Raw genomic sequence first — 128,558 nt, forward strand, 5'->3', positions numbered from 1 at the left:
GAGTAAATTCAGAGCAGCAGCAGAGACCCAGCGCACTCCAAATGCATCAGCAAAAGTTCGAGTCATCCTGAAAGTATGGATGGGAACTAGTAACTCCTCAGTGCTTTTCTCTAATCTTCCTGTAGCTGTTTTTGGAAATCCTTAGTGGTAACAAGCTATTTATAGTTCACTCTGTTTTTGTAGTTTATCTCTGCTGTAACACTGTGTCCTTTGTCCTAGCCGCACAATAACAACACAAAGGAATTCTTTACAGCTAGGTTCTCACCTCCTGCTCAATTAGCATGTTTTATTAATAGGAAGATGGACTGGACCACTTTCATCAGGGCACTTAGCTGGACATACATGCTTTCTGTTCAAGATCCAGCACTTAGCATACTACTTTAAATGGGCATTTTTGGATATGTGGCCCTACCACAGGGTACTTCAGTTGCTCAGTACTTTCAGTTGTTTTAATGTTTATTTGATTTTAAATGTCAGTATATTTATTACACAGGATTTATTATATTTTCCCTTCCATAATAAATGTTCCTGAGTGTATTTAAGAAAACATATAAATACGTAAATATCTGACGTGGAGATGCAAGGCAAGATTGATTCAATAAACATTAAAAAATCAAGGAATTGTTTTCATTCGTCTGAGTTGCCAAATTCCTGAGCAACTAGATGAAATGAAAAAAAGGCCAGTTCAAACTGAGTGTATTTGGAAAGGGTGCAGCAGTTCTATCCACTTTTCCATGAAACAATTCTGCAGTGAGTGAATGGAAAGTGTAACACCTGCATCTTGGATTGCTGGGCCAGCTAAAATAATGCAGGTGGCACAGGAAGTCCTGGAGAAGGTTTCTGTATTTCTAGGCTGAGCTTTCATCATCAGGGTCTGCAGACCAAACCCAGACCTTAACAGAGGACCCTGCATAAGCAGATTACAGTGAACAGAAAACTTGGAAAGGTGGTCCCTGGCAGTGTCACCACGATGCAGCAGGTGGAAAGCCCTTGGCACTGGGAACTGGAAGGCATTGTCTGCAAAAGACTGTTCTTCCTACTGGCAAGGTTGCTCCCATTGGCAGCTGACTTCAGCAGAAGGTGTGCAACCCTTGATTCAACCCTTGCAGCCATGCAGTAGCCAAGAGATGGGACTACTGGATGATGAAGGGACACTATCAACCACAGACAAGGAATGGAACCACTGCTGATCCCAGCTCCATGCTGGCCAGCATTCCCAGTGGAATGGGGAATTTGGGAGGTCTTGGAAAGTCTGGGACAGGGGCATTCATTGCCATGATGGGTAGCCCTCCTGGGGGGCAGGCCCACCGTCCATCCTTCAGGATGGCTAATATTTCCAGTCCCACATATCCGCTCCTCTGCACTGAGATGAGGAGATGGGGAACAGGCTGGTTTTGGTAAACAAGAAGTTCCCAGACTAACTGCCAGCTCCTTGGAACTTAGATTTAGGAGACTAATCCAGAGATGAACTTTATGAAAAGATTATTTAGAGAATTGGTTCATGTGGTATTTTTAGCAAAATGATAGCTGAAGAAAAGCAAAAGTGATTTACTTTGGGTTTGTTTAATAAATGAAAGCAGCAACGTTACCATATAATTTCCATATATGCATCAGTATGGCTCCTGGTGCCATCCTGACCCCTGAAATTACTATACCCTCAAGTGCTATGTACAACAGCAAACTGCTTCTGGGCCAGTGGAGCCAAGATGTTTATGTTCCTGCATAGCAAACAGGTGCAAGCATGGACCTCATCCTCTCCTCAGATGTAGAAGGACTGTGGACCTCACCACCTTCCCATGGGGTGGGGAGGAGCAGAGCCCATCCCAGCCTCACTGCCCAGCTAGCACAAGCTGGCAGAGCAGGGGTGCAAAGTGATGCATGGGTCAGAGCAGTTGTGCAACCGAGGAGGGCTGTCTGTCACATACTTCATGCTTTACAGGTCCTGGCTGTCATTCTTCCAGCCCTCATCCCAGTTTGGTGGAGATTTAAAGGCAAGTTCATAGACCTCCTTCTGCTTCACAATCATTTTCCTTCCATCCTTCCTTTCAGTGGCATGATTAAAATGACAATTTATAGGAATGAGGAATGCCTCATTTTTCCTGGTAACAGCTTGGAAGCCCCTTGTTTATCTTCTGGAAGTCTAAGGTCTTGCCAGATGATCTTTCACTGATTTTTCTATATTCAGGGAAGTTTTTCTCTTGGTTTTCCTGTGACATGTTTTGTTCTTACTTTATTCTGCTCCACTTCAATTTTTCCTCCTCTGAGAATGCACCTTTCAAGCAAGTCCAGTTTTCTCCTGAACAAAACAATTAACTTGAAAACCTCTGTGTACGATATGAGAAATCCATTCTCTCGTTGCTCTCCTGTTCCAGAAAGCCAAGAATCCAGGGGAAAACACTAGCTTTGTGCCCAACATAAGGAGGCCTTGGGCCTTGCAACCACAGTTCCAGCTGTGATCCCTCTTAGTTCATACTGTGCCAAGACTTTTTAGAGATTCATTGCCTCGGGCCTTGTCCAGACTTCTGTGTACAGAGACTGCAGAATTTTTGCCAGGAGGGGATTAGAGCACATTCTTAAAAAGCATGTTTTAGGAAGCAATGGGTACAAGCTGAACCACAGGATGTTGCCTTTGAACATCAGGAAATACTGTTCCACTGTGAGGGTGACTGAGCACTGGAACAGGTGGCCCAGAAAGGTTGTGTAGTCTCCATCTTCAGAGATACTCAAAAGCAATCTGGGAATGATCCCGGGCAACCTGTTCTGGGTGGCCCTGCTTGAGCAGGGCAGGGGGTTGGACCAGAGGTGCCTTCCAACCTCAACCAGTCTGTGATGATTCTGTGTTTCTTTTTCCTTGCAAAGCTCCAAGCAACAGCAGTCTACATTACCTGTGCTAAACCATTCTCCTGGAAAGGAAAACTGGATTTGTCTAACTTCACCTCTGCTTTCTTATGTTGTTGTCAGAAAATACTGTGTGTGCGCAAAAAAAAGTACAGTAGTGCCAAATAGCAAAATTATTCCTGCTGGTTGCATGCTGTGGTGGTGTCTTTTTTCACTACACACTGAGTCTAACCCCCACGATGCCTGTAGAGATGGTCACACTAGTAACACCTGAGACAGACTCTGAGACATGCACCTCCAGCCTGTCACAGAATCATAGAATCAGAATCATAGAATGTCTTGGTATGGAAGGGACTCAAAAGATCACCTACTTCCAGCCCCCCTGCCACGGGCAGGGATGTCACCCACTACACCAGGTTACTCAAAGCCCCATCTTGCCCAGCCTTGCTGGCCTGCCACAGCTAGCTTGCTCTGTTGAGCTATTCTGGCAAAAGGCTGACTCTGACCTGTACCTACACAAACAAAATAACTGCACAAGGACCTCTAAAGCAGCAACAGGAGAAATGGCAGAAGAGGAGGATTAAGTATATGGTGAAAGGGAAGCAGTAGTTTAAAGGCATTAATGACTCAGGTAGAAAGTAGGGAGGCTATGCTCTATGCTGTCATACAGCAGGTTCCAGATACTGTAAAATCAGCAAAAGTGGGGGCACGAGGTTAAGAACAAGCAGAACAGTCTGTTTAGGCAGAGATGAAGATGGTTAAGGAAAAAGGCATGAAAGGAGACAGTGTTCTGTGCTACTGGTTTGCTCTGCTGTGGGGTGGCTGGCTGGCTCTGCTCACCCTCACCAGGTTTCCTTGGTTTCTTCTTGTCCCAGGCTGGTATTTGCTGCTACCTCTGCCTCTCTCCCTGCCTGCAGGTGGGCTTGGCCTTGCTGAGAGCAAAGAGCAGCTTGAGGAGCAAAGACTTGCCTAAAACACTGTTAACCCATGTGAGCTGGGCAAAGAGAAAGATGGGCAAAGCAGGCAACAGGCATAGAGGGGAAGAGGGAATAGGCTAGCTGGCACAATGACAATACAGGGCCAGGTCCCCATGGGAGAGCTGCTGAGCTCCTCTGGTGGCCCCACAGCTCTGCAGATCCTGAGGAGACATGGAAGAGTTGAGACCAGTCGGGGGCAGGGGAGAAAGTGGCAGTCACTGTGGACTGCTGGTCATGTCCAGCTCTGTATTGATTGCTTCTGCCTCCTGCTTAAAAGAGACTTAAAAGCATCTGCTGGCTTGGGTATGACCTGTCATCCAGGGGCTGGCCTTGAAACTGATGTAAAAGAAGAGTTGGCATAGACCCTATGTCATATGCACTAATTCCACAGAAACCCGTGTTTGCCTCCAGGTGATTTACACCAGCTTTGAATGCTGTCTCACCTGGGAACCAGCACTGGTGTTATTGGTGTGGGACAATTCTGCTGCAGGCTGCAGAGCAAATATACCCTGAAATCAGGAGGAAAAGCTGAGATCACAGTATCTAGTATCTTCTGCTCTAAATGAGCAGCAGATGCAGTTAAATATTGCTATGATACAGCTGTGGCCTGGCCCTACAGTATTACATACATTATGTATGTATTAGCACATATTTTGTTGCATGTATGACTAAGAATAGCCACTCACCTGGGTGGTCCCCATAGGGATGATTAACCACCCTGCCCACCCACTTCCAGCCTTAGGGACTCAGGGAGATAATGTAGTGACAATATAGTCTCATAATTTCCTGATACACTCATAGTCCACTTACTCTTGTATTTATGGGAGCAGCCCAATAATTCAGAAGTTAAAGGTAATCTCTACTGAATAGGCATCTTGCGCCATAAGAGATGTTACAAGGTCACTCAGTCCAAAATACCTCAGTGGAGAACAGCCTGTATACACTGTAAAACTGCCTGTGCTGTTGGCTCTGCCATCTCAGTCTTGGGAAACCAGAGTGGGACCAGTGCTGTTTGCATGGCTGGCCATGCAGGTCATGGGGAGTCTATTTGACCATCACCTGCTGAGTAATGCAAGACCCTCGCTGCACACACATTTCCCCCATGTACACACACACAGGGACATGCTGCAGTTCCAGTATCTGAATTTGTGGCTCTTTCTGTGAATCCTTTCTGCACTTTGTCCTTGTTTTTATCTTTATTTGACTTACAGGCTGAGCTTCTGCAGTCACTTGATTAACGTGTTTGACTTCATGCCTTAGTTTCAGTCCACTGAGAAATGTCTCTTCTGCAGGGACCTCTCCTGCCTTCATTTAGCCAATTCCTCCCAAATCAAGAGCAGACCTATTCTGGCTCAACAGTGTCCCCACACTGAATTTATGGTTCATCCATACAAAGTGCCAAGTTCAGTGATCTTGTTCTAGCCACTTTACCTTAGCTGTAAAGTGGCTAAGCTTTCTCATGGATATTTCACTTCAAAAGATGCTTGTCGAAGAGGCAACCAACCCTACAGATGCTCAAAGGTCACATCATGATCTCACTGAAGCATGTGGGCAGCTTCTTCTCACCTACCACTGCCCCAAATTGGATATCTAATTGTGACTATCACTGTCTTGTTGCTTCTTCCAGCACCAATATCCACCCACTGCCTCATTTCTTACACTGGAGGCAGTTATGAAGGCACTTACTGCAGCAGGGAGGGAGGGGAGCACCAAACCTCACTGGGTAGACAGCACAGCAGGACAATTACCACTGTGTGGGAAGACTCAACCAGAAAACATTGCTCTCTATTTCCTAAGTCCTATTACGCAAGGCAAGCATTTGATTTCAACCTCGCCTGCTAGCTAGTTTCCTTGCTCTTGAATGTGACTCCCTCTACTTTGACCAATCTCTTTTAGTCTACTTCTAGTTAGCTCCTCTGAAATTTCAGTGGTCCTGGGGATAAAGTGAAGCAGGGCTGTCTGCATTCATGATGGGTTGGTAGAGTTCAGTCCCAATTCTCTACCAAAGACCAACTGCTTGTCTGTGAATGTTGGATCTGTATGTTTCCTTTGGACTTAAACTACTGAGGCCTTTTTGCCATTGCTCCTTTTTTATCCTTGCAGCCCCTGAGAAATTGTGTTTATTGTGTTTGTATTGTCTCATTGAAATTGTGTTTATTGTGTTTGTATTGTCTCATTCCTAGCTGCAACTGGAATTGTGCCATCAGTGAACTTCATCGTCTCTCATAAACATAGACAGATGCACAAATGTTCATAAAACCAAATTACAAGATAACAAACCCAAATATTTACAGCACAAGATAAGATATGAAAATAAAACATAAGAGCAGAGACTCTTAGCTTCTCTAGAAGGGCAGGCGTAAGAGCACCTAGTGTGACAAGTAGTGTTGGATACCTCCTGTTTTACTGGGGCTGCACCTCACTTGCACCTCTATGGTGTCAGATGCAGCAGACCAGAACATGAAATCTCACAGACCAGTGTGCTGTTTCTCAGCTACAATAGGGCTGTTTTTTAAAGCAATTTGAACAGAAGCAATAGCCTCATCCCCTGCTGAGCAGAAAGCCCTCCTAGAAACATAAATGTCCAGACTAATAACAATTGTGCAAACAAACATTGACAAACTGCATCACAGCTGTGCGCTTATGATGCTTAACTCCCCAAAGATTCAAGCTTGCGAAATATAGTTAAACTCCTTATGCATCCGGAAAAAAAATATTCAGACTCAGAGGCAAGAAGTGTTATATTAAATCTGTTGTACTGGTTGATCCCCAATTACAATTTTTCTAGGTCAGTATTAGCTGCTTCACTGCTCTTTTTAATAAGTGTTATGTGTTTGATTCTAGGCCTTCTGTCATGTAAAAAGCAATTTATAATCATGCCAGGAGAGATGGGTGTGTTTACTCATTTCACAGGAGCGTTGAAGTGATGCTTTAGCTGAGGACCGTACAGAAAATCTAAGAATGACACTGAAGCTGAAGTCTTCTGGCATGGTGTAGGGGGGGAATTCTGTAATTGCTTGTCTCTCATTAGACCACATTCACACCAGTGATCCTAACAGCTGCAAGGTGATACGCAAGGAGCAGGGCTGTCAGAAAAATCAGTTCTCATAATATTATACCACTTCTTATTCTATTGCGGCTGGTTTTAGACAACCCAGCACACTGGGAATAGTATTTTGCTGCCTCAAGGATCAAATTGGATTTCAGTAGGGGTCAAGCCAAAAGCAGGGGCTGCAGGAGGAGTCAGGGTGTCTGTCACAGATTGAGGCAGGGCAGAGAGATGAGTTAGGGGACTTTGAAGGCGACCAATTGGTCTGGAAGGACAAGAGCAGCCTATTGTCCATGCCCTCCTGTTCTTCTCTATCTTCCCATGGTCAGGACGCTTTGCCCTATCACAGTCTTGTCTGATGAAATAAAGGGTCACCTTCTTCTTCACACAGCCACCCATCCATCAGAGAAACAGCCTTTCCTCCCCCTCCCAATGGGACACCTCTGGATAGGTGCTGTCCCCATTGTTTAGAGGTGAAGAGAGGCATAGGCCAGGGCAGAGCTCCAGACAGCAGGGAACTGGGGCCCCCTGACACTGGAAATAGTGAGGGATGTGCTGTTTTCTTGTCATCTTCACTTTCCTCCCAGGCTGCTCAGAGCAGCAGTACTGGGAGCAGAGGTAGGAAGAGGACACCTCTGCTTTGATCCCTGCAGGAAGGACAGCCTCAATCCCTGGCACCACTTTTGCTCCTGCTCTGAGTCAGGGTGAGGTGCCAGCAGTGGCTCCATGTTATGCTGTACAGCTGTGATACCCTGTCTGAGCAGAGCAGTAAGTACGTGTTTAATATGTGTAATCTAGGAACTTATTAAGCAATCACACTCCCAAGACCTTACTGCAAAATTTAGCGTTTGCAACTACATATTAAAGTCTTGTTGAACAGGGCCATTTCTTGGCCTTTGTAGAAACACCAGTGTCTTTTGGTCGTCCTAGCAGCAATCCTGCTTGCTACTTGACTGTTTTCTCCTGTGTTTTTTTTCTTTCTTCCCTTTCGAATTCACAAGTTTTCTTTGAGCTGTGTTTCACATGAAACCTACTTAACTCAGCTCTTCTTTCTTATCCAAAGCATGAACTACTGCGGGGCTGCTGGTCCAAGAGAAGCACCTATATGTGGGACAAGAGTCAATGTGTTTAGACCACTGCAAGACTGACCACTGCAAGACTGAGAATAGTGAAATAAATACCATGTCAACCCTTCACAGTATGTTGTGACAGCAAAACCTACCTTTGCCAGCTGCAGAAACGTATGTTATGATGCAGCCTTAGTCCCCAGGTTCACTTCATCCTCACTTGTTAATCAAGTCCCCTGAGTGGGATCTAGCCTTTTAATACCAGTACTGTTTGCACTGCTCGTCTCATGTTGGTCCTGCTACCCTTAAAGCAGGCATCAGCAGTTCAACTATGCAAAAGAAATAACAAACCTAAGACTTAGAATGCAAGCCTTTTGGGAATGGGGCTTGTTCTTTGCAGTCAAAACAGCTGCTCAACAGCTGCTCAACAGGAAGCTGAAGCTCTGGGAGCATGGGCTTTCCAGTCCAGGTGGCTGTGGCTGCAGGCTGGGTTGAAATACAAGGATAACTGTGGATGGCCTGTGCTGTACTTGTACTGTACCATCCCAGAGCTGGGAAGGCTAATCTGACCAGGTCCATCCTTGGCTCTGTTGATGGATGTAGTTACCCCTTTCGGACAGCTCTGGGAGGAGTTTTGTGAAGTGAATTGGTGAGTGGGCTCTGATCAACATTAAAAAAACCTGCATGTCTTGCCTGAAGTGCTTAGCACACCCTCCAGGCTCTGTGTCAGTAGTTACAGAGCTGCTGGGACTCCTTTGCTCCCTTTGGTAACCTGTTATCACTGCACCCTTTGATAAGAGTGGCTGTACAAACCTCAAGCATTCTGTGCGGTGACCTTGCCATCTCCTTGGGAAGTCAGAGCAAAGCAATAGGAAGGACCCTGGGAACCATGGTACAGGTTCACGACAAGCCAATCTGCCCCACGGCTGATTCTCTTTCCCTAGGCAGCACAAGCATCCCTTGTCCTGGCCCAAACAGCTCCTCACACAGTGCTTCAGCAGCTCATGGAGCCAAATGCCAGTAGTACAGGAGCTCAACAGTGCTCCTGCTCTTGGCAAAAGCCATGCCACCTCATGACTGCAGAAATAGTTTTGTTCAGAGAACAAACTCCAGAAACACATCATGCTCTATGCCCTGGTAAAAGCCAAGGAGTGAGGACTGTGCGCTGAGTAGTCTTTGTCACCAAGGGACATATTCCTAGGTTACACAATACTAAGTGGTAATTAATGTTCAAGGAAGAAATGAGTTCAAGCTGTGACTTTTGGAACTAGACCCAAATAACCTTAAACTAGAGGGTTTTGCCAAATATAGTGTGATTATCATCTAAGAAAAATGTGTTAGTAGCATATGAGCCAACCATAAAGTACACTTTGTTTCTCTCAGTTACAAAATAAGTTCTCACAGTGCAAATAAATATCAAGTGCAAACACAAGCTTTTTGAAATAACTTGAGCAGCCTAAAAACAAGGCGCATAGGCTCCCTCTGTAGTCAGTTCTTAGACATCTAGCCCTCAGAGCTGACCTGAATTGCTAAGATCCCATGATGCAAAGCACTGGTGTGTCACAGATTCTTTGGCAGTCCAAATTTGCTTAAACATTTTTTGACAGGCAGGATTCACACAAGATTGAGTGTTGTCTAGCCACCTGCTGTCAGCCCCACCATGAGCTCAGCACTTTGTGCCCTGGTTAATTTGTCAGAAATGTCCCCGTGTGTCAACACCTTGTCCAGATCAGCTGTGTCCTGAGGGGTGTTCCAATTCTATTAACAGCTCTGGGTGCACAGATCTGCTAATAAGCACTGCTGTAGGCTCCTGCTCTATATGCAAATATATATCTGGAGGTACCTAGGTGCTAGATGTTCAGCTTTTACATGGTTGACATTAGCCCAGGTGAAACCCTACAAAAACCCTACAATACAGCCGGTCTCTCCTTCACCACAAGGAGGACACCACCCTGCTTCTTCCCTCTCCTTTCCAGCTTCCCTCTCCCAGCAGCTCAAGCCATGTGGTCCTGTGCCTTCCCTTGTGCTGATTCTTCTTCATCCCTTCACTGAGCCCCTACAACCGACTACTGCAGATATTTGCTAGGATCAGCCTCTGCCTACTTAGTGAGTTGACTGAACTCACAGAGTACAGGACCAACAAGTTCCAGAACAAGCTGTAGGAAAGGTGATGGGACCTTTACACCAGGAAATCAGACTGACTTAGCCTAGCTGATGCACCTGCACCCCAATGCACAGGCAGTGCACCTGGTGGGTGCATGACTTGCTGTTTGTTTGGATGTTTCCAGTGATTCTCCATCACATTCCTCTGAACCTAGTATGTCCTGCTCAGGTACATGGTAGCATGTGATTATGGCAAACAGCATCATGCTCAGAGCTCTCTATTAAACATCTATGCTCTTAATATATTCACAGGAATCAGAGCTGTGATAAGGTTCAAATACATAGGTAAGCACTGAACCAAAATCACTACTAAATGGCAAGGATGAAAGAATGGTTCACTAGAAGGAAATCAATGAAGAAATGCTTACTTGTGCAAGAATAACATGTCAGGAGGCACTAGAATGGAAAATTGTTTTAGCCTAAATTCTCAAAGATCTGAAAGCCAGTATCTCTGAAAAGCTAGCCTGCTAGATCTCTCTGCCTCAGTTTCTCAGCCTTCAGGAGTGATTTTGTGAGAAGATTCTTTCAGATCTTTGAATTGGGGCTATTGTTTGGTAGCCAGCAGTTATATATACTACCATAATCAGTATGCTTTTAATCTGTTTGAGGTTTGGGGTTTTTTTACAGCTGTATGGTGGGCTTTGCTTTGTTCAAATTTCACCCAACCCTCTGAGCCTTTATCTAAAGCTCAGGAAGGTCAGAGCACAGGAACCTTTACCCCAGCTTTTGAAGGTTGACATGTTTTAAAGCAGGCATGGTAATGCTTCACTACTGCAGGCTGAAGGGATTACTGATTATAGCCAGTAAACCTGTCACACCTGACACTGTTTCATGAACCTGCCACTGCAGAGCAATATGGGTCTTCTGTCAGAGGCATAGATGTCCTCTGCCAGCAGAGCTTCTCTGGCTTGGCATGGCTTACATCTGTATACACCATTCCCAGTCACAGAATCATAGAATCATAGAATCAAGTGGGTTGGAAAAGACCTCCGAGATTATCAAGTCCAACCCTTGATCCAACACCACCATGATTACTAGACCATGGCACTAAGTGCCATATCCAAATCAGGGTGATCTTTTCTCTCCTGCCTACCAGAAACAGTCTACCTGGCATCACTTCCCCAAACCTGCCTGGACTTTGTGAGGTGCTAGCAACAATCAAGCAAAACAGTACTAGGGAGGGTGGCAAAATTTAAGAAGTGTGGATATGGGACAATGCTTGATCCCATACATAGTCCAGTTTAGTTTTTCAGTACAGATGTCATCCTGGCAAGCTCTCATGCTGCCTCCATTCACATACACTCAGATACACCAGCAGAACTGCCTGCATACTTACTCCCTGCTTTGTCCCCAGTGAAGTGGAAAAAACCACACTTAAAGACATCATACGGATGCACTCATCCAAGTGACAAGAGTCACATGCCCTTACATTGGTGAGATGGACCGCTCAATTTCCCTAAGACTGGTAACACCATAACACAGGAGACAGTCTTATCAGGATATTCAAGGCCAGCTTGGGTGACAATAACAAAAAACCTTTAGACATCATCTTCAGTATGTGAAGATAGTCAAGGTCACTTCCACTGTAGGACAGTACTTTGCTTCCTGGAGATTAAAGAAAATGCTCAAGTGATAGTGGAGGTTTTCCAAAAGAAATAACATTAATCTGCTGCAAAATCAGACATACAACCTTCTGCCATGCGAACACCATACTTGCAGAATTCTCTCTTCTGACTTTCCCCAGCATGAAACTACAGCAGACACAATCAGGAAAGGGAGTAAAGAAGATTTTCAGATTTTATGCACTTCTTCTTGCGTTTAATTCAGTTTTGGCTAACACAGGCTTTAGCTGATAACCACAGCATCACATATGTGCACTGCTGAGTAGTCTGTGTGCAGGTGGGTGCAAGGTTTAAAAGCTGCCACCGCAGAGCGCTCTTTAACAGGAGAAGTAGTCTGTTCTCTGCTTCTGATGTAAATCAGACCTGAACAGAGATAGGTAAACTGTTCAGTTGTACATGGTCAAAGATCTGGTCTTCTCTTAGCTGCAAAAGATGTTTATTGCAAAGTAGCAGTCCCGTTTGTGATCCATGACATTTCCTAGGTATGCTGGTCAACAGCACTTGTTATTAATAGCCCTTTAAAATATCACATTACTTATCACCTCTGTTTTCCTCATCATTTAGTTTTGTACTTCATAAAACTCAGAGAGGTCACTGAGTGCTCCTCGGAAAAATTAACCCAGGGACAGCAGCCTACTCAGAGGTTCCCTTCAGAAGCACTAACCGAGATACAAAGTTGTTAGTCTGTCTTAGAAAGATTTGCAGATGGCAGAAAGATGTCAGAAAATTTGCAGGCATAATTCTTTGCCCATCGATGTTTTTTGTTTAAATCCACACTTTTGTTGTTCACCTGCACTGAACCTCTTGTAGTCCTCCATCATTGCAGGGAATGGGGAACAACATGAATGGACCTTATGCAACCACAGCTATAGGAACATGAATCATACCCCTCAGTAAAGGAGGCTGAGGATGTCTCCATTGCTTAACGACACATTTACATATTAGCATTGTCTAATAAATTCACGTTAAATAGCTGTAAAATGTTCGTGAGACAGGGCTGTAGCTTGCAGCAGCCTCAGTCCTCTGTCCCCCAGGGTGCAGGGCAGGAGGCAGAGGGCAGGATGGGCATACAAAGGCTGGTCACAGGTCTCAGGGCCACTCTAGGCTCCCTGAGTGTGGGACAGCTGCCTGTGAAGCCCTGTAAGTTCGATTTGGTCACCTCTGACTTAGAAGTTCCAACTCGTACTGCAGTGGCTGGTCTGCTTCCTATTTGAGGCACAACACTGTTCTTTAGCCATTAAGTGCCTAAAAGAAATCTGCCCTGTTATGTTTTCTCTGTGTGGTCTTCTTCTATGTCCACAAAGCAGCATGCAAGCAGTGATCTATGTCCACCGTAATTTTGAGGATAAGGTTTTTCAGTTGTACATATTTACATATATGAGGAAGAGAACCATATTGTTTTTATAATATTTACGGCCTCTGAAAATACTGGACAGCGGTATTACCACCTACCCCTTACTGTGCACTGATGGACTCTCAGTGACAGACTGAGATGGCCATAATTTAAGATATCAGATCTTTTATTTCAAGTATGTCAGATATAAAACAAATTAACAACAGAGGCAAAAGAAAAGAGCCAGAATGTGTTTAGAAATGGCATTTGAGAAACAAAGGCTGCAATGCATGGTTTGACAATTGACAAAGTCAATTATTAGTTTGTTTGTGAGTTTTGGGCAAACACTTCATTTGTTATTTAAGCATGCAGTGAAGGCCAAAGCCCTGGAAAGCAACAGAGGTAGATGTTTTAATGAGTCGTTACATACAAAGATGCCAACCCTGAATGACTTTTTAGAGCAGGTAGGAGAATTTGACTTCTTCCAGAAAAAAAACCTCTTTGTTTTATGCCTGCTTTCTGCTACCTTTTTCCTTATTTATGTGGGGATTTTTTTCCTGGGTTTCATCCCTAAGCACCATCGCCACAGCCCCAGGGTGGCTGAGCTGAGCCAGCGGTGTGGTTGGAGTCTGGAGGAGCAGCTGAATCACACAGTCCCCAAGTGGGATGGCCGTGGGTCCAGTTACAACAGCCACTGCAGGAGGTACAAGGTGGACTGGAATGCAACAGGCATCAGCTGCACCGAACCCCTCAGCAGCCTTGTGGGCAATGGGAGCACTGTTCTCCTTGGTCCCTGCTGGGATGGCTGGGTTTACAACTTCCCAGGGAGCTCTCTTGTGACCAAGGTAAGAGATAGCTTGTTCTGAAAATTCACTCTTGTCTGCACAGCTTAAAGCTAGAAGAGGCTGGATTAGTAAAGTTTGCTTTTGGTGTACAATCTGAGTCTTACTGCTTTTGGTGTACAGTCTGAGTCTTACTGCTAATAAGTAGTGAATACCAGAACTTGGTAGGCACTTGGAGCAAAGATTTATATACAGAAATAATGGGAAATTATTGCTTTTTTTTGGGAGCATAATACTGCCATCTTCTCATCAATTAAGCCTTTCATCAATGGCTATTCTCATAATTCATTACTTCCATCAGCAAACTGAGGGTAGCACCCCATAGCCCAAACTGCACATTTGTGTGATAATCCAAACAGATACTCACTTAAAATGAATAAGAAGCAGAGAATGCTTTAGCAACAGCAGGGTTCTTTTCTCTCAACTTGCAGTATCTAAACCAGATAACCTAAAATATGAAAAACTGTGCAAACCAATACCAACAGTCTAAAAGCCATGTAGAGACCTGAAGGATAGGAAGGACCTCAAAACAGATCTCTCCTAGTTTTCTACCAGTCCCAAATCTGTATTAGCTATATCTGAACCATGCCTAACAGATGTTTCTGTAACTTGTTCTTTAAAAAGTGCAATGTTGAATACTTCACAGCTTCTTTGGGCAGGGTATTCATATTTCCTTGCTTCACTATCGTCACTGTTACAAAGCAAGTCCACCTCATTTTCCCTTGGGACAGATGGGCTGGGGCAGAAAAAAGCACTCCAGCTGTTCTCCACACCAGGGAAACAGAGCTGAGCTGTTTGGTATGGCCCCTGCAAACTTGTCTGTGTTAGAAAAAGACATACATGCTTCTTTCTGGGCTGAAGTCTAACCACACTCGGGTGAATATTTCCAGCTGTAGAGAAGCTATTACCAGTTTGTCCTCCTCCCTTCACTTGGTGCACAGTGGTAACCTCTTAATTGTAAACGAAAAGCAGGTTCCCAAGTGTTCATTTACTGCAGAGAAAAGTCAGCCAAAATCTACTTTTGACAGTGCTAATGAGATGTGAGACAGGCATCTCATGGCTCCACCCCAGCAGATCTCATAGTAGCACCTCCATTTCTCGCACCCAGCAAGCACTGCTTTTATGCAGCAAGGTTATGCATGGTTTGAGACAGACCTTGGCATCTGAGAAGGAAATAATGCTACAAGTGTCCTCCAAATTTCAAGCAGATGGGTGGGGATGAGAAGAGAAGATTTTTCTGAACTTATTTGTTTGTTTGTTGGAAGTTTCTCTCCCTTTCTTGCTCTCCTTATGTGTCATTATGCAATCATTTTTCAGGGTGTAACCTTTTTCACAAGGTTTGAGAAAATCTGGACAAGATCTATTGCAGATGTCAGTTTAAGAGGTTAGATTTCTTTTCTGGAGTCTGTTTACTCATTGGTGTCATTGGCTTCCTTCCTCCTCAAAGAGCCATGCTTTCTGGGGAATGTTCCTGTGCTTCTAACTGTGGTTGCCCTTGCAGTTTAATCTGGTGTGTGAGGAATCCTGGAAGCTGGACCTCTTCCAGTCATGTGTGAATGCTGTGGTTTTTATTGGCTCCATGAGTGTTGGCTACATAGCAGACAGGTAGGCAGTATGTAGCCAGGTATGAGATTAACTGTTTCCTCTGGTTATCTGCTTTCTGCATGTTGTTGAACAAGATTCATGATTTGAAGAGAAAATTAATGCAGTCAAAACCTGATTCAAAAGGTCTACGTGTCACTTACAAAGGGGTGGATGGGAGTTTCTAAGGACCTGCTTTTAAAGTTGTGACTCAGGAATCCACGGAAATGCAATGGTGCTGCTCCATTATATGGCCCTGGGGAATTTGCACATTCACAAGTGAAGGGATTTTATTTTCTCTCACAGCTACAAACTGCAATGCAAGCTCAGAGTCCGAGATGAAATTTTATCTCCTGCACCAAAACTATTTGTTAATCTTTGCGATAAATTTGTTTGACATTAATTTTAACAGTATCCAGATGGTCATAAATCAGTTAATATTACTGTGGAGAACAAGAGATATTTATTTTGGCTGGCATTTATTATCATGCTATTTTTGTTAGTGGGTATTTAGTAATTTAATGGCTTTCATAATTCATACTTTTAACTGAATATATATCTCTACCAGCTAGAAAACAAATGCCTTTCCAGTGTTCCAGTAAGCTTGTTTCTTTTGGAAACTGCCTATTTCTATCAGTGAGTCACAGTGATACAGGGAATGACAAATAACAGGGATGTACAAAACTCTATTCAAGAGCTCAATACGCAGCCAAGGTTGATAAAATATGTAAAGATCACAGTTAGCAAACAAGATCCCCATAAAAAGCTATTACAGCTTTGAAACATGGGCTGAGGAGCCATATCAGAGCATTCTTGAACTCATTAGCTAAATCATTAACCAGACGTAAGCAATGACCTGAAGACAAGACAGGTGAGTCCTGTGAGCTTCCACTGAGATGGAAAATGTCGCAAAAGGAAGAGCAGATATGGAGTCCTACTCAAAATGAACAGAGAAGAGGGGGACAGGGACCCTCTCTAGCCTCTTCAAACCCTATCCTACCAGGGCTGAGCCTTGTTCTTCTCTTCTTTCCCTCTGCAGGTTTGGCTGCAAACTCTGCCTTCTGGTCACAGTCCTCATCAACGTGGTTTTGGGAGTTCTGATGGCCTTTGCACCAAGCTACACCTGGACAGTGATCTTATGCCTGATACAGGGACTGGTCAGCAAGGGGGGCTGACTGACAGGCTACATCCTCAGTTACAGCAGTTTGCAATTACACCTTCTGGGCAGGAACCCTCTCTTTAGCAGCAGGGCTGACCCCTGCTGGTGCCATCTGATTTTCAAAGCACTGTATATTACAAGAGCAGACAGTGACACTGTGCTATTCATTGCCAAACAGCACCTCTCTGCTTAAATGCAGGTGCTTATGACCCAAGCTTGCACCAGCTCATAGACATAAATTGAATAATTAAGAGGCAGCTCTGAAAACTAGGGAATGTTTGTAGCTGGAGAGCACACGTCAAAATGAAGGGCAAGGTCTAGAGCCAAGAACAACTTGAAAATACTTGAAGCCAAGAACAACTTGAAGATGTATGGCACCTTCCTGGGAAAGGCAGCCAGTGGTGCTGTGAAAGGTAACACTTGTGTTTTACAGCCTTGGTGCCAGAAGGATTTTTGCTGCCCTGCATCACGTGCTTGGTGGGTAGAGAGGCTCCCTAGCTGTGTGGGAGGAGGGAGACAGAGGCAAGAGAGTGACATCTGTCTGTTTTATTTTGCCATTTGATTCTTAGATTGAAGAAGTGCATTGAGGGAAAACAACCTTTACCCTGTGTTGCTGGGTGAGGGCCTGACACTCTGGAAGGCAGGGGTGAAGTCCCCAGCTGACTGGTGGAGGAGTAAGAGTCGGGATTTGCCCTGTGACTTACACCAGGGACCAAGACCAGCTCTGCTTTCCCATCCAAACCCAGGCCAGTGTGCCATGACACAAGGGCACAGCTGAGCACAGGGGCTACATGGGGTCTCAGTTGGCAAGAGTTATGTTCCCTTGGCTCTCCAAACCAATCTATTTCTGCTCATATGACTTGTCTTTGCAGTTGCAGAACTTGTTGGCTCAGACTACCGCAGGGCAGTGGGCATCACTTACCAGCTTGCCTTCAGCGTGGGACTCCTCATCTTCACGCCCTGGCTTATGCACTTCCACATTGGAGGTGGCTCCAGCTTGCGGTCACGCTGCCCAATTTTTTTTTCCTTCCCTACTATTGGTAAGTGCCTGGTCTTGCAGCTGCCAGTAATGCCACACCATTCCGATAAAACCAGGGGACTGTAGCTGAGAGCTGATGTTTCTCCGTAAGGATTGGCTATAGCTCTACATGTAGGATTTCCAAGATGATATTGAATGAGATCTGGTGTTTTTCCTCTGCCCAAAGGTTTACGCTGAATCACCTAAGAGGAAGGGACTACCTTCAACACGTTGTAATGTTTCTGTGTTTGGGGTCCTTGATACACATCAAAAAGTAATAATGATTTCTTGAATAGTACTTGAGCTACTGTCAGAAGGGAGTTTTTTTAATAATTGATTATAATTATTTTTAATGCAATTAACACAGCATTTATACCTACTAATGAGAGACTTGAGAAATGGGGCAACTAAATTTCAAAAATAGCATCAAATCAGATTGTAAGTCTGCAGGTACTAGGTCAAAGAGCATGCCTCGTTAAGTCCACAATTTTTATCTGGCCAAAAGTTTGGATTTGAATGAACAAATCAGGGGTTTCATCCAAAAATCCACGTGCTTTCTGTTTCTAAAAAGGAAAACTGTATAGGCACATGCACACACTTAAATACCATCTGTATGCAGTAAGTCCTTTCCGCCATCAACAGTGCTGCTGCCATGAATGTATGATGTCAAACAACCATGGTGGCAGACATTTGTCTTTGGTTCAGTTAAGCGTTCACTCCAAGACCATAGTCTCAAAGCAGTCTGACACTCAAGGGTCACTGAATGAAAAGTCTTTCCTTTTGTTTTATGGAATATAAGTAGACTAAAACTACAGACATAACAGTGCCATGCAACTATGAGTTCGCAGAGGGTACAAGAACAAACACACAAAATGTTACATAAAACCCTTGTATGTAAAACCCCAAAGTGTTTCTTGAAACTTTTGGTAAGAACACTGAAACTTTAAGGTTTTGTTTCTAAGTTTCATTAGTTCTCCAGTAACTCTGCTTAAATTGTTAAGCTTGTTAAGGTAGTGAAAGTTGTTAAGCTCTAAAATGCACCTCAATAGAAGCAGCTATTGAGACAATTCAGTTCAAATAACGTATTTAAAAGGTTCTTAAGCATCTCCATGCCTTGTTAATTAATGTATTCACATTATTGCCACAGAAGGTGAATTTTCTTTGTTTTTTGCCCCTGTCTCGAGGAGAGGGAGAAGGAAAATCTTCTTTGTTGTCTAAAACCTTTAAATTTGCCTTTTGAGTTTGTCTCCACAAAACCAAAACACTAGACACCTGCTAGAGCACACAAGACAAACTGCTTTCAGTGAGAATGAAGAAAACTTTTCTGATTCCTGTGATATCTACGAATGATGGGAACCACTGAATGCTTGCCTTTGTGTTTGCAAGTGGCAACGTGATAAAGGGTTTGATTTTGTTATTAAGATAATGTTCAAAATGTTTATAGATTGTTTTCGAATTGTTTCAGCAAGTGAAAGGATTCCCTGATAATTTATATAAAGACTTATATAGGATTTCATGTGAAGATTGAGAATGATAAACAATTATTTGATTCCTTCTGCCCTTACAGCATTAAAACATGCAACACATGGAGTTACACACAGCCTTCAACCTTGAGGTAAAAGGATGATAAAAGCATAAAATGACTTTTTGCTTTTGCTTCAAGCTTCAGCTAAAAAATCACCTCAACCTTCAACTCTGAACTAAAGGACAGTTAAAAGCATAAAATGACTTATATTGCTTTACTTCAAAACTGACCATTCTTGAACAAAAAGCTACAGAGAAACTGCATATTTGCCTAACCTCTACATCTGTTTCTTCCATGCTAGCCACCTGTTTAAATTGTTATTAACATGTTTGTTAAGTTTGTTATTAAAAGCAAAAAGCGGCTAACAGAAATAGATGGACAAAAGCTGAAAATTAACTACATTCTAGAAATCACAGACAACTTAAACTGGTTACTTGACTTGCAAAGGATGCTAAGTTTCGAGCTATGTTAACATATTATAATAACAATTTGTTTTATATACTGTGTTATTGTGATGATAACTTAGTCTAATTCTTTACAGGAGTTGCTGAGTTTTAAGTTAACATATTGTGATGATAACTTGTGTGTATATCTTTGAGTTTATTAACTATTGGTTTTCTATAACAAAAAAAAAGGGGGGGAAGGCAGCAGGTAAGACATGATACAGGTTTGTTAAGCCTTATACTCTTCATATTAATTCATTTTCAAATTTTCAAAACAGGTACAGTTGCCAGATATGACTACCAGAAGTGACAGATTGAAAAACATGCAACCAATAACCACTTATAAATCTGTGTAGTTAAAAATTAGGAACATAATAAAAATTCTAAGTATGAATGGGTGAGTATGAATGAAGTGGCCACTTCTGTATGAATGAGAGAAGCTGTGTGAACATGTACGTGTGTGAATGGAGATGCTTCATGTGCCATGAACAAATTACACTTACATCACAACACTGGTTCTCTAAAGGCCCTTTTCCAGAAATGGAGTTGAATTTGTCCTGGTTACCAATTACATGCAGGCCCTTGGAGAAGTGAGAGTCGATGTTTTACCCGGTTGTGCAAAAACCCTCAGGTTAATAAAGTTGTTGTTTATCCCAAATACACACAAACCCTTAAGAAATGAAAGTACAAATTTATGTCAAGCAAGTCTCAAAGATTACAGGTAAAGGTTCAAATAAGTAAGTTTGTTGAAAGACCAAGGTGATGGAGTGGTAATTGTTAAAGAAGGTTTACAAAGTTTAAAATGCGCTGTTGTTGCACTGTTTCCGTGACTCATCTTAAATATTTAGAGTGGGGGAGATGTAAGAGTTGGGTTTCAGGAAAGGTGCCGAACAACACCCTGGGAAATGTAGTTACTAAGTACTCCCACGCACATGGGCAGTGAGATGCTCTTGGTGGTTGATCAAGAGTCACGTGTCACTTTGAACTGATGATAAAAGGTGTTGTTTGAATTGAATAAATGGATTTGGCTGTGCACCCCCCAAGAAGCTAGTCGGGTCCGTGTAAGTTATTTACGTATTATAGTAATACGCCACAGAGACGCACCTCAGAAATATCAGCAATTAAACTGAAAAATAAGAATCATGTAGATGAAAAGTGTTATTACCACTTTGAGGAGTCCTTATTCTATCATTAGGGCACACATGTCGCAATGAGAATTAATTAGTGACTTGGACTTAAACATGGGCATGACCATTGCATTGCCTTTGTGATCCTTGTTCTGTGCTTGCAGCTGTGATTGTTCTAATAGACAATGGCTTAGTTTTGCTTCTACCTGAAATGAAGGGAAAGGCTCTGCCTGAAACTATTGAAGATGCTGAAAATCTGCACAGGTATGGCATTAAGTAACTTCAGGGCAGAGAAACTCTCTTTACATCTGCAAAATCTGCTAAAAAAGCCCCATTTTTTATACATCTCTGGGGATCTAAGGGGTTTTGTTGCACACAGTGGACGGTTGGTGTGTGACCCATTCCTTGATAGTAATATCAGGCTCTGGGCTCTCTTGTATGATCTGACCACAATCCGCAAAGACCTTACACGTGAGCCAGACATTAAGAGAAGGCATGGAAGGTGGTTTCATGGGCCATCTGAAAAGCACTGATTAGTGTGAGGACTGCTGATGCCCCCAGAGATGCTCCCACTTGACAGGGACAAAGCCTGGCTGAGATGTGGTTTTAAATTTGTGGAGCAATGCAGGTGAATGTCCTGCGATTTCAGTGCTTTTGACTTCTGGCACAACTTGCACCTCCTGGAGTACCTCCCAGGGTGAGGGTAAAGCTCCACAGATACTGAAAGAGTCACTTGAATTTACCGAAGCTCATGTGAAGCCAAAAGATACTTGTCCTGGTAGAAACTTGGGTGTGGAAAAAAAAGGACCTAGCCGGGCCAAAAAGAGATGGCAACATAGCACAGGGTAGAACAGGGAGAGTTTGCCTTTAGGAAACATTAGGAAAATCATACATGCAACCACACACACAGATGTGACTTTAGAAACTACCTACAATAGGAGATTTTACAGTAGGAAATGCCAGAGTCAAACTTACTAAAGGTACCATTGTGATATGATTTCCAGACAGCAGCACTGCTGCAGCAAGGCCACAGAAAGTCTCCAATTTACTCCTTATTCTGCTGCTCTTCAAAATAATCTAACCTCATTTGAACAATTGCCAGTAATATCAGTTAAACCTAGTTTTCAATGAATGTAAGCATACAGATTATTCGATGGATCACACTGTTAGACACCAGGTGCATTACCTGCCTTTTCCCCTTTCATTCCACAGGCAAGAGAGAAGTAAAGAAAAAATTATTTATCTCCACACTCTGACTTCCAAAGTTGCCCCCAAGTAATGGCCCATTTTACCCTGGTTCTGCCTCTGTTGGGGCAGGGAGGCAGAAGGGGGCCAGGAGAGCAGCCACAACAAGCCCAGCCCTCAGCCCCACATGCAGGGGATGGATGAGTCGTCCTACTCTGGTATCTTGGGGCTGTTGCACTCCCCCAGCTGCCAACACTCTGAGGCTTGGGGACTTCCCAAGCCAGACATTGTCTGCTCACATTTCTACTTCACTCCCTCACAGACTGTCCTGTATATTTTTCTATTTGCCTTCTGAACACATTAACGCTTCTTGTGTTCCAGGGCATCTGGCAGCAGCAACTCATATGTCGTGAGTGGGAAATTCATGAGGGAACACTTTCTTCTACTTCTTATAAAACTAAAAATCCCTTTGGGCTGCTCACTCATAGCTCATTTCTATAGTAAGCAGGAATTAAGTCACGAGCCCAAATCACCTGTTCCAAGCTCCACCTGATTCTGCATGAAAGTAAGCACGTAGGCAGTAGCTGATTTACTGTCATAATTTCCTCTATATTCCTAAAAATCCTGGTGCCGTCAGTTGCTCTGTGGCTCCTGATGCCCAGCAGATCAGCTTTGTGAGACAGCTCCTGCTATCCAGCAGCAATCACTGCCCACTTCAGGAGCCCAGAGAATATAGAAGCCCCTTTTCCCTCCTAGGTTGCTCCTCTTCTTCCGGAGAAATAAGTACAAAAATAAAGACTTTTTAAGCCCAGGCTAGCTTTTAAGATTTGGCATTCCAGAATTTGACTGGATATTAGGCAAGCTGGAAAATGAAAAGGAAGGCGATGAGGAGCTGGAGGCAGTAAAGCCTCAGGACGTGGGGGGGCTGCAAACAACTACATCATCGTTAGGGATCAGTGATGGGGTAGGCAGAGGAAGCCCCATCATGGACACCCTGGGGAGCAGCATGAACAATAACAGGACACTGTGCCCTGCATATTAAAGCATATTAATATTTTCTTAACGCCCTGAGTTTGGTTATTTGCATGGCCAAACTCCCAAACAGCTGTAAGGAATAAGGACCAAAGCAGGGGGGAAAGATGAGACAAAAAAAAAGGGATATGGCTTTTAAAGTAGATCTCCCTCAATAACATGCTGGAAAATCAGTTCTGTAGTTCTTTTGAAGGTTGAAGGGTCCTCTCCACAGCCCTTAGGAAGCACTTAACATGCGATTCACATCATATTCATCTACTTGTATATATTCTTGGGATTTGAGTTTGTATCCTGATCAGTTCTAGTTGTGAGAAAAGGCCCAATTCCTTAATATTTTAGAACACTAATAGGATGACACAGTGCCATAGAGTAGGGATGGGATTGGAGCACTGAAGTGTCCAAATAACAGCTATACTTGCATGTTGGCATGTGGATTTAGGTGCTGACAGCGACAGCAAAGGACAAGAACAGTGCTTAGAAAGGGCTGCCCCTGGCCACAAGATCATCTGCCCATCAGATGATGCCACAAAGAATGCCAGAAACTCTGTAAAACAGCAATTCTTTCCAAAACCCAGTAAGGGTTCGAGGGTACTCTGAAACATGGAGATTTTATGTTCTCTTTAGGCACAGCTCTTGTAAAGTCCAGGTTTAAGTACTTAAGTGAGGGACAGGGTCTTTTTAAAGGGCCAGTCCCACTTTCATTAACCTGGACACTGCCCTGTTTGCATGCTCCTTGGGTTGCCAGAGTCAGATGGTGGTAGGCCCTTCCTTGGGAAGTGCTCCTTACCAAGCTCCAGAGACAGCCCTGCCAGTGAGCTGGTTATGCTCCAGCAGCCCCAGGAACAGACAAACTTCAGCTGCAATTAAGAGGAAGGGAAGCTGGCAAACTGTTTTATCTGAGGCAGGAAGTGAGCTTGTCTCATGCCCTGGAAAAGATCAACTCCTACCACCCACTCAGAACACAAAGCCACTCCACATTTTGAGAGCAACCATATGCAGCTGGACCTGATTTTACATATCTCTTAGACTTCAAGTCCAGGAAGCAATCCATAAATAGACAAAGGTCACCAGTAAGGAAATGAATGAAGCACATTTGCTCTTGTGCTCATTAAGGTGCCACCAAGAAGCAAATGCCATTATCACTTGTAGGTGACTGCAAAGTAAAGGCACACAACAGCCACAGTTGTAGCTCCTACTGTGGCAGTAGTGGTGCTCATGGAAATAAAACCCATGCAATGGGGTAAGGGTCTCGAGAGTCAGCTTTTGTAGTTACTCATTTATTCATCTCAGTATTTGCTTTGCTTGACTTGTTACTGCCTCCTCCATTTTCTTTCTGCAGAGTTTTCAACAGGTTTTGCATCAATGAACTCTAAGTCAGCTGTTCTGACAGATTTATTTTATTGCAGAGCAGAGACATCTCTGCAACCACAGCAGGAAACTAGCTCTGTAGGACACAGAATTACATCCCCACTGTCCCTCTTGCCCCTCTCAGAACAAGCTTGTTCCCCTCTGTCCCTGAAGCAAATACTAGTTTTGCAACTGCCTGGGCCAAAGCCACGTCATTCCTGATCAGTCCCTACGCTTCTCAGGGCAACCTTGTCATGGCTCTGCCTCACTGGACAACATGCTTTCCTGCCTCTGAGGCCCTCACAGCAACACTGAACATTAACTGAGGCTCAGGTCAATTGAAAGCAAGGGCAAGGTCACCATACTGCCACACTGGGAGGCAATCCTGGCAGAATTTCACCCTGCCTGCTAGAGTTCAGCATGCTTTGCTCAGATGGGAGCTTTGTCCCTGCAGGTGACTATCTAAGGGTAGAGGTGTCTTGTTCCCTGCTCACAGTATCCTTATTGAAAACCAGTGTTCCCCAGCAGTGACGGGGACCAGCAACACAAACAGCAAAGGGGAATCACAGGACCATTGTGCTTATTTTGCTTTGCAACCACAAGTCTGTTACATTTGCTCACTGGGATGGACTACGAAATTTGTGAAAGCTGCTGGGTGTTTCCTGGCAGACCCAGTGCTGTCCCTGATGTTCCCTGAGACACAGGACCCCTGGTCAGGGTCCTGCAGGTCCCCAGGCCTGAGCCCAGCTCACTCCAAAGGAATGCCCCTGTAGGGCACACTTATAAGGCTATTACCTTATGAAATATTATGAGTCTTTCACCTATGCACTCCTTTTCACACTCTGGAGTTGCCCCATGCCCATCTTATCCATCCCTGTCAATAGCCAATTAAATAGGAGAAAATAAAATAATTTTTTTTTAAGTCTGTGCAAATCTATTTCAAGTTGTAACATGAGTGAACTAGGTTTGTAGTTACCTTGATTCGCCAACAGACATAAGTCTCTGTTATATTATGCTGCCCCTTTGTAAGAAAAAACAAAGGCAGACTTCATGGAGGGATGGATCCCACCATTCCCAAGTTAAGATCTCTCCCCATGTTGATGTCCACAGAGCTGGTAAAAGATTTCCCAGCTATAAAATATATTTATCTTTGTGTATAGAGAGGGAAGCAACTATGCAGCAATAGGGACAATCCCCTCAGAAAACCCTAAACATTGTAAATAAAGAATATGCAGAGAAATAAAAAAAAAAAATTTAAAAAAAAAATTAAAAAAAATAAAATAAAAGAGGCAGAGGAAAGACTTTTCAGAGAGTATTTATTCCAATTTACCTTTCCATGCTACTGCCCTAAAGCATACTACCCAGCAAGAGTTGCACCTTCTTCAGTCATGTTCTGCTGTTTTGACATGGAGATAGATTTTTTTGGCCTTTGGAGCACTTTGCCTGCAAGAATAACAAGACATGAACATCAACCAGGAATTAAGGTGTTTAGTGAGCACCTAACTTCAAGTTCTTCACCTGCTCTGCCTTGGCCCCAAGAAAATTATCTATTCTTCTAGGTTTGTTCTGGCTTCTCAGTATATGCAGGTGCTTCACACACCACATGTGAAGCTGCTATAGAGACTGTCCTTTTTTTATTCTGCTATTAAGGTTTCTTTAAACACAATGTTTATAGTTGCACCACACTTGAGAGACTAGTGCAGTTTTATTCGCAAGACAGTAGAGGCTTGGGCTACTTTTTTTCAGATGCCTAGGTGAACATGTGGTAAAAGGAGTCCAAAGTCTGTCCAGTGAGAGTCTCGAAATTAACTATCAACTTCTTGGAAACAAATAAGGTAGCCAAGTAACCCCTGGGCTTCCCCAAGGGCCTCTGAACAGAGGTTTTGCCCAATTTCAAGTGAAAGCTGGTAAGAGTTCATCTTCATGGCTCACCTGTGAAAGTTTTCAACATCCTCCACAGTCTCAGGCAAAACTCTTCCTTTAGTTTCAGGCAAAAGCAACACCAATCCACCCGCAATCAAACCAAGAACAGCTTCAAATCAAACAAGACACAAAGAGCTTGTAAACATATACCAACTACAGCCTGACAGAAAGGACTTGTCAATGGCATTTTCTTATCTTCTTCATACAAGATATGCACCTCAAGCCTCTATATGCAAAACTGCCATGCCACTTCTAGAGTATGTGGCTGCCATATAGAGACAGCAAAAAGACAAGTTCTCTTTTGAGTTATGCACCAAACTAGGACACTTCAGACTGGACAGACGAACCTTCTGTCTTTAGAGGAAGGATTTATAGTGGAGAGAACCCTTTCCATTGCAGGAGTGTGCCAGAAAACATATTCTATTTCTATGCTATTCACATAAGATTAGAAAATACACACAGAACATATTATCTCCTAAACAATGTGATTAACTTCTCCACTGATAATTTCTTTTACCCAGTTTGTACATATTTGACATATATATTTTAAATCTACTAAGCACCCTGTCTGTTAAAAACTGCATATTTTTATTCAATACATTTTTCCATAAATAATGTGCTGATCTAAAGACTCGGAAAAGTGTTGCAGACCCTGAACTGAGAGTTCAGGTCACTAGTCTGTAAGCACTTATCTTGCATTTATTTACCAGCTTCTTTCCAAATAGCTGGAGAATAGCCAGTTAACAGACTGTAGGAATAGGTGAAGCATAACAGCCATACTTGTATTCTATTGAATAGGTAGTTCTTTAGTTATGTGAAATTCTAGAGTTTGACTCCTGGACTGAGACAATATATCTCACAGAAGTGCAGTAATTCATCAGCTTTGAATCCATCAAATATTAATCTCAATTTTTTTCTCAGCTCTTTGCCACGTGTTGAACCTGTATTCACCTCTGACTTCCTTTAAAATGCAAGAAATAATAAGGGCAAAGGAGATATGAATGCATAAACAAGCTCCAGGTTGTCATAAACTGAAAGCTGTGGCTTTACAGACAGCAAGGAGCTTCTGCTGAACTTACAGCAGCTGACTCAGTGGCTTTTCCCTCCTTTTAAACTCGGGTCCCACTGCTGCACCCTGGGAGAGGCCAGCAAGGAGGTAAGGTGGCACTTACTGAAGACAATCAGTGGCAGATCATGCCAGACTTCCACCAGTCTGTAGACAATGAATGGGACGATGACTCCACCAACATCACACAAGGAGGAGCAAACCATCACCCCGAGATTCCTGGTTCAGTAGCAAAGGGATCATGTTAGCATCAGAGTACTTCCGTTGGAAGGGGATGGATCACAACTCTGAGCCTTACGCAGGACAAATCTAAGCACTGTGTGAGATTTCAGATCCCTCACCCACCCCGGTTTTCTCCACTTTTCCCTTTATTTCAGTCATGTGTTTTCCCCTGTCTAAAAGTACATTTGTTCTCTTTATTAAGGTACCTTTTTAAAGCACTTTAATTGTGTTTCATCTATCAACAGTACTTGTGTAGCTCTGACACACTTGAGGATAACTTATCATAAAACACAACATACGCATCACCCTCAACTGTTTCCAGGCCAAATGCCAGCTGAGGGGAGGATGAACCTACCTGATGTATGTTGGATACAGTTCAGTGTTTACAAAGCAAACCATTTCAAAAGCCATTGTAATTCCCATTCTCCCGATGCAAGCAGTAATCACTTTTAACCAATGTATATCTGCAGAGGAAATGCATTCAACACATTTAAAAGTATCCCAGTCATTTAGCAGGTGTCAATTAATACAACAGTGTTATTTTGGGGGACCTCTGATCCCATGTCAGTTGGTGTTTTTCAGAGACCTTGTTTCACCTGCATAAGTGAGGGAATGGAAACAGTTAGCACTGCATGAGCACAGGGACCCTCACTAAGCAGCATGGAGGACCTGGATGACAGGGTGGAAATCCCCCACAAGGTTTCATTCAGGTGACTTACCCTCAGGGATCAGGGCTGTGACAAGGCAGGCAGCCCCAGCCACCAGGTTTGACACAGCCCAGGGGTAGCGTCGCCCAACACGGTCAATAGTGACAAGGATGATGAAGGCAGCTGGGAACTCAACAAGTGCAGAATAGAGGAAATCCAGATACATGTTCCCACCAGCTATTCCCATGTGCATGATGAGCCCCTGGTAGAGGACAGAACTTGTGAACCTGGGCAGAGAAGAAAATCCTGGATTTGTTAGTCAGTCAGAGAACAGAGATCAGCGTCCTGAAGAAGTTTTCCAAACCAGAGCTTCAAAAACAGCTCTCCCACATTATATTCTTACCAGTTGTACATCAAAATGAGTGTGTTTTTTCTCATCTGTGGTGTCCTGACAAGGTCAATTAGTGAAGGTTTCTGCTTTCCACAGTCTTCCTCCTCAAATTTAATATCCTATGGAAGAGCCAGTACATAGGACGTTAGGTTTCTGCTGGGAGGAACTGATGGAAGGTGATGCTTATTTACATGCACAAGCAAACCCTGAGCTCACCTCAAAATGGGAAGGCATCTTTTTCTGATTTTTTTTAGCCATATTACTGACAATTTTCATAGCTTTGTCATTTTTTCCTTGAGATATCAGCCACCTGGGAGACTCTGGGAGGCACCTACAACACAAGTGAATGACATATACCAAAACATAAAGCCCACATAGTGCTTCCATGTATGGAGACTTTGGAGAGAGTGCTTTGATTGAATAGAGGCAGATGGCTTTTCTGTTTATGTGGGTGGGTTTTGTTTGTTACTTCCCACTTCCCCAGTCAGGAAAAGTAATATATCTCACAGGTGAGATTAGAAGAGGAGCAGTTGAGGTAGCGGCTTTAATCAAAGAAGAGTTTATTAAGGATAAATCAGGGAAGGGCTTTGAGTGAGAGTAGTGCTATCATCTTAGCCATCCCATTCACCACAAACGGCTCCTCTTAGGGAGCCAATTTTCAGTTCTGGCATTACAGGTTAAGAAGTAGCAAACAAGCTAGAACTGGCTTACCAATTCAAAAATATGGAAGAAGACAAAATTTTTTTTTCTACTATTCCTAACCTCTAGACACATCCAGACAATTTCTAAAATCTAAAGCACTCAAACCAAAAAATATCAATTAAAAAGCGAGGGGAGAAATAAAAATTAAGGTGAGCCCACGTGCTTTTTTTTTGTTGTTGGACCACAAAAAAACTGCAAATTTTTTTCCTTAAAATAATATGTTAACAACACATTACAGTTATGTTAGCATCAGACAATATCTCAACCATATTTTCAGTGTAGAGTCCACTAAATTATGCCAAGGCACTTTTTTTCCTTTATTAAATGCTTAAAGAAAATAATAAATTTTATTAATTCACTTTTCCCCTAGTATTTTTCAAATTGATCTGTCTTTTAAACACAGGTCAGGTGAGGTGCACAGTCTAAGATTCAATAAGATCTCAGTTGCTGAGGGGTCCTATATTTCCCTCTCCTTTTTGCTGTGAACCTCTTCTTTGCACCAAGAGGTGTGCACAACCAAAAAGGAATACCAAGTGTCTTTCAGTATCAAGCCTCAGGAAGCAGGAGAAGCTGTTTTTTTGGGTTGTGGGCAGAGGTAGAACACAAGCCCGTTTACCAGTAGTAGAGAAGGAAGAAGCAGGACGGCAGGGTGACAGTGAGCTGCAGCCACCGCCAGTGAGGGATGGCATAAGCGATGGCATCAAAGACCAGGAGGCCAACGGAGAAGGCCGTCTGGTAGAGGATGCCCACCGTCCTCCGGTAATCTGGACCGACAACTTCTGTCACTGCAAACACACACAAAGACAGGTGAATGGCACAACCACTCAGAGCAGGAGTAACTTGCTATGTGGGGACACGGGAAGACCAATGCCACATTAACACTTTGAAGAAACCATCTTGGTAATCATGGGCTTCCCAGAATGTCTCTGGACAAAACCCCCTCATGCTTATACAGGAAGGTTTGCTTTTCTGTCACCCAAACTTCAGTAGAGAAGAAGACACTGCTCCTGGTCTTATACTGGCATAAGACATTCAGTACTGTCCTCTGTCATGGAGATCTTTGAGTAAATCAAGCATTCATCAAAGTGCACAGATGGATTTCATTGTAAAATCTCATGCCAACATACATAATGTCTCCAACCCAATAACAAAGCAGAATATTTTGTTTCCAAAGGGCCATCTTTCAGCCTGCATCTCACTCCAAGTATGCAAGAAAAGCCTGTATCACAGGATGGCACAGAGCTCCTTGGTCAGGATGGCATCACAATTCATCTGCACTTTGCAACTCCACATCACAACATAAACCCAAAGGTTAAGTCTTGTTGATATACAGAGTTAAAAGTAACTATTCCAGCAGGCAGGCACAAGTGCACTCAATATTTTGTGTGCAGTTGTATGATTTCAAGAAAGCAAACTGATCAGGAAAATAACAGCAGTTATTTAGCAGCTAAAGGAAGCATTGGGTTTTGGAATTACAGAGTAGCTAATACTGCTTGGCCAAATAATGCACAAAGATATCTCCTCAGGCTCAGTAGGACTGAGCCAAAGGCAGCTGAAGTGTAGACAAGTGCCCCAGGAGAGCAGGATAACAAGGTTGTTCTGTCCTTGTACCGTTCCCTGGGCATTCAGTATCGGCTACCCTTAGGGAAAGGATACAAGTCTAAGGGGGCTTTGGGGCTGATTCTGGGTGATATCTTTTTTATGGGAGAGTTTCAAGAGAATCCAGAATTAACAAGATATAACTAGGGAAAATGTCAGGATAGGGTAAGTCATTGTCCTGAAAGGGACTTTGTGCTCTGAAATGGCATAAAGTTCCCCAGAAGAGATGATAAGGATTTCACTTGTGCCAAGAAAAGATTGAAGAGCATCTAGATTTAAGCAAGCATCTAGAAATGTACTGGAAGGAGCAATCACGTCTTAGCAGAAGATAGTCTGCACTGTGAGATAGGTGTTTTAATTTTATTTATATCAGACACTATATAACTACACAAGTAAGATGTCCCCACTAAAAGACTTAATGGAGGCTTAGGGCATTGACATTTAAGTTTCTACCACTATCACAGTGAACTGCATCACTCAGAGCTATTTGGTAGAGCCACCTAATGTCCTAGCCCAGATAAGGCTCTATTAGTTGGCATTGAAAATATTTAATCTGCTGCTTGAGTGATTGCCTGGTGTTGGCTATTTTATAGAAGAGATTGAACTCCATTCCAGAGAAATTAGAGAAGTCACATGGAGCTCTCTACCCTGCACCAGAAAATGGTCCTGATATGGCCCCAAATCCAACCTGGCCACACAGTGGTGCTTCACCACCAGACACAATTGGTGCAGGGCACTGGGAGAGGCATCCACAGAGGCTGGCACCTCTCATGGCTTACTTAGCCTCCATTCAGACAAGTGGATACACAGATACACAAACACTTTGTCTTTCTCAGCAAGTACAAGCTGTTCTTCAGTTATTTTTAGGCTGCAAAGCCTCTGTTTGGCCTTTAATGCTCATTGTGCCATAAAAATGCCTCAAATTTTCCCCACCCTCTTCTTGTCTCCTCTGTCATCATCCTGTGTGGAGCAGATGCAGTCTGCCTGGGGCCATCACCTTCCCCAGCCAGAGCGTGATGGGAGGAAGAGGAGCCCAGGTGCCCAGATCTGCAAAGGTGAGCTGTGCCACAGGGGAGGAAAAGCCTATCTCAAGGTAACAGCCCTCATATACCACCAGTTGACTGAGCTTTGAAAGCTACAATTGTTTCTCTCTAATGACAGTGCTTGAAAATATCCTGAGAAGTCAAAGAGGGAGAAAACTCCTTGAGATAAAACACCATGGGAGGAATTTTTTAAATGGTTTTTGTTCAGGTATTTTGGATTGAGCTTTCTCCTTTATCTTCTGCAGATAGTCTTATGCCGGGGAGAAGATCCTGAACTCACCCAGGATGTAGCCTGCAGTCCAGCAGCCCTTGCTGACCAGCCCTTGCATGAACCGAATGATGACTATCCACAGGTAGGTGGGCACAAAGACCAGAAGGATTCCACAGACAACGTTTGCAAAAATTGTGGTTAAGAGGCAAAATTTACGGCCAAACCTGGATTGGAAAATAATACACATGAAGCAAACCACTAGTAATGAAAGCACAGGCATTTTAAAGTAGTAAGAGGTTTGGGGTGGGGGGGATCCAGTTTTGCTATACAAGGGATAGAGACATGCTTTTATTCTTTGCTCATTACTCACTTATCTACTTTTCTAATCTACAAAAAGTTCCTGTGACAGTTGCTCTGCAATTCCACAAAAAACTTTCAGAAAAGAAAGAATAGTCCCATATTTACAAATATTATATTGGGGGTGAAAAATAAGTTGATATTATGACTGATATTACCACATGCACTAGATTTATAAAGGGTTTATATATCACAATCTTAATCTTCAAAACTCTAGTATGTAGGGATCTCCTTGTGAGGGGGCTGCATTTCACAGCTGGAGCAACTGGGAGCCTGCTATTTTAACAGTCCTAGGCAAGAGGGGAACAAGGAGGGAAATGGGCCTTCAGATACTGACAGTTGTTCCTCTTTAACGTCAGGTGCCTGAGCTAGGGAGTTTGACTGCTGGCTCTGAACAGGGAGCTAAAGAGATTTCTGCTTTTTCACAGTGAGTGCTGCTGCACCCATCTGGCAATCTCTGTGCAAACAATTTCTAAGTTTCTCAAAAGGAAGCAAGATGTTCCCAAGCTGTAGCCACACAGAGTGTAACAGATCAAGTGGGAACTCCCAAACAGGAATTCCTGGCTTTGGTCAACACCCAGGGTTCTGATGTGGCACAGTAGGAAGTCTGGGGTATACGGTACTGAAATAGTCCTTGCAGGCTTTGCAGGACTTGCTGAGCAGATCTGTGCCAACCACTAAGTATAACCTAAGAAGCAGGGTATTGCTCCTCATACTGTAACTAAGCATTCAGGTGGCTGGCCTTATTTTGAGAAGAGTAGAGAGTATATCAGTTGCACAACCTTTATCTAAGTTTGGCTGCTGAATACCAATAAGGGAGGTCAGAGGGTTTTACTGTCAGCCCACACATACCTGTCTGCGATGTAGCCAATGTTTATGGAGCCAATAAAAAATCCAGCATTAACAGAAGACTGAAAGAGGTCCAACTTCCAGGAATCCTCACACACCAGGTCAAACTAAAGGAGCAACCACAGTCAGAGGCAAAAGAGTGAAACGAGGAGCTGGCTCACATTCACAAGTCTCCTTCACTTCATTTAAAGATTTAAACTTGTTTCTGAGTCAATGCCTGTTTTGTCAGTTAAGTTAGTAGGATTTCTGTGTGCCAAGTGTCCAACATTAAAAACTGGAACAAGCCCTTGAGCGGTTTATTGGTATTTCAAATTCACATCTCATCTCTTTGCTGGAAAGAACATAGGCGAGCTATTACCTGTCAAAATTGGCATCCTAACTTGTGTTGGCCTTTGTTGATCAAACCATCATGGACCTGATGATCACACTGGGCTTTTCAAACAGCTTTTTGTATGCATCTGGAAAGCAGGTATTTTGTATCCAGGACCAAGCTTTATACTGCCTGGGTATCCACATATATTTGCCATCTGGTCTGACTTGTCATTCTTACTTGTAGATATACATAAAACATACTAAAAAGCTACTAAGTTACTTCAAAACCCTCTCTTAATATGACTGAGGATCCCTTCTCATCCTGCTGGTAACTAGGTTTAATTGAATCTATGCACCTGAACATAAAACCAGATACTTCTCTTGATGCTCTGTGGGGCTTTCCATGAGAATGTTCTTCCATATGCAAATTTTTCCTTTGGCCAAAGTAACATGTCTTACACTGCACTACCCTTTCCCTTGCTTAGCTGTCAGAGCAATGGGACAACTTAACAGAGCCTGAGAGCTTTCATGGGAACAGTCACAACCAGAAACTCATTGATGAAATGCCCACACAGGCATGTGACATGTCTGGTTATACCGTGAAAGAAGTGGCCCATGGGCCTAGCCTTTTACCCACTTCAGCAGGAAAGGGAAGACTACTGATGTGAGAGCATGACTGCATGAACCTATACAGACTGCAAGCTTTTAGCTTCCAACAATCTCATGAGATGATGGTGGGGTCATATGGACCCCAGCACCTGGTGAAGCCTTTTGCAGCAAGATGTGCCTGCTGAGCTGGTGCTGTGCAGGCAGCCTGGGTCACCTTTCATTTGAGGTGCCTCACTTCCTCACTTTAATATCATACAGCCCATATCTTGCTGAAAGAAGTACACTTACAGTACACCACCTTATATCTACTTCCAAACTCTCACAAAACTGTAAATTCTAAAGTTGAAAGAGCACAGAATTTACCTGCTCCTCTGTTTGTGTTAGACATATAAAGGAAAGAATCCTGACCTCGATGATCCCTGAAAATTTGGTGGAACTTTCTATTACGAAATCAAGCTTGTCATCCCAGTTACTGGTTTATTTTTAAAGTTAAAGCACCTAAACTGCTAAAGAACAGCAAGTAGCTTAAGTACCATTTTCAGTTTATTCATACCCCTTCTGAGAACACAAAACAGCCATCAGCTTTTCTGCAGTTTATTCCTGACTTAAGCAGTTTAACTGTGGGAAGCCATTACCTTCCCCCGCCCCTGCCCACCCCTCGACTGCCATTCATTCATATTTGAAACAAACTTTGAAAGACTTTATTCATTAAAAAAAAAAAAAAAAGAGGGGGGGTGACGTGGGGGGAAGAAATTAAGACCTTTGCATTGTCCAGTTTTGTTTGCAGCACTGCAAGCTGCACTGTTTACACACCTCCACCAATTGGACCTCTCATGTGACAGAAGTTTCATTCAGAACTGGACTTTATCTACCTGGGGATTTATTTGCTGAAATATGCTTTGCTCTCAAGCTGAGCAGCCAAGGCAACACTTCAGAGCAAGGACAGAGATCAGATGACTTGCAAAGCCCCTGGCGCAAGTTCACAGCGAGAGACAATCCCTTCTCCAGGTAAGCAGGCGATATTTTAACACAGCCAAGGCTACACGGACCCCTTCCCACAACCCTCAGCTTGCCTGTAACAGAGGGGACAAGGTAAACGGGGCATATTTGTCTTTACCTCGGTCACGAGGGAGCTCCCTGGGGAGTCGTAGACCCAGCCGTCGAGGCAGGGAGCGAGGGGGACAGTGCTCCCATTGCCCACCAGGCTGCCAAGAGGGTCAGTGCAGCTGACACCCGTTGCGTTCCAGTCCGCCTCGTACCTCCTGCAGCGGCTGTTGTAACTGGACCCACGGCCATCCCACTCAGGAACTGTGTGATTCAGCTGCTCCTCCAGACTCCAGCCACACCGCTGGCTCAGCTCAGCTACCCCAGGACTGTAGCAGCGGTGCTCAGGGATGAACCCAAAGAAGACAACACCCACATACACTGGGGTGAAGGCAGCAGAAAGCAAACATAGGACAAAAAAGGTTTGCTTCTGGAACCTGTCAAATTCTCCAACGTGCTCTAAAATGTCATCTAGGGTTGGCATTTTGGCATCAAAACCACCTCAAAAACCTCAACTATGTCCTCTCTGCAGCACTGATGTATTTAGTTGGCAGCAAAGCTACTTAAGTAACAAACACATTTGACCAAAAGTCAAGACTAACTCCATAAATTATTAAACTACATGTTGCAAGCTTTATTTTTTAGGTTTCATTTGAAATCAGACCTTAATTTACCCAGGCAAAATTTGCATTTAACCCCTAACAGAGCACTTATATGTTCCTTTTCTCCAGAAAAGTCCCTGACAGCCACAACCCTTTAGGTGTTTTTTTTTTGTTTTGTTTTAATTAGGCTAGTCAGCTCCTCAAATAATAGGCATTTTTAAGAAGCAAACAAAGATGGAAAATTCCACCAACATCCAAGCAACATACAAGTTTAGTGCAGAGCGGCTGGGCACCACATGGGAGCAAAGTTTATTAACCAGAATCTGTAAAGAGTAGGTAAGTACATTGTGAAAAACAAGCGTCTATGTGTTGACCCACGTGGCAGTAAATGAACAGCTTTTCTGAGAACTCCAGCATCATGTGTGTCTCATCTTTTACTTTCCACACTCTTCCATTTCCAGAGAATACCTCTCCCTGCCTATACCAGGGAACACAGTTGTCATCTCACCATATTTTTGCAGTGATAAAGAAGAGAAAAAGCATTCACTACAGAATTATGCACTGGGAATAGCTGTGGGAAGCCATAATATATAATACTTATGGCCAAAACAGCTAATTTTATCACAGAAGACCTGTAAGACTTTAGGTGGACTTCACTGCAGGCACCTCAAATAATTACAGTTATATTATGTTCCAATGGTACTTTGTCCTGCCTGTGGATAGACACCAGCTACTCCTGTATCTTTTGCTGACAACAGCAGCTTCCATCAGAAAGAAAAGCATAAGGTTAACATTCTCAAGACAGAAAAAAAAAGTGAAAAATGGCCTGGAAACATATTTAAATAGGTTAGGCAACAATGAAAAGAAAATTTAAAGACCTCATCTCAATACACTCCAAGAAATAAACCAGCTTAGAAGGCCATTTCTGGCCTGGGGATTGAAAAAGAACCTGGTCTCATCAGCCACAGAGCAAGAGTGGTCTAATCAGCTGTGAAAGCTGCTTTGCAGACTAGCCCTTTAATATCATTCCCTACATCACAGAGATGTGCTTTCTCCTCTCCTACTTCATCCTCTTCTCTGTCAAGAACACCTGTAACAAGTTACCAAGAACTCCTCTTCTGTGGTCACTCACAGCTGTGCTACCCCAAGCCCAGCACAGCACTACCCCACACGAGACCTTCACCTCCATAGCTACAGGGGCTCCACATGGAGCTGGGGAGGGGAACAGGGGCACAAAAATGCACAGCAGTCACCACACTCACAGCCAGGCCTGGCAGCCTTCCTCAGCAAGAGGATGTGTACAGTCACCTGGGGCCAAAGAAACTGTAGTCAAAGCCTACCTGGGAAGCAGCTGAAGTTTAAAGACATTAGGCTGTATCTTAAAAATACACCCAAAAACCCCTCACATCACTTCTTTCCTAGCAGTTTTGTTTAAACAGTTGGCAGTACTGTGCATAAGTTCCACACGGACTAAAAAAGTTAGATCCAGACCGGGCCCGTTTTCCTCATTTCCCACCATCCTCTCTACAGTCAGTTCAGAGAGGGGCTGGGTGGCACTGTGCGTGGCAGGTGGATTTCTTAGAGACTCCTTTCACAAGGAGTTGCACTGCTAACTGGTAAAGTTTCTGCTCCTGGCCCAGCCATTTGGACATATTCGTTTGGGCCCTGCTATTCTCATAACACTTCCCTCCCTATGGTTAAGTAGGGTATCCTACTAGTTAAATAATCTGATGAAGCAAGTCATGCATCCAGCTCTAGATAAGGTAAGATTCAGTCAGTCTACCTACAAATGCCTAGATAAAAGTGGGCAATAGTTCCAAGACCAGGCACTGAAGTCACTCATTGCTTTCAAATGCAAGTTAGAAATATAACAATGATATGGCTCAAATAAGCACCCCCAGACAGAGTATCTCTGTTCTACCTAGACCTTGTTAGGCATGACCAGAACAAATGACACAAAGTGATTTTATGCATGGGAAATAACATCCTGCAGTGGGTTCATGGATCCAACAACTCCAAGATGCCAGCCTTGATGACTTAGGGAAGCAGCACTCTTCAACATCCATTGATGAGAACCACTGCAATGATAACTGACAGGATTAAAAAATGCACCATCAAGCCTCTCATTCCCCCCAGACTCACCTAATCCTAAATATGAAAAATGCTGCTTTTAAGTTTGACAAGATGCAGCTTAAGCCAAACTGATTTACAGCTCCACTGGTAACAACACAAGAGAAAGAAACCCAAGACTGATAAAGAATACACCACTGGGACTTACCTATATATTCTGATTTTTGTCATCAAAGATTGGTTCTCCTTTTCAGTGACGTGACTGAGGTATTAGCTATCACAGCAGAAAAGGATATCACCAGGCTGGCAAGCAGCATTACAGAGTAGTGTTAAGAAGGATTCCAGAACTGAGGCGTGGGATTTGGAATACCCACTTCATAACTTTTATTGAAATTGCTTAATTCTTTATATTACACTATTTTGATTCAAAATGGAGTTTTTATAAAAAGAAACCATTGCTGAAACTGAGTAAGCCAGCCAAAAGGAACAACGAAAAGTTTCAAAAAATTCTGACCACCGCATGTACTTCTACAATGCTTTGAAACCCTACCATTGTCCATAATTTTATTGAGGAAACACCTGGAGAAGAGCAAGACTGCTAAAGGAAAATTGACCTGCATTCATTACCAGCAACACTTCAAATCAATGACCATGGCCAGGATTGTAGAACAAGAAATTAGTCTATTAGAAAACCTTGGCACAATTTTTTTTCCTTGAACTTAATACCAGAGAGAGGTATTACGCTGACTAGGGCTCCTCTAGTCGTTGGGCTTTTCTTGGTGATGACCAACTGGGCAGTGCAGGTTGTATTATACGAATTCTGCCTCTATATCCTTGAAAACTCTGGTTCTCCATGAAGTCAGCCTAGTCCAGCCATAATCAAGGGGAAAGAAAAAAAAATCTTTGGATGCTTTTAGCTGCTTAGGCAAATACTGATGAAGTCAGTCATGTGACCAGTACCAAAAAAAATATCATGCAAAGAACAGCAACCATTTCAGGCTAAAGCTATACAGAATTGTACCTCTCAGTCCACACCTTTAAACCAATGATCTGTTTAAATTAGAATGGATATTCAAATTTACAAGATAAATTAGACCAGTTCCAAAATTTACATCAAATCATCCCAACAGATAAAAGTTATATTTTTCCTTGTCTTACGACGGGTGAACCCATAGAATAATACCCTGCCGGCAGGAAGAACATGTTACTGTTAAGCAAACCTGAGTAGAGAGGATCAATAAATACAAGGAGTTAAAACAACAGTAGTCAGATAACTTGAGTCTCAGAAGCCAGGGGCTTCATTGAGCCTTAATTCCTTCCTTTCAAAGGTTTCTCTAAGTGAGCATTTAACATCTATGCTGAGGCTTAAAAAAAAAAAAAGCGTCCTGGCTAGAGAGTCAACATAACTCAGATTTCTTGTCAGAAATCCAGTCATTACTGAACAGATCATTGTAAACAACCAAGAAATCTTTCTCTTCTTCCCTTTTTAATGGTTTCTTGTTAAAGGCAAAATTCAGAAATATCTTTCAGGTTGAAGTCCTCATATTTGGTTGGAAATGTTGTCCTGTTATATATAATCTCTCTATATATATTTGATTAGGCACAAGAGGGGTTATTAAATATTCAGTAAGTCCTCATCACTATCATCATGAAACGATACTGTATTTATAGAGTTCTGTGCCTGCTGCTGGCCTGGTTTGGCTTTTGCTTTCCTTTCCTTTCCACCGTTCAACAAATAAGCTTTGTTATCATTGCTAAGACTGGGTAGCTTCTTTTGTGGGTGCTTGTTCTTGTCTAGTCTTCTTCCTGTCTGAATCCTTACATCTGGAATGGTTAACACCTCATCCTCACTGTCCAGGTCATCCACATGGAGAGAGGAAAAGGCTTCAGATTTAACAGACTTAGTAGTAATGTGACCATTCTCCTGCCCTCCTTTTTCTATTCTCTGATTTGGTGCTGCAACTTCTTCCATTAGCCACTCTGTTTCATTCTCATTAGCTTCTTCTTCACTGTTTATCTGCAAGAAAAAAAAAAAAAGCAAGATGAGACTGCATATTTACCCCTCTAGATGTTGCCACATGCTTATCTCCCCCGTTATCAGACCCCACATGGCCTTGGGTTTAATGTAGCCATAAGACAGTAAGACTGCAAGAGCACTGCTTTTTACTATATTGAAACAGACTTTGCTCTCTTCTTGTAAATTTACATGTCATTTGGCAACTTATGGACAGCTCTTCATTTCCTCAACTTTATCCTCCTTTCCCATTTCACAATATAAATGTATATGTGTGTGTGTGTGTATATATATATATATATATATAATGTCAGCTGTGTGGCTTTCCTGAAGGCACACAGTATGGCTTCCATGTACTGAATTAACAGGGTTAATTATTTATTAACAAAAGCTTCATATTAAGAAAATTTGACAAGAAACACATTTTATTTTGTCACTGTATTACCTTTGTGTATTTGTAGGAAACACCAGATGTTCTTCTGCAGCAGTTCGTTATCTTGTTTATTACAATTTCCCTAAAGAAAGGGAAGAATACCACATTTGGAAGACTGTATCTGCTTATTAGCCCTCACATTTCTTCACTGGATTTCTACCATCAACGTAAAGCATTTCAACAAGCAAGCTGAAAGTTATCACACTGACCCTGAATCACTCTAACAAAATTCAGTCTGTGATGATGTACATCTTCTCTCTTACCACAGTTTCAGGGTGACTATTCCAAAACATCTCTGGCCTTCATGCCTAAACCTGTCTGGAAAACAGAGGAACAGCAGAACTTGCACTTGTTCCTTGATGCTGTTGTGTGGATCCAGGTTGACTCCATGAAAGGAGAGGGATATCAAATACTAACAATACTGTCACATTGTTTTATCCTCCATAATTAGCAGCTGCCCACAATAGAGGCTAGCCCAACTAAATTGCATACTCCAGCCCTCTTTACATGGACCTTCAGAGAGAAATGGAGAATTTGAAGGAACCAGCAGTTTGACAATTGATGCTGCCAACAGAAAAAACCTAACTCGAGTTTACTACTTCCCTTACACTTTTGGCAGGAAATCAAGTCCTGCCAAAGAAACTTCTAAAGCCTCCTAATCATTTCTTACCTCCTCTCTTTTTTGTAGAACAGCAAGATTATTAGACATGCAGTGAGAACAACCAGGAGGACACTCAGCACAGCACCAACAGCCTGGCTTCTCCTTGAAAGACCTTTATGTACTTGGGCCTCCTGATCTGTCTGGTGCTGATTGTTTTCTGGATCATTCGTTGACCTAATAACACAAATTGAAAAGAAAAGGATAAGTAAGATCTATTGACCACTTTCATCAAACTGGATTAGAAACAGCAGATTCAAAGAAAACATGCCACACTATCCTGTCAGTCCAACCTAACACCTATATGAACTGAATTTAGGGGATTTCATCTAAGTAAAAAATAACTTGAAAACCAGAAACATTATGTACTGTGCCTACATCCTGGTACACTATCAAATAGTGCATAAAACTTACTACAGTCAAGACTGCAGAGCATGATTAAGCACTCCAGATCTTACACAGCAGCAGTTACCCACACAAAGCTGCTATTTTAGAACAAAATCTGCACTTGAGCAAGCTGCAAAAGTTACAAAAATTATTTAACTTTCAGCTGACTGTGACACTACACAGGCCAAACTCCCTCAATAGCTAATTGTCTGTTTAAATCAGAATCAAGTTTCCCTGTGCTTTCTAGCAGCCAGAAAGTAAACAGTCCTAGAAGCAGTCACTCCATTCTTCACAGTGTGGCTGCCTACATGTCAAGGATGTGGTAAGCACCTAAATATAGACACTCTGCTTTTAACATTGTTCCCTTGTTACTCCTTTTCAGATCTGTAAATTAGCTGATCATATTTAATTGCAGAAATACCTCATTATTCCTTCAAGACCTGCAACGATTTTTAATTCCAGCGTCAAGAAGTACGCAGATAGAGGGGAAGGCCAGTCTTTGCCATGGCTTCAAAGTTTTCCAGACAGTAAGGCAAGAGGGACCAAAACACCTCATCCACAAACTGTTTCCTCCTCTCAGTAACACGAAACAGCATGTTCTGTCAGCTACAGTATGTTTTACTTAGTGAAAACAACAATATTAATTCCACCATGCCTCTCCAGTTTTAGGTCTAAATCAGTCTGACAAGCTTCTGTTTAGTGGTCACGTGCCAAACACTGCATATATGAACACTAAGTCCATCCATCTACCTATGAGTCTACTGCTCTTTTAGCTTTCCCTCTTTTCACAACCACTGTGGCAAACAAAGAGCCTTTAGCTGAGAAGTGCTGACAAAAGCTGCTTTCAGAAAATGGTTAACTACTCACAATAATGGACACACAGCAGATGTGTACCAGGTAAATAAATACTGGCAATCTGCTGTCTCCTGAAGGAATTCAGGGATGCCTTCCTTTGCTCGTGGATTGCAGTGGAAGAAAATGGTTGAAGACACAAACTTTGATTTATCTTTACCACATCTGGAGTCAGATGAAAATATGACATCCAAATCATCATCTACAATGAGAAGAAAACCTTGTAGTTTACTGCTTCCTTGAGAACAGTCTATTAACGTGAGACCCTGGAAAGTTAACGTATTTGTTTTGCAGTAACAGCTTACACTTTGCAGTATCTACAGTTGAGCTTATACTTTTATGTAGCTGATCCAAACAGTTGCTATGGAATAGTGGGTCAAGCTCTTCATACAAAAAAAGTAGCAAGATAAAGGAGATTCAACAAGTATCAAGCCCAAACCCCTCTTAAGGCCATACTTGCAACTGAGCTTACACAGTAAGAAAAAGCGACCTCAATTATGCTAGACAAACTTTGGATAGATTTACAGAAATGTGCATTAGCATGGATGAAACAAGAACCATTTTCTGATGAAGTAATTCACACAGTATATCAAGCAATTCAGTCTGGTGGACAATGACTTACCCTCAACAAAATATTTAGCTTTTCTGGCAGAACCAACTCTCCGAAAGCGACGTTCATTAGTTTTAACCTGGCAGATGTTTGCTCCAGAGCACTCTGGGAAACTTGAGTTCCTTATACCAGAAAGTTGAATTTCATATACATATTTATCACCATTTGTCCGTATGTCTCCAGAAGCTGTGTATAATCTGAGGAAACAGAGGGCAAGCCTATCCTTAAAGTCTAAACGCACAGATTTGGATTATTCCCAAGAGATAAGACGGCGACAGTGGTAGTTGCTACCACTGGTTGATTCCAGAGCAAGCTGAGTGATTTATTCAGCAATGAGGAAAGATGCAGGACTGAGGCTTCCTCCCTCAACATTAGAAATAAAATTATATTTAGCATAAATATAATCTTTATAAGCAAGCACAGAAAGCAAATTTTTCTAGTTATACTGCCCTCAATGTGTGAGTGGATATGTAAATACCTCCAAAGATTTAAGATAAACTGAAGACAAAATGATGAGTCAGAGGCTCATACACACTACGGGCCGTAAAAACTATATGTAGCTGTGATAAATAGCACAGCTTAGACATCTTCTCCAGAAGGTTAACTACTTCTACCATCCTTTCACATTGCTGGTCCAAGTGAGAACACTTTGAGCTATTTGTACTAGCCACTTGCTTGAAAGCTGAGCTTGATTAATTATGATTTATCTTTAATCTCACATCACACCAAGTTTTTAATTTTGTCCTGCCTTCCTCTCCTTCATCCAGGACTGTTTGATTTTTATTTCCTTCTCTATGCTTGCAATCCTGTCATCCAATCTGCACAAATAGGTTTATTTGCAACACTTTTGCTCAGTTACTCCAATCCTGCACACTAGTGGTGTGTGCCCTACAAGCAGAGTTTATTCTTCCCAAAACACCAGTATAGGCAGATTTCCTTGCATAACACTAGCACTGATGTTAAATATAACAGTTTATAAGATATTCTGGAACAGGGTTATGTACAGTGTAGTACAGTGTGAGTGTAACTGCTTGTCTTTCTCTACCACTCCTGAGTTCAGGTTTGCTTAACCATTCCTCCAGAGATGTCCTTCCTCACTTCTAAGGCTTTTGAAGCATGGGTTCCTACTTCCTGATGGATCATGTGAGCAGGTAAAAAGGTACTATGTAAAAAGCCAAAGAGTACTCGGGGTGGGGGGGGGAGTTCCTAGCACTGAACTAATGTTTATACACTATGGAAGAGAGCAATTATCCACAGTAAAGAGATCTAACATCAAGGTGAGTATGTGGAAGCTTTACAGTAGTCTTGAGTACACCTGGACATGCTCACACACATAAGTCCAGCTGTGACCTGCACTAATAATCAGGACTTTAAGTCAATCATCAGTACAAGGTGAATTCAGTGCTATTTCCACTTGACATCTAAGAACTGTTAAGGCAAAACAGAATATTCATACCAAGCTCTTTTCTTGCAATACAGTTCTACAGGACTAAGATGTTGTGGGTTTTGGTCCTTGTTGGGATTTTGTTGTTTTGGCATTTCTTTAGGGTTTTTTTACTCACTTGTAATAAATATCCCCTAAAGAGAAGTTTTTCCCAGTTGCAGGATTAATGACAGTTCCATTCACCACCTCCACCTCCTGCTGCTTCACAGCACAAGCTGCACGTGTGTCCCAAGTAATGTAGTAAGCACAGTTTTCTTCATCAAACCTACCAAACAGAAGATAGACCCGATGATTCCAGGAAAGACTAACAAGTTTTTATCATCTTGAGAAAGGGAAGAGACAACTGCTAACCCACGTGACAGTGTCCTGCCTAAGCACCATGCTGAGAGTAAGATAAAATAGTAAAGTAGCACTCAAAAAAAGCTATTTGAAGAATTGCAGAGCATTTTTCTGCAGTTCCAAGACTTTAAAAGATCTGGCTGCACTTGAACTTCCTACTTAAAGTCCCAGAATTCACACAGTGTATCAGATGATTTTATTGAAATATTTTAGCTAACAAACATATCAGGTTGCTTTTTTGCAGGATGTGAAACCTGCCCTTTATTTAAACAGGATAAAATGTATAAGCTAATCAAATTTTGCTACCTAGTTCTTTGACTCTTATAGAGCATCTTGCTTAGTTTACCAGTTCTACAAGCAATATACAGTTAACAATATCAAGATGGAATAAAAATTCATCAAGCCTTTTTAGTATTTTTGATCCATGCAAACATACCTCACTTTAGACAGCTTCTAGTTAAATACACTGTATTGAGGCAACAATACACCATGTTTTATTAGCTCAATCACTTAGCTACAGTAAGTGTTCTCTAATACACAGATTTTGAGCAGAGTTAAGAGTCATATTACTATGACTAACATTGAAAACAAAAGCACCCCAGCCATTGTCAGATCTAATTTGGAAGTAGAATGTTTAAATTTTTGCCCAGAAAGTTCAAGATAAATACAAAATACATTTGTTTATGGAAGTGAATAGTTGAAGAAACTCCAGAAGATTCAAGCCTTGCATGTACAGGCTAAGGATTATTTTAGGGACTGCCCAACAGAGTGGACAGTCACTGTCCCAAGACTTAAGAGTTTACTAGATAGGTACAAATCACTGGTATGTTAATTTATTACTCACCTCTGCAGCATAGGCATGCCGACTGTTTTTGCACATTTCAGTTCTATAATTGTTGTTACTTTCTTGTTTTTCTTACATTCTTGCCCACTGGTATAACTTATATACACTGTATCACCTAGAAGAAAAAAAAAATGGTGACACTCAAGGTCTTTTACGCAGAAATTTCCTTTGCTCATTCTCTAGACTTCCTTGCTTTAACTTCTAGGATTTTTTTCCCCTGCATAGACAATATGTATCAATTACAGCACTTCAGTAACTTGAGGCATTCACACTTTTGGCCATTTATTAATCCTTGGATATCTTTGCATTTACCTGCGTTCAGGTCACCAGTATGGCCATGACAAATGTTTACATTTAAGATGTCATTTTTTTAAATGTAAGAGAAAATGAAAAAGATATGCATTTATAAATAAGCTCAAGCAATAAACACACATAATACATGGCATTGCTTGTGTAACTGGATGGAAAATTTCCCTCAATTTTACAAACTCAGCACCAATTTAAAAATATTCCTTAAACTGAAAACTTGAGTAAGATTAAGTTGGGTTTTTTTAAGTCCTTTTCTTAAGAGTGAAGCCAATTAGTCATCTTTCACATGTTGCTTTAATTGAAGAAGTTAGTTGATGCAGAATAAGCCTTTTCAAACAGGATGAACAAAAACAATTCTCCCTCCCACAATTACACAATCATAGATTGGTTGAGGTTGGAAGGGATCCTTGGAAGTCATCTGGTCCAAACCCCCCTGCTCATGTAGGGGCCACCTGGAGCCAGCTATCCAGGACCATGTCCAGACAACCTTGGAATATCTCCAAGGTAGGAAACTCTACCACCTCTTTGGGCAACATGTACCAGAGCTTGGGCACCCTCCCTGTAAAAAAGTGTTTCTTAATGTTCAGATGGACAACTAATTTCTTACAGCTTTAATGACAACACTGTTTACTGCTTCAATGTTTTCTCATGACTTAAACACCACATTTGAGTAGTAGCATTTACTGGTTTTGTTTTTAAACAAAAGATTCACTGGTGAAGATATTTCAAAATAAAGGCTTCATCATAATTTAAGAAGCACTACAGCTAGGCTGTCAGATTTAACATTCCATCTCTAGCTCTCTACAAGAAAAAAAAGTAACTACCTGTCACATTCAGCTTCTGTGTATGAACAAGTCCAAGGACTTGAACATCTCCATTATTGCTTTTCCTGCAAATACTGGCTCTTTCAGGGCAGCCTGTGGGTCCCATATGTACCCTCTGACACAGATTCACATAGTACCTATAGAGAACACAGTAGACAAAAGTTTAAAATTCATTTAGGCTTAACTGAAGAAGTGATACACAAACTTTAGAATCCTCATGGGAAGCAAGACAGATTGCAAGAAACTAAATCTCAAATTAGTACATGCTTTATTCTGTAAACTAAGGTTTGGCAGATTACTTCTAACTATCATTTTCAAGTAAAAGACTGTGCAAAAAAAAAAATTCATCATTTACCATATTAGTTCATTAGTTAATTTTGATTTGGGTCCAAACGAGAAATTGGAACAGAGTCAAGAAAGGTCCAAAAGTTTTTTCAGTTATAAAGGTTATAGTACCATCCTAAATTCAGTGTCTCTTCCAAGCTACACCAGCTCAGATACATCAGAACAGAGGAATTACTACCAAGGTGGTAAATGAAGCAGTTTTGCTACCTCATAGTATATCATAAGTTTAGAATTAGATGTTGTCATCCTTGCCAGTTCATTTCTATTTGCTAACTAGAGGGGGGGATGCTAGAGAGGTTGATGAATTCCTGCCATTCATATTTTCTTTTAAGTTGATACATAGAGGCTTAGAATTTAAAGTTTATAGACAAGAATTACATACCTGAGTTAAAAGAAAGTAATTAATTTTTTTGTTTAACATTATTAAGAATAAAAAAAATTGCATTTAAATGACAAAATTACATTGTTAAGATAGCAGTTTAAATAGAAAGCTTTTAAAAAGCTTTTAGTTCAGACTTATTCATCCTTTTAAAAAGGCTACCAAAATAGGGAAGGAGTGAGAATGAAGAATGTAATTTTAAATCCCTTTGGATAAAATGGGTTCCTTTCTTGGTTTTTTATCTACATGCAGTGTTAAGCACTGACAATTTTAAGCAAACAGAAATATTATGCCACATTACAACTTCAACAGTACTGATCAGCAAGCTGCTCCCTGGGAGTTGCTCATTACTCACGAGTTTCCATTGTGGAAAAAGATCCATGACCCCGTCAGGGAAGAGAGCATTCTTAAGTCATAAGTTCTGTGCTTTTGGACAAACTTGCACTCCATTTTCTGGGGAGGACAAACAGCCTGAGTCTTCCATTCAAATGTCACAGCACAACCAAGAGTCTCACTGAGAAGGTGCGGTCTCCCAATACCAGCATTTTCATCACATGTGAAGATAATGGTAGATTCCTTTCTTGCATTTGCTATAAGGGGGAAGGTTGGAAAAAAAGGAAAAACATACTTTGCAAGAGGCTTCCAGGCACATATGAATTCTAGTGTAGCTAAATCCCTGCATTAGCTCAGATCTTTGCACATGAAGTGCAGGAAGTACTTACCGCTACCACAAAATCCCCACTTTTCATCTCCCTGGTAGTTTTCAGTTGTAGCACACCATGGTTTATTCTTTTCTTCTGTAATACATTCCTCATAGGTCTTTCCTTTGTACATGAAGGGGAAGACACAAAGCTCTCCCTTTTCAGTCACTGAGAAGGAAAGGTATAAACTCTTAACAACATGCAGCGGAACAGCAGGGATATCCATATTCATGACCATACCCGAAGCCTGTACTTCAATACTAAAGAAGAGTCAGAGGCAGATAACAGAAATACTGAAATATTGAGTTTAAAACCAATTAGAAAACTAGATGTAGTGAACGAGTAGCTACAGTCATCCCTACAGAAAAGCTGCACTGTCTCTTCTAGGGAGATAGATGTTGATGCTGCAAATTAGTACAGTGATTTAAGGAAACTACAGGTTTCTACTAACGTATGTAAAATGTTGCTTCCTCTTATCACAACAAAGCCTCATATGTTAAGGAGAAAAAAATTTGGCACATTTTTAACATAAAAAATGGGTCTGCTCCAATCTCACCTGGAGGGCACAGATCACCTCCTGTATACTGCAAGATCACTGTTTCATCCTGGTGGCTATAGTCCATTTTCATTTCCTTCATGTTTCCAAAAGATGACACACCTTTTTCAGATGTCAGGCACACTGCCCCATCTTTGCATTTTCCCTGGGGCAAGCCTGTTGCCTTACTGCACACACCAATATGGTAACTGCTGGATCCAGAAAATACCTGTGTAGACAACCAGAAGTATCACAAGTCTGCCTCAAAGCCTACAGTCAGTACTTAGAAAACCAGGAGCGCTTTATAAAACAAGTCTCATGCAACACTTGCATAATTCAGGAAGAAAAGACGATGACCGATTTTGCAAGTCTGGCCTTCCTTAGTATGACAAAACTGCAGATAAAGCACACAGGACCACAGATAAAGTCTTGCTTTCACGTTCAAGATTCTGTCAAAAGTGAAGATTTCTCCCTCCTCTCTCCATCAGTATATTCATCAACTTCCTTCACAAAAACATTAAAGACAATATTATAACCTCTAATATTATTCCCCTCTGTCAGAGGCCAAGAAATATGAATACTGATCATAGCACATGCTTCGGTCTTTTCTCACAGCCTAGGATGCTTAAAAGAAACCTTTGCTGCAGTATTAAAGTGTTGACAGCAATAGGAAAGTATAAACAAATAAATAAACAAATAAACAAGTAAGAAAGAATCACACCACCAGAAGGCATTACCTCAAATGATCTTCCAGAAAGGCTGGTCAGGTTAAAAGTATAGTGTAGCTGTTCATCAGTAACAGAGCAGCCTGAAGTTTTCACTTTATCAGGGCACACAACTGGAGTTTCCCACTCAAACACAAAACTGCACTCAAGTTTCATTATCATCTTCGGCTTACCCTGTTACCAAAGAACACAGACACATTAGGTCTAATTTTGCAAGTTCGCTGTTCTTTCTGCATTTCCCTCCCACCCAGTATTTAACCTCAGTTACTACCAAGGCCAGACTTCACTGACTGTAGGACAAACACCATGCCTTTACATTACAACCAGTAGCAAAAAACTCATGGGGGAAATACATTCTATCTCGCTCCAGAAAACAATCAAAGAAGGAACTGAAGTATCTGAGTTTTCTTCTTAATTATGGTTGAGATTTTTGATGTTCAGCTTAATTGCAAGGAGCAAAAGCGTGAGGACGTTAAGAAATTTCACTGAGTTAAGGTTTATAGAGTACGTTTTTTATTTCCTCATATTTTAAACTAAAATATTAGTATGGCCTGTGTAATATTCAGAGCTGTCTCAAGTTTCAGCTCATGTCCCATGTTAACGGAAAATGGTTCCACGATCTTTAGCAAGCTCTAGTTTGTCAAACATCATACCCAAGTATTCTCTACAGCTTGTTAAAAGCACTCAAAAAAATTCAAGAAGCATTGGACTCAAATCACCATGCAAACTCAATTTAGCATTTGGGTGTTGACACAAAATAAAACGTAAGTAACTAAACACAAATTTTTAAAGCTGTGTATGATTATGGAAAAGGTTACAACATAGGGGAAACATTTCACAGTAACAGCTCTACACTTACACTGGTTCTCATGATAGCCTGAGGTACAAGTACAAGGTTTTGGATCTAAAGGTGCAATACAGCATCAAGTTTAATGTCAGCAATAAGTTATTGCTACATTACGTCAGTGGAATATCATCCTTGAAATCATCAGAATCTTACTCTCAAGCCTAAAGTTCATGCACTCAATGAAATTCTGGTTTGTTAAGAATACAAATACCAAGTATATTCCTTGATGAAATAAGTCCATCCACACATTCTAGAAACAAATTCTTGATTTAGTTTTAAACAAAGCTAACATTGATTATGACTCACTTCCCATTATACTCCAATATCAACATAAGTTTAATAGATGTCTTACCAGACTAGTTCCTTGGCTGCAGTGAAATACAATAACAGAAGTATAGTTCAATTTGTTGTTTGTCTGACAAGGAGTAGTGCTGTTGTAAGTGATGTGAACTTCATTTACTGCTTCATTTAACTTGGGAGGTTCAGTAACACGACCAATATCCTACACAAGCAAAAATATGTATTAATAGACTTATGGGACACATCTAGATTTCAGATCAGCCCAGAGAGTCAGATCAATTCAGATTCATGTTTATATGGGAGCACAAGTACTGCACTTTTGAAAACTGCATTCTGTACTCAAAGAATAGCTACTTTATTTCAATCCTAACAAAACACAAACTGAGAAGGTCAAAACACCCTTTGATTAAGCTTGACAAAAGCCAGGGAGGGTCTGCATCTTACAGGTAGATTCTTCTTTACATCATTGTGCCAAATTACCAACACATGACTTAAAACCAGCATTAACAATGGAGTACAGTCCCTAGATCAATGGGAAAGTTCATGAAAAACAATCTCAACTTTTTATGTCTGTCTTCTACAGCTCACAAACAAGCCTTCAAAAGCTAAGAGCCTTCATCTCTCAAGGTAATAACACAGACAAGTTAACCAACATTCTGTCATAGCCTTGCTATTTATTCAGCTGTCAAAGTTTTACATGAAAGTACTAAATGCATTTTGAAGCCTGTTGCAGTATGAAGCAGGCTATCATGAGATCGAGTAAGCCACAGAATGGTAAACTAAGATGTTCTGCTTCCCAATGTCTATATTTGGCACACAGCACTACATGAAAAAAAAATTATCTGTAGCAATTTTTCATATTTATCACTGAATTGAATCTTCTGACACCCAAAAAAGTCACTGAGGTTCAGGACAGGAAAATACTGTTTCATAGGGAAAAATGATGAAAGGGTATTTTGCAGAGGAGATTTTAATTTTGCATTTCATTTCTTTAACCCATTGTCAAGCCCCTAGTTCAAATCAGGTTTATAGGCAGGGATACCGTATTAAACTATTAAATGCACATTTCAGTGATTCAAGGCATAGTACTTACTATTGGCAATCCATTAACAGGAACCATGCACACAGCTGCTCCAGGGGGGCAATTAACATCTTTGATAGGATTGAGAGGCTCACAAACATTGATGTAAAAGTCAGGAGAAACATCTGTAATATCTTCATCCACAAATGCCTCATAATACCCAGTTCGATGGATCAGAGGGGACAGGTCAATAACAGAACTGCCATTCAATACTGAGCACTTCACCTACAAGAATGTACATGTCATTGATTTTATTCTTTTGTTACTTGCTTTGATTTATTGACAAGCATCCTATCCTTCTTGGGGCCAGAAGCATGGCTACATTTAAAAGCAGCATTTGTTTGTGGGTTTGGGTACTGTTGATTTGTGTTGCAGCATGGTACATACTACTGAAGAGGAAACCAGAATGGCCAAAAGAGGAGACATGTGACAGTTCTTGTTGAGGAAAGAAACCGGAAGATGTTTTTTCCTAAATGGAAGCAAGAGCTATAGTATTGAGACAGTGATGAGGAGGAAAAATAACTTGATGCAGAGAACAATGGTCACAGTGGAGGTAATCAAGGCAGTGAAAAGGATGATTAGGCAGATTTACAAAAGTAATGTACAGGTGTTAAGAAAAGATCCAAATTCACCCAACAGCTCATTTAGCCCTCTACTCCTATTACTGGCTTTTACTCCATGCACCCAATGGTGATAACAATTCAACTAGCTACATTAACTAAAGAAAGACTAGCACAAAGTATTGTCTGGAACACCAGTTCAGCTAGAGTTGACCAAATCATGCTATTACAACACGTGTTACACAGCCAAAGCAGACCCTAAATTCACACTATCAAGATTTATCAGTTTTTGCACTGAGCAAACTGATCATACTGGTGCCTGGCTACTAGTTACTTGCCTAGAAACAAAGAATATCCCCATTAAGAGAGATGCTATCTATCCTCAACTCAACCTCAGCTCTGTTTGCCTGCTGCATCAGATGATTTTAACCATCACTTCCCAAGACAACACTCTATGGCTTCCATTTGAACTGTACAGAAAAGCAGTTAAGCAGGTTGCACAGAGGGGTTTTTATGAAGTGTTAAAAGTTTTAACTTGATTCAACATGTGGAGCAGGACTTTGCCAAGTACTGTTCATCTGTGTTGAAAATGTCTGTATGAAAAGCATTTGAGAACTTCTGTATGAACTTGCATTCTGTACTACAGGAACAGACCTTTCCCTCAACAAATTTAAAATACACTGATATAATATCCAACGCCCCTCAGAAATTTAATCCCACAAATGCTGTCTGTAAAAGTAATCCTTACCTCTTCCTCACAAGCCAAGGAAGTGTGCCAAGAGAAGTAACTAGTGCATGTCTGCTCATCAAAAGACAGAAAAACAGGTCGACTGTCATCTCCAGCATCAGACTTGCATACAAAGCTAAAATAGCTTTTATGCTTCAGTGCAGGGTCTGCAGGGCAAGGATCTCCATCTTCATAGACAAGTTTTAACACTTGATCTTCATAAGTTAAAGTTTTACTCTGTTTTCCAGCATTAACTGGTTTTCGGCCACCTGTGATGCAGACAGCTAAAGTAAAAAAAAAGAAAAAATGAACAGAACAGCTTAAGTCTGATGTAACTGCCCTGTAAAAATCACACCTTACAATATAAACAGTGGGAAACTTAAGATTTTATTCTCACTTGAGTTTTCCTATGAAAGATAGGCTTTGTCACACTATCTGGAGTTCCCGTTAAACTGAGCTGAACTGCACTGAAACAAAGACCAAATATTGTCTTTAACACTTCATTAACCTGTATGTACTGCATCTATACAGATTAAATCAATCACAGAGCACAGTATTTGGTATATTATATATCATTTTAAGATGCCTCTTAAAAACCAAATCGATCCAGTATTTCCTTCTAACTACACAAAAATAATCTTTACTTCACAAGCAACATTCCTAGCATTTAAGATGCCTTAATATTACCTCATATTCAATTTGCCAAAAGAGTTAGTAATTCAATCTGCAAGTTAGCAGCTTAGAAAACAAGTTAACTACTACTGATGTTTCAGAAGCACCCAAAACAGGACAGAAAGCTAGAAAGAGGATTGGCAAAGGTTTGAAGTGCAGACACAAGGCCCAGTGCAGATGCATTCCAGCAATGCATCACTATAGAGAAATTTTTGTGCTCGGTTCACTCTAGCTGGAAGCCTGTAACATCTCCATTTTCACAACTGCCAAGAGTCACAGCAGAAATATCTACATTCCTGGCCTCATGTCCAAAAAAATACCCATCCACTAGGAACTAGAGGGATTGAGACTGGAAGTGAGCCCAAGTGAATGGAGTTTGGTAGAAATACATGGCTTCACTTCCTAGAACAGTTTTAGGTTCTTTTCCTAGGCAATTCAGCCACAAAGATGTTCCCTTTACTCCTTCTGCATTTGCAGTAAAACCTGCCCCTCACATTTTACTGTAAACTTGAACATAAGTATTTATTTTGGGTACCCTATAGTCAATCATTACAGTACCAGAGGGGATAAGATACTTACCAGCTCCATTAGCACATGAACTTTTAGCTTCAGCACAAACATTCAACTCAATCTTTCTGTTGTGTGAATCACTGATAGTATAGCCAGACTCTCGCTTTAATGAGGTCAAATCAAAGAGATGGCCTGTAGAGAGATTGGGGAATAATTTAATCTCTTTTTCAGATTCAAAAGCAAGACATTTCTTTGTATTAAAAGCTTTCAGTAACTTAATTTAGTAGGACGGTCAACCAGACTCTATTTGCCTGCTAGCTTAGAAAGGCAAACAGTTACTTATTCATATATTAACAGAGGTAAAACTAGTTTCAGAACTATAGACTGTTTATGTTCCAAGGGACATCACAGTCTCTTACAAGATATTTCTACCATCAATAAACTTGTTAGTCACCATCCAGAGGATGTGTCCCACTGCACTTTTCTAATGAAGTCCCTCAAGAACACAGTCTCTTCCACATACGAAATCCTGAGGCCTCCTCCTTACCTGTTGCAGGATTGGTTACCCGACAGTCATTTTGCACATTGCTTTTAAGAGGGCACGCAGCAGCAGTGAACCATAAGAAGGTATATTCACAATCTTCAATGGCAGTTATAAGTTCTGGCTTTGATTCCTAAACATGAAACAGTGGAGAGAGTGACAACTCTGCAGAGTGACAGTGTAAGACTATGCAACAGGGCTATACCTGCAGCTGAGCTCAGTTCAAACGCCAGTCCTAGGACTTAACAGACCATCACAGTCCAGTGAATTAATCCAAGGACAGAGTATTTAACTCTCATTATTTCAAATATACAACAGTACAGAATCATTATCAGGAGAAATCAAATTAATGAGAGAAGAGCTAAAGGCAGCCTAGGGCAATAGAAAATAGAAGTGTACTTAACAGCAAGGCATAGAGTGTGCAAGAGCTATGAACTAAGAGCAAGAACTACACAGCAAATAGCATTATTTACTACTTGAAACACTTCCCTACCTGCACTACATTCATCTTCAAGACATAAGCAGACAATTTTATCTATTACAGATGGTAAAATCTGTGCTAGCAGATTCTACAAAAAGATCTCAAAAATTGCACAGCATCTAAAATTCAAGTACTTCTAAGTCAGTCTGCTTGCAAGACTGGCTCCCATTCAACTACAGATGATTAGGGAATGGATAAGAGGTGCCCACATTCTCCATACACACACAGTGATATAAAACTCCACTAGAAGGAGCCCACTTACAATTCTGCTTTCATCACACTTGAGGCGCAATATTGTTGTTCTCTTGCGAATTTTATCTGGACACTGCTCTCCATTAATATACTTCAGAACAGAAATTCCATTTTCCCTCCGGGGACCATCAGCCACCTCCCCAAGACTGGTACATTTTGTACCCTCCATGAGGGAGGCAGCAGCATCAGAAGGACAGGAACCTATACAGATAAACAAAAACTGCATTATCACTCCAAACATTTCTTGTTTGTCACATACTCGCCTGGAATAAAACTTCACTACTTTACTTTCAGGTATATCTCCAAGCCACTGTCCAAACCATACTCAGTGGGGTGCATTTTCCCCAAAAATCACAAGTAGCAGCAATATCCTCACTTTACTGAAGGTCATGCAGAAAGTAGTGGCAGCTACTACTGGGGAAGTAGATTACTACACAGAGTGGAAGGCTACAGTCTGTTACCTGGTCTTCCACTGCACAAAACACAGATTCACTCAGAAGATGCCACAGAAAAATTCTGAAGTTAGCATCTTGTGCCAAGAAATTATTTTAATCTTTAAGAGCTACAGCAGACTTTGGATAAGGACAGCATTTATCATGCGAAGATAAGAGCTGCTAGTGAATCTCACCCTCTAAGAAAATGGAAATCAGATCCACAACCTATCCTTCACTTTGGTGATGAAATCACACCACTGTCTCCACATACTTTGCTTTGTGATTTTTTCACTCAGAACAGCCACCAGCACTACTGTCCTACCAATTTTGCCTTCCCTAGCTACAACAGGAAGACTGTATTTTTATTTTGCTCTTACGTGCAGCACCATATGGTACTAAGGGTTTGCAGACATTAATATAGTATTTCTGTGTTGTAGCAGATACAGCAATCGCCTCCCAGTTCTCTCTATGTCGCATTAGGGACGAAAAGTCATAGAAGTTTCCATCATCATCCCTGTACAAAAAGATTAAGAGGCATGTAAAAAAATTAAGTATTTTAAAGTTACAATTCTTAAGTTATGCAGTAACTCTAAGCAGAGTATCATGCTGAAAAAGAAATCTGCAGGCTCATTGTTCCCCAGAAACTTCAGATTTGGTACAGAGATATATCACTGCGCCATCTACCCCCACAGTTAACTGTCCACACACACACAGCCCTCAGATAATGCAGGAGTAATTCAACTTTTAATTGGAGCATGTCATCTTTCAGTGCATGGCAACCACAAACACAGTTACAATGCACTTTAACATGAAGGTGGAAACCTATGTGGGTCAATTATTAGCCACATTTGACCCCACTTATCAAATCTTAATGAGCTAATGCTTGGTGGTGACAGATATAAATGACATTTTTTCCTGGAGCTTTGCTTGGTGGAAGTTCCAAACAGATAGCAGTTGTATTCTTGTTTAAAATTAGCTATAGTTAAATAATAACCAGATACTTGCAACAACCTAGCATACTTAGCCTTCAACCATCAATAACTGCATACCCAAAAGTTCCCTTTTATTATTAAGAATCTCAAAGTATTCTTCTTCCGTGAAATTAGTTTTCACAAACACAAATTGCAAAAATTACTTAAAATACTTTGCACTGGCACTGAATGCCACATTAGCTGGTTACTAAGTCAAAACACGAGAGCTAAAGCAGCAGCATTGCACTGAATTGCAGTAAGGCTGTATTTTTTTCTTTCATCATACAGCTTCATTTTAACTTAGTGGGAACAACTTACTTGTAGGAGCACTCAGTAGATTTAACAGGTGGGCAAGCATACTGAGTATGCCATTCAAACATGTAGGTGCAATCTGGAGTTTCCTTCAAAAATACCGGCTGAAAGAATGCAACATGAAAGTAATTTGCTTTCTCATTTCAACACACTAAAGTCACCAAAATGCATTAGTCTTGCTTCAAGAAGACCCAGGAACATATATATAATCTTAGAGCCACACTATGCCTCTGATCAGCTGAAAGCATGGCTTCTCCCAAACCTGAGTTTATCTTCATGCACACTTCTGATAAAAGGGCAGCCATTAGAACCTTCTGCCTCCTCCCTGAACTAAGGAGAAGAGCAAAAGTAACTCTACACACCATTAAGAAAAGGAAGGAAAGTGCAAGTACAAAGAGAGATACTAAAAGCAAGTAACCAGCTTATTTTAGTCTGGTTATGTAAAAACTGCTTTCCTGCACATTTTACCTTTTATTTTTTTTACAAAGAAACAGCTGTAATGTATGGGAGAGCACCCCTTCCTAACTTCTCCAAGAGCTTTGACAATGGCAGGCATCCCCTAAAGGAATGACATGCCCCAACCTTCCTGAGGCACAACAAAAGGTACTGTTCGTAAATTGAAAAGTCAAAACATTCTTCATTTTTTATCACTTCATAGGACCTTTCAATCTCCTGTCTAATCTGGATATTATTAGGTAGTTCTTGAAGGAGGCTATTTCATATTCTTCATCATACACTTTCATACTTTAAGAGGGCAACTCTGGAAGGCAGTACGTACACGAAACGTATGTTTTGAAACTAACCTCAGATGTAGTCTTGTCACAATAGAATAATATGGCAGTTGACCGTTCATATATTTTATGACATTTTTCTCCACTGGTGTAATTAATCATGATTAAACCACTTCTGAAAGTCAGTTTTTCTGTACGTAAGCCTAGAAGCAAGGAGTTCAGAAAAGTCAACAGCTACTCCAGTAAATACATGACTGTAGTAATGCCTCTGGCAGCAGGGTTACATAAACAGCAATAAGATGCACAATAAGGTATTGATAGACAGATGTCAACCTTCCCCTAAAATTTGTGATCTAGTTATTGAATGAGTACTATTCAGTAAGGCTGAGCTCATTCATAATTGAGTGTCAGGATAACTACACATATGCCATTTTACTTGCACAGTAAGAAAAAGTGGTGAGGTGCTTTGTCTCATAAGAGGTAAAAGATAAGCAAGAACCACTCTTCTATCACATAGTAGCTTCAGTTACATCCTGGCTAATCTTCACATTCTCTAAGTTTCTTCTGTAAGTGCTGTACCTGCTACTTTTCTGAAAGTTCTGTCCATCTTCTTTACTTGACATGATGCAACAGTGTCAACCTCTGGTTTGCAAGGTTCTGTTATTTCTCCACAAACTCTGAAGTAGTAGTCATACTCATCTGTACTCACTTTTATGTCCTTATTGGAAAGTGGTTTCAGGTTATAAACATGGCCATACCTTGGATCTTTCACCTGGCAATCCTCTCCTTTAAAGAAAAATTAAGAATTTAAAATACAATTTAAGATCTATTAGCTTTGCCAAATACACTTAGGACAATTAAGGCTTACTGGAACAAATAAGGCCACAAAAGTTACTAGCTGGCACTTTAGGGCAGTGACACTGAAGAGCCATCTTAGTTCAGCTAAGCAACTCGTCTCGGGAAATCACCAATATCTAGAACTACGTGACCACACTATAAATGGCTAATTTCTTTTATAACTGCCACTAAAGCAAGATGCAAAAGTCACACTGTAGTTCAAAAACGACTTTAAAGTTGCCTTACAGGTTCTTCCTTCAGCTACGCTGAAGGTTAAGTACAGAACCAGTCACTAAGTCCAGCACTTGCTTAATTATCTGGAAAGAACACCAAGGTCACAAGGCCGAAGCGAAAGGTGTTCTTGATGCCAGTCTTGTATCTTCTTTTAACAGCTATGAAGTTCGCCAAGTCAGAGAATAACTGATCATAGGAAATGTTTACTACAGCTTACAAATCTACAAAGAAGGTTTAGGAAGTCAACTGCAAATTCTGAAGACTGTCCCCCTTGGCCCTCCCCCCACTGACTAACAAGTGTCAAGTTTAAAATCTAGTTACCAGTCTTCAGTGAGGGACAGGGAATGAGTTGCCAGGCACAGAATCAACTGTGTTCTCATGAAATGTGATGCTTTAATATTTACTAGGAAGTCTGCCTGTGATTTAACAATATAGTACTATGATGTCTCAGAAACAGCATTATTACTTTATTTTCTTTCCCTAGATAGGATAACAGGCAAATATTCTTGGCCTAACTTATAGTTTTAATGATAGGTAGGATACTTAGTTGGCTTAAAGCTCATCCCTCCACATGTCAGCACCTTTCACAGAAAGAATCGCAGGGCAAGAAACTGACACAGCTTCAGTAAGTATTTACTACTTGTACAGATTTGTTTGATATTTTAAAGCTCAAATAACTACACTTACCTTCTGCTTTGTGAACAGGACATGCTGCCAAGGTTCTCCAAACAAATACAAACTCACAGTCATTCTCCTGTTCCAACACTGGCGATCCCTACAGAAAAGAGCCATATAAAAGGGGTTTATTAATAGCTGCATTGCAAGTTTCAAAACATACATGCAGGGTTTTTTTTAATTGTAGTTGCACAGCCTTAAAATCTCTGCTACCTAATTTCAGCGCTCATTTTCAGCAAAGAGTTGCTTTTGCTAGCTCACAGGATTCCACAACACTGTTGTGTTCTACAGGTTCAGTAAAGCACTTAAAAAAAGACAAAGGAAAAGCCTGTACACAAGATATTACTTTTTAGAACCAGTCTCTCCATTCTAAGAGGAATAAACACTGTCCATTTTAATATAGTACCCCCAAGCACTAAAAGCCTCATTAATAGCAACTGGCACAGAAAATTACCATTGTTTGATCGCACTGGAAGATTATACGTGTAGAATAACGCTGCTTATCTTTGCATATGTCACCATTCAAGTAGATAATGCTCAATGACCCATCAGTAGCAGCCTGGGGGGTTATCTGAATGACTCCAAGGTTCTTGCTTTTATCAGCATATTTCACACAAGATCCTATGGCACCACCTAGAGGAAAAAGCCTGGTTTTTAGTTCAAAGCTTCGACAACTGGAGTTAAATTTATTGTAAAATAACATAATAGGGTAGCTTTAAGAGAGCTTGGAGCATTAAAGCAGACTGTCTCAAACTCCTGTAGCAGAACACAACAAAAATTAATTCATAAATACAGTTGGAGACACTGTGTGCCTAAAGCCTCTGAGGCTGTCCTGCATTCACTAAATCTTTCAAACTGCACTAATTTATCTGTTCCCACAGACTGATAAAAGACTAGAGCGATGTTAAATATATTACACTGGCTAGGAGTTCAGTAAGACATGGCATAAGCCTCTCATTCTGGCCTCATTCAATTAGCAGGCTTCAACAACATCTGACTTTTCTATCTTCTTGAAAAAATAATAATAAAATCAAAAGATACTGGCAAATACTGCCTTCGACGCAATTTTCCCAAATATATTCACACACATCTCAATGCAAAAGTCCTGATAAGCATTAAGACTGCTCTCAATTTGCAAAAGTCTGTTTATTAGTACTCCTGACATATGTCACCCAGGTCTGTGTGAGTTCAGTGATTAAAACAGGCAGGATTCAATTAACCCTACTAAAATAAACAGGGATGTCATTCTGCATATAAGGTCTTACATCAGAAGTCATACGTTAAGAAACACTTGCCATTGGCTTACCAGAACATCCAGTCACATAGGGCAAAGGCTTGCAGACATTCAAGAAAAATGTTCGCTTCTTCGCTTCCTTTGAAGTGTCAATAGCAACCCATGGCTCACCATCTTTGCTCAAGTCACTTAAATCATACTCATTGCCTGCAGCATCTGAAAGAAATGTGGTATATACCCTAAGCTCAGAGATCTCATTAATACTTGCAGCACTACTGTGTTTGAAAGGATACAGGCTTCACTGATGAATACACAATTCAAAGTAATTTTCAGAATCATATTAGACATCCATTGAGAGAATATACTGTTGCCCCTCCCGACGTGCAGGGCCACAGGTGGCACCCTCCCCCACCCCCCCCCGGATGCAGAAAAGGTCTATGGCAGATTTTGGAACGTTCAGGATGTCCTCCCAAGTTCCTTAAAATGATCATCTCACTCTATGAGGATCAGCACGGCCAAGTCAGATATGGCAATGCACTTTCTGAGCCCTTTCTAATAACCAGTGGTGTGAAACAAGGCTGCGTTCTTGCACCAACCCTATTCACAGTCTTTTTCAGCATGATGTTCCAAAGGGCCACGGCAGACCTCGGTGATCAGGATGGTATCTACATTCGATATCGTACTGATGGAAGCCTATTCAACCTAAGGGGACTGAAGGCCCACACTAAGACCTTAAACCATCTTGTCCGGGAGCTGCTTTATGCTGATGACGCCGCCCTTGTTGCCCACACAGAAGTAGCTCTGCAGCATTTAACATCCTGCTTTGCAGATGCTGCTGAGCTCTTTGGGCTGGAAGTCAGCTTAAAGAAGACAGAAGTTCTCTATCAACCTGCATCTCAGGAAGTCTTCCATCATCCCCATATCACCATGGCAAATCAGAGCTCAAATCACTCCAGCAGTTTAATTACCTAGGTAGCCTCATCTCCTCAGATGGCAAGATTAAGGGAGAGATAGACAACAGATTAGCAAAGGCATATAGTGCCTTTAGAAAGCTTCATAAAAGAGTTTGATGAAATAAACACTTGAAGAAAAGTATAAAGATCAGTGTTTACAGAGCCATAGTGCTGTCTACTCTCTTATATGGATCTGAATCATGGGTCATCTTCCGCCACCACCTGCGACTCCTAGAACGCTTCCATCAACGCTGTCTCCGTACCATCCTAAACATCCACTGGTCAGATTATGTGACCAATACATCTGTTCTAGAACAAACAGCAATCACAAGTATTGAGGCCATGTTGCTGAGAACACAGCTGTGTTGGGCAGGACACGTCTCCAGGATGAAGGACCACCGCCTCCCTAAGATCTTGCTTTATGGTGAACTTGCCACCGGCTGCCGCAAGAGAGGAGCCCCAAAGAGAAGATAAAAGTACTCCCTTGAAACAACATCTCAGCCTTGGTCGGATTGATCATCATAACTGGTCTACTCTGGCCTCCAATCGGGAGGTCTGGAGACACACCATCTTTAACACTGCTGATGCTTTTGAGAAAGCACACAGGATCACCCTTGAGGAGAAAAGACGCAGAAAGAATCGTGTCTTGCAGAATATACCACCTAAGGAGTCTTTCTGCTGTGCCTTTTGCAATCAGACATGTCTATCTCGTGTTGGCCTTTTTAGCCACCAGCGCACCTGTAACAAACGTGGGTAGAGCCCTCCCCAAATCTTCGTTCATGAAGCCTAGCCATGATGATGATGATGATGACTGTTGCCACTAAAACATCACTATGCCAAATGCAGAACACAGTTCCTTTGACAGTTACTTCCCAAGTGTAATTACTCCACAACTAACAGGTGCATTTTTACAGAGGCCAAGAAAAATGAACTCATTTGCTTCAGAGCTGGGCTGAAGCACTACCCAGTCACGATAAGGACTAAATATTTTCAGTCATTATCCAAATTAGCTTCTTGCCTGTCTTTGTCATTTAAGTCTGCTTCAAACAACTTACCTCCTCTCCCACCCTACAACTTCTACAAAGACTTTAAGTCTTACAAGTGTCTTCACAACAGGTATTCTTAAAGCCCTCCTCTGAGCAAAAGTTTGCTGTTCAGTTCATCCTTCCAACATTTGTTGGATAGAACCCTCTCAAATTCAAGATACTTACCTGTAACCTGACAGTCTACAGGAGCAGGAGCACAGGCCAGAGCTGTGTGAAACTCAAAAAAAGTATCATGGATGTCCAGCACACTGTTTACCTCCTCACGCACAAACTTAAGCTCTCCAGGATACGAATCATTACAAATGAAAGTCACCACGAACGTGTCTGATTTTCCTGTAAAACAAACATTTACCTGCTGATGGTTCAGTTTGGAATATTTGAATTTAAGTTCAAGCTAACAACTGACTTCAGAATTTTCTAGCCGTTTCTTTTTACTCACTGCTTCAAGGAAAACAGTACCTTATATTTTATGGGGTTTTAGCTGTAAATATGCAAGCCTTCTTTAGAAAGCTATGATAAATTGCCTAGCAACCACAACTGCCTCTCCAAATAGAACACCAAAATGCCTTGACACATTTCAAGAACATAATTCCTTTCACTGAACTGTGTTCTCTGGGTCTTCAACATATTTGAAGAAACAGAAAACCTATAAAATATCATCAGCAGTACCAACAACCTCTAAATTACATCACAAGTAGCAAAGTTTTGTGTTTGGAGGTTTTGTTTGTAAGAAGTTCAGTGTAATGACTGCAGAACAAATAATACTGATGCTACCTAAGCAGGATATGTTAAGTTCTGTTTAGTTCTCAAGAAATGACAGAGTTATGTCAGGGAGTAGTATTTGTCATCAAGATTTGTCAACACCATTTGTGTTATCAAAATGGTAGATGCAGAAGCATTTGGGGTTCCTGAATCCAAAACCTTCTGTTGTTAAGGTGTCCTGTTCCTTTCTATGAAGCTCAGTTTCAGTACAATTGGAGAGCGGGTAAAATCTAAAAGCTAGATACACATTTTTCATTAGTCTTATCTGCAAACAAGACTTAAAATTCATGAAGTAGGCGTACATGAAGTACTAGAGCACTTATTTAAGAAATTCCATGCAAGAGAGTACATGCTTACTAAAAAAATGACCTTTCAGATATGAATCAACTTTACAGAACATTATTAATGAAACTGAAGCTTAAATCTATTACTTCACTCAGAAAAAGAGCCAGAGTTCATTTTGCTTGTTTTCCCAATTTGACTATCCATTTCTCCTTACAAGGACCAGTATTTTTCATCTGCTCAGTAAGAAAAAAATAACATATATACTGTATTTTAGTCTCTTTTTTATAGTTTTGAAATGCACATGTATTACTGAAAACTGAACCATTACCATTCTACATGATTTTATTTTCTTCTAAAATTTCCATATGAGCTAGTTTATTTAAGCAACTAACACCAAGCCAGATAGATTTCACTATGTTGACAAAGGAATACTGACCATTCACACTAAGTTTGTACAATATGACCATCCATTTCCACTTCATATTTCCTGAACTCACCTAATTCCACACGAAGAGGACCTCTGTAGGTAAGAGTTAGAAACCCTTCACTGGATAGATACAGGGTTTTGTCCAATTCCACCAGCCTCACCAACGTCAGATTTTCTGCTTCACATCCAGCAGCTGTTTTGCCATCAATTTTACCACAATCTGGCATGGATCCACAAATGTTTAGCTAGAAGTTTTGAAAACATGTGGAGGTACATAGTATTAACTGCAGAAATTAGGTTCACATAGCCATTTCTATATCAGTAAAACTTGCTTGCCAATAACTTTTTCAAACAACATAGTTGTCCTGCAGTCTGGAAATGACAGACATTTCAACTATAATACAGTAACAATACTCTCAGTCTCCAGCTTAGAGGGTCCACAAATTCTCCCCACTAGAAGTGCAGGATGTGGTTAAGCAAGTTTATTCTCACACTAAGAAAGAGACCACTTTGGTATTATTTGTGACAGCCTAGGACTACTGATACATGCATATTGCATTAAAAACACTGATATGGACAGATTAAATCCCTTTCTAGGTTTCCCCTATCAATTTCTTCAGCATCAACAGATAAATTGGCAACAGAGTCCATAAGGGCAAAATCATGCATAGCCTGAAAAGCGTGGCTACCTTTTGTTTGCTAAGAATCAGAAGTTCAGTGCTTTTAAGACCATCTGAGGTGAATGCAGTTATCTTCCATTCCTGCCCTCAAGCACAATGCTCTCCTGCCAACTCATATTTCATAAAAGGACTGAGTCAAAGTTCCACTTGCTCACTAAGCAAGACAAAAAAATGCAAAAACAGCACTCATAAGCAACAGATTGTACAATCAAAATCCTTACCAAGAAGTTCTTCCCACTGCCAGTAGCCAAATAGCCTTTTTCAGAAGCTAATGGTTGCAGATTGAACAGAAAGCCAGTGTTTGGATCTCGCACAGAGCAGGACTGGAAAAAAATTTATAACAGAATTATTTTCTCCTTCTGCATTTCTTCCATTTAAGTTTTACCTCTAACTTTTTACAAGAACCAAAGTAGTGATTTACACATACTCCTAGCCTGCATATCAATCAGCAGCTTAATTTGGTCAATTCAAATACAGCTCAGGCAGTAGCAACACTTCATTCAATTCTTTTGCACATTTATTCAGTTCTTTTTGTCTGCTGACATCAGTCACATACCATCATATTTATATGGAATTTAACAGATCTATCAGGTTAGCTAAGAGAAAGAAAATTTTAACTGAGGGTTGTTTCCACACTAATGTGTTTGTGTTGAGACCTGTAAAGTAGAAGCAACTGAGTAGTTTAGCATGAAAAAAAGAAAAGTCTCCTTTGATGATCTGTACAAAACAAGGATAATATATACATATGCCCTTACATATAGACTCAGTTTGACTAGCAACATTGTAAGGGAATGGAACATTCCATGCTAGAGCAAGTAAACTGTTCTCAAGAGAAAGCACCTGAATACTTTGGTCAGAGGTTACACATTTCAGGAACACTTCAAAAAGAAAGCAACAATAAGGTATCACAAGACTCAATCATGACCTAAGACTTCACTGTACTCAGTTTTCTTCAAAAGTCATTTAAGCACAGTAATCAGGAGTGCTAGAAGAAAAGAGGATGTTGAGACTACAAATACCATTTACATTCTTCCTTTCTCACCTGTGAATCATCTTTTGTTTCCTTGATTGGACAAGCAGCCTCAGTTTCCCATATAAAAGTGGCCACACAATCTAGAATAGCGATAAACCTTGGGCTGCTACTCTGGAAACAGATTGCAGAGAGAAAACCAGAATAAGCGTGATAACCAACACTTTCTCACGTTTGAGATACCACTTGGAAACTGTCAGGTTCTTCTAAAAGACTTCACTACAAATGCACACAATTCCCACCCTGCTTCCCTCACCCCTATTTATTTTGAAGGTCACCACTGAAAACTTTGTCTAGTTAAACACTTAACATGTCATCAGGCATTAGCCAAGAACTGAATCAGACATCCAAATATTCAGATTAAATTCAATACTGAATCTAGACAAGCATAACCAGATCTTGCCTCAGTTTAAGCTTTGAAGAGTTTTGGAGTACAATACATAGTCCGTGATTTATTAAAAAAAAGTAAAAGTAAAGTAACAGAAGTCTGCTAGCTGAGGCAACAGGATAACAGGAGTATTAATTATGTACACTTTATTTCAGTGTTTTCAGACAAAAGTAAAGCAGTTCATAACCCCTCAAAGTCACAGATTTTTCACCACACCTCGGGCTAAAGAACAGGTGATGGGAGTAAGAACTGCAGACTCACAAAACCAGTGCAAGTCTAAGTCTAACGATCCTCTCAGTCTAAACTTCACTATGTGGAGTTGTATCAGCAAAAACTTCAGATTTAAGAATCCTACAATCAAAAAGCTACAGAGGATGCAGAACCTAAGCCTGAAGATTCACCTTACGATATTCTTCCCCTTAAGAGGATCCACAATATTTGTAAGTAACTCTTCAGTTTTGAGTCCCTGTGTAGTTTTCATGTTAATTATACTCGTCTGAAATATGACTGTCCACGAAGGCTGTTAAGTTTTTATCTAGTTATTACTTAAGATAAAATACTTAGTCCAAGAGACCTTCTTCTTCAGCATCTACATCAGCTTTATTTTTACGTCTGTTTTAAATCCTCAAGAAGTTTCCCTTGTCACGAATCTGCTGTATACTACACATCTTCATGTGGCTTCATGTTAAAGGATGGAAAACCTACTATGATAAAGTAATAACTGAAAGATCATTTGTCCTTACAAGAGTGCCCCTGGAACAGATAAAGTGGATGGTGGTGGTATAAGTAGTTTGCTTTCCATCAGCATTGATGCACACAGAGCCATCTGCATAGGTGAGAGAAACGTGTCCGGGTCTTTCAATTACTAGTCCTTTGCTGGCAACACCAAGGTTGCTAATAGAGGTGACTTCAGAGTAAGAAACCTAGAAGAAAAGCATGTCAGCAATTCTAAACTCAAGTGAGGAGTTACAGACACAATCAAAAAGAAAATACCTACTACAATATTCTTGTATACAGAAGGTTATGTTGAGAGTTTTGAAAATAACAAAGGTGTAGATACCCCCACATTTCTCTCCCATTCTGTATTCAAGTTTCACGTATTTAAGACAACCTACAAAAGCAGGCATGGTTTGATATTTGTTGTTCTTATTTTTAGTACAATAAGGTGCTCGTAGTGCTTCACAACGGCCATCTTCATCTCATGAGCCACATAGCTTAGGAATTCAGGGAGGCCTATGTCTTGTGCAGTAGTTAGAATTTTACTTGTACAGCTTTCTAAAACACAGTATGTGGAAGCCTCCATGTGTTCTCATCATTGACCTTAGGGATTTGCCATGCTTAGCAAAGCCTAAAAATCACTAGCAGAAAACAGTAGATGTTACTACCAAGGTCCAAAGTAATCTTCACTTTTTCTAGATAACTGGTGTCTCCTATTTTTAAGAAGCTACTTTTCATAGCAGCAACAAACAGAAGAATACACCTCCAAAACAGCTCTGTCCACAGACTTCCGCCTTTTTTAAAAGTTTAACAACTCTGCATTTAGGTTGACACAACATTCTCACTTCTTACTCCAGTGTCTTGAGCAATGAAGTAATGAAGCCCTTAAGTGTCTCCGCGTGTCAAGTACACAGCCTTATGCAACAAGGACTATCACAAGCACAGGGAACTAGTAATAATTAGCTCAAGTGCCATGATGGCAATGACCAGCTTCTTCAACAGTATGGAGGGAAGGTGTTTTAAACAAGGAATTAGGACAGCTTAGTGAGCTTCTAGTTCAACTTTCCCTGCAGCTCTCCCTACTGCAGTCAGGCCGTGGGCAAAGTGTTCATTCAGACTTTCAGCTGTTATCAGTCCCATGACAAGTTGTTACACCTCAGGGAAACACAGAAGTAGAAACCCATAACCATCACCTCCCTCTTTTTTTTTTTATTTGCTTGGGAACAGCTGCATAATGTACTCCTCAGAGCCAAAAACAGTTTGGGAGAGACAGGTGGAGGTGACAAAGAATCTTTAAACGCATTTTTTTCTACAGTTCAATCTAAAACAAGTCAGAAGCAAAATAAAATATCCAGAAGAACAGCCTGTTTCTAAAGCAATGCTAGAAGTCTCTGAGGCCCCAGCAACTCATACAGGAGAGATGTAGTTTGTCTGCCTCTGCAACACAGGGCAAAGAATCCTGCATGTTACACATGACACTGTAAAAATTAAAACTTTAGCCTTTAAAGAGGAGGACAGGAGGTCTACCATTCTGCTATGATTATGCCATCATTATGGACACAGAATATCCTTTTGGACAAGAAGCCAGAATTCATGTGTCTGTCTTCCATACCCCTTAATGTCACTTATGTGGCAAACCAGCTCTGAGCTGGGATGGAAAGGCTACTCACAGAATCGTGTCTATATTCCATCTGACAGACAGATGCTCGCCGGTCACATCCTGGGACAGCAATCAATGGTCGACAGACATTTATGTAGTACTTCTTGAGCTCATTTGGTCTTGAATTATCCATGGCATACCAATTTTCACCTCTCTTCTCAGATTTTGCTAATCTGAGCAGGATGAGAAAGTTCTGCTCTAAGTACACATATTTTTCATAGTCTCTTTAGCTTTCTCTGTCAGTCTCAAGAAACAGAGCTACCATAAGATATTTCAAAGTAACTTTTCCCCCTCATGTTTAAGTGCTACAATTAGAAAGAATACTCCTGGGAAGCAGAACACAGTTGAAAAGGCAGTAAGTTTTTATAAACAAAACCATCCCAAAAAGTCAACTTTCATCTTAGGAGGCAAGTCAACTTACTAGAAGGAAATACCGTCTTCATTTCAACATACTTACAGTTAAGACTGTCACAACAGATGAAGTTTCTAGTGCTGTCTGCACAAGAAATCAACTTCATCCAATGCTATCACCCAGAACACTAAACTAGAATAGCCAAGTTATGTTGCATGTTACTTTCTTACCTTGACAAGTCATATTGGTCCATGGTGTTGGGATCAGTCACAACACATTCCAGTGGCATTTCAGGACAAGCATATTCAGTGTACCACTTGAAGTTGTAGGTATACTTATCTTCTACCTAAAAATCAGCAGAATAGGTCCGTGAGGCTTTCCACACAGAACACGGTGACTCACTATTCCTTTATATATTAAGCCTATTATTTCCCCTTGGTTTTGGGATATACCTTCTCACACTGATTCTTGTAGGTCTGGCCTGCTATAGAGATTGTCATCTGCTGTGTCATCAAAACTACTCTTCCCAAAGTAACAGAAGCAGAGTAATGTAACTGCTGTCTGCTGTGTTACAGTACACAGTCCTACCACTTGTTACTTTTCAGCCAGTTTGGTTTTTTTCAGCTAGAAATACAAGACAGTCAAAAGCACTAGTAATTACATGGCCCAGAGACTACAGGAAAGTGAAGAGTGAATCAGGAATCCAGATCCAGGCAAACAACTTACTGTTCAGTGACCAAGGTAAGCTTTATGGTTGCAACAAGAGAAATAACTTTCTTTTAGTCTGCTTTAAAGATACTGGTTATTTCCACACATAGAGCTCTCCTTGTACTGACCTAGCAGCAATTATTGCCTGTATTTTTTTATGGATAGTCTTCCTTTATTCGTATACAACTTTTTACCTGATATTCAGGTTGACCTATTCCAGCATCATGGTCACACAGGAAAGTTATAAGGGTAGATCGCGGTGTTTTCTTCTCATCGTTGTATGCTGTACCATTTTTGTAGGTCAACTGAATCAGGCCATCATAATATGAAAGTTTGGAACTGGGTAGTCCAAGACTCCAAAACTGATCCTTACTGGAAAAGAAAAAGCGTGTTTTGAGACTGAACAGAATGCAAAATTAATTCTGTCTCTAAGAGAAGTCTTAAAAATAGTACTCACACAGGTAGGTTTATAGAAGATACCATAATAAGATATAATAATTAAATAAGGTTGATTAGACCTAAGTGAGCTGGGATGAATAGGATGCTGCCAAAAGTAAACATAAAACACGAACAGGTGTCGTTCTTTGAAAAGGAAAGTATATTGCTTAGATATCCAGACAAGTTTAACACTCCTTTCTCTAAACAACTGACAAAAACATCAAGTTCTCATTCTCCAAAGTAGAATTCAAACTGCAGACACCCTAATGTTGGGCTCAAACTGGCTTCATTCAACTACTGCACAGGGAAGACCTAGCACTGCACAACAGTTCTCAGCTAGGTGTTTCTTTACTCTGACTTAACACTGGCTCTATCAGACCTAGCTTGATCACCTTCCTCTGGAGAACACTTTTAGGGTCTGCAGTGAACTATCCTTGGCTGGAGAGTAACTCAGAGACAAATCAAGTACAGCATACCTCTGGCAACAGGTTGACCTGGAACCTGAAGTGTACAGATACCATCTCAGTCATAGTTCATAGAAGATAACAGCAATGATACTGTCGGAGTAGCAGTACACACTGGGCACAGGAGTTTTAGTAATGGAAATCAAAGAATAGTTGAAGTTGGAAAAATCTCCAAGATCATCAAGTCCAATTGTCAACCTAGCGCCACCACCACGTTCACTATTACACCATGTCCTCAAGTCCATATCCACACATTTTTTGAACACTTCCAGGGATGGCAACTCGACCACTTCCCTGGGCAGCCTGTTTCAATGCTTGACAACTCCTTCCATGAAGAAAATTTTCTTATTATCTAATCTAAACCTCCAGTGGCACAACTTGAGGCCATATGGTGCAATACCCAAGCTCTGGGCTCCACCTCTGCATAACGCAGTCACTACTCCTCCCAAGCACAGCAGTGCTTCTTTAGGCCAGCTCTTGGAATACAGTTGATCCTGAATCTCTGGATTGTAGGCTGTTTTAATACAGCTGTAGCAGTTAATCTACAGCTTACAGGTCCTATGGAAAACATAGGGGGGAGCAATGGGTACATTCCATCTCAAAAGCTAGCTGTAAGCAAGATTACATGTCTGTGCACTTTGCTGGAAGTAGGTGGCAGTGTAATTACTGCAAATTACATGTAAATTACCAAAACCTATTACAGGTAGCACAATAATTATTTTGCATGCAAATTGTTCAGTATTGCACACAGACAACATATCATGCAACAAGAGATCTACCACAGACAACAGAACTAGAGTTACTCACCTTTGCGCTACTTGGCATGCTGCTGATTCTGTGTGACACAGCTCATCAGGCACACTGCCACAGATGTTTATGTAAAACAAGTATTCTGTAGTATTAACTATATAGTGTCCATTTTTCTTGGCCAGAGGTGATAAATCAAAAGAGAAGCCTAATGAGTAAGGAATAAACTTTATCAGTTCAATTTTATCCTGCCATCTCTCACAGGGTTTGATTCTGCCAGTCACACAGCTAATTCACCTCCCCCTGAATAAGCCTCCTTCTACGTAATTACTGTTCCAGAAAAAAAATGGACATACTAAAAGTGTATTTTCTTATAGAGAGAGATTTACTACAGTAAAATACACATTATATCTATTTTCCTACATATACTAGGGGAACATTAAGCTCGTGCTGTTCTGATCTTCCATATGCATGTAAAAAAACCTGTGGGTGCCTAAAGTTAGGCTGAACTCACTTTGCTCTTGAGTATCAAAATGACTCAGTGCTGAGGCACAAGTTCTATCCTTCCTGACCTTTCAGTTTGCTGAACAGAAATACATACCTGCCTGAGGGTCAGAGACTTGACAGTTATCTCCTTCAGTTTTAGACAGGACACACGCAGCAGCAGTATACCAATCAAATGCATATGAACATTTACTCTCAGACATCAAGATTGGAGCACTTTCTAGATCACCTGGTATCAAAAGAGTAATGTGTTATGCATACAGACAGCCAGGTTGCCAATAGGAACTAGGAATTTAAACCTAAGAACACTAGCTTCTCCCCAAGAGTAGACCAAGACTAACTGTTAAAACACCACTGCTCTGAAAATAGAACTAAAATTTTTTTCACAAAGTCTTTGCATCCTCCTCCCCAAAATAAAAGCTTAGTGAAGATGCAGTGCTCAATCTGCTCCTGAGTACTATCACAATATTTGAAAAAACGTCTGCTTTGATACACAAACCTGGTATTTTACTATAAAGTAATGGCTCTATTGAGAAGTAGTGCATAACCTGTTCCTAACAGCCACCACACTTGGAGGTTTCAAATTCCTCAGGCTGAGGTAGAGGAGCATAGGTTTATTTCCCTAGGAGATGGTCAAACTAGCAGGCTATTATATCAAGATGAACAACAGTAACTTCTGCAAATGTTTCTGCTTCCCATAACTGTCAGCAGTTTAGATACAACCCAAACCTATTGGATACTTTATTGGAAGTTAAAGTATCTGATCTCCATTGAGAACCAGTCTTTCCCATCAAGGGAAAGAAAATGCTTTGTGCAGCTTCAAAGAGCAGTTGTATAAAAGGTAAATAGAACTAAATACCTACAATTACATTATTATCATCCTAATAAACAAACCATAAGCTTCAAGCTTCTGCTAAGAAAGAGATAAAAGACAAAAGCACATGCTAGTAGGTAGCACTCATATCTGCGCTTATTATATGATCTTCAGTTTTTAGCTGGATCAGAGAACAGGGTGCGGATGTTCTCACCTGGTCTGCACATTAGCGTGATGACACTTTTGATTTGTTTGTTAGGACCACAGCTGTCTCCATTTGAATAGATAAGTTGAATATTTTCTCCAACCTTTATAGGAGAAGATACAAATGTTCCAAGATTCTTACTCTTGTTTTCTTTATCTGTAGAGACAATAAATACATCACATTCGTTTCTCTGAAAAGAAGTGAAGCTTAGACTATTAAGATAGTAAGCCTTTCCATTCGTCTAGTTATAAAGACAGCCTATCATTAGGAGTGCGTTTTTACCTCACCAAAACCATGCTACAATGCCTGGAGTTCCTTAGTTAGAAAAGGCTACTTGCATTATTTCTTCTAGAGTCTTTAAGAGCACGAAAGAAACGCTCCTAACTTCTGTTTCCTCATATAACTGAAGGCACTCAGGGCAGCCAACTCCACTTGCAGAGGAAGTGCCAAGCCTTCAGAGCCTTAAAAAAGAATGAACAAAACTCCAGAAATACCACCAAACAAAACCCCTGACTCACCTACAGAGCAAATAGCAGCACCATCTGGACAGCTGGAAGCTCCTCCTCTCTTCCACACTTTATGGCAGACATTGATGTAGTAATGCTTCCTTTCTAACTCCGAAAAGCTACTGTCCACAGCTTCCCAGTTCTGGGCTAACTCTGAAATACAGAGGGTAGTTAAGAACAGTTCATCTGGCTTAATTGTTCTTGCCTCTCCATGCCAAAATGCCTCTTATTACAGAGGAACCACATCTGTGGGATGACCTCTCCTTCAGAGCATCTCCAGCACACAAAAGCCCTGATCTCAGCTCAGGTTACACCTGTATCTGCTCCATGAAGCCACAGCTGCCAAATCCTGCATTTTCTGAATGGGTCCAAAGGTGTCCCCCTTGCACAAGCCATTGGGCAGGAGCTGCTGAGCCATGGTGAACCCTACCTGGCACAGGTTTCCCCTAGAGGTGGTGGATGCCCCATCCCTGGGAGGTTCAAGGCCAGGCTGGATGGGGCTTTGAGCAACCTGGTCTAGTGGAATGTGTCCCTGCCCATGACAGGGGTTGGACTAGATGGTCTTTAAAGGTCCCTTTCGACCCAAATTGTGATGCTGTGAGTTAAAACCACTTAAGATGGCAGCAACCAAGGCAGTCATGGATATGGCTACTTTCACAAGGCACTCATCCTTTTGGGATGAGGGATGCAAAAAACATTGTAGAAAATTCACTAAGAACAGCAAAAGCTGACTGATGTTCAGCTAAAGAATTGACCAGAAATGGCATGTAAACTTAGGACAAAAGTAACTGAAAGCTAATTTTCATTGCCATACCTGAACTGCGGGTAAGAGGTGACAAGTCATAGTGTTTTCTTTTATCAGTAACTCTGCAAAGGAGATCTTCTTTCTCTTGAATACATGCATATTTTGTATCCCAAGTAAAAAAGTAGGTGCAGTCCACTTCACCAGTGAACACTGGAGTTCCTTTACCATCATTACCTTAACATTGAAAATAGATAAACAGATGTAAGGGTTCTAGCGGGGGAAAGAGAGAAGGAAGGAGATTTAAGGACTAGTAATGAGCAAGGAAGATTAAAAAAAAAATTAATTGTTGCACAGGACTTGTGTTTCTGATATTTTACTGTTGGCTGAGAAAAAAAAGACTTTCATACCTCCATCTTCTCAATCTTCGGTGTAAATTTATACTAGCGGTGCTACTACAAGCACAAAACAATTCTATCAGCCAACAGAAATTAGTGCTTACTGTAACAATATTTATTTCTTGTGTTTTAGCTGTGGCTCAAAGCAAGCATTCCTCTGAGTATAAGGTCTACTAGCAAGCACAGAAGTCAAATCCTGAGCAGAGTCACCACAGCTTGTTAAACTCACCTGCTGTTTCATTGCACTCGAAGTTTATGACAGTCATTCTCTGAAAGCCAGAACTACATGCATCCCCGTTTGGATAAGTTAAAGTGAGATCCCCATCAGAGTATCTGAGTAAAAAGCCAGTTTTAGACAGAAACATGGGATCAGACACAATCATACAGTGTTCTTCACGTAAAAGAAACCACACTCTCATTTATTCATTAATTTTCTCACTCTAAGGGAAAACAAATGCTTGTTCAACATTAATACTGACATTTCTACTGCAACAAAGGTTTGCATCCACTGAGTTTTCTGGTCACTTTTCATTAATTTCTATAGAGTTCAAAGAATGCTCTAAAGCTACTCTAGGTGTGGTGAAATATGTATTCTCATTAGTTTATTGTGTGGCTATTTTTGCAGGTGAAGGAAGTCCTACTTCCTTCAAGATCACGTGCTTACAGACAAAAATGGAAGATCATATCTAGGTGAATTAATCTCTGCTTTAATCTCATGCCAACTGTTGTCCACATATGCCCCTTGAGAATCAGCTTCTTCTGCTGTCACCTGACACAGAAAACTCAAGGCGTGCAAGAGGCAGTACAGCACAATCTGCAATTCTGACAAAAAAAGTCAGTGAAAGTCTCTTCCTGTCTAGACAATGGCCTCTGCACACCTCACTGGCTCCTCTAATTGCTAATGCTATGTTGGTATACTTTTGAAGTTTTTCTACCAAAAATGAGCAAAAATACTTGCATTTTGTGTCAAATATTGCTTACATGACAAATAAGAGCATCAAAGTAGGAAACAAAGACCTGTCAAATCAGACTAGTTAGAAGGACTAAAGAGCATTTACACACCTTAGTGTTTGGTTCTGAAATCTTCCTGCCACTTTTTGCTGGTTACTTGAAGGTTTTACTTGGCAAGATGAAATGTATTCTGTGCCGTCCTTGCAGTTACCTGCAGTAGTTTTCCCACATACGTTCAAGTAAAAGTAATACTCCTCCTTGTCATCTTTGGCGACATATGGCGTGACATACTCTGAATAAATGACAAACAGAAAAGTGTTCTAACACGCATCAGAACAGACATGAAACTCCAAATATCTATGGAGGACATTTTCTTGTCTCTAAACAAGGAACCGCAAAACTGGTTAGTAACAACCACAAACAAAAAAGAAAAATAGTGAGCTTACCAGGAAACTGAGTAAGCGGTCTTAAATCAATGGAGATATCATGTTGCTCATTAGTAAGAAGACAGTCCTTACTCTCCAGGTAATCCCTGTGACAGGCATATTCAGTAACCCACTCAACTTCATACCGGCAATTTGTTTTTGCTGTGAGTTTGGGACCTGCACTCTGATATGGAAGTGAACAGAATTTAAGTTATAAGTAGACTTATTTGAAATATAATTGTTAAAGCAATAGTGTCACACTCCTTTAGGATCAGTAACAACTACTTCACCTGTAAATTGTTTAAGATGTGCAAACATTGTTTCTAACCTCTCAGAAACAGCTGCTGAGAAAAAAATAAAACAGGTTTTATAAATGATGTGGCAAACTAGTTGAAGTCTAAACAGAAGTATGGGGTATTAGCAGATGGACAGCAGAAGTAATAGTGCTTTAAAAAGCACTTTTACTTAATGTGGTGGGAAAAGTGGAGATGTGAGCCCAAATGGCGAAACACAGCTTGGATTGCCTGAATTGTGTTTGCCGCAGAGAAGTCCACAATGAGAGGAGCAGAGATCAAGTGTTCTTTGAAGGCAAAGTAGACTTTTAGACCCTGGTGTTTTAGCAACTTTTATTCCCTCGGTTCAAATCAAGACTGAAAGACATTTGAGAACTCTTCAACCAACACTTCTGTCAGATGAGTTTTCTATAGCGAAATATTTTTGCACATCCTGGGAGAAGCAGTTTTCCTCGCTTTGAAGTGAAACATTAGAAATCCACTTTGTATCATAAATCTGTCTTTCTGCCATCCACTAGAATAACTGGCAGATACAAAGGTATGTATGAGGTAAGCTACAGGCACAAGTATCATTAATAATACTACCATACTACAAGTGTGCATAGCTGTAGCAAGGCATTACAAAGTCACAGTAGACAAGAGCCTATGGTTTGTTTCTGCAGCAATGAGGGTGAAGTATGGTACCTATCCAGGTCAGATGATGGACAGAACATTAAACCAAGAATTAGCTAGACAAGAGTTCCTCCTTCACTAAACTGCAACGAAAAGCATCACTGTATGAAATGGCAGACCATTAGCAATAGTCACTTTGGCCCAATTCAAGCTGCGTAAGTTGCTGAAATTACCCAGCATCACAACAAAGTGATCATCATACTGCACTGAAGCTAGGCTAAAACAATGTCCTGCAAAAATTGAGTTGTGGCTTAACACTAAAGATTTTACTTTACATTAAAAAGAATTCAGGAGGCTGCTCAGTGACTTTTGCTATGCAATAACACTTACTAGCTTTTCTTTTTCCCTGAGGAAGGACAGATTAATAAAGAAGAGTTACATGCAACAGCTATAAGCTATAAGATTTCACACTCTTCATAATCTACAATCCATGAATATTCATGTTTTCCTCAGCCCTGAATTAAAATGAAAGATAAAAATGCACACAAAAGTCAAACAGTTAAACAGCAAAGTTACCTCTTCTCCCCTCTTCGATGGACAAACAAAAGTGATTGTCACTGCTGGGTTATGGCCTAGGCAGAAGTCTGGCTTTTCTTTATCACTATATATTCTCTCATAACTCAATACCAGCCTAGAAATAGAAAACAACAAACCAAAAAAAAACAGTTAAGACACTGTGAACTGTACAGAAGAAGGCTATTTGCCCACTCCCTGATAGATACTCAGGAAGAACATACCAAAGTAGCCCTGCTCCTGAAAGCAACTTTTATGGGGGTTCTCATTCCTTCAGTCTTACAGTTAAAAAAAACAAAGACTCAAACAGTTCCAGCAAAATTACTTAATACAGTATCCTCTTGCACCCCAGTTAAGACTGTGCTGAATGCCTTTTAACACACATTGTAGCAAGAATTTAGCTGACAGTCACAAGAACACTCTCAGCTTTCTGCTCAAACTGCTGGAGAGGAGACTTGGTAAACAGTCTTGCAGCTTTTGAAAGTAATAACCACTCCAGTTTACCACAATCCTACACTTTACCACCTCTGTATGTATAAACTCTTTCCATTCTACCCCCAGAATTAAGAGCAAGATGAACCCATCAGCAAATTGAGAGGAGCAAGGCAACTGGATCAGATCAAGTGAGGCAGGAGAATGAAACATGATAATTATCTGACAAGGAAAGACAAAGAGCAAGGCGACTTGTCTGAGAGAGCAAGGAGATCAACACAACTTTCCAACTAAGCATTTATGTTCTATACAGTTTAACAGGCAGAAAGCTCGCAGAAGGGTGACAGTCTGGTTAGCCACACCTCCAACTGGTCTTTCTATACCTGAGGACACAGATATATAACTGCCTTACTCCCTTCCCAGGCCACCCTAGTCTGAATGAGTATATACAGTGAATATTCCTCAAGCAATGAAGAGCTTTTTAATTCTAAAGGGGAATAAAATAAAGCCTGCTTGTCAGGCACTTTTATAGAGTACTAGTTGCATTTAATATTAGAATAAGGTTGTGCTTGCTCAGATATAAGCTTCTGCCTTGGTACAGAACATGTCAGCCACTTGGTTGTAGGGCTTTTCACCCAGCATGAAACAAGGACTAACAATTTCATCTGTAAATTAAAATAAAACCCTCAACCTTATCACAGACAGGTCAGAACCTTTGGTCTCCCTATTATTTGTTTATTCTGCTTGTTTTCTTCAGCTTGCATCTGAGATAAAACAGTACTGCAGCAGTCGATGGGGTACTATTGACCCTACAGACAAGGTAAGCGGGCTCAGATGACCCGAAGATCACAAAGATCAGCATGCTAAGTAAGTCTCCTGTGGCACATTGGATTGAGTGCTTTTTTGGTTGGGTTTTTTGTTTGCTTGTGATTTGGTTTTGTTGCAGTTTTGTTTTTATTTCAAATTTATTTCCAGCAGAAAAGGCAGCAAGCAGAACAGAAGCAGCAACAAGGAAACAGTTTTTTGTAGTCCCAGCTTTGCCACCACCAGGATAATAAGCCTTGCATTGTTTATCGATTTCTTCTGTTAAGAACTCATTAATGCAAAAGACACAGAAGGGCAACATCTGGCCCTATTCTCAACTTTTAAAGTACTTCTGGGCAGCAGAGCGAGTCAAGTACAGTGCATAAAACCACTGAGAGTCAAACGCATTAACCCCGTGGGCCCTCAGACAGAAGGTAGACAGGGTCAAATCTCACTCTGCTGCTTGTGGGCAGAGAACACCAGTTCTACACTCAGTTGTGTAGTCTCACAACGAAGGAGAAACTTTGATCTGTTATAGCAGTACAACAGAAGGCCTGAAAAAGACTGCTCTGACAGTATCTGAAGAATTTTTTCCCACCAATGCTTCAGCACTGGAGTGGTATTACCATTAAGTTTTAGAAGACTCATCTGTTAGCAAGAATATTGTTTCCAGCCCAGATGACTGAGAAGTATCACAGTAGTATCACCAAAAAAATTACATACCTGTCTTTGCCGTGGAGTTTCAGCTGTTCCTTTGGATGACCAACATCATATGCCTGACCTTTGTGTAACAAGCAAGCAGCACTGCCCAGAGGGCAGTTCTTGGTCTCTCCACTTGAACTTCCTGGTTATAGAACACAGAAAATAGATTATAAAACTCAGTTTCTAAGCCCTGCTCTACCACCTGAAATATCCTGCCACTTTATTTGTGGGTTCACTTATCATTCATTGCTTTACCTTGTTTAAAAGTACTTTTAAAAAATGGGCTACACGAAAATGTGAGACTGACAAAACTAAACCTGGAGTGCTTATGTTCATGCTGCCCCAGTTTTGGACAGCAAATTCATCCTTTGTGCCAAAGTAGCTGCAGTTAGTTGCTTGTACAGATGCTGGATACATAGGGATTTGAAAACTTCTAGAAGCATGCCAAGTATTTCTTTTTTTTTTCCCCTCACAACACTAAAATGATACAATTGACAGATAACCCCTCCTCAAAGGGAAGGCTCTTTTCCTTCTTTGGTTCTTATAAGTCATCTGATTCAAACCTGACAGCAAAAAGTTTCAGATTAGTGGGATGTTTAAGAGAATACACCTGTCACTAGAACTAGAAGTACAAAACCCTTAACAGGGGCAACAAAATACCTATTTAACTGCAGAGTAAAAAGCACAGTGGAAGTACACAGATAAACTAGCCTTTTCAGTAAGTTTCAAATACATGATTTTGCTGGTTTAATTCCTCATGTATACAGCTTTCAACTGATATCAAAATGCTAGCTATCCACCAGTACTTATGCAAGCACCTAAACAGTATTAGAGATGCACCTCAGGACGTTCATCAGGAACTGAGCAACAACCTGGAGTCAAAAGTACTAGATTTAGAGTGCATGAAGCCCTATGAACCATACTGGTTCTACTTGGCAGCAAACAGACACAGATACAAGATAAGCTGCGCTCTTCCACTCAGTCCAGTGTAAGTCACTTTTTCTAACAGTACCTGCCTATTCAGAAGGGGTGTATCTCTGACCACCTCAATACTTAGGGAGTAAGACTTGGCTTCACAGAAAGCAGCCTTCAAATCATCAAAAGTAGCTTGAACAAATAGTGTAAGTCTTAAAATACTGATCCTTGGACATAGGACAACCTTAATAGAGACCCTGGCAGAAAGTCACACTACAAGGAAGTTGTTATACACTGACAGGTGACACAAGCAAGCATTCACACCTAAGTCCCTGCAGATGTTTATGAACAAGGAATCATCATCATCAGAATCATCCACCAAGTAGCGTCCTGAAACTTGAATGAGAGGATTCAAGTCATGTTTCTTCAAATCTTCATCAAACACATAGCAAGGGACCTAGAAAACAACAAAAAATTACAGGCAAACTATGCTACACAAGTAGGGAGAAGTTATGAACAGGCACATATGAAGCCCCGATAGTATGTGGAAAAGGTTTTTACTTCTGGAAGCTCAAAGTTAGACATGCTGACTTAAAATCAGGCATCCGAAGTTAGACTGTTTTGCTCTAGCTTTTAGAAGAGTTTTACCATAAACAACCATCCTGCGTGCAGAAAATGTTGAAGAGTTATTTAAAATTCTCAGCTCTGCCAACCTCAACGTATATGCTTTATATACCTATATATACAAACCAATATATAAACATAGGTTTATGAAGTTGTTGGGATTAATTTGGGGTAGGGGCAGGAAGTTAAAGTCATCCAATATGTGAAGAGTAACTTCTGCATGGATAGTACATAGATTACCTCTTTCACAGGTTTAAACAAGTCTTTCTTGCAAGCCACAAAGGTCCTCCATTCAAAATAGTGCACACACTCTGTTGCTGTTACAAACTCAGGGGTACCCTATTTAAAGAGGGAAAAATCCAAGTTTGAAAAACAGACTTCACTTTTATTTTACAGTAAGAAGACAATAAGAAGTTCATTCAAGAGATTAAGAAAAAATGAGCACACCACAGAACAAGGCATACAGTTTCTTAATAGCATTTGCTAACAGCAAGTTGTTATTTAACAGCCTTTTTTGGGAAACTCAGGAAGATGGATGATGCCAAATCCTTAGCCTGCATATGCACCAATACTCAAATTAATGTGTGCCAGTCGTAACATGCAGTAACTGCACTACATCTTTTAGAAGTGCTCACGATGCCAATTCATAGTGGTAGAAGCATCAGTCACATCTACTTACTAAAAAGGAAAACACCAATAGAATTGCATATAAGTATGTGAACACAGCAAGACAATGTATGTTTACCATGTTCCCTCTCTTTTAGCCCACAAAAACAACTGATTAGCAGCCTCTTCTGCTACACAGAAAGAATACCTCTGATCTCATCTACTTATTTTTACAGGCTCATGTTATACACATTTTTATATATCTCAAGATGGCAGTTGTGCCATGGTTCAGGACTTCATGTTCAACTCAACAGCTCTACTTCAGAGAAAAGAAAACAATCAAATTTTTCACTTTGCCTTCCATCACCTCAGCTAGAAGCACTTCAGCATGTTTAAACTGATTGCCTCTCCATTTAACCCTGCCATAAAAGGCGAGGAAAGAAGTTGTTCCAGACACTCTTACAAAATCATTTTACTAGGTCATGTGAAGAACAGGTACTAGAACTAAGCTACCTAAAAAACAAGCCTGAAGATTATGATCTGGTGTTACAGCTGAAGTTGAGCAATAATTTTTAATTTAGTTTAGAGAATCATGTGCTAAAACAGAACAGGAAGCATTTAAATCTCTGCTGCATTGGCACTTTGTTTGAATTGGCTAGATTTCCAAGAGAGGGTGTGCAATAGCACTGTCAGTGCCAACAGCAGCACTAATAAATACTTCTCTCTGGTACATAAATATGTAAACTGATCACAGTCTGTACAGGAAACCAAGCTGTGTTATCTCTTAAGCATGTGGGGGGTGTAACTCCAAAGTCAACTGCATAAACACACACCCCTAGAAAGTTTTCAGGGATCTCCAATCACATCAAGCAGATTCTCACAAACAACTAGTTCCTCAGAAGCTCAGCTGGATGTATAAGCACTGTTAGTTCAACAACGTAAAGACAAAACCTAACATTCTGTTGTCAACTATGCTGACCCACAACAAAGGTCAGCCATTTTCCTCAATGCTGTTCCATTAAACAGTCATGCTAGGGTCCACAGCTGAGGCAGAGCCAACATTTAAACAACAGCTCACATTGTTATGGCACCCTGTACACTGTTGACTCATTCCTCCATATTACGCTAATAAACTACTACAATGCAATCCCTGTAAAAACACTAGCCCATGATTAGAGCTAAACTGCAGATCTGCAACTATTTTCTACTGGGACTGAATTTTGAAAGTCCAAGTAAATCACGACCTTAACACTAAAACATAACTGGCTTTTCTTTAAAGCTAGGAAGTTCAGTAATTAGTACATCCAAAAACACAGCAAGTCTCCCTAAAAAGCAAGTTAGAATTCTATTTCCATTGAAGAGCAGAGGATTTAGACTTACCAGTGTTTTCCCACACAGGAAGTTAATACTGCTTTGAATTTGGTGTTTACTGCCTTGCTGCAAGCAGTCACGTGTAGTGTTGAGCTCCAGAAGACTTTCAGAAACACTCAGCAAGCCTAAGTCACCTAGGGTTTAAAAATGGAGGGGAAAAAAAAGAAAGGGTGTTATCATAATATAATAGCTTCACAGAAGCTCAACAGACAGGGGCTAATTTCAAGCACAAGGTATACAGACATACCAGTCTACCTGAAGACAATGCAACCGAGGATGATCCTTGTGGTTCTTCCAATTTGAAAGCTTGGATCCAAGTTAAGATAGTGTTTGAATATCTCTAATCACACTCCTACCTTTTAGCAAACACTTGCAATCTTAAGCAGTACAACAGCAGGTGCTACTGCAAACTAGTCACTGCCTTAGGAACAAGGGCTACAGGACTCCAACAGAAAGCTGTTACCAACTAGTTTCAAGCACAGTTCACTCCTTCCTCCTACCAGCTTCTATTTATCAGCTTCCCAGTCTTTATGCCATTTATACAAATAGCATTGGCACAAGATGAGAAAGAGTCTATCAGAGTGCCTTGGCTTGGAAGGGACCTTTCTGCAATGAGCAGGGAAATCTTCAACTATTTCAGTGCTTAGAGCCCTGTCCAGTCCAACCTTGAACACTTTCAGGGATGGGGCATCTACAACCTTTCTGGACAACCTGTTCCAATGCCTCACCACCCTTATCCTAAAAAATTTCTTCCTTATGCATAGTCAGAATCTGCCCTCCTTTGGTTTAAAATTATTACCTCCTGTTTTATCACTAGAGGCCCTGCTAAGTCTGTCCTCATTCTTCTTACAAATACCCTATAAAAACTGGATGGCTGCAATGAGATCTCCCTGGAGTCTTCTCCAAGCTAAACAACCTCAGCTCTGTCTTCATAGGAGAGATGCTCCAGTCCTCCTCTGTGAGCCTCCTCTGGACCTACTCCTGCAGGTCCATGTCTTTCCTATGCTGAGGACCCCAGAGCCAGAGGCAGTTCTCCAGGTGGGGTCTCATCAAAGCAAAGAAGAGGGATAGAACCACCTCCCTCAACCTGCTGGCCACACTGCTTTTGATACAGCTGGCTTTCTGGGCTGTGAGTGCACATTGCTGGCTGTACTTAATCTTAAGTCTACTTAACAAAGAACCCACTGATGCCTCGGGACTGGCACTGCCTGCAGACAAACCCAGCACATATCTATTGCCTCGGTGCAAAACCCCTCCATTTCCCATTCCCTTTAGCACAGCTTGTGTGCTGCATGAAGACTGGGGTCAGTGCTGCATCACTGATATTCCTCTCCTCCACAGCACTTGACATGAAGAGGAAAGGTGGAGCACATTTCAAGTCATGATGAGCACCAGCTCAGGCCAGTGAAATGTTCCTGCTCAAACCTGTTTTGGTTAGTATTAAACACCTAGTCCTTTTAGATCGTACATGGTAACTCCAGCCTGTCTACTTTTTTTGATAGCTGGATTTTAATTCTTCAAAGAGATTGGCTTAAACTATAGAGAACACCATAAAACGCATTTACCAGCTTCCCCCTTTCCATTTTTGTTTATGTCTACACTAAGGAGAAAGCCAGTCAAACCTGTAATCATTGCAGATAGCAGTTTTGCACCTAGGCCAAATGTTTCATCCTAAAAACGCTTGTTGGAGCTTTGCCCAGCCTGTTATCCCCTTATGGAAGGCAAGCAAAACTATACTGCATCCAAGTAATATAGTCTTAAAATTAAAAGAAGTCAGAAAACTAGGCAGAAAGATGATACATGTGGTTTCTACCTTTTCTATTTCCTGTGTTACCAAAGGGTATCTTCAGGTTTTATGAGTTCCAGCACTGATGCTAGCCAAGGTACCATGCAGCTCTCTTAAACCTAAGAGCTACATATCACTGAGAGCTGCCACTCCTTGCATGGATGATATTTAAAAACAAAACAATTGTTTGCAGTGACTTTTTTTTCTGAAAGAACAAACAGAACTGATTAAGCCCATATATGAAGAAAGCTTACAACTTTAAGTTTATAAGCTGACTAATTGCCCTTCTCCCAAATCAAAGTCCTTTACCTGTACCCCGAAGCTGAGTGCAGCTAATCTCATACCATCTGGATTGCTTGAAGATAAATATGTGGGTTTAGCTGTCTTAAATAACTGGAATCTATACTCGGAATTTACACTGGCCTAGACCTGGATCAAAGAGATTCTTCTTCTCAATAAGAGTGACATTTTTAATTTTTTAACAAGTAAGAAGTTTGATAATCCATTAGCATGATTTAAACTCAGTGTGATGATGACGAAGCTCCAATGCAACTAGAGGCAGTATGAAGAAGCATGGCAGGCATCACTAATAAGCCTCAGACAATCATGAGCAAGAACAAAACTAAGACAATTTGACCAATAAAACAAAGCAAAATTCAGTGACAATGTTAACTGCACTGCCTTGATTTCTTAATTTATTGCAAGGTGGTTAAAAACATGGCCTACTTTAATAGGATTTGCGGATTAACTTTTGAAAGTCTGTTCAAACAGCCTCTGCAAGACCACAGTATATCTGTTGCTAAATCCTCTTCCACTCAGTAGCAGTCAAGCAATAAGATATTCAAGGTTTGCATACAGAGGAATATTTGATACTGCTCATAGTCATCACCCAGCTCTGTTCTTCCTTCCTCTTTCCATAAGAAATATGGAACAAAACCTACACAAGCCTCTAGTTCCCACACTTCCATGAGAAGAAGAGACCTCCTCAAGCTCACTCCAACTCACTGTCACGTTACAGTCTCACTTAAAGCAGCATGTTAAAACAGATGCTCAGATGCTGCTTTCTTTTCTAATCCATAGGCAACTGAAAGCCTCAACTGCATAGGAGTTGAGACCTACATCAGGAGGAAACAAAATTCTTGCTGTACATTTTAGGAATGAAACATTAACAGCATCAAAAGCTCTGAGGTGTCACAATCCTCAGAGAGGATGCTACTACATGCAATTATAGTTTGAACATAAACGTGATCTAACCAGTCATCCCAGAAAACTGGGGTTTGGATATACCTTTATTCAGGCACTCAGCAATTCTGTAAGCCTGGGTTCCAACACTAACAGTTTGTTTGAAAAGCACTGATTGACCCCAGACTGAAACCAAAGTATCTCTGTTAGCAGAGAGGCAGGGGGAGAACAGAAAGTAATTAGCTACTGTGCATCGGCATACAGGTGAGAGACATCTTCCTCCCCACACCATCTTCCAGCAGCTCAGGTTCAAACACCTTTACTGAAGCCTCACAGCTTCTTGTAAGAACTGCCTGCCAATGGCAGGCAAGACTGGCAAGCATGCTAAATCAGACTTTGGATCTGCAGATACTAAGAGGCAGTCTGAAGAGATACTATTCTTCAGAAAGCTATTGCTTTATTCTAATAGAAGTAACAGTCAACTATCAGAAAGCCTTTTGATCAATATTCATGTATTATTGTTTCATTAGCCAAAACAGAAAAGTAACTTCGAAAGTGACAAACATCCATGAAAATAAGTACACAAATAACGTTCAGAGCACAAGGTGTTTCTGACTGATAAAATCATATGCAAGCATGTGGACAGGAATATGCCAGCTTCGTATTTAGATCAGCATGCACAAGCTCACCACTCCTCAGAATACCAAGGACATCTGTGATCTACTGAAGCAGTCACCAGCTTTCACAAGTGTAACCGAAACCACAGGGCTGCTTGTAATTGACTTCCTTTCTGTGTGTAACAACTTAAGGATGACACCTCAGAAGCGTAGCAGTACTCCAAGTCTGCATTACAGAGAGCAACCTGACTGAACAAAATGCTGAAGCATTTTGGCAGTTTAGGCTGTGGCATAGTTTAGAGCTATAAATCAAGCTCCGTCCACTACTGTGCTCAGTATTGAGCTTCAAACAAAGCTGTGCATAGTGCATATGCTGCCACAGATAGATGCACTTATTTCTACTTGAGATAGCCTTGCATAGTTTCACACTAGATTACAGTTAACTAGACCATAAGATATGTTTCACTGTCCCATACAGTGGTGATCTACAACCAGATCATGTTTTCCCAAATCCCAGTAAATCCTCAGCAGAACAAAGTTCTACACTGTTCTGAGAAGCAAAGAAAAAAATCTTTGCTAACACAGTTTGCAATAGTTCTAAGACCATCCACTAACATGACTGTGAACTACTTAGAAGGAATGACACTTGTTTACTTACCTACAGACAGATAGGTCTTCTTTTCGATGTCATAGGCACAGACTGCACTTGTGCTTCCACACTCCTCAACACCATAACAGAAGTTTATTTTGTAAACTACCTCTTTGTCTGTATCAATTGCTTTCCAAGTGTAACTGAAAAGAAAAAAAAGCCTGTTAGTTGGTATTCATGTTGTCCTAACTGTCACCCTCTAGATACCAGTCCCTGAAATAACGAAGTTTAAAGCTAAGAGCACCACTTAAGAGATTCATATTTGTGCTCTATATTTGTAAATACCAGAAATAATTGCTATGGTGGAGGGACCAAGAACATATTTAAGCACTTGTGGAGCATGCGTCAGGTCCGTTTTTCCCTTTCTTGAACACCCAATCACACATTCTTCCCTGTGAAATCTCTGTGAAAACCACTCTGACTAGGTATATCACTGCAGTCATCCTTTTTCCTTGACAGCCTGATAAATTTCTCAGACATCTTTGGCAGGCCCCACACTACTGCACTTTAGCAATACCCAATAACAGTGGCAGAAGTGCTAAGTCTAAGTTTCATCCTGCCTGTCCGCAGTGGAGCCACCCAGCTTCAGGATCAAAATTGGGGTCGAGATTCTCACAGCATTCAGGCTAAAAGCTGCTAATAGTGCTTATTAGGGCCTAGCTGCACCTTTATGCATTTTACATGTTATATATATACATATCTATGTATGTATCAGAAGGACAGTTTCTGAAGGGTAATGTCATAAGCTGGAAACCAAGCAGAGCTATCCACAAGAGATGCAGTGAAAGATCACACTATCTAGCTACAGCCATATCAGAAAGTCAGCTCTCTAGAAACTGGGAAAGGAACACAAAGCTCTGGTTAAATACAGCAGGTAATAAATCACAGTAACAGCAGGAAAAAAATTAAATTAAGCATAGTTCAGAGGTAAAGCAAGGAGTCCCTTCCCCTCACAGCAGGCACTAGGACTGCAGTGAGATGTAGTCAGTCACATGATGCAGCATCACTCAGTTTTGAGGCAGGCCCAGGTCAGCTAGTTTAGAGCCAGGAACTCTTTAGACAGCCTGGCTTACTAGCAGAGTGCTCTGGCCAAGCTCTGTTAAAGAAGCACAGCTCAATAAATGTTTGCCATCAGCCTGGCTCAGCTACTCCTCTTCTGGCACTGGCAGCAGCCTGCATCCTCTGGACACTATGGATTTTTGCAACACAACAGATTCTCCAGCTTCCCTTCTATCGCCAGTGTAAACTTCAGTAGGATTAATATAGACTCATCACATCAAAAAACTGAGGACAGCACAGTGACTTACTAGGCATTCCTATTATTTACAACTCACATAGAGTGAGTAACTGATCCACAGAAACATGTCTTAATCTAGAAATCTAAACTGATGTGAAGCTTCACCTGTAAGGTTCGTTTGTCTTAATCTCTGGCTCATAGGTGTTGCACCACTTGCCACTATCATACCCCAGATCCTCCTAAAAAGGGGAATCATTCTTGTTCCACTCTGAAGTCCAGTCCTTGGGTAAGAAAGGGGAAGCAACAGTTCAGCTACTTTACTCTAGATTTTAAAACCTCTGAGAACTCCTCTCAAACCCAGTGCATCCCATATTTAATCAAAGAGTCAGCAGTAAGATATCACATAGTTTTCCATTTTAATTACTGACTACAGGTCCCCTGGCTTCCCTGTACTACAGCAGCAGTAATAATTTCAGTATGCTAATGGCTGGAACAAGTTAGGGACAAATGCAAGAGAGTTCTCTCTGTGAACTCAAAAAACTAAGATGAAAATCTTCATATACAATAAGCCTTTATATTTTAAGGTTCAAAAATAACTTGCCAGGTACTGAGTCATACCCAAGACACCAATAAAACTATATATTCAAGGACTGTGTCTCAATCCTAGACAAACACTTGCCATTATTCTTTCCTCATAAGCAGGCATATCTGACATTTTACAATCGTACTGATTAGTTCTCTGAGCTAGTCTCTTGTGTTTCTGAAGTGGATAAAGGCAAAATTGACGCAGGATGAAGATGATAATTAAGCTACAGAATAACCAAGTTCAGCAATGGGAAAAAGCTTGACAATACAAACATAAAAAGTTGGAAGAACCTGACTATCTTCAAGGGCTCTGAAAACAGAAAGGCTAAACCTGGTTTTACATCCAGGACAAAATGTGTTCCAATCCAAACCCAACTTCTTCACAATAAAGCCCCAGAAAGTTACCATTTCACTGAAAATTTCTCAAGGGCTCCAGTACTCTTGGTTGACTGGTTTTGGCACATGACAAAAACATAACAAATAATACTACAGCACAAAGGTTCTGATCAAGCTGGAGTGTTTCTTCAGTGTGTTGTTTTTTTATAGAGAACTCGCAAGTTAAAAAATTCTTGTTTCATTCAAAAACAGATAAGTCCCTCACACAACAGAATTATCAGTCAGAGACTAAGGGTTTGCTTTCCCAGTTCCATGTTATGAAATAGAGGAAATCAACAGCTTCGAGTCAGTTCACCCACAGGCCAGAAGCAAAAGAGAAACAAGACGAGCAGTTTAGAGAACAAAAGCAAAGCAGTCTCTGAAGCCAGTCCTTCCCTCCACCCTTTCACAGGCACCTGGACAGGGAAGGTTATTTCCACACAAAGGAAATAAGAAATCTGACGTTTAATCATGTTCCAAAACACAACTTCAAGGGCACATATAAATGAAAATCTAGTGCAGTTTCAGAGTAACATTACTTTCAAGGAAGTTATAGGGAGTTTTTTTTTTCTAAAAATGTGTGTAAGGAGCAAGGTAGGATTTATGCATTGGGAGTAACAGCAGCCTGGAGGTGGCATAAGCAGCTGTTCTCAGAGAGATGCAAAATAAACTTTCACAGTAAAAGCAAGAATTATTTCTCTCACGAGAAAAGGCTCCTGGCATTAAATCAGTACCTGGGAATAGTTTCAAGTTGCATCTGCTCTACTTTCCAATAAGATACAAGCTGACCTCTCCACTGCAACCCATAATGGAAACAATCTGTTGGCAATCACATTGCCCATCCTGGCCATGTGAGTCACATGGACTGGTTTCCTCCAGCTTGCTGAGCACCCTCCTCCACCAGTGGTGATGCCTGATGTAATTACCTCCTCACCACGGCCAGATGAAGTTATCCTGTTTGAAGGGCTTAAGCTATCCTGCATTCCATGCAGTTGAGCTAGTTTAGGGAGCTGCTATACCAACAGCTTTAAAAAGTAACAGCTGTGGTCATGGGGTGGGGTGCAATGCACCCTCTGATCCAGGGGGCTTAATACAGCTGCTACTCACAGATTAAACCATTCAAGCAACCATTTCTGGTGCAGCTCAAGATCTGGGCTCAAACATGGTGTCTGCCTCGATTAAAACTGTCAGTTACTTTTGCTGAAACCTCAGCATGACTCCTCTTTTCTTATAAACCCAACTGTGAACTATCCCACAGTTACGAGCTATGAAACACACACCCACGTCAATGCCCCCAGGGCAGGCTCTCCTCCTGTCCCTACACAATGTTTCTGGCCCCAGCACCCGACACAAGCTGGGCCCAGGGACTGTGCTCTCTCGAAATTAACTCAGCAAAAACAACAGGTGTGTGTGAGTGGAGAAGGGACGGAGCCTCACCAGTTCCCAGTCTGGCTTACAGTAGTTTCTGGCCATGCACCAGCAGCTGGAGGCAGGGAAGGAGGCAGGGCTAGCCCAGGCCACTGTCAAAAACAGTTGTGCAAGCAAGGTCCAAGCAAGATACTGGGAATAACCTTGCCTGCGGGTCAGCCTTTCCAACTACCTAGTGTTGTTTTAAGACACTGAAGCAAAAGCATGAAAAAGAAAATGAAACTACTTTTCAGCAAGCTTTAAAATCAAATAAGAGCTCCACTTTTTTTTTTTCCCCCCTTGTGATCAGCAGCTGATGCACTGGAGTCAGACGAGGTGCAGATGGCTATCGGCTGTCACAACACGTGTCCCCACACCAGAGAGTCTGAGCACTAGTGAACCACTTCAAATGCAGCAGAGTACCAGAAAGACTATTGCCACCATTCTCACAACTATGGTTCAAGCTTTTTGGTTCTTAAACTGTTACCCAAGGGATGACTGCTAGGAAGAACAGTACACCCTGCTCCAAACAGCTGTAAAGCATAGTTTCCTCTCTGGAGAATGCACTGAAATGGCTCCTTTTGCTGAGGGGGTGTTACACAGACAATCTGGCAGAAAGACAAGGCAAGCTACAACCACAGTTAGAAAGCAGCTCCATATATGACTATCATGACTATCCATCCACAGAATTTTGTGCACGGAAGCTCCTCAGCTACCAGAACAGTGAAGAGATTCAACAGTATCTGAAGTTCTTTATGGGCAGTTTCAACCAGCAAAATTTCCAGAATGGCCACTGCAAATTTGAAGCTTGCAGCTCACTCACCATAGAAATCACTATTAAATGTGGCTACCATTGTCACACAAATATGTATGGTAAAGAAATCTCCAGCAATCTCTCCTTACAGCAAATGCAAGCTTGAATGGCACAAAGTACAGCCATTGCTATGCTACAAGAGATTTTTAATACATCCCCACCCCTGCTTAGTTCTGCCCTAGCTTACCCATCACCTTTTCCAACTATCATGCACACCATATGTCTTCAGACAAGTTTTCTAGAACATGTAACGTGTAATACCCTTACAGCTACACCACAAGCTCTTCGGCTTTTTCCATCCAAAAGACGTCTGGTCTTTCATGCTGCACACTAAACCACATCTATTACATCATTTTACAGAATGCCTAAGAAAAGGGATAGCAATTTGAAGTACACAAGAACTATCGCAGGCTCATGTGCTGAGAAATCACATTCACGCCATTATAATGAGAGCTTCCCAGGCATGTGAAGCAACCATGTACACAGGCAAATAAGTCCAGTAATAACTTATTTATTACATCTCCCACTTCAATATGTCAAAGCACTTAACAGAGCTGAGCAAGTGCACCCAAAGGTCACCTCTCTGTAGTCAGCACATGTTTCTTCACCAGGGCTAAGCTGAATGCTAACCCCAGGGTTTCAAGCAGCACACATGAGCAGAGTTGTGGTTTCATGACAAAGGCTGAAGAGACGATGTCTGGATGAACAGAACTGTACATCATACAGTCAGCTCTAGGAGCTGTTATTAAAAACCATAACATTAAATGTAAAGTAGAATTGACTTACAACCCCAAAAATGGAGGTCTGCCTGACAGCAATCCTGTGTTGTACAGCAGTTTGAGATTTCCTTCCATTCACAAGTCTAAAAATCATTGAAGTTATGCAACAACTCCTATCCTTGCAAGGGAGTAAAAACATCACCTGTCATTAAATCACCTCTCATTCAGTTTAAATTTTCAGGCAAAACAGCACACAGAGGATGTAGTTTGTATTTGCTGCTCTACCATCACAACCAAAGCATTTTCTACAAATTTTTCAGAAAGGAAAATTTGTTACAGAAAGAAACTTCCAGTAACTCCCCCAATGTTACTGTCAGGCTTTCTACTGAAGTACAGTTAATTTTGTGAACAATTATTTAAGTCCAACTCCAGAATTTTTCCTGCATTGTAACATGAAAGACATAAAGGGAATAAGAAAAACGGAGAAAGAAACCAAACTAACTAGCAACTTCTTATATCCAACCAGTTCCCTGTATTCTTTCCCAGATGCTCATACTGCAGCAATCCTGGAGAAACCTCTACGCAGAAGATAAAATGAGAATTCCAACTGCAAGTCACATGACAGCACAGTCAGCTGTCAGAGCACACATGAACAAAGGAGAAAGCAAAACGAAATCAGTTACCGAAGCCATAACATTAGGCAAAGTTTCAGACAATTAAAGGTTTTCTTCTTTCCCCAGACTGTCCAAGCATACTGCAGTAAGGCTATACAAAACAAACAATGAAAACCACCAGCTCAAGTTTAAGTAGCCTCATGCCACAGTTCTTGCGCAAAACAGTTTTGACAGCTTTCCTCCTCCCTGCAAAACAGCTTTCCTGCTCTTACTTACAGGAGAGCCAGTGCCTCTTCTAACTCCCAACAGTTTTCTTCCTTGCCCACCTTGACATTCACACATCAGACATAGAAGCTGCTGCAGTTTCACCAGGCCCATCTACTACAACACATAAAAGCCAGGACACTGTTTTCTTAGCAGTTGTAAAAAATAAAAACCTTGCCTTAAGCCAGTACAAAAATAGGTTGGCCAGGGACTTGTCCTGCACACCCTCACTGTAGCTGTCAGCTGAGACATACAATAGTAGAGTGTTTGTGTTACCTGTATCATCACTCACTTGGTATAGATTTTTGGCAACGGTACCTAAGAAGACACTTAACCACAACCCCATGGGGACTTCCCACCTATCAGACCATAGGTTCTTCTTTTTTCCTTTACCCATTCTAGATTACTAGGTATAGGTCCTTCAAAGCAGTTGGCACAAAAGCCATGGCACAACAGAAAATGCAAGTTTTTTGAAGTGGTCCATCTTAAAAGGAAAACTGCTGATTGCTGTATCTATTTGCAAACTATTTTCACTTGCCAGCAACAAAATGAAACTAGCTGAAGTAATTTGCATCCAAAAAGAGACTGCACGTCTCCTTAAGGTGCTCTCAAATATTCCTCTCCTCACAGACATGCAACAAAACCAAGACAGATACTGACGGGACTTAACATACTTCTCTCTAAGTAGGAACTGCTTGAGAACCAAATCATTTAGGGTGTTTTTTATTTAAAAAATGTCAGGAGTTAAAGTCCCTCCAGAAGCTACAAAATAGTTTCTCGCTTCTGTCCCAATTCTACAACTAGGCTGGTCATCTGACAAAACCATATTTTGCCAGCCTCATGGGTTAATTTTGCAAGCAAACCTACTTTTTCATTATTTAACAATATCATAACCCAAATTCCACCAGGCAGAGAACTTATTCCCTCCAGCAATCCAAACTGCCCTCAGTGCTACATTCACCGTGTTACATTGGTGCCTGCCCAGTGCCACTGATTAACATGTTCTTGTATGTGCTCTGCATATTCCACCTAAATAACGAAGAAATTAGGACCAGCAAGATATTAGTGCCAGACTAAATTCATGGCTGAAATTAGACTAGAAACATGCCAAAACACGAAGAACAGTGCCATTTCGACATAGCACTTCTCAAAGCTTTCTTAACTCACCTGTAAGTAACTTAATGGCACGTGATGATACCCTTAGTATCAAGTGACTATCAAGTGACATCCCTTCCAAACCACGCTGGGTTTTTCCCACACTAGAATGGCCACAGTGGCACAAACCAGCAGTCCTGACTACAGGCGACTTGCACAGAGCAAGTCTCCTCATCTTCTCGTCTGCAAATTCCGTCTGCAGAGAGCGACGCGAGGAGGTCCCGGCGGGGACCGGCCCCAGGCCGCCGAAATCCCCCAGCCCACCGGAGGGCTCCTCCAGCACCCCAGCCCCGCTGGGCGCTCGCCACGGGCCAGCCTCGGCCCCCACCCGGGACACCCGCCCGCCGCTCCCCGGCCTCACCTTCCCTGCAACCGGCCACCAAAACGCCCGCTCAGGCCGCCTGGGGGGCTGGGCCCGCCCTGCCGAGCCCACCGTGCCGAGCGCAGGCGCTGCGCTCCTGCGGCCCCGCGGAGGGCAGGGGCGGCACGGGCACCGGGACAGCCCCCTCTCCCCGCATCCCCCCGGCTACAGCCCTTCTCCCGCCGCCCCCTCCCGTCCCGCCGGCCGCCCACCTGCACAGCTGCCGGTAGGGGTCGCTGAGGGCGGCGGCGGCCGCCCCTGGCGGCGGGGAGAGCGCCAGGAGGGCGATGACGAGGAGCGGGGCCACGGGCGCCATCGGGGCCACGGGCGCCATAGCCGGCGGTGCCTCGGGACGGCAGGCGGCCGGCCGCGCGTCATGTGACTGCCGCGCGCCCCCGCCCCTTCACGTGACCGGCGCCATGTGCGGGCACGGCGAGCACGTGATGCGCCCCCCCGCGGCCGGGCGGGCGGAGCCACTCCGTGATCCGGAACTGGGAGCGCGATATCCGGACTCTGTGTCTGTGTGTCTGTGTCTGTGTCTGTGTGTCTGTGTCTGTGTGTCTGTGTGTCTGTGTCTGTGTCTGTGTCTGTGTCTGTGTGTCTGTGTCTGTGTGTCTGTCCGTGGGGGCGCCGGGAGCCCCGGGGATGGGGCATCCCTCCTCTGGAGCGCAGCCTGCGCAGCTGGGAGCTGCCCGGAGCAGAGTCGGGGCGGTGCCGTGCCGGCCTTTGGCGTGTGGGGTGTGCGGGGGCTCGCCCTGTGGGGAGCGCTGTGAGTGGCTTGGGGTGTCCTGGAGCGGCTCCAGCGGAGGGCAACAAAGGGTTAGGGACTGGAGCATCTCTCCTGCGAGGAAAAGCTCAGGGGATTCGTCTCGAGAAGAGACAACTGAGAGCGGAGCTCATCAGTGTCTAGAAGTGTCTGAAGGGAGGGCGCCAAGAGGATGGAACCAGGCTCTTGTCGGTGGTGCCAAGCACTAGGACACGAGGCAACGGGCAGAAACTGATGCACAGGAAGTTCCACCTGAATATGAGGAAGATCTTCACTGTGCCGGTGACTGAGCACTGGAACAGATTGCCCAGAGAGGTTGTGGAGTCCCCCTCACTGGAGATACACAAGAACTGTCTGGATGTAATTGTATGCAATGTCCTTTATGATGACCACCCACTGTGGTCCCTTCCAACCTGACCCATTCTGTGGCTTGGTGATTGAGTCTGAGAAATCTTGTTTGGAAAACTTTAATGGAGTTTTAAACAAGTCACTTGAAACGTGCTGTGAAATCTTGGGTGAGAGCAGAAAACTAGGCCCGTTAGGAATGAAGACTGAGGAAGCAACGGCAGCAATGTGGCTCTCTGGCTGCAAGAGTTATTAATGCAGTGAGGAGACTGGTGTGGTCTAGAAATTACTCCATTTCAGGAGAACAGGAGGGGTGGCTTGCCCAAGGCAGCAGCCTTGTCAGGAGGAAGTGGAACACATACAGTTCTACCTCCATTGCTTCCTGCACTACCAAGAAAAGCCATCTGTCCCAGAGCTTGTGTAATTATTTCCAGGATTTAGAAAATTTTAACTGGAGTGTTAAGATTCAAAATAGATACTTAACAGTTAAATTTTACAGAAGTTAAGAAGAACACTGTTCAGAGTGAGAAGAGGCATAAAGGTGGGGAGAGTGAAAGAAAAATAAAAATTACACTAGCTAAACAGACAGCTGTCTTACTTGTGTGAAGAAACTCTCTTCACTAATTATGAATGCTTTCCAAAACCCATTTGTACAAAGAAATGTAAAAGGCCTACAGCTGAAATAATTTTGGTTTTTCTTGCCCCACTCCCTGGCACCCAAGGGAATAAGACAGCACTGAAGATCTGCCTCTGTGGCAGTTTAGCCTGATTCCAGGCTGCTGTGATCTACTCCTTTTACTCTCTTTTCTCTCAGATATTCTACTTTCCTCCTTTTCAGTAGCATTAGTTCTGCAGCAGGGCAGTCAGCTGGCTGAAAGCTAAAATCCTATTCTGATGGTTTTGTGTAAGTTTTCAGCTGTATCTGTTGCTTGCCTGACTTGGCTCACTACGTATCTGCACAAACACCCCCACTAGCTCAAGGAGAGGGAGAGGAAGGCATGGCAAGTGCTGCAGGGGGAGGAGGCCCCGAGTAGCATCACTTGTAGCTGCTGTGAAGTTTCACCCAACCAGAGGAGCCAGAAGTACAGCTCAGTCAAGCCAATTGCTCCCCACTGCCTGTCTGCTTGCATGAGATGCTGATACTTGTGTGAAGCCACTCAATTCAGTTCATTAGTCCAACAGAAAAAAACTCCTTCTAAAAGAAACTGGGAATATTTTTCTGTAGCAGCTTAGTGAAGTGATGAATCCTGGTAGAAGAGCAGGGGAGGAGGAGGAAGACCAACCACCACATTGGTTGGTCTGTTAAGCTGTAGTGGCAATTTAGCTTTTAGAGTTATCACAGACAAACCTAATAGCATTGTCCTCAGCTCATGAAGAGAGGAAGAACTTCAGTATTTATGCTGGAAAGAAAGTTATGACATGAAACAATAAGTGATCTGTCTTTGCTCATAACCCAAAAAAAACAATTAATGAAAAAGACTGGGTAAATGCTATTATCCTCTATAGTTTTCTACTACTGTATGACGGATTACTGTGAATTCTTGCTCTTTTATTTTAACCTTCAGTGCATTCCTTAAAGCTCCAAATCTGATTGCTTAAGAATCTCCGTTGTCTGCTTTTAAGACTCCAGCCTGTATAGTTTAAAGACAAGCTTAATGACACAAACTCAAAGGCTCAGAAGAAGACAAATCAGTTGACAAAAGGAATACAAAGTCTATTATTTCTGTGGTTATGTTTCTTAAACTTTGCTGCTCTGCTGGCAGTATCAGCATCACTCTAAACAGAGCAGTGCAAATATATAAGATTTACTGGAAATTCTGTCTCTGCTTACAAAGTTGAATTAAAAATGTATTGACCAGGAAATTCACTGCAGACAGCAGAGCAGGCAAACATACTGTAACTGCTGATATTACTAGCTACCTGGATTTCTGCAAATAAAGCTTTATTCCTAAAATTATCTTTGCATATATTTAAGCATGTGATTGACTCCACTGAAGACAGTGTGACTGCTTACCTTGCTAACATTAAGAATACATGTAAAGATTGCAGTGTCATGGCCTGGCAGTATAGAAACAGTTAATTCAAATTATCTGATAAGAGTTAATTCAAAGTTGTTTAGTGAAAAAAGGATGAAGATATTTAGAGTTACATTCTTCGTTCTTTGTACCACTCTGTATGCTTAAGCCCCTATATTTCCACAAGACTCAGTGACTTCAGAGCAGTGTCTTTTTATACAGAGAAAAGTATGTGAAGAGTTACTTAGCAAGAATGAAAGAAATTGAAATATCTGGGGGGAAAAATCCCCTTTAGAAAGGAAAAAAAACCCAACAGAAATTCTACTTTCATCTGCTATGCTAATACATATGCATCAGCCTAACAATGAACCAAAGTTGCAACACAGCAAGGATAGCAACACAGCTGCAGAAATACTGAAATGACATTATAAGGACAAATACCTTTAAAATAAAATTATAAAGTAAAAGTTTGCAGATTCCAATCCTGTGACTGTTTCCATTTACTATATATTTTCTTAGCTTTTAGGAGGCAAAATTACTGTGTCCTAAACTATGTTTTGCAAATAGGCAGGAATGTTTAATTCATAAATAATAATGTAAACACCTACTCTCCATGCTTAACAATACTGGCATCTCAGCTAATCAGATACCATGGCACAGTATTAAAATATTCTGAAATTATGTAAATGTCTTAATCTTTCTTACCTTTTCCTTTTGCTCAGGAGAGGCTCAGCATAATGACCGCTAGTTACGTTGAGTAAATCCCAGAATACCTTAAAGTCACACTGCAACTTCCATGTTATGGATGGTTTTCAGTGGGTATCATGAAAAGATGATGGATACATAGATGCTCTAGGATTCTTTCTTTCAGCTTGCCAGGTGCCAAATGTCACATCATTTCACATTCTTCTGACTCACAGTCTTGTTTCATGTGGCCGGTATCAGCTGTGCAGTTCAGGCTGGCTGAGAGGCAGCTCATTTCTACTTTTACTGTCTCAGTTTCCTTTGACACTCATACCTGTTCGCTGTCTTTTCAATAAATAGGAACAAAAAAATTTTAGCATCTAGAGCTGTTTTTACATTTGATTGTGGAAAATTTTTTCTCCAGTGAGGTCTGGATGGTTTATTTCTATCTGTCTGTAAGACTATACCAGAATAAAATATTTACTTTTATACTTTGTGAAAACTTCATAAGGCTCTTCTGTGGAGCTGTGCTGTTCTTCAAAAAGCACAGAGGTACTGCTCACAGGGTAGTTCTCTCTTCTTTCTTGTTTTCTTGCTTGCTCCACCTATATTTTAGTCTTCCTAATATTACACCCACTTTCATTATTTCCAAATGCTCCTTTTTGCTGCTTATTCAGTCTTTCTCTAATTCTTTCTACTCCTTTTCCTTCCTTTTCTGTTCTGCTCGTACTCTCTTTAGCATATTTAAAGGCAAGCTCTTGATAAGAGTTACCTCCTGATTTGTTACAATGAATTATCCTGCTTTAAAAAAATTTAAAATAAGACTGTTGAGGAATACAGTGCCTGATGACCTTGTTTTGCAGACTTAGGTTTAGGCTTCCTAGTGCTGTTAGAGAGATAATTAATGACATTTCCTAATCTAGATGATACTGTTCAATGAAACTATAAAAAACCATCAACTTTTTCTGAACATGTAGACTTTATTTGAAATCTTTGTACTGTTGGGAAAGTCCTTACATGCTGTACTTGGTGTACACACTGAAAAGAGTACTATTTTGTACTGTGGCTTAGAAGATTAGAAGATGCCCTTAGTCAAGGCCGTTCTTGAGCAAATCTATAGAGCTTTTCTGTATTCCTCTATCTCTTTTCACATCTTTGGTCCAATTTTCAAGGCATATGACTCTTGGTGATTTATGCTTGGATCAGAACTCAACATTTTATAAATATGAAGGATCTGATTCACCAGCTAGGGCCTGGGTTACTTGGTGCACTTGGCACCAAGTGGAGCAAGTAAGATATAAGTAAGTAAGATACAAACCACTTCACCAGAGTAAACCAGTGGTACTTTCACTGATAGTCAATGAAATTTCACTAGCAAAAGTTTTTTATGTCAGAGGAATATGATTTGATTTCTCTGCTAATCCTGTTTCATTTAAAGCGCCTACTAGAAATTTATCATGAGTGATTTAACCTCAAGGCACCTTACCAATGCAGTAAATGTAGAGCAAAAGAGTCTTCTGTGTTTTAAATGTTGTTATCCAGTCCTGCATGTTTTTACTTCTGTGTCTCTCTTCACACTTTGGTCTGTTCATCTCCCACGAGCTTTTGTCTTTGTGGTCTCATGTTAACAGCCATCTCTGAGTTAGATACCATCCTTTAGTTCTGTGGCCTGTTCCAGTACCAGACTAGCATGTAATGTGGACCTGCTCTTGCTGACCTACCTTGCTGGGTTCCCAGAGAGTATTCTGTCAGATGAGCAGGTATAAGTGTGGTGGTAGCAAACACGGTCCCACCTTGCAAGGCAGAATTTCAAAATGAAAGTGTCCCCAAATGTATTTGTTATTCCAGAATAATTTGCTGACAGTCCCCTCTGTTTCATTCCTGACTTATATTTGTCAGCAATCTCCCAGGCTGTTATCTGTTATTATTAACCATGTATTCCAAAAATATCACCATTTCTTTCCAAAAATGATAATCCATCATGCTTTCCTCTCCAATAACTTGATTTTTCCAATGACATTTTAACTTCTGAAGATGAAATGTTTCACTTTCCAGCATCTGGGACCTCATCTGTAACATGATTATCCTAATGTAAATTGCAGCTCAGCACAGAAGGATGTGCTAATAGGAAAAAATAACTTCCTGCCACCTCACTGTGTGGGTTTTGGCTGGGGTAGGGTTAATTTTCTTCACAGTTGCTGGTATGGGGCTGTGGTTTGGATCTGTGCTGTAAATGGTGTTGATAATACAGAGATGGTTTCGTTATTTTTGAGCAGTGCTCACACGGCATCAAGACCTTTTCTGCTTCTCACCCCACTCCACCAGTGAGTGGGCTGGGGATGCACGAGGAGTTGGGAGGGGACTCAGCCAGGACAGCTGACCCCAGCTGACCCAGACCACATGGCACCATGTTCAGCATATAGAGCTGGGGGAAGAAGGAGGAAGGGGGGGGATGTTCAAAGTGACAACGTTTGTCTTCCCAAGTCACTGTTATGCGTGATGGAGCCCTACTTTCCTGGGGATGGCTGAACACCTGCCTGCCCATGGAAGCAGTGAATTAATTCCTTGTTTTGCTTTGCTGATAAATTTCTGATTTGCTTCATTTTTCCTGGCTCTATGTAGTGTGACTTCCTTCCCATGTAGCTGAAGGACACTAAAATCAAAATGCCATCTTCAGCATCACACATTAATAAACTTCATACACAGCAAAGAAATAATCACATTGGTTTTGTTTAAAGCATCAAGGCTCAACCTACATTTTCTTCATAGTCCTCTCAGGGGAAAAGAAGCTAAGCAAGACATTTCTTGCATAATATGCTATTTGTTGTGGACTAAAATATGTGGTTTACTTTTATTCAGGTGATTCTTCTATCACTCTGCCTTGCTAGAATTTATTGATATATTCTGTCCATGCATATAATTTGTTTGCATATCCACGTTCATAAATACGTTTAGGCCAATATTAAGTGTCTTTTAAATACACATTTTATTTCCATTACATTTGTCTGTAAAACATCTCAAGATATCTGAAGTAGAAGTGCAAGAAACAAGATTACATATTAACTCATTTAGAAGAAAAGTAACAAACTGTTTTTTTAATAATAGACACAACATTGCCCTGTTTGTTTTATATTCACAAGTTGCTGAAAGAGATAGGGTAGAGAAAGATAAGTATCAGTGTATATATGAAGGCCCAGTTAAGCCATTAGAGGATAAATACCAAATAACAGTATTGCATAAATGGTTCAGTTAGAGATTCACATTAGATCATAATAATATGACATGTAGATCACAAGACGAGAAGATCTCCAAACTGCACTGTTTTGAATCTGTAATATCTTCACCTGAGTCAATGCAAGTAATCCAGATTTTCCTTGCCTTTTTTTCAATCAGAACTAGAGTGAAATGAACAGAATATGCATAAATATTATAGTGAATGTGTTAAGAAATATTCATCAGATTAACATGGAATAAACATTGCTTTGAAGGGTTTTCTGGCATTTTCTCATGTACTGACATGACATTTAAAGACATGATAGATCTTTTAATGGGAAAGAAAATCTTGCAGTTCACCCTTACTGAAGTGAATAAACACTGTGATGGAAAAATTACTAGTAGTAAATACTGAAATTTTCAGACAGTTATTTCCTTAGCAGCTGAAAAAAAAGTAATATTAGGAAATACCATGTATGTTCTCATCCAAAATTGGATAGAAGGTTTGTGCCAAACAAGAAAAAAAATTTTTCTCTGTATATTATTTGTCTTAGCATTTAACCTTCGCAATGTTCTAATGTGTGCTTGAGCCTCAGAGCATGGTCTCTGAAAAAGGTGTTGGAGCTTTCTGACAAGCTAGCAGTAATTCATCTTTGAAGGCTTCATAAAACTGCTTGGAGGAATTTTCTGTGTCTTATTTTTCTTGCAACTCCACACAAAGCAATAATGAGGAGACTGACACTGTGTTTGATGATGGTGAAAGCTTGTTCAATCCTTTTGGCAGCGTTTTGTTACCCTAATGCTACAGGAGGTACATGATCTCACGAACATGGCCAAGAGAAGAACATAATGGCTGCAGTGACTCTGAGAAGACAGGGTAGGAGGCATCCAGTCTCTGCAGAATTTTACAAGCCTTATGCCAAGGATCAAACTGAAGGGAAGTATGAGTGGAGTACACAGTAGGAAACTCAGGATGGATAGAAAGTTGAGAGATGGATATTTTACTGTGACTGCCAAGGACTTAAAATAGCTGTGCTGTAGGCCTAAAGTCTTCTGCTATAGGGATTAAACGAGGGAGAAGCCACAGGATGGCATGCGCAGTAGCTGAATGGTGCTTTGGGAGGCAACATGAAATCCTGTAGGGAAAAGTACAGATAAAAGTTTCTCAACACTGAATGCTGCTAAGAAACAGAGGCCAGTGTTGTACTGAAATGCTGTATATGCTAGCAGATCAAAGAACAAAAGAGAGCAGATAATAAAAATATAGGTAGTGAAGAGAGCTATATTTACAGAGGACCTCAGCCATGCCAAGGTTAGAAATAGAGATGTTTATTGCTGAGACACTGGTCTGACAGGCTCAGCCTGTCCTCTGGCTACAGGCAGGTCCATTCCAGGCCAAGCCCAGGGAGGAAAAAAAATCAGTATTAACCAAAACAAAAATTACTGGTTGTATGTATTTATTTTCACAAAATAATTACAATTTGCTGTAGTATGTAATTGAGTATCTTCACTGAGCTCAGAGTATGTATTCATTTGAAATACTTCACTTGTAACAAAGAGAACTTTTTTCCTATAAATAATATTAAAAAAAAGTTATATCTGAAACACATATGTCACTCTTTGAGTCAAAAATTAAATCCAGATAGACCAAAGATGACATAGAGCACCCTCCTCCAATGCATTTAAGCAAATGTCTTTTTGTTCTGAGATAGAACGGTGACACTAAGGTGTTCACTTCATCTTCTGCACATAGCTCTTAAAAGTTTTACATCTATTTGTAGACTATACATAAAAATACTTGCTTCTCTCTGCTTACAAAACCCATTCTGTGGATTACACTCCCCCTGAGACTGGCAGAGTGGGAGAACTTGAGAAAGAGTGCCGGTGCACATAAAGAGCCAGACATCACGGGCTCCTGGACTTTGTGGGCATTCTATCTAGTATTTTTTTGGAGAACCCTGCAATTGAACTGTTGCTCTTATCCTCCCCCCACAAAGTGACCTGAGGCATTTTACCAGGGAATGTTGTGCACTTGTAGATTGTTCTCATGCTAGGGAAAGGGTGCGAGGGAGTTTTTTTTCTACAGCAGCAACCAGTGCAACTTAGAAGCATTTCAATTTCCCTTAGAGGGTTTCCCAGGGTATGCTCCAGGCTAGAAGTAAACTGGGCAATATCTTCTTCCTCATCTCTGTGAGTTATAGAGGAAAGCTGCTGCATAAACTCATCGCATCATTTTGGGCCTGAACCTGCACAGCAAAACTGCTCCATATCATCCTCTTCATCCAGGGCATAGCTACAACAGCAAAAACTCTTCTGTGCCTAGGGAAGTGACTTCCTCCTGTATTTCTAGCCATACTTTTATATTCCACAACACTCACTAGTATCAAGTAGATCAGAAGTCTGGTAAAGGGACTTTTAACAAAGTAAGTGCTATGTTGGGCATGACTTCCCCGAATAATTCCATGTCTTGACTGCACTGCAAAATTAAGTCCTTATTGACCTGGACATTACAAGACATAACCAAGAGATAGCTGCTGTTCTGAAGCATCTATAGTGTAAATGTGGAGGCACTACACTGGGAGCAAAATAATATACTCTCATTTTATAGTCAGGAAAGAGAGGAACAGAAAAATTAGATGCCAATGCTGCATTAAAATAGAACCCACATCTCTAAACTCCACGGCTCGTACTTTACCCTCAAGACAATCTTTTCTGTTCTGCACCACTACAATGTGTTTACACCATTTCATCTGCGCAATGTTATTTCAACCTCTTCCACAGATGCAAATAATTTTTCAAAATGCAAGCTGGTGGAGAATCACATCCTTGTTGTGCAACAAATTGTCACATTTTCCTCGTCTTGCCTTTTTTTTTTTCTTTTTTTAAATCATGTAATCATATGCTTATTAGTTCCCCTTGCCTGTCTGCACAGAGAGCAGTCATCAGGTGCTGTGATAAAAAAGAAAGAACACCCGTAAGTTATTTTTATCTGTGGATTGGGAAGCATTAGTAATTTTTCAGCTGTTAAATATTCATTCTTATTCATCCTTCTGGATGTTCATCTCATGCTGAGTGTTAATTTTGTCTACTCTGTGAACAGATCTATGGACAGTTTGCCAAAATTTGAGGTCATGGCCAGGCACAGGTGAAAAGGGGTAAGAAGCCATAAGTCCTAGAACACCTGTTCAGCTCATAAGCCTTCAGACTGCCCTGCTGCATATTACTGCATCTTCAGCTCTAGTGCCTGGCTGCATGCACAGTGATCCTTAACCCAAACCTAGCATAGTAATCTGGGTATGTTTACATACTGTAAATAATATGCCTTATCTCACCTGAAGCACTCTTGAGAGAACTGAGTTACATGTATGGTTACAGTGGAAGCATGTCTTAAACATGCTTCCTGCAATGTTGCCACTCTCTCTGGTTCTCCATGTGATTATTGCAAGGAGTCTTGAGGTAAGGGTAGGGAATGTCTTTAGAGAAGGGTCTGGGTTTTTGGGGGGATAGGGGGGCTAGATCTATCCTAGTATTCAAGTTTATGACATTTATCAGTGCTGACGAATTTCCCAACAGTCCCCCAGCTCCCAGCAGGTGCATGCACACCCATATTATGTGCATGTGGACATCACTCTTTCCCCCCTGTCCCTCCCAACATGTCCACAGACCTATTTGCCCTCTCCTGCACTCACCATCAGCAATGGGGAGCTGCTCAGCTGATGTGTCATTCCAGCAGTACAGCAGATCTCTGCCCTAAGAGAGTAGCAGACTGCACTTACCTACTACCTGAATCAATAGAGGTGACAAGCCTGGGACTAGAGTTTCAAGGACAGAAACTGGGACAAGCAGAGGGGCTGTCATAGATAAAGGTCTTAATGGAGTAAGAGACTCAGGAAGACATAAGGGTAACCTCTTCCTTCTCCCGAGTCTTTTCTGCAATGGCATATTGAAACACTTTAATGTAAGGAGAAAGGGGCACATGCACAGAAAGAACATTTATCCTTCTGAGATCTCTTCTCTGCATGAATTCCCATCCAATCCTCTTAACCTACCATCTTCCTTATTCCAGGACTGGCAATCTTTCAACAAAGGAGGGGTAGGTTGTATTTTTCTTTCCCCAGTTAGCTATTAAGTGTGCCAATGGAAACTTGGCGGGAAGCTGAAGATGCTGCTTTTGCTTGTGATGGGAGGTCTCAGCTCCTGATGAATTTGGAGCTCCACAGGGGCCAGAAGCAAACATATGTCTCTTCAAAAGTGCCACAGCACTCTGACTGCCCAGACCTCCCATGTTCTGTGTGCTAAAGCTGACCTGGCCCCATCCCCTCTTTGCTGTTGTCTTCCTCTGCACTCTGCAGCTTGGCTATAGTTGGACAAGTGGCCCTGGGAATTAAATTCCACAAAATACCAACCCCAGTACCCTGGCATACAGCAGAAGGAGACAGGCAGCTGGAACAGTGCTCCTGGAGTGTAGCCCCAGTCACTCATTGTGTCCAGTCACTCACTGTGTGAGGCACACCTTTCTTTTTTCTGTTTATCCAAAACCGATTGTTATAAAACAGAGAGACACATGGGGAATATATATTCTCCAGAGAACAGATAAATACTAAGTAAGTGTCTGGGACAGCAAATGTTGGGACTGATTTTCTTACAGACTCCTTGAATAACTAAACCTACAGGAACACTGACATTTTGGGGATAAGCCAACCCCACCCCTCATAATTAGGGCAAAAGCCCTCTGTGAGTTGACCACATCCCTATATTGGCAGAAACTCCTGTGTGTCAGGTACCAAATTATCCAAGGACCCAGAGACATGTTGATGTCACTGGAAATTGTGCAACATATATTTTGAAAACAGACTCTGAAGTAGCCCCTTAAAGGCAGATGAATTAGACTATTTAATATATACTTTGATTTCTTGCTAGACCAAAGCTACACTGTATGTGCTTGGCTATGTATGGGGACTTATTCTCATACGTGGATTTCTTCTTCTGTTTCCCCGAGGGAGCAGCTCTTTTGCGCACTTCAACAAGCTGGAAACAGTTGAAACCAAATCCCAGTATGTAACGTGAATCCTGTGTTTAGTGGATTTGACTTTTAAAAATGCAAATACACACAGGCCCTGATGACTTCAATAGCATTTATGGCTGCTTGGTGCTTGTATAAATGTCACACTATTTATAACATATTTCTGTGTCCTTTTTTTATATTCTCTGTTGGCCTGTCTCTTTTCCACTGTGGTATCTTTGACTGACATAGTCACATCAGGATGTAGCATGTGTTTGAATAATTAAAAAAATACAAATAAAAGTTATCTTTATTCTAGTCCATATTTTTCCATTGCTCAACCACCAAAGATAACAATACCATTTCACTACTGCTTTTTACATTCTATGGAAGAAAAATACTTTTAGTTTTGCAGTGGTTTATTAGACCTTCCAAGTCCAATTATTTGCCCCTAGAGTTTTGCCCCTAAGCTTTAGAAAATTGTTTCAGCTATATCCAAACTCATGCCGACTTCCTGGCTTCTCGGCCGCAACCCATCAGTGAGTGCTCTACTAAGAACCACTTTGAGGCTTTCCTTGAACCTCTTCTTCTTGCTGCTTCCTACAAAGAAGTAAACAAGGGGGTTGATGCTACTGTTAACGGTGGAGAGAACGACGGTGACGTGGTTCTGCTGGCTGAGCAAAGATGACCAGTGGTGATAATTCAGAAGATACAACAGCCTCATAGGCATGGCAAAGATGAGGAAGACAATGACCGTGGCGACAATGATGATGTAGAGCTTTGACGAATGAGGTCTCAGGGAGTTACGATGAATCCTGATAACTAAGATCAGGCTGGACAGAATCATTAGAGGAATGAAGATCATGAAAGTCAGGATCCACGTGAAGATGAGCAGTGCTTGGCAATGGTTGCCGTTGTCGAATTTTTCCTTTGTTGAATCATCTTTGCATGTTAAATATTCGGCTACTGTCATCAGAAAAGACAGAGTCCACAGGATTGCACACACAATTGCCGACTGGTGCTGTGACCGGTGGCATCGGTACCAGATGGGGTAAACAATAGACAGACACCTCTCAATACTGATGGCTGTCAGGAGATAGAGACCAGTATTATAGCCAAGAAGGAAGATGATAGATAGTATGGTGGTGATATAATAGTAAAAACCATATGCAAATCCAAAACCAGCAATGTACTCAATTGACAGAATAAATGTACAAAGCAGTAAGGAGATATCAGCAATGGACAGGTGTGTGATATACGCAGTGAATGGGTTTCTTTTGATCTGGAAGCAGAGGCACCAGAGGACAATTCCATTTTCACAAAAACCCAGGAAGGAGATGATCATAATTATCCAAAGTGGGGTCAATATCTCCCAGACCCTTTCCTGTGTAGAAATGTTTCTGTGCATTGAGATGTTCTCTGTGCCTTCGCTGGGATGAAACGTTATGTTTGACTCATCCATGGGGAAAGCTCAAGTTTGGATAGCACAGCTCTTCCTTCTGTAAATATGTATAAAAATATACTGTGAGCATTGTGTGCTCCTCCCCTCCCCCTTTTCTTTCTGTTTTGTGGACCCTCAATTTCTGGTCTTACTTGAAGGCCTTGGCAAAAGGAAAACCAGTTTTGATATACTGATGCTAGCTGAAACCCAGTTAGAACTACTTTTGGCAATCTTAAAGATCACTAAGCCCATCATGCTAGCAGAAATCTTGAGCTTTCTTCTGTATGGGGTCAGCATATGAGATTCTTTCAAAGAGCTCTTGGATAAGCAGTGTTTCAATCACATTGCAATGTTTCTTGATACAGTCATCACAAATAGCTTTGGTGGCTCTTCTTACAGCCCTAGGTTGTTCCCAGAGAGGTCTGTTCAGCTCTATTGAGACTAATGGCACTAATTTTAAGTTAAACATATGTATTTCAGCTGAATTTGGCTCATAGGTTTTTTGTTTAAAGAAAAAAATTGATACCGACATCAGTTTTCCAGAAAGGGATTTAATAAGTAAATCAAAATAGTATGTAGTTACTCAGCATTGTATTCCCCCTAAGTACAGAGGTGGAGGGAAGTTGAGAGAGCAATTTTTTATCCACTTAAAATGTCATTCATCACAACATAGCGTAATTTAACCATGTTTACACACTCTGAACACTTAGCACAACTGCAGGTGTCTTATGAACATTATAAATCCAAACCATCATAAGGAGATGTTAATCACATCATGTTCATCATCATCATTACAAGTTGTTCATGTTCCCTCCCATTGTTATAATGGTTTTAACTGTTGCTTTGCTGAATTATGGGGTACGTTCTCCTTTTCTATGTCTCCTTTTATCTCATAATGGAGAATTAGTAGCATTGGCTTCAGCTGATTTTCATACAAATATGTCATGCGCCTTTCCCTGTTAACTTCCCAGCTACCTCTGTGATGATACACAGCCACATTTAAGACCCTTGCAGATTTACTGATGTTAAGAGGGAGTAATTGTTGACAATAAGCTTGCCTAGCTGACTTGGTTTATTCATATAAGAAACTTTGTTCGTTAACATGCCATAATGAGAATTTACCCATATAAGAACATCAAATGCAAGGTAAAGAAGTCTTACTGGGGCACCTTTTGCAGTGGTTATTTAAACAGAGCCATTCACCCCAGTCATAAATTTTCTCTCATAAGCCTTGCATTTCCTGGTTTCAAAACAGCTTCTTAAGATATCATAGTCTAAGAAAGCACATTCAGTAAACAACCTGGGAAGCCTTAGGGCGTGCTGGCATCTAAACCTCCACAAAACTGTTAATTGTGATCCCACCTGTATGTTGACCGTGCCACCATCTCAGATAGTTGAAGAAAACAAACAGCATAGCTGGGCATGTGATAGAGAAATGAATGTGAATACAACATACAGTAAATACAGTGACTAGAATGAGTGGAAAGCCTCCCAAAACCAATGTTCTGCAAAAACTGCAGAGGGAAGGAGCTCAAACAGTGTACTGCTGGAAGTACAGTAAAGCTTCACAGGAGAAAAGGAAAAGAGAAGCTATCTATTTCAAGAGTTAAAACAAATAAGAAAGGAAAAAAAGAATGAAAATACTAAACCAAAAAAAGACTGAAAAAAAGACTCAAAGTATGAAAATACTCAAGAAAGTTCTTGGTTTCTATTACTCTATAAAAGGAGTTTTTCTCTGGATAGTAAAACAAAAAGGAAAAAGTTCTTGACTTACTAAGGTCATTCCCACATGAGAGCGTTCAGAGACAAGGACGGAAAGAACCCTCTGCTTCCGGATACATCCATGATCTGTTCAGATTTCCCTGAAGCTGTTGAAGAACTTCCTTGAAGAAGCTGAAGGTTACCTTCTCCAACCATTTGCCTTTGGTAAGAGGGAGAACAAATAGTGACTGTGACCATGACTCCCTCAAAAAGAAGTGTGCAGTTCTCCCATTGCTCCAAAAGTCTGAGGCATGCCAAATAAAGGGTCCCAAGCTCATCATCTGAGGCTGAGCTTCAAATGGCATCACTCAGTAACTGGCCAACTAATCTAGCTGAAAGCCTGGGAGTTAACTCTTGTGGGAACTGAATGGCAGTATATGGAAAGTTGTCCTGAGCTGCTACAATACCAAGAGACTTAGTTTAAACAAACAAACACAAAGTGAGTAGGAAATCTATTTGGGGATGTTAAAATCCAAGGGAAAAATCTCAATTTAGAACTGTGCCACCACATGCCATCTAAAAAAAATAAAAGTTGATCTGTAAATTTTTTTTATAATTTTAATATGAGAGAACAGGAAAGTGAGAAGGACAGAGAAGGAGAATGAAAAAGAAAGAGAGAAAAAAGAAGGTAAGGAAGAAAAAGAAAGAGAAGGAAAGAGACAAAGAAAAGAAAGAGAAAGAAATAAAGAGGAAAGGAGGGAGGGAGGAAGGGAAGGAAGGAAGGAAAGAAGGAAGGAAGGAAGGAAGGAAGGAAAACTAATGCAAGAAAGAAAGAAAGAAAGCACAGAGCAAAGAAAGTAGCCCATTACTGAGTTAGTCTCATACATCCATTCCTCTAGGTAAAAACTGTATCTTGAGATTATTCTACAAAGAAAAAAACAAAACAAAACAAAAAAACCAAACGCTGATGCAAACCAAAAAACTGTTCTTGAGATTTAAACAGTCTCCCCTGAAAAGTTCAAACAAACCTAGGAGAGATAAACTCTTTGAAAAATCCCCTGAGGATGTCCCCTGCTTTTGCCCCAAGTATTAGGTTGTTTTTATATTCAGATGTTAGCAGAACAAACATTCTTAGCCAAAAAAGGAGAGAGTTTGCTTGGTCTTCTCCTTTAGATGTTTCACTAAAACTACCAAATCCCCAAATGGGAAGAGCTACTAACTGGTGTGAGAAATAAATGACCCCATATGGAGGGTCAGAATAAAGTTAGGAAAGGAACAGAGTGAAAAAAAAACAACTTCTAATTGCTTTTTGTTGGCTTAAGTTGTAATCTCCCTTACGTTCAACACCTACTGGACCAAAAATTTCAAGCTACTTCTGAAAAAAACCAACTTGTTCCTTTCCCCAAAAATGAAATATACATAGGAGTAACATTTTAAGATTGACCAGGTACTTGTGTTTGCAGCCCACGGCGCAAACGCAATCCAAACCCAACTATGCCCTGCCCTCCGAGTCTCAATGGGCCAGCTGGTGTGTGAGACCTCCCTCACAAACACAGCATCTCCTTCATGACTGGTCCCTGGAGCACCATCAGTCGCCATCTACATGGCCAGGGCAGCCGAGTGAAACCTGACCTTGAGGGGAATAGGTCACAGACACAGCTTATCCTTGGTGATTTCGGGAGTAACAGGAAGGGTGAATAGCACAGTGCGACTCCATGCCTGCCGACTGCTGCAGTGTTTGTATCAGATGCTGCCAAGAGATGGAGCGGCTATTTCTGAACCAGTTTAACTATTCAGATATTGACCAAGGGGGCTACAATAGCAAAACATGGAACCTGAACAGAACTTGAATCTAGAAATTAGTATTGACAGAAATAACATGATGGGCAACATGGATACTCTTTTAATTTCAATCTAAACTGAATATAGAAGGTATGATATAAATGATAATTTATCCTAAAAATTTTCTCTCAGATACTAACTTGGTGGGACAGAGCAGCTTTGTAGTAGATGTAAACTGAATGTACTAACACTTGAAAATACGTTCTATGAAGGAAGTTAGCAGTGTTACTTTTTTTTTTTGAGTCTTTGAATAATTTCATGTTCTTTTATCTCCAGTTCCTGGAAGCAGAAGGTAAACTGTAAAGAACTCACAATTTATTCATTAAACAGAACCCAACAACCTAGGATTTATAAGAGGTTTGTGTGGTTGATACAAGGGCCAGCATGTAAAAGAGCCCCTGTGTACCCAGGAGTCAGATCTCCTAACTATATACTTACATGAGCCATAACAAAAAACCTTCAAGGATGAGCTTTGGTAGCACTTTCAGGCAGTGCAATTTTTCCTGATGGTCATTCAGTCATCACCACTTCACAGCTGAAATTCATTCCATAATTATTCAGCTTAAACACAGGTTAGGATTTGGGCTTAGGTTTGAGAGTGTAGACTGAAGATCTGGGTGTAAACCACTAACAGAGAGCTGAGGGGCACACTGAAATGTCTTAAGACCCATTAAGTCTCACAGAGTTTGGAAAAGCCATTATGACTTATAGTTACTCCTCAATAAGTGATATGACCATTATCATTAAAGTAGGAGTTCGGCTTGGGGTAAATTTACAGTTAAGGTTACCCTAACCCAAAACTCACCACAGAACTTGCTAGACATCTTTTATCCTACTTGTATCAGCCATGATGCTAGTACATGCCAGTTCCCTAAAGGCTGGTAATTGATGGATTGTGTTTTATAGGCAACAAGTGTGAGACCTGAATTTATTGTTAGTTTCTGCAAAGCAAGGTGAAAGTATGTGTCACCAGCAAGTTTTGAGGCCAGCAGGGATCATCTGTTCATAGCTAAAAGTAAGGTTGTGGTAGGAGTTAAAATTCAAGAAATGAAAGACAAAGGCAACTAAGTCTAGAGTCTAACTGTTAATGTCAGCTGTAAAATCCTCTTAAGGGCAATCATAAGATTGTGTTTTCATGAGAACAGTATGGAATAGCAGGCTCTAAATCCAAGATTACTGCTTAATCCTATTGAGACATTTTGACAACTTCAGTTGGTAAAGGTGAATTAATCATATTATTTTGTGGGTGGTTAAGACCCACCACATGTTGTTTATGAAAGTGGATTTAGAGCCTGTGGCAGAGGATCTGAAAGCTGGGTGTACTGAAAGCTGGGAAAAACCTTACCTGAGGTAAGAATAAGGTTGCTAGTAAGATATGAGCAGTTTATAGTTGCTATTGGGATCATACAGACCCCTAAAATAGTTTGGTAAAGCTATTTTCAGAATATACTTCTATTCTTGGTCAGAGATGTTTTTTAATGATTCACAAATTTTAGGTTTTGTTCTGAAAATGCTGATGAGAAAAGTGTAGTTAATAGCAGACAGAAAGGTAGGGATAGGCGGGGCCCAAAATGGTGTGCAGATCTCTGGAAGCAAAGTGAGATGGCTGGCCAATTACTGTGCTGCCCAGACTGGTGGAAGGTTAGAGGACTTGTTTATGTGTGACTTCATGGACTAACTGTCCTGAGAGCAAGGGAGGATTTGGAAATGTTCCTGCTCCTGACTTGAGCCGCACCTTCTTTTTTTCCAACCTGCGCAGTCCTGGCTGACGTGCCAGGGCTCGGCACTCAGGGGCGATGTCAGCAGGAGCAGAGATACGGCTGGCCAGCCCCAGGGCGAGGTGTGCACTGCTCAGTAATGTTTCTGCTGGGATGTGGTGGGGACACAACTGGCTCCACATGTGCAACCCCAAAACCAGAGGGAAATTGGCCAGTTTGGGTGCTCAGACATATTCACGTGATATCAGATGGCCATGTTTACCCAGCTGGGTGCAGCACACACAGTGTTCTGGATATGAGCTCATTCCTCTGTTCTGTTATGGTGCTGTGAGGAAGCAGAGTAAATTGCAGGGAGTTTCCCAAATCAGACAGAGGTGGGAAGCAAAGAGAATCAGCAAGCGAGGAGCTCTTAGTGATTCTGTGAGCTTGGGAAAAGTAATATAAAATAACAAGTTTCCTACTGCTCATGTTTATCCCCTATAGTTTTTTTTTCAGGGGGTTTTCAACTGTCTGTAGGCCTATCCTTCAGTCCTTACATTCCTAGCAGGTGGCAGCTCTTACCTTGAAGACAGTGCGGTTTGTCCCCAGTGGAAATATACCCTAGCTAAAATCAGTATGGGTCTTATTTCCCTCTTGGTCTGGTCACTGAGGGCACAAATGCTAGCACCAAACCCAGCAACATCATGCATCGAAAGAGAAAATAAACTGCACCTGTCTGCTGGGAGCCCCAACAGCAACTGAACGTTAGGGCCACCACTGCTATGTAGTGTAAGACAATACAGGAAGCAGTATTTTGTTTCTACATTTTTATTTTATATACGTAAGACAATACAGGAAATGACTGGGGAGACAATAGGGTAAGAATGGAAGTAATAACTTGGTATATTTGATTAACAAATATAGGCAGTTTAAACCATTTTAGTTTTAATTGTGCAAAACAGAAGTTACAGATCAGAAAATGTGACTAAGGCATGACAGAGATGAGTCAGAGCTTTCCATGACAAAATGTTGGAAGAAAAGCTTTGAGTGCCAAGTAGCCAGTAAACTTAGCTTTCTACTTTGTTTAGGTTGAGATAAGATGGTGTGGTTATATCCAGTTACTGCATACAGACCAAGACATTTTGTATTACTGATAAAGTTAATGAAAGAAGGGTCTGGTGCCATGGTGCTCTATCCTTCAACCTGTGTTGTTTCTGGATGTTCTCATCAATAGATGTCCAAATCCTTCTTGAAATAGAGTTGCTGGTCAGACTAAATTATATCAAGTGCCTGCTCCTAGTAAGAAAGACTGCCCTGAAATAATATTTACTCTTGATTGTAGTAATCTGCCTGTTTTCTTTCTTTTACCCCTTTTTATTTTTGTTCTGTATCACATGTTCATCATTTACATGCATTTCCAACTTATCACAGGAGTTAGCTGTTATTCTTTATTTGCTCCCTGCACTGCAGGAATAGGTGGCTGAGATGCTTGATGCATGTTACCGTGAAACCTTAATTTCTTTGGCTGGGTTCACTGAACAGCCAGGATTTTTCACCTGGAGTCTGGTGGTCCACCTAACTCCCCGCCCTCTGCACAAGAGAAATAGCTATGCTGTTGAGGATTCCTCGTACTGGAAAATTATTTAAAGAATGATAAGTGCTGGATGGAGGCACTGGTAGTTAAAAAAAATTAACCTAGATGACACAGGAATTGTTGACAGCTCTTTCTGGATACTCTTTGGACTCAGCCAGGATAGGTCTGTGACTCCTTAGGGCAACATCTTTACAAGTCATCTAATGACATGCTTGCAAATGTAACTACTGTGTATGATTGTAATTAGATAATGAGCAGTAAACAACAAGAGCTTTGTAATGATGTCTGAATGAGGTGCGTATTGCTATGCGATGCTCCAGTTTAAAACAGGACTTTCCATCAGAACTGAAGTGGTCTAAAGGTCCATGAATTAATTCAGTATTTTAAAAATTAATATTTCACTATGCATATCACATTGTTGTTCTGCAGGGAAACTGTAGCCCAGTTTTCTCATGTCTCATTTCTCCTTTATTGAACTGAACCTCCCACAGTGCACCATGGAATATAACTTCGTATCACACTTCTCTTTTCTCTTGGTGTCCAACGGAGAGCCTGACTAACAGAGATGAACCAGAGCACACTGCATCAAAACATCATTTCAGAAGGGAAATATTTTGTACTGCTTTAGGATTTTTCCCAAATGATGAATTTTTAAAATGAAACTCCCAAGTAGCTGAACATTTTCCTTAAGTAAAGCTCTTCTATTATTTTTAAATTGCTTCTAATACCCCTCTCTTTCCAAAGACAAAATACAGCCTGAGAGATAATTTTTACTTTTCAAGGTGATTCAGCTTGAACACAAGTGCAAAACAAGCTCATGCAGTAGGTTTAATGCATAAAGTCAGAAAGTCACTGAGTGAAAACACACAACTGTCTCTTCTATATATTAAGTGTATATATCTGGAGTAGATCTAGAGTCCTAAAATATAAAAAAGCCATTATATTTTCTGAAAAAGAAAATTTTTACAATGTAGCAAGAGTAAAAAACAATGACTGATGGTAGAAATCATGAGGCCTGTGTTTACTCTGTTTCAGACTTCCTCAATGTCATCAAAATTCCTCCTCTGCAAAATAGGAGTAACTTGGGAGCACTGGGAGACAACTTCAAATCTGTGAGATACTTACATAGCAAAGTAATATAAATACTAAAAATACAAGGCATTCACCTACTACTTCAACCTCACAAACACAATAAGAAATGAGTTTGATTCTATTACAGTAAAAACAAGGAGTATTGGCTTTTTTAAATATATTTTTTTTTCAACTTTCTCCTTTATATCTTCAACAAAAATGGGACAAGATGCTGAGCTGTAGTAAGTCATCACAGGGAAATCAGTGTCAGTAAACAAGGTAACAGTTCAGACCCTGCACATGAACAAAGGCTGCTCTTGAGAACTCCAGAGTAGGATTTCTAGCTCCCACGGTGATGTAGGGGTACATCTTGCCAAACTTTCAGCAAGTTTTGCTGTGTCATCAGTTTGCTTTCAGAAACAGTATTGACTTGTCCTCTTCTATTCATAGTTTGGTTTGGTAACAGCATTTACCCTGCAGAGTTAAGGTAACACAATAAGTTGTGTAGTGAACAACAACCAACCAATTTGCAGCTGGAAATAAAGGACCTGAAGTTCTGCAATTTTTAGAAATTCCATTTCTTCTTCCTGCATCAAAACATAAGGTTCCTTCTTCCTCTGACTTGGAAGGGTTAAAGACACCATTGCTTTCTCCCTCCTCTTAACAGGGACTTCCAGCAACTAAAATATATTCAGTCACTTGAAGTCTCGGTCTTCTGTTAAGAGAAAGTATTTTCCTCAAAATTTAGATACTCCAGGGACTACTGCTGCCTTTATTTCCTGCTGAATACATTTCCTAGGACTACATTTTTTCTTCCTTGTCATGCTTTCCCTTTATCTTTTGATGACAAGGACACATGATTTTTCTTGGCCTATGAGCAACACACCAGCATCTCTGTGTGGCTCTTGGCCATGCAATATGTGTTGCTGGCCACAGTGGAACCAGCCGCAGGAAGGGCTTCAGGGCATGTCCCAAGTGGGCATAAGCAAGTGTCTGCTTATGCACCCATGGTGAGATGGAGTGGGCCTGAGCTGGTTGTGCAGAGTAGAGCCAGAGTATCACAGAAATGTTCAGGTTACCAGCAGCTCCCAGGCCAACACAGTCCCAGTAAAACCTATGGAACATAGCCCTGGCAACAAAGCACTTAACTGCACTTTAACAGCTCACAAGGCACCTAATACTGAAAAGATTGAAGGTTGGCAGCTCTGTATCATCTATCCTGTTTCTCTGCCTCATTATGATATTTTTTTTCTCACAGTTCCTGTCTTAATCTTTTAATAACTTGTTGTGGTTTACAAGCATCCACATTCCCACTGACAGGAATATACCTTCTCAGTGAGGTTGAAGAGCAGAGTTTACAAGCATGACTCAAGGCACATTTAAGTGCACTTAATACATTTTCTCCAACTATGTTGTTATGTGGACTGTTCTGCTGTGCCACAAAGAAATCAGTCTCTGATCTATGTTCTCAACAAAGCTATTTCCTTAGTACTCCTCCAAATATGGATTGATGGAAGGAGATAGTGAGGTGTCAGTCACAGAGCTAGACAGTACCTCCTCATCGAGGCCGAATGTACCAATCATCCAGATGACTGTATAGTATACAACATGTATAATATTTCTACACGTATCTTGCCAAAATTAAATTTACTACTCTCCTAGCTGAAGAAGAGCTTAGTTTCTAGTGTTGTTTTATTTGAGGGACAGGGATGGGGGAAGGAAGAAATAGTAAGAGACCAAAGTATAGTTGGCAGTGTAGAAGCCGTATGAGTCAGAAGAAAAAAAGTAGGTAAAAAGATTAGTAAAATAACCTGATGGACTGTATCTCTTTTTTGCACTGGAAAGTTTTGGAGACATTGTGATGGCTAAAGACCAAAATCAGAGCTGTCTTTTGACACTGCATAGAGATGGAGTGCCATCATTCAGAGCTGGAAGGCAACTCCAGTGACAGAGTCCTGAAACAGATGCTGGAAGGGTGACATGCTGACCTCTCCTTTTCAAATAAACAGTACACTGACATTAATAGGGCAGGAGCAGAACTGCAAAAGCACAGAGCAAGGAAATGGCCTCACAGCAGTCAGCTGCTGGCAGGCCACCACTGTTCTGGGCCAGCAGTGCCCCGTTGGCTCTGCAGAGAAGGCACAGACATCCAGCACTGGTGCAGAGCTGTTGTGCCATCCTTGGTGTGCACCATCTACCCTGCCTGCTATTGCTGTGGCTTGCCTTGGTACCAGGGACCGTGCAGATGAATGAATTTCTGAAGCTGGTGCTAAAGGGCCTACCAGCAGCCACATCCCCACATAGCGGTGATGAGGGAGGTCATGGCACTCACCTGCTCCTGCCTCCATATGCTAGTGATGATCTGCACGGGATAGGGAGCTCCAGGAAAGCTGTGGAGACAGTGGCTGGTTACCCCCCAAGCCACCGGCAGCACTATGTCAGGATGGCAAGGCAGTGGGGTTCATCCCTCACATGGCAGACGAGTCACTGGAGTCCGTGTGTCTTGGATCATGACTGGTGGTTTGATGACTGCACTGGGACAGAGAAGGCAATATGAGGAGATGCTGGCCAGAATCTGTAAACGTGCTTTTTTTTTTGTTCCTATTACCTGTGATAGTCTCCATGGGCATGTGCTAATCCTGCTTTGGCAGAGTTAAACTACAGTACAGATTTGTGAGCCCAAAACCAGGCTGTACAGTGCTTCCTGATCCCAACTAACTAGTTTTACAGGGGTTTCTTGTATCTTCTCAGCTACTTAAGCAAACCGGTATGCGCACCTGAGGATAGAATCAGGGTGGAGCCTCTGAATACAAAGGCTTTGTGTGGTATATAAACCACAAACTCTTCTGAAAGGCAAGCTCAAGTCGGCACGGCATGAGAGCATGGTTTAAGTAACACCATCTAAATTCTAACCTGTGTTCAGGCACTTTATTCAGTCAAGGCTTAAATGCTTCAGTCTTCACATTTTCATCAGCTGGGAAGAAACAGCTGAGGGGGTGGCACTGCCTGTCCCATAATTGCAAATGCAAACCTTTCTTGTGATGATCATTAAACTGTAGGTGCATGATTCCTGAAGAAACATTGTGCCAGGCAAAACAAGGCCAGGCTTTTCAAGCATTCATCTCCTTGTGTCAGTGGTGAAACAGACTTCCCCGGTGGAAATATGTGATTGAGTAAGCCTAATTATACCTTCTGGCTTCCAAGAACAGTCCTTTATGTTAATGCAACAGGAGATACATTCTCTGCCCTAGTTCACAACCGAGAGCACTCCCCGACTGTAGTAGCTGGTACAATCTTCCAGAGTGGCAATACTCATATTTTTGCTTGTTTCTTACATATCTCAAATACACCATTATATCACAAGCAGATCAGCCCCTTGTATCGCTCTCGGACATGACTATTGTAGCACTACGAGACAAATCACATGTTCATGTGCTGCAAAACTTTTCTTTCCATACAAAACATTGTATAAGAGTAAAAATTCTTCTGAAATAGGAACAGGTGGCCCCTCCCTTCTAGGGTAATTTCTTTCTCATATGCCAAAGCCAAGCTCAGATGAGGATTTGGAAACACTTCTGGGGAAAGGAGGGGAAGATTTTCCTTTTTGAGCCTCTGCCCTGGTCCTTTCTGCACTTGGATAGCTTCATAATCTGATGGCTGTAGAAGCCAGAGATGCCCTCCTGGAGCTAGACAAAGGCCCAGGCTGCCAAATTGTCTGTTTGACAGCTGATTTGAAAACAAGCAGACCTTAAAACAGTAATTCTGCCATTGCATTGGCTTCAAACTTTTGTGCTGTCCCTCCAGTTACACCATCAACCCTGCAACTTTTCCAACTGCATGCGGTGACCTGCCTTGGCTTTGTCTTTTGCTTTCCTCCCACATGGCTCATCTACAGGCTGTGCAACACCTGCTTGGTGAAGAAGTCATGAGCCAGATTAGCTGGGGTTCCCCTTGCCGTGAGCATGGTGGCTGCCACTGAATGTCTGCAATTCTTCACATGCACAACTACCCACTGTCTGCAAAAAGTAGCATGCTGGCATTATTCAAGATAAAATTAATATTTTCTAAGCACATATCTTAAACATTTTAATTACTGCAGCAGCAGTAAAGCTCGCTCCTTGGCTTGAAATTTGCTTGAATCTTGACTTAAATTTTTGTCCTGAAAAACTGAAGAAAACTGCCTGTGAAGCACATTTTTTCCCTCCAGCTAGGAAATTCCATGATTACTTCTGTCAGAGATTATCCTAAAAATGTCAGAACACCTTGTTCTGGCTGACAAGATTGTATCACCTCTGGCACGATAGTGCATCTGGGCTGGAAACTGATCTGGTCATCAGAGGACTGCAGTTTCTGAACAAACTGGGGGAAGAAAGGCCAGAAGATCCTTAATACATTGAGGAAGGAGTATGATCAGCTTATAGATGGGATTATATTTTTTAATGTAATAACAAGAAATTGGTCTTTGCAAAGTAAGAGCTCCCACCTAGTCCTGCATTCCCACTTCAGCATATTGATGATATCACTTCAGATGAGTGGAAAAAAAATCAGTATATTCTCCTCTGCAGCTACTCTGCTCTGGGAATTCTGGATTCAAGTGCTTTGTCTGAAACACTGGTACTAATGAAGTCTGCTTATTTGGCTTTAATCTAGTTCATGTAGAACCAATGGAGCATTTAGCATCCCATTTGCTTTGTTTTTCAGGTCCTGCAAGCAAGAAAATTGTCAGAGAAAGAAGGTGGCTAACTCCTGATTCCCTAGAGACCAGAATAGCCTTAAACAACCATAACAACAAGTGTTGTGCCCACAGTTCCTCCTTCATGAGAAACGAAAAAGCACGTGAGGCTGCCACAAAGCTCATGTTCTGCCCTAGCAAGGAGAATATGAGAATAGGAGGTGTGGGTGCTGTAAGTATAAAACAAGAGTCTTTGTAAATACCTCTGGCCTACTTTACCTGCAAAAGAAGAAAAATAATTTGAATTGTAATAGCTGTTGGCTTATTGTTTTTAATCAATGCCACCTAGTAGTCCATTTTTTCTGAGTCTTTTTTAATTGAGTCCACAAATAAATATTTAAACAGCCTAAAGGGGTTTTGCCATTTCATTCAAAACTCAGAGATCAAATGCAGCAGAATAAAGATTTCATCCCAAACTTAATTTTTTTTTAATAGGCTTATTTTTAAAGAGCAATCGTAGGGTTTTATTCTTACTTATAGAGTTTTAAAATGCCCTTGCACATTCCCTATTAGCTCTCTAAAAGCAGACCAGTAAGGTGGTTCTTCGCCTTTGTTGACACGAGATAACAAAGGACACACTGGGGAAGGTCATGGTGACAAAGCTGACTACCCAGCCCTTCCTCAGAGACATTGAGGCTGTGTCTCAAGGCAAGGAGACACAGCCTCTGGGAGCATAAGCCTAGGACACAATCAGCTTCTCCCCTTTTCTGATGAATATAGAGAACAGATTGAAGTCAGCACACTGAACTGGAGAGATTAGTGCTGCACCCCTGGTTAGGTCCTTGGAGACAAATTACAAGAAAGTTCGTGACTCATGGAAAATGTAGGCCCTAGTCGCACAAAGCATTGAACATTATCAGCTGTTATTACCATAAACTGGGTAAAAGATGCTTAGTACTTTTTACTTTTCCAAGTCTATAAAAATATGAGCATGCTACACCAGATAGCAAAAGGTGCAAGATCAAATGATACTGTGAGTTATGTATACATAGTTATACATAACTATGTATACATAGAGGGACACAGATCACTTTGATCAACGACTTTGTGTTCTGTAAAATATTACAAACTGTTCTGTTACATAAACAAGACTTTAAAATGTGGTGATTTTTTTAATGACAGTTATGATTTTATCAGATTGATTTCCATAGTAAGTACTTAGTAGCTGATGAAACACATTGTAATACAGATTATTTGCTAACATGGTCATACTTTATGGGGTTTTATCAGAAGAAGAGAAGCATCTTTCATTGCTTTGGGGCTCTGGATTCCTAATATTGATCCACAAAATGAAGATCAGTAATTTAAGCAACATTCAGAGACTATTCTATTTCTAATATGCTGGACTCATGAAAAATTAAGTTGTTTGCAATCTCTCTGATTGTAATACTTATGAACTTTTAAACTATATAAAAATGAAATTATGATATTTTACCATCAGTTTCAGTAATACAAACTGATGGCAGGACACCCTCTACTTGCTGACAGAGGAAACAGTTCTCAGTTCAAATGACACTGGGACAGAGTTGAACATTTGTTCCTCATTACAGATGCAGCAAAGCATAAGACTGAGTCCAAGGGCTGAGAAGACACCGTGCTATTTCGGAAGGCAGTCTTTGTCAGGTGAGTGCTTCCCAGCTCCTCTTCAAGATTCTGTGGGAATGCAAACATCCTCCAATATCTGTGCTCCAGGATGAAGAGCAGTAAATTTACTGTGCATTTCCTATCTCTGGCCATCACTGATGTGATCTCCATGCACATGGAGTGGGCCTGCAGTTACCTGCAGTTTCTGGGGAGCTTCTCAGCCATCTCTTGGCACTGGGCGTTGTTTTCTGCTCTGTGTACAAGTCTGGTTCCTTCTCTGTGACAGCTGCAGTGCAGTGCCTGAGGGTCCTGTCCCTGGCATGGCACCAGCACAGTTGGCCTGACCCCCTCTCATCTCATGAGTGTGCTCTTCCTTGGAGCCTATCCTGTGTGCTTAGTGGGATGGAGGATTTCACCAAATGGAGAACTCACAAACTCTGCTTGCTGAGGCCTCTGGGAGCAACAATGCAATAATTATCTTCACTTCAGCCATTAATTACTTCATTTTTAACCCACTCATCCCATATCCCTCCAGTTTGGTCTTGTTTATCACTGTCTAAAAGAGCCCTCCAAATGAGACTTGACCTCACCACCTTGGTCACTGCCATGGCATTCTTTATCTTTGCCATGCAGTCAGACTCACAACCACTGTGAAACATAGACTTACTGAATTGCTGCCATTCAGACTCTTGTATGTTTCTGCTGCTTTCAACATCACCACCAGCAGTGCAAACCCCCTGGTGTTCTTTTGTGTTGGGGGATTAAAGAAGATGAGACTTGGAGAAGCCATTTAGAGAGCCCTTCAAAATGCCTTAAAGGATGGGACAGGGAGGGCAAGGTGAGAGCAGTAAGAGACCAGGACAGGTTGGAAAACCAGGAATTTAGTTACAAGACCCTCTTGAGGGGATGCATTCTGCAGGTGGTAGAGTTTTTAAGACTTTTGAAGACTATAAAGACAGCAGGTCGCTACATGAGATTATCCAGGAAGAGTTCACAGTCTTCAGCACAAGTGGATCTGAAGGTGAGGTGAAACAAGTGGCAGGTGGTGGTGTCAGATTTGCTGTGTGACAAAATCAAAATATTTTGCCATTGGCAAAGAAAACAGGTTTTTTTAAAAGTTAAAGCAAACTTTCCATAGTTTTTTCCCAGAATTGTCCCAAGTTTTGTGGTGAAAGCTCCATTTGTAGGTGTATTTGGGATTTCTTGGAACAAACCAAAAACCACTAAATCTTCTGAGACACAGTATTTCACCTCTCAAAAAATGGAGTGCAAGTGACTACAGAGGGGGGAGCTGATGCTTGGGTATTGCAGGGGGAAGGAGTGAAGGAAGGAAGAAACATTTAATCTGCCCTACCAGATAGACACCCTGCCCCTGGCTAGAAAATTAAAATCACTCAGAGTGATTCAAGGGAAATTTCCTCCCAGTCTCTGCCCCAACTAAACAAGCCAACTGAGGAGACTAAAAGGAGCAGAGAAACCAGCTCCAGTGCAGAGGGTGCTGGCACCGGTCTGGGCTGGCTTTGGCACCTGTGGCAAGCTGAATGCAGAGTAGGGCAACCATGGCTGTATTCAGCATCCCAGAACACCTGCCTGAGAATAAGACCTGCAAACACAGAGCCAGCACCGCCCCCACACTAGAAAAAGTACTGGTGTCAAGGGAAATCCACAGTTATAAAGAAAGCTGCATTCATTTTTAAACTTCAGAGTTGCAGGAGGAGAGTAGCAGGAAAGAAACTCTGACCTTTGCTGTAGGTTGCCTGTTCCTCATATCAACTGCTTCAGCCCTCCTGTCCATCTCTAGTAGGCTTTATGCTGAATGTGGCAGGTTAGAGGGTGAATGTGCAAAACCTTGAGAGACGCGGTAACCTTCAGCAAGGAGAAAGTGATGTGCAGGTAAAGCACCAAAGACTAGTTTCACCCTGCAGATCATCATCAGCAAACCCTTTCACATCACCTCCAGCTCCCAGTCAGCTGTTCCTGCCCATTCTCTCCAAATCCAGCTTCTTCTCCCAGCCCCTCTTTCCTGCTGGGGGGGCAGCAAAGCCCATCACTCTCCTACACTTGCTGATTCTGGGACCTGGTGGGGGCCAACAACTGGGAAGAAAGGCTGGGACCAGGGTCCTCTTGTACTCTTGTCCTGCCAGCAGTGAGGCTACTAATCCCTGCATGTGTGCCAGGAGTTCATGGCCACTGCTCTAGCACAAATACTAATAAAAATAGCTGACAGGCAAGCACATCCTCCTTATGAACTGCCTGCAGCAAGGGGATGATACTTTGTTCAGCATCAACCCCGCCTCCTGATCAATGTGAGCCCACCATGAGCCAGCAGCCACCAACAGGCACGATTTTTTCCTCCAGGTGCCTCCTCCAGCAGTGACACCATGCAGGTAAAGGAGGTTAAGCTCACTAGGGAGCAGGTGTGGAATCAGAGGTGCCAGCCAGGCTGTACAAGTACTTGGCAGTCTAAAGATAGCAACAGGTCCTATGGAATTAGGAAGAACTCTGGTTGCATTTCTGTTCCCCCATCACCATGCTCTACTCTTATGCTAAGTTATGGCACATCTAGAACAAGACGAGGAGCAAGAGCCCCTCCACAGGGATGCCTCTGGCTGCAGAGAGCCTCCAGACACCCCTCGCTGAGCAGCCAGCCCCAGTCCATCCCCTGGAGACAGCCCAGCTTCTGGAGGCTGTAGGACCCCAAGGGAGGCTCAGGAGACTACTAAGTCTCCTGTGGCATCAGTTCCCATGACCCAGTGGCCCTGTGGAACAATTACATCAAGATGCTTCTGTCCTGCATCCCAGGGGAGGGGGCAAGTTTGAGCACTGCAGGCAGTTGTGGAAGCCTGTGAGTTTGCAAATCCTCACATTTATGTAGGAATGGCAAAGTCTGTTGTACGTGTTTCATGTACAGGACAGCTGAGTTCCAGAGGGTGAGTGAACAACAGCCTGTTTTGATTAAGCTAGCTGCACTTGGAAGCAAGCAGCTTGTTAAATGGTGAGAAATTAAGACAGCATGAACTTTGTTAACCAGAAGCTGGAGGCAAGGGAGAAATTTCTAGCAGCATCTTTTAGAGCAGGGTCAGAACATGCAACAGCTCTGTCCAAACACTGCTGCCAAGTTTTATGGGGCAAATAAAATAGCTGTATTCCTTCAAAATTCAGACTGAGGATTGCAGATTACTCTTTCACTGCTTAGAAACCCAGGTAAACTCCAGGAGTGTCAGTGGCTTGGACTACATCCAGACTTAGAAGTACTTTAGGATTTCCTCAATTTATGTGTGCCTGGGTGATGTTGAATAACCCATTTTTATGTTTTAAATAGCACTCTTTTTTATTTTCCTTTTTAACTGGATGTGTTTCTTCTGCATTGTAACCATTACCACTTGCAGATTTCCATCTCACAGGTATTTTAAAAACCAGCCTAACTTACATTACTGACATGAGGTTCTCTGCCAACAGACTTGCTGTTGGCATTTTCTTCTGAAGCTTAGCTGTGGAAGGTCTTGTTTAGGTCTATGGGTTAGTACACTTACTCCAGAAACAGAAGAACCAGTGTCTGGAGGAGGCCCTTAGCTGTCCTACATGGGGAGGAAGGGGTGCAGGAATCCCATCTTCATCTTGCCTTTGGTGAAAGATCAATCTCTATTCATCTTTATATGCTCACCTGGCTAGGGAGAAATTGCCAGAGCGTTCAACTACTCACCTACTTGTTAGGATGCTGATGGGAAAGGCACATTTGAATCCCTCCTCCCCAAGGATCTTGAGTCTCATTCCCCTGCCCAAGCTGCAGGGCAGGGATCTGAATGTCAGGCAGGAGTGCTTCTGCATAGAGTGCCTGTGCTTAAAAGCAAGCAATCCCAGCGCAGATACCCCTCAGAGCTGGGACTGTGCCAAGCTCGCTCCCATAAGGGAAGCCCGAAGTCACTCACATAATATTAAGCACTGGTTTTGTTAAAACCGGTTAAAACCACAAGCTTAAACAAAGTAGTTTCTGCAGCAACAGAAAGCATGAGAAGAGACACAGGGCATAAACTCTCTCTCATCCCCCACACAGCCTGGCAGCTACAACTCTTCCCCATTTTTCATGGCCTCCTACTTGCAACAAACTCACAGCTCCTCAGGGGCCTCTGGAAGAAAAGTCTTTCCATTACCTCTGCCCACATATGTTCTCCTTCCAGTCCATGCACCACAGCAATCCTTGGTCATCTTCTGTTCCATGAGCTCCACCTGTCTCTGGGGGCATAGGTGGGGCTTGAAGTCAGCTTGCCTCCCTCCCTGCTGCTCGGCTACAGCTTTTGTAACAAAATCCTCAGTGCTTACACATACTTGTGTAAAATACTGCACTCCTGGGGATGTGTGGGCTAGCTCAGGTGACAGCTCTGCAAGCCAGCCATCTCATTTGTCAGCCATCCCCACCAGGAGGCACGCCACATCTCCAGCAAAGCAAGGGATCAGAGATCTGTGCTTTCCCCAGCATTGCTGGTCTGTGTCTCCTTAACACAGCTACCTTTCTGAGGGGACTGTGCTGACAAAACACTCTCCTTCCAATGGTCCCTTATGTCAGACTGGGTGCAATCATCCCCTTTTCCCTAAGCATAAGGGTTGTTGGAAGAAATATGCCTACACCATTTCATGCACTGCCCCTTCTATTAGTCTTCTTGGGGTGGTTCTCTGGTCCTGTAGGCTACAGCAACCAGTTGGAGAGGGGCTGTTGGGAAAAGCCATGGGAAAAAGGGAGATAAAACCAGAAAAGAAAAGTCAGATTTACTGTTGCATATAAAAGAACACCACAAAAATGTGTTAAAAGAGCAGTTGCACAGCAGGCTTTTCCCATGTTTAAGGCATATGGAAAATTCATTACTTGCTTCATCAGCACACAAAGTTCTGACCCAGCTCTGGTGCTGTGATACAGCCAAAGACATTCTGGCTTGTGAGGGTCCCTCCCACGAGGGGGTTAAGTGATGCTGGCACTTGGCACTGGGCTGTTGCACTTGATTCATCCAGCAAGACATCTACAACTTTGCCCTTCCAAGATGCACCAAGGTTTTCGGCTGGGATGTCTTTTGAATGAAAGCATCATGTTAAGAAGAATCATTGATTCACACCATTACAAAACATAGAAGTATATAAAATTTTCTTCCATATGAAAAGAATACCTTTTAAGAGCTAAATCCTGGTCTCCTCCAGTGCCACTGTGTATCTGGCATATCACCATTGAAGCCATAAGCAGCAGCAGCAAGGACAGAGGAATATTTAGAGAATTTTGCCTTTTCCATACCTCCCCATTGAAGCAGAGATGTTATCTCAAACCCCACATATTTAATCTTTAACATGTAAAAAAAAAAGTCAACATATCAAAAATCAAATTGTTCTTGGAAATAGACATATTCCAATCTACAGTGCTCCATTTGCAGGGCTACAATTTTAATGTACACCTTCACAGCTTGAATTTTAACATCTTGTTGCATCAAAGGTTGGAATTATCCTTTCAAGCCTTACATCTAAAGCACAAATTTCTCATACTGCTAAGAAGCAGGTGTGCTGTAACTGCTGCTAGGGACTGTGCTGTGTTTTTATCATTGTCTCAGCGAGACAGGCTTGATTTTCTGAGCTGCCAGCCCTCAGAGCCACTCAGAAGCTCTGACATGCACCTCTTCAGAGCCAGAGTTATGAGGCAGGTTGCACCACCTTAAATTGGCCTCAAAAGAATCAAAAGTATGTCCTACTCCTTGCAGAAGACACACAGGAACAAGCATAACCCAAAATACTTTTGATACTTCCAACTTCAATTAGTAACAATGCCCTAGTCTAGAGCAAAAGAAATGGCTGAGGTCGGAATGGCCAGATCAACATGACATCAGCTCAGTTGGTTGGAGCATGGTTCTAATAACACCAAGGTTGTGGGTTTGATCCCTGTATGGGCCATTCATTTAAGAGTTGAACTTGATGATCCTTGTGGATTCCTTCCAACTCAGAATATTCTCTGATTCTGTGACATGTTCAGGAAGATTTTGCCTTGATGAACACCTGCTCAGAAAAACTTGCAGCTCTGTTCCCACAGCCAAATGTTTCTACTCTGATTTGTTAGACCAGTCCCCAGCTAATGCATTTCCTTCCATGGGAATTGACTGCTAGTACATCTGATCAATCTCTTTAAGAAGCTCTGAGCAGCAAGTGACCCTCAATTATTACAGACAGGCAACTTGTTTCTGTAAATTC

The 128,558-nt window shown here is 41.5% G+C and overlaps 3 protein-coding genes, 1 long non-coding RNA gene and 1 pseudogene across 4 annotated transcripts; 1 reads left to right on the forward strand and 4 right to left on the reverse strand.

Annotated features, from left to right (window-relative positions):
• Window positions 1-13,434: 13,434 nt before the first annotated feature.
• LOC127481692 (solute carrier family 22 member 2-like) lies at window positions 13,435-22,195 on the forward strand (annotated as a pseudogene).
• Window positions 22,196-25,607: 3,412 nt separating this feature from the next.
• On the reverse strand, window positions 25,608-38,170 carry LOC127481618 (solute carrier family 22 member 2-like). Its single transcript, XM_051811086.1, has 11 exons — window positions 35,357-38,170; window positions 33,322-33,425; window positions 32,182-32,336; window positions 29,876-30,044; window positions 28,774-28,888; window positions 28,570-28,676; window positions 28,239-28,453; window positions 27,875-27,983; window positions 27,404-27,516; window positions 26,241-26,340; window positions 25,608-25,751 (listed from the first exon to the last, which is right to left on the reverse strand). Exons 1-11 carry the CDS (start codon window positions 35,765-35,767, stop codon window positions 25,691-25,693), a joined length of 1,659 nt encoding a protein of 552 aa, XP_051667046.1. The 5' UTR covers window positions 35,768-38,170; the 3' UTR covers window positions 25,608-25,690.
• A 133-nt stretch (window positions 38,171-38,303) lies between these two features.
• Window positions 38,304-95,042, reverse strand: IGF2R (insulin like growth factor 2 receptor). Its single transcript, XM_051811067.1, has 48 exons — window positions 94,865-95,042; window positions 87,131-87,264; window positions 82,897-83,021; window positions 81,151-81,249; window positions 80,611-80,743; window positions 79,393-79,513; window positions 77,437-77,551; window positions 75,977-76,139; window positions 75,642-75,822; window positions 74,809-74,912; window positions 74,254-74,418; window positions 73,452-73,592; window positions 72,943-73,089; window positions 72,012-72,143; window positions 71,471-71,618; window positions 69,956-70,133; window positions 69,284-69,399; window positions 68,712-68,874; window positions 67,068-67,247; window positions 65,949-66,050; window positions 65,128-65,229; window positions 64,297-64,471; window positions 62,918-63,085; window positions 60,826-60,969; window positions 59,974-60,152; window positions 59,532-59,619; window positions 58,353-58,559; window positions 57,846-57,976; window positions 57,049-57,146; window positions 56,137-56,273; window positions 55,336-55,526; window positions 54,599-54,725; window positions 54,121-54,243; window positions 52,891-53,153; window positions 51,595-51,807; window positions 50,554-50,703; window positions 49,367-49,528; window positions 48,651-48,858; window positions 48,116-48,262; window positions 47,749-47,983; window positions 46,670-46,806; window positions 45,537-45,651; window positions 44,472-44,618; window positions 42,922-43,106; window positions 42,315-42,501; window positions 41,073-41,237; window positions 40,415-40,484; window positions 38,304-39,972 (listed from the first exon to the last, which is right to left on the reverse strand). The coding sequence occupies exons 1-48, from the start codon at window positions 94,984-94,986 to the stop codon at window positions 39,571-39,573; spliced, it is 7,425 nt and encodes a 2,474-aa protein (XP_051667027.1). The 5' UTR covers window positions 94,987-95,042; the 3' UTR covers window positions 38,304-39,570.
• Window positions 95,043-107,149: 12,107 nt separating this feature from the next.
• MAS1 (MAS1 proto-oncogene, G protein-coupled receptor) lies at window positions 107,150-108,139 on the reverse strand. The gene has a single exon (XM_051811097.1). It carries the CDS (start codon window positions 108,137-108,139, stop codon window positions 107,150-107,152), a length of 990 nt encoding a protein of 329 aa, XP_051667057.1.
• A 7,548-nt stretch (window positions 108,140-115,687) lies between these two features.
• On the reverse strand, window positions 115,688-124,185 carry LOC127481633 (uncharacterized). The gene is made up of 3 exons (XR_007908278.1): window positions 124,081-124,185; window positions 118,356-118,557; window positions 115,688-116,497 (listed from the first exon to the last, which is right to left on the reverse strand). It is a non-coding gene; the product is annotated as an uncharacterized LOC127481633 (long non-coding RNA).
• Between the last annotated feature and the right edge of the window lie 4,373 nt (window positions 124,186-128,558).

Source organism: Manacus candei, unplaced genomic scaffold (assembly GCF_025592945.1).
Source record: "Manacus candei isolate 608988 ecotype Guabito, Panama unplaced genomic scaffold, ASM2559294v1 h1tg000081l, whole genome shotgun sequence".
Lineage (NCBI taxonomy): Eukaryota > Metazoa > Chordata > Aves > Passeriformes > Pipridae > Manacus > Manacus candei.

What these genes read in the sequence shown, in the direction of transcription:
- LOC127481618 (XM_051811086.1), bottom strand. Translation starts at nt 35,767, where the DNA reads ATGCCAACCCTAGATGACATTTTAGAGCACGTTGGAGAATTTGACAGG. An exon ending in GGAGCTCCCTCGTGACCGAG is followed by an intron (nt 33,426 to 35,356) that starts GTAAAGACAAAT and finishes TTGCTCCTTTAG; the next exon opens with TTTGACCTGGTGTGTGAGGA. An exon ending in ATTGGCTACATCGCAGACAG is followed by an intron (nt 32,337 to 33,321) that starts GTATGTGTGGGC and finishes TTTCCAATCCAG; the next exon opens with GTTTGGCCGTAAATTTTGCC.
- IGF2R (XM_051811067.1), bottom strand. Translation starts at nt 94,986, where the DNA reads ATGGCGCCCGTGGCCCCGATGGCGCCCGTGGCCCCGCTCCTCGTCATC. An exon ending in CACGCTAATGTGCAGACCAG is followed by an intron (nt 72,144 to 72,942) that starts GTGAGAACATCC and finishes TTTTGATACCAG; the next exon opens with GTGATCTAGAAAGTGCTCCA. An exon ending in AGTCTCTGACCCTCAGGCAG is followed by an intron (nt 71,619 to 72,011) that starts GTATGTATTTCT and finishes CTTACTCATTAG; the next exon opens with GCTTCTCTTTTGATTTATCA.
- MAS1 (XM_051811097.1), bottom strand. Translation starts at nt 108,139, where the DNA reads ATGGATGAGTCAAACATAACGTTTCATCCCAGCGAAGGCACAGAGAAC.